Source organism: Malania oleifera, chromosome 8 (assembly GCF_029873635.1).
Source record: "Malania oleifera isolate guangnan ecotype guangnan chromosome 8, ASM2987363v1, whole genome shotgun sequence".
In the NCBI taxonomy this organism is placed as follows: Eukaryota; Viridiplantae; Streptophyta; class Magnoliopsida; order Santalales; family Ximeniaceae; genus Malania; species Malania oleifera.
In genome coordinates, this window is record NC_080424.1 from 20894644 (window position 1) to 21003867 (window position 109224).

The following is a 109224-nucleotide window of genomic DNA, read 5'->3' on the forward strand; positions in this document are numbered from 1 at the left end:
GGTTTATTTTTATATCTTTGCTCATTTATGTACTATGAGTTCTATGTATTTGTTTCTATGTATATGCTTCAATGTTAAATCCGAAATTATGTCTTAAGGACTATGCTTATTGACAACGGGAGTTTTATTTTTTTTGTATATCTTTGCTCTTTATTATGTCTTAAGGACTATGCTTATTGACAGGGGGAGTTTTATTTTATATTTTTGCTCTTTATTTGTCATCATCAAAAAGGAGGAGATTGTTGGCCTAGCTAGGCTTACAACTCTTGATTTTGATGATAACAAAGTAAGGTTATCTAATATTGTTTCCAAGTGATACTATTTTAGGCAAAGATGATTTTAGAAATAAAAAGGAAAATTCTGAAAGCTCAAACTTCAATTGACATATCTTAAAAGCTCACAAGGATCAAGGAACAAGGAAAGCCTCACATAAATGCAAGTGATCCATAATGAAAGCTCAGAGAAGACTGAAAGTGTAACGACCTGCTATTTCTTTAATATTTTTTTTTTATATTCATATACATAAATATTCTCTATCTATAATACTACTGATAATTTCTCAAGCTCAAATGAGCCATGAAGAAACTCTATGCACCATACATATCTAAGCAGCAGCATACAAAAATTGGGAACTACTATATATAATACTAGAAAGCTACCTTGTTCTGAAATATATATAGATTTACAATACAAAAATACCCAATGACGTCACTATAATCTGAAAACTATCCAAAAACACTAGTATCTCAAAAATACCTACCCTTTCCTGTATGGCAGTACAAGCTAATCTCTATCCGCGAACCTGATTCGCTCGCCTAGCTGGATCTCCTGAAAAATAATAAGTCATTGGGATGAGTCGATGCTCAGTAAGAGGAAATATGTTATTTCTAGTGTGCGGCGGTTGAGTTACACATTTGAAATACTAGTTAATACTGATACTGCAATTTGAATAAGCTGAGAAACTGTACAGAATATACATAATATAATTTAAAACATAGTTGTGTATCTGAGTTTGCTATCTGAAGGTACTACTAATATAATAGTATAAACTGCTACTGTGTGATATATCTATACATAGGAACTTCTGCTATATCCTGGAATCTGTATCATGATATATCCCCTTATGATAGGGTTGTGCGGCCCGTAGGCTGGACTTACTCTGGTTGGCCTACCAGGCTAGTCAATCTGAATCTCTAACATCCTCCAATCTATGTAAATCTAGTCCACTGCAATCACTCTAGGCCATCTCTAACCTCTATCATCATCTAACCGGCTACCTCAACCCAGCATGCTGGGGAGACTGCAATCTCTCATCTCACGGTTAGACGGAATCCACATACTATTTAAGTCATGTGGTTGTACGTGTCTAAAATAGCAACGGTACCGTGCTCTGCTGTATATCTCTGTTTGTAATATCCACAGGGGTATGAAACTGTGTAATATTGTATACATATATAAATATATAATCATCTTGCTGCTTTTAACATGATTTCAAAACAACAATAACACTATAAATTTAAGCTGTAATATCTGAAATATCTGTAATATCTATTTAAAATATCTGAAATATATGTTCGTAATAAGTGTGATATCTATCAGTAATATCTGTCTGTAATTTTTGTAATATTTGTCTGAAATATTTGTATATAATATATGTATGCTTTGTATATAATATCTGTAATCTCTTAATAATCTAATTATAGCATCTCGATGCTATAACTGCATAATTTATCTAAATAATCTGTCTAAGTGTTATGGTTTAGAAATCATGTTATTCTGAGAAATACTATAAGTCTCATTCATTGCTATAATCTGTATAAATGAATATCTGTAATACTATAAAATCTACATACTATACTGTAATAAACTCATGCCATACATTTGGGTAATCAAAATCTCATGCTCAATTTGTAGTGACCCGAATAATTATAATATTTAAATGATAATAGAGAGGGAGGAAATAGAAATGGGAGAGGCGCATTCGTTGACAAAGTTACAATTGGGCTCGTCGACGAGGGTACGTTTCGTTGACGAGAAAATACCGAGAGAGGTTTTGGGAGATTCTGAATTTCGTCGATGAGGAGATATTTCTTCGACGAATTGCCTTTTGACCTCGTCGACGAGGTGACGTGACTCGTTGATGAAGGCGAGTGTATAAGTGGGGGTAAAATTCATTTTTAGCCTAAAACCTGCGCAAATCATCTCTCTCTCTCTCTCCTCTATGCCCATCCTACCTTCTCTTTAAGATCTCGAGCCGATTTTCTGCCAGTTCGACGATCTGAAGCCACCACGATGCTCCTGGGAAAGTTCTCTGCAAGTCTGCCAGAGCGGATCGTTGGTGGGACAAGTTTGGAATTCATCCCAGATTTAGGGTAAGGCTTTCTACTCAGTATTTGGCTATTTGACAGTTATAGAAAGCGTAGTACACGTAGAAATACTGAAGTTTAGTTCTGGAAAATGTCGTTTTCAGGGTGTTGACTAGGGAACCTAGCGGTTGTTGAGTTGATTGTTTTAGGTGCTTTTTCAAGAATTAGGTAAGGGGATAAACTAAAATAGTTATTCTATGAAAAGTATGTATATTATTACAACAACATCTAATTTCAGGAAAATAAATATATATTTATATATGATTTATGTTTGAGAAATACTGCCGTAAAAGATGATATGTTTAAATATGTATAAAACCTATTTCGTGTAGCATGAGTGGAATTTATGAAATACTATTTTCTGTGAACATGGTAAAGATATGGATATGATTTGCTGGCATATGGGTCATGCTATGTATATGATTTACTGGCGTACGAGCTGCGCTATGTATGTGATTTGCCGGTGTACGAGCCGTGCTATGGATATGATTTGTCAGCGTATAAGTCGAGCTATGGATATGATTTGCCAGCGTACGGGCTGTGCTATGGATATGATTTGCTGGCGTACGGGCCGAGCTATGTTAAAATATGAAATACCGGCGTGCGGGCCAATGATTTTCGTGATATATGTATAAATATGTAAAATGATGTGATTATATTGATTTAGCAATTAATAGTATGAAATATCCATGTATCACAGTTTGATTATATGTTATATGTTATCAAAACTTGGTTGGCTTGGTTTAGGCTAGCACTTGCATGGTACCGATGGTATGTGTTCATGATTCATCATGATACTTGTGTTAACACCGTTGTACGGAGTGGCATGAGGTTGGATGGTCGATGTGGTTTGAAGAAGTGTGAGCGGCCCTGGTGTACGGACCAGGACTGGCAGACCCATTGGACTTACAGAATTTACCTTTGACTTGGCAATGGTCGGCCAACCATTGTCAGGTCCCGCCTTGGGTAATACATGACAACAACCAGCTAACCTACTAGGGTTGTTTTTGTATTATATTATATGAGATGAATTATATTTATGAAAATCCTGTATGGTTTACCATGATATGAAAATATATGTTTCCCATATATGATACAGACAGTTATAATAATATGTTTATGTATGATTTTGTATAGAACACGAAAATACTAATGTTGCCACATACTAGTATTAGTTTATTTCCCTTATTGAGAGGTGTCTTATCCTAAAATTTTATAAACATTTCAGGAGCCCCTGATAGGAGAGCGGGTAAAGCACTGTTGATTTAATACTGTTGATCAGCCCTATCTGAAGGGTAAGTTTGGTAGAGATGGTTAGATTTTTGTGGGAAATGTCCCTAGGTATTTCTTTTGGGATGTATATACTTAATTATAGTGGATGTAGTAACTCTAGAATTAAGATGGATGGTATTATGTATATGATATTATGAGATGCTTATGATTTTATGTTTTCTGCTACTTAGACTTCTGCATGGTGTTACTGTTATATCCCCGGTACCCACGGGTCCAGGTGGATTATGATATGCTGAATTTTGTGATATTGGTTTTATTATATTATGGAAAAAAATGTGTGAAATTAAGCAGTTCGTTATACAATTTATATAATTCTGCTGTAAAAATAATATTCATGCTATTCTGGAAAAATAACCTGATATGCATGCTTATAAATACTCATTCATAATTTTCTATTATATATATATAAATCTCTAGCATAGCATATTTCCCTTACCTAAACTCTGGAAAACCCCTACTGTACTCTGGCCTTATACCTACAGGGTTCCCCGTTCAACATCCTAAAAACATCACCCCCTAGAACAAAATATCAGTATTTCATTGCATACTACATTTCCTATAACTGTGGGAAAGGTAAAAACTGGATAAAATACCTTACCCTGAAATTTGGATGAATTTTAAACCATCTCCACCAATGATCAGCTCAGGTAGGACCGGCTTCGTCGACGAGACACATCATCTCGTCGACGAGTCTTGTAGAAAGTTCATTGACGAACCTGCACCCTCATCAACGAGTTTCAGTTTGCCTTAAACCCTCTCTCGGTATCTTTTCGTCGACGAGACGTGTCTTCGTTGACGAGGTCTTCATATATTCTCGTCGACGAATTCCCTGTGTTCGTTGACGAGGTCCTGATTAATTCCTCAGGTTATTATAGAAAGATCAAAGATCAGCGACAAAAAGAACTCAAAGCAAAGAAAGTATCAAATTTATTTTTAGAACAAGCTTTATAGGTACTTCAAGCTTATTCATTTATGAATTTTCATTTTGAAACTCATTAGACAAGGAGACTTAGAGACCTTAGTTTTTAAGACTTGAAACTTATTTTTCAAAGAAAAACAAATTGAGAATCTAAGTCTAAATAAACAAAAAGAGAGAGAAATCAAAAATATCTTGAAATGAGAAAATCTAGTTGACAGACGACTATCTATCCATGGACAGACGACTGACATTTTAAAGGATATTAAACAAAGAGACAGAAGCACAACAGAAGACTGTCAGTGCAAAATGAGACATCAGCGTGGGTTTTGTCAGCCGACTGCCAGTCTTCTGTATGTTTTAAAAAATTTAGTTGTTCAGTGATAGACGATTGTCACCCTGAGGATAGGTGACTGTCACCCCGATGATAGGCGACTGCCACCTTTCTATTTGTGAAAATTGTATTTGAAATACATGGACAGACGACTTCCAGAGAGCACACAATTGTCTGGCTCGCGGCAAAATTCAAAATACTCAATGGGCATATTTTTAAAATTTAAATTACTTGAAGCCCAAATTAATCTAAAACTTGGACCCTACTCCAAGTAAACTTGGGGAACAAGTAAGAAACCTTTCTACATCTATAAATACCCTTAAGTTACATTGATTTGCACACCAAGATTTCAAATCAGCAATCAAACTCTCTTTCAAGCATTCTGAAATTCTGAAAGTTCTTTGTTGCTCACAACATCCACAAAGTTCTCTAAAGTTCTGCTGATTTTCTCACTGATATTGTGCTACGATCATTAATTCTTTCATCTATTGAAAGATTCCTATGATGACAAAACTCTAAAGCTTCAATCTGAATTTCATATTGTGAATTTACTGAAGTATATAGTTTTTGATCTGTACTAATCGGCTATTTGAGGAGTAATTCTTGTAAATCTTATTTCAAATCTTTGTAGCAGATTGATAGACGGTTCGAATGTTGAATCGTTAGACCAGACAAGGGAATATTATTTGGAGAAGGCGGACTCTAGCCTTAACTAAGGAGTGTTGTAATCGGTATTGTTCCGCCTGATAAAGGAACGGTGATAATGAATCCTTTGGTGGTTTTGCCAAGGGTGAAGACGTAGGCTGTGTTGAAGCCAAACCTTGTAAAACCTTGTGTTCTTCTTTCTTACCTACTATTTACTTTTCAGCAAAATTTATAAATTGCGTGGATGCTTTATCAAACTTTGAATTCTAAGTGTTTGGTTGTTAAATAGACCGGAAGATAATTTGTTTTGATTTGATCAGTATTGATTGCGGAAATCGAAAAAGATTAGGTTGGTTGATCATCCTTAACTTATTAAATTGAAAGTTTATTTAAAAGTTGAACATTGGGAAAAAAGTTGTTTGTGAAATTTAACAACAGGGCTTATACAAATTCAGTAAACTTTACACATTACTACATGACTATTAGTAAGTGATTGATTATTTTATTTGTATTGTGATTACTCTGAATTAATTTTGTGATTGTGGTTGAGGTGTGATTATTGTTATTACACAAAAATATTAAAAAAATAAAATAAAATTTTTAAATCTCAATTCACCCCACTCTTGAGAAGCTATCATAATTTCATTTATGAGCTTCTACAACTCTGCCAAACCCTTTTTCAGTAGGTTACCCATTGTGAGAAGGTAATTTATCCCAAAACCTCTAACATGGGCTAGTGTAATGATCTCATTCCACCTCCACACCCCAGAAAATTCCCAATCCCAATTTGGGAAACTATTTTTTAGAAAAAATAGAATCATAATAACTTTTGTTGACATATCCACGAACCATCCAATAATTGATGACAAATTTGTATGTGTAATTTAAGTAATTTTAATATTGAAATTTGTTAATGTATGGAACTATATTTTCATTAATTTTTTTTTCGTTACCTGCAGATTTACAACTTCTTTACTTTGAGCTAGTTTTATTCATTGCTCTTTCAAAAGTTTTCATTTTGGTGTATATTTTTGATTTTTGCTAAGTGTTGGTAAGGCAGTGAAAATCCGTTAGTCAGCCTGCTGAAGCCAGGAGAGCGTATAGGGTGGTCCCGGTGCGGTTCCTGATTAGGAAAACTTCAAAACATATTCTATTGAAAACCAAGAAAGAAGATGGATAAACTAGTTCAAAGTATCATGAACAAAGGAAAATTCTTAAAAGAAGTTAAGTATAAACAAGAAGAAACAAGCAAAAGATCTAATAAGAAAGTATTACAAATATCACTTGGCAAAATTGAAAGAAGATTATCAAATTGGAATGGTAAAAGTTTACCAAGTCAAGATTCAAATAAAATTTGGAAAATGACTAAGTCCGAAAGCCAAATTATTAAGCATAAAGGATCAATTGAGAAAGATGAAGAATATTTTATTAAAATTATTAACAAATCAATTTCATTAACAACCAGTGAAGCAAGACAACAGAAAAGACTTTTTAGTCTTGAAGATCTAGAATCCCTTAAATCAAAATATGATAGACTTCATATTGGAATGGTTCAAGTCGGATTATTCCCTTTAACAAGAGCAGGACTTAACAAACTAGTTTGTGTTGTTCTTCGTGATGCCAGGCATCATGAATTTAATGACTCCCTTTTAGGAATGTTAGAATCCAATATTGTTGAAGGTCCGATTTATTTTGAATGTTATCCAAATATTAGGGCAAATCTTAATGATGAATCATTATACAACCTATTAACATTAGACATTCAAACTAAAGGTTATGATATGGATTCAAGAAGTTCAAATTTTGAACTTATTTATCAAATTTATTATAAAGCAACAACTCCGACAATATTACCAAATTCAATTCAAACAAGTGAAAAAGGAGAAACTATTATGTTACAAGCCAATTATAATAGAAAATCCTTTGCCTCTCATCCCAAGAAACTTCTATGGAATGAGATCCAGGCCGGGGGAGAGTGGGAATTCACAGACTTAAATGAAACAGATCATCAAATTATTCCTGAAACACAAAAGGCAGTTGCCACAAAATTAATTCAAGATCAAGAAGGAAATGTTAAAATCAACTTTCAACCCTTACTCACAAGAAGTCACAACTTAGGACAGACTTCTCGACAACCAATCGATTTAGGAAGAAAGAGTATTTCAAGCCTCTACACTTATGTTGAACCAAATCAAACAAATCTTAAGTTAAAAGGAGTTGATTTTGGTCCTGAAATACCTCAAGGATATTATCAAGAAATTCCTGAATCAAGTTCCCCAACTGAATCACAAATTTTAACAGAGGAACAAAGAGAAAATCTTTATGAAGAAAGTCAAAGGAAGAATGTTATGGTTATCAATAAAGAATTCAAACCAAATATGGAAATGATTAAAAGAGACTATTATCATGAACTTAATGAGAAAAACAGAAAGTTATTTCTCAAAAAATATAATCATACAGAAAGAGAACAAATTAAGGCAGAATGGTTTAAAAAGATGAAACAGATAAAAGAAAATATTCCTTTCTTTAAATTTGTCAAAGATAGACAAATGATTAATGTAATTCAAAATCCTGTTAAAATTTGGAAAACTACTGATAATTATTTTGTCAAATCAATTCATCCTCCGGAGAACTCAATCAGGTTTTATTACAAAGGAAACGAAATCTTAGCCTCACCCTTTAAAGAATCAAAAGGTAAAAGTGAAGTTGATCAGTTAATTAGTCAAAATAATTATACAAATCAAATGCTAAGATCAATAGCTACCCAATTAACAAGGATTGAAGAACAACTTGAAAGTCTTGTTGAGATAAAAAATTAATAGTACTTATGAAAAAGGTGAATTAAGTAAATCAAAAGAAAGACTTGAAGAACCAATTAAATTTAACATAGTTGATCATAATCTTAAGAATTTTAACTTTGACAAACAAAATGAATTACTTCAAAAGAATTGATTACTTGATTAGTCAACTTCACAACTAAAATCAATACGATAATAACCCAAAAGAAGCCAATTAATGCTCTGAGTCAAATTTTTCAAAGAAGCTTTGGACATCGAATAAAATCAAAGACTAGAAAGTCAAGTCAAAGACGTATACATAAACCTACACCGCCAAGTCCTTTATATCAGAAGAACTTAAATGATCTTCTTCCTAAAGAACTTTCAGAATGAATCCCTGAATGGAGAATTGATGGCTTAACGAACCTCAACCTTCAGTCCTTTAGTTACATCAAATGGCTATACCGCAATTGCCTATAGACTTCATTCAAACAAAGCCAGTGAGGAACAATAGTTCTCTCCTTACTCATGGTTTTACTAGAACCTTAGAGAATGGTGGGATCAATTATCTCACTGCCCTTTGAAAAAAAACAAATATTACGAATCAAAGAAAGTTAAGGAAGAAATGGAGTTCCTACACAAGAAAGTAATGCTGTTGCAGCACTTATTTGGTTTAATCTTTAGCAATTATGGTGAACAAAGTAGTCCACATCAAAAGAATAATGTTATGCTCTCAACCTTACTTGTTCCCAAAATTATCAGACTTTCGATGGTACAAAATATTTTTTATTGCCAAAGTTTAGGGTAACCATATGGAAGTTCTGGATTCTGAAAGAAAACTTATTAGTCGCTTACCAAACTCTTTGCTCAAAGAGTGAGAGATCATGTTAACAAACTTTATGAACAAATTATGAATCAATTACTTATGGTCAAATTGTGTGTACAATGACTCATGAAGGCTTACTTATGCATGACTCAAATTCAATCCCAGATGAAAACGATTCAAAAGAAACACGGTGAACTTGGGTTTCTGTCTCAATATGGGTATGAGAAGATCCAGCACCTTCAAAAAATATCTTAAGAAAGTTCTAAACAATATAAACCATCCAAAAAATATTATAAAAATTACGATAAAAGTATTATAAGAAAAATAAGAAAGGATTTGAAGAACCTCAAAGCCTCGGAGGAGAGAGAAACTCAAAAGTTTAAGAATCAAAAACTTTTTTCAACTGTGGTAAAAAAGGACATATTCAAGAGATTGTAAGTTAAACAAAAATAAAAGACTTAACATTGGGAAAAATAAAAGACAACGCTTACTTATCATTAATAGTGAATCAGAAGACTCTAAAACTTCTTACTCAACTCATCTAAAAAATAAAGAATCTATTCATGAAATTAATACAAGTTCTGATTCGTCATCCATATATCTCTAGAAAATCTTGTCAAGAAGATCTAGGATTTGTTCAGTAACAAATGCCCAACTCTTGTTATGTTATTTCAAAGACAAATAAATTATTCTTGAAATGATTGGCACATTCAAGAACCAGAAATCAAAAATAAGTATTTACAAAAATTAAAAAGAAATTTAGAAAAAGATAAACTTCCCAAAATTGATGAAGGTTATAACCTTGAAGAAATATTTAATAGATTTAGAGATAAAGAAATTTTACCAAAAGAAAATATATCTATTCAAGATTTACAAAGAGAAGTTAATCAAACTAAAGAAGAAATAAAAAAGTTAAAATAACAAAGTGAAGAATTTAAAAAAGAAATGCTTCATTTGAATTCAAAAGTTGAAAAAATTAATAATAAAGGAAAAGAGAAAATCAATTCAAAAGATGAAGATGATTTTCAAATTAATCAAGGATTTCTTCATTATTTATCAAAGGTTAACATTCATAAATGGTACTCAGAAATTAAGATTGTTATTAACAAAGACTTTATTCTTAAAGGTTGTGCCCTGTTAGATACATGAGCAGATTTAAATTGTATCCAAGAAGGACTTATTCCTACCTGTTATTACGAAAAAACAAAGGTACAATTATTCAGTGCAACAAACTCTACACTTAAAATACAATACAAAATTTCTAATGCTCATATTTGTAAAGATAACATTTGTCTCAAGACTACTTTTGTACTTGTCAAAAATATGCAACAAGAAATTATTCTTGGAACACCCTTCTTTACGATGATATACCCTTTCACAGTAAACGAAAAAAGAATTTTTACTTCAATCAGTAATCAAGAAATTACATTTGAATTTATTGACAAAATGCATGAAAAAGAAATTAATACACTCAAGGATTTAGGAATAAGTAAAATAAATCTTATTCAAAATAAACAAAAGCATATTAAATCTTTATCAAGAGAAATTTATCATAAAAAGATAGAAGAACAAATTCAAAACCCAGAGATCAAAGAACAAATTAGTTTATTCAAAGAAAAACTTGAAAAGGAAGTATGTTCGGATCTCCCAAATGCTTTTTGGGATAGAAAGAAACATTCTATCAAATTACCTTATGTTAAGAACTTTGATGAAGAAAAATACCTACAAAAGTAAGACCAGTACAAATGAATAGAGAATTACTTGAGTATTCTAAAAAAGAAATTCAAGAATTACTCAATAAGAAACTGATTAGAAAAAGCAAATCTTCTTGGAGTTGTGCAGCTTTCTACGTTAAGAATCAAGCTGAAATAGAAAGAGGAGCCCCAAGACTTGTTATTAATTATGAACCTTTAAACAAAACTTTACAATGGATTAGGTATCCAATACCTAACAAAAGAGATTTGCTCAACAGACTTAATACTGCCACAATATATTCAAAATTTGATATGAAGTCAGGATTTTGGCAAATACAGATTGCTGAAGAGGATAAGTACAAAACCGCATTTACAGTACCATTCGGACATTATGAATGGAATGCCTTTTGGGCTTAAAAATGCCACTTCAGAATTCCAAAATATTATGAATGAAATTTTTAATAACTATACACATTTCACTATTGTATACATCGACGATGTCCTTGTATACTCTGAGTCAATAAGTCAACATTTTAAGCATCTTAACATATTTTACAATATTATTAAAAGAAATGGTTTAGTCGTAAAAATCAAGTTATTCCAAACTAATATTAGATTTCTTGGACATCAAATTTATCAAAATAAAATCACCCCAATCCAAAGATCTTTAGAATTTGCTGACAAATTCTCGAATGAAATTACCAATAAAAATCAATTACAAAGATTCTTAGGATGTCTAAATTACGTTGCAGATTTTATTCCAAATTTAAGAATCTTAATCAAGCCACTATTTAAGAGACTTAAGAAAAATCCTCCAATTTGAAATGAAGAATGTACTCAAATTATCATTAAAGTTAAAACCCTTTTTAAATCATTACCATGCCTTAGTCTTCCTGACCCTGGAGCATTTATGATTGTTGAAACCGATGCCTCTAATGATGGATTCGGAGGTATCCTTAAACAAAAAATTGATTCAAAAGAAACCTTAGTCAGATTTCACTCAGGAGCCTGGTTAGGTCCTCAAGTTAATTACTCCACCATTAAAAAGGAAATGCTTTCAATCGTTTTGTGTATTCAAAAATTCCAAGATGATTTAATTAACAAAGAATTTTTACTTCGAATTGATTGCGCTAGTGCAAAAATAATTATTGAAAAAGACGTTAAAAACCTTGTTTCAAAACAGATTTTTGCAATATGACAAGCAAATCTTTCAGTTTTTAATTTTCAAATTGAATTTATCCAAGGGACTTCAAACTTAATTCTTGATTTCTTAACAAGAGAATTCCTACAGGGAAATCATGGCCAGAAGACAAACTGCAAGTGATCTTTACTCCAAAGCCTCTTCTTCAAAAGCCCTAGAAAGAATCCCATTAACAAATAGATTTTCTCCACTTGAGAGACCTTCAAAACCTCAAGCCCCCAATTTCAAAGATATTATGGAAGGAAGAGTGTCTTCCCTTCGACCTTCTCCATCAAAAGATTCTCCAAAGGGTTACTTTACTAAAAATGTTTATGAAGACCTATTTCCTGTTGAAGTCGAATGGGATGCCTCTCAACCATTCGAAGTTATCAAAAAATGCTTTTTTAGAGGATGTCATTTTGACACTCCTAACATTATCAAAGACAGAAGGGATTACGAATTAATCTTTATTGAAACAAATTTAGTTATCATTGATCATACATATGATCTTTAAGAGTCTCAGAAAATAAATTTTTCAAAATTGAAAATTATTAAAGTTATTTCTCCTTCCATTTGGGGACAACATCCTCGAACTTCAAAAGAATTTAAAGGAGTTTTTTTTTCTCAAACTTATGATTATCAAGATTACCAGAAAGCCTGGTATTATGTTTTTTATGTAAGAAATTTTACTCACTCCTGGTTCGTTCATTTTAATCAAAAAATTATAAAAATTTTTCCAAAATGGTTTCTCACCTGGTTTTCTTACTTCGGAGCAGAAGCAGGTATCTTCCCAAAAGAAATTCAAAATGATTTTGAATTATTTAGAAAAAAATTTAAACTTCCTCTTGATTATTCCAAAGGATGTCTTGAAGAAACTGCAAGTCTCCTCTTCTTTTGTTCATTTTTTATGATCACCTAGATATTCTGCTGGGATTATGTTCTGGTTTCTCCAGCAGACAGTTCTTTTGGTCACTCAAAAACTTTACGAAGGATCTTCAAAATCCATTGGTGGGATAAATTCATTATGCCAGAAGGCAAAGTTCGAGCCTGGCTTTCAAAATCTCATTGTCCAGAGATTCCTATTACTCAAAAAGAAAAGAAAAATTTTCTTGATGAAGACAACGCCATGTCTACAGTTTCGTCAAGAAAGTAAAAATCTTCAATAAAGTCAAAATTACTCAAGATGATTGCCCAACTTAATTCGGATGATTCAGGGTCCAAACCCAACTCGCCAACCGCTCCGAATTTCAATTTACTGGGATCTGACATGGTATAAATTTATTCATAACCTCGAGGAAATTTCCTCGAAAGAAACTTAAAGATGTCTTCTTATTCAAGATTGACAGGCCACCCTGTTGGCGCTCTTTATTCAAGAATGACAGGCCATCCTGTCGGCTTCTCAAAGATTTTACCAAGATTTTATAGCTGTTTGCTATTTGGCTCAGCTTTTATTGTAAATTATGAGTGTGAAAGGTTTGAGTGTTTTACACCTGTCCACCATTTGGGGCCAGGGTTGTAATTTTCTAGTCAGAGTCAGTATTTTATTTAAAGGTGGTGGGTTCCCACACAAATGCAACCGTCCATGTGCTGTCACCTTTATTTAAAGTATTTTGTTTTGTTGCGTCGGCTCGTTTGTCCTATAAGGATTCCGTGTCTTCTAAGTCGACGATGGGGCCCAAAGAGCACCTACACTTATTTTCTCGGATTCCAAATTGTTTCAAGTTCGTGCCAGTTTGCCTATAAATAAGAAGCTTAACTTCAGTTGTTCTTTGCACCAAGTTGAGGGTTTAATTTCTCATAGAGAAAGCCTGAGTCTTCGAGCTCCACTCAACTCTTCTCTTCTCCCATCCCTCTCAACTTCTGTAAGTCATTATGTTTTGTAAATTTTAACAATATTTAATACAAGTCTTTGAAATTCAGAATTATCAATTTATCCAATAAGTATGCTCTGCACTTGCGACTCTGTTCGATCTTGTGCATCAGAAAAACTGTTTTAATTATTCAATTATTTTATTCTCAAAGATTGCTCAAGGGTTGTCTGTTAAGCCTGACCCGATTAGTTAAACAGACGTAATAGCCAGTCCCCCCAGCGGACTCTTAGTCATCTCTTAAATCTTGAGAAGGTAATTTATTTTCAATTTATGCAATTTACGATGCTTATGTCCTTTTGCGTTTGAATTGTTTAAACTTTCCTTGTTTTTTTCGTTACCTGCAGATTTACAACTTCTTTGCTTTTAAAATTGAAATGATCATAAGAAAAAATTGAATTCACTTAGAAAACTGTCGAAGGGCTTAAAAAAGTGTTCATTACAAGTACTGTTTGGATAGTATTTTTATTTATTTATTCTATTTTTTATGGTAGGATAGTACTTTTATTATAAGTATTGTGAAAATATATATTATCATGTAAATAATGCATTTTTTATTGAATATATAAAATTATTAAATTATGTTTAAAATTTTAACCATTTTGTCTAATTAAAATTCGTAATAAACATTTTTTTAATTGACAAATTAATTAGTATTTATGTTAATTAAAATTTTTACCATATATTTTCAGTATTGTCTTATTACGAAATAATTGAAATATTCAATTAAAAAATTTAAATAAGAATTTCAATAAAAAATTTAAATATTTTATAGTTATTAAATTATGTCAACGATTTTAATTAATATTAAACTTTTAATACAAATTTTAATGTTTTTTGGTAAAAATTAACTAAAATTTTAATTAAAATTTTAATATTTCATAATTACCAAATTAATTAAAATTTTTACTAAAAAATTTAATTAGTACATTTAATTAACATTGTAACTATTTTCTAGTTAACAAAATAATTCATGGTTATATAAATTTAACATTTTAAATTAACGTTTTATTAATTTTTTATTAAAAAAACAATATATTATTATAACTTCTAATAAAAATGATTATTATTAATTTATGTTTATATATTTTTAGTTTAATAACATTTATATAACATGTCATTAATTCTTAACTAATAAAAAGACTTCATGCGTACAAATTGTTTAAATTTGTAAGTTTGCTGCTGCTTATGAAAAACTGCTTATATAACGAACTCCTCAACCCTGCCAATGTTATATTGTGATACACATAAGCAACCACATAAAATGACCTATATACTCGCATCGCAATGTTTGTCAGACAACAATCTCAATAACAGTATTTACAATCAATCATAATTTAACACACATTAGTATTCACAGCAAACCAATATCCATCTCCAACTAGTGATCACAATCTAATGGTATATTTCATCGTTCTACACCCATAATAGCCATTTAAAATTATGAAAGTTGTATTCCCACCACACAATTTCTTTTCCATATACATATACATATTTTATCAAAGTTCAATATTTTTCCTAAATGATCAATTGTTCAAATACATCATGTGACGACCTGCTTAATTTCCACATTTTTTTTCTTTTTCTTTTATATAATAAAATCAACAACATAAATTTCAGCAGATCATAATCCACTTAGACTCGTGGGTACTAAGGATACATCAGAACACATAACGGAAGCCTAAGCAGCAGGAAACATACAATCACATTATCATAAATACCAAAACGTCCATCACAATACCATAAATACCAGAATCACTATATCCATTATATTTCAGTATATACATCCCAAAAACAAGATCTAGGGATATTTCCCACAAAATTCATATGTCCCTACTAAAACTTACCCTTCAAGGAGGGCAGACAACAGCACTTGATCAGCGGAACTTTTCCCGCTCTCCTATCTAGGGCTCATGAAAAGTTTATAAAATTTTGGGGTGAGACACCTCTCAGTAAGGGAAATAAACTAATACTAGTGTGTGACAACATGAGTATTCTGTGTTACACATATACCATACAGAACATATTCAGTAACTATTTTGTCAAATTTGGGAAAACATATATATTATCAAAACATGGTAGAACATACTACACATTTTCATAAACATATTTCATTTCATATAATAATAATTAAAAAGCATTCCTGGTAGGTTAGCTAGCTGTTGTCATGTATTACCCCTACAGGACTGGGTTGTGTAGCTTGAAGGCGGGACCTGACAATGGTTGGCCGACCACTGCCAAGTCAAAAGTACAGTTTGTAGGTCTGATGGGTCTACCTGACCTGGTCCGTACACTAGGGGCGCTCACACACTTCTTAAAACCACATTGACCATCAAAACTCACACCACTCCGTACAGCGGCGTTAACACATATATCATGATCATGATAACCATGGACACATAGCAATGGTACCGTGCAAGTGTTAGTCTAGACTAAGCCAACCAGGTTCTGATACCATATAATATATATTGAAACTGTGATACATGAATATTTCATATCATTAATTTTCAAATTAATCACATCATTTCGCATACATGCATATATTATGAAAAATTATCGGCCCGTACGCCGGTATTTCACATTTTACCAGACGTCGGCAAATCATAACACAACCCATACGCTGGAAAATCATTTCCATAGTTCGGCTCGTATGCCGACAAATCATATACATAGGTCAGCCCGTACTCTGGCAAATCAAATCCATAACACGGCCCATACGCCGGCAAAACATATAAAAATCTCGACCCATACGCCGATTTTTCCATTATAAAAATTTGTATCATTAACACATTCTCATAAAACAGTATTTTATAACAGTTTCTACTCATGCCACACTAACAAGTTTTCCGAATATTTGACATATCATCATTTTTAACGGTATTTTCCCAAATATAAATCATATATAACTATATTTATTTTCCTAAAATCGAATGCTATAACAATATACATATTATTCATAAAATACTAGCTTAGTTGATCTCCTTACCTGATTCTTGAAAAGCTCATAAGAAAATCTGTTTCGCACCCGCGGGGTTCCCCGTTCAACACCTTGAAAACGGAATTTCCCATAACTAAAGTTCAATATTTCTACGCGTATATCACTTTCCATAACTGTCAATTAACCAAATACTGAGTAGAAAGCCTTACCCTGGATTTGGGATGGTTTCCACCTTAGCCCCATTGACGACCCGTTCAGGCAGACTTGTAGAAAACTTTCCCAGGAGCGTCGTGGTGGTTTCAAATCGTTGAATCGGCTGAAATCTGTCCCAAAATTGAAGAGAGAAGGAGGAGAAGCCGTATGCGGAGAGATAGAGGGATTCGGCGCAGCAAAAAGAACTAAAAATCAAGTTTAACCTTATTTATACTGCGGGATTCGTCGACGAGCCACATCACCTCGTTGACGAGTCTTGTAGAAAATTCGTCGACGAACTTCAACCCTTGTCGACGAATTTTAGGCTTTTGAAAATGCTTTCTCAGTATCTTCTCGTCGACAAAGTTGACTGCCTCCTTCTGTTTCCGATTTCCATTTCCCTTTCTTTTATTATTTAAATACCATTATTTTTCGGATCGTTACACATCATACCTATATATATATATATATATATATAATTGAATTAGAATTCGGGTGAGCGCCGTAGACAACGTATCGGGGTTTCCACAGGCATAATCTAGGAAAACCAGGAAGGGGAATTAATTATAGCAGGATTTTTATTAAAGTTTAAACCGATTAATTTGGGAATATAATAGTGGAAACCCCGATACGTTGTCTACGGCGCTCGCCCGAATTCTAATTCAAAAATCTAAATTTATCAACACAAACTTCAATAAAATGCTATTTTATCATTTCTTAAGCTCTTTATACTCCATTTTGTTAATGGGACTTAAAAATACCATACTTACCCTGATTTTGGAGTGGTTCCCAAGTACTCCAAACTAAAAATTTGTTCTGCTTAAGCAGTAGAAAATCTCCCCAGGATCATCATGATAACTTTTGATTGTCGAACCGGGGAGAAATGGGGTCGGAATCGTAGAGAGAAGGTAGAAGGGCCGAATTTTAGAGAGAGAAAATGGAGATAAGTAAATTCTCTAGCAGAAACCCGGCTTTGGCATATTTATAGCTGACTTGCCACGTGGTCTCGTTGACGAGACATGTGGATTCGTTGACGAGCTCAAGAAGACCATTCGTCGATGAAGCCGAGAGTTCGCCGATGAGATTCAGAAGATCTAAAATTTCTCTCGATATATCTTCGTCGACGAGACACACATACTCGTCGACGAGGCTCAAAAGATCGCTTGTCGACGAGAAAATTAAGTTCATCGACGAGTGCTTGTTTGTTACCCTTTTTAAATTTTTTTTTCATTCATTATATTTTCCTTATTAAATTTATTATTATTTATTTTAATATTTAAAATTTTTTGGGTCGGCGAGCTCGCGATAAAGGAGTTTGTAGGTACTACTAGTTGCAGGATAAGAAGTCGGGTCAAACTCACGATGGATTTTGGGGATATTTGCTTAGAGCGCGCAAAACCCCACCAAAACCCTCTGCTTTCCGCATCATCGAGTTACTCCCTAGTTCACATTGCCCATAGTTGTCAAACGCAGAAGTGGAGGCAACACCTCCAAAGTCCGAGCAAATCCTTCATGCAGTTCATCCTGCGATCAATCTTCAGCCCTGGCCGGGAACCGAAGCACCAGCACCAAACCCGCCGTGCCTTCGTTGACGCTACCATCAAATGGGTCCGAGACCGCGGCCTCGACCATGCCGTCGAGAAGGAGAAGAACCTCAGGCCCGTCATCAACCTTAAGAATCTCATCAAATCAGAGCCGTCCAAATCCCTTCCCTTCTCTATCATTGCCGATAAGAAGGACTATTTGGGAATCCCGATCCGGGTTGTTGATTTTGTCCGAAGGTACCGCTCTGTTTTTGAAGAATTTCTCCCTGGCGGCATCGGCGTTCACCCCCGTATTCGGCTAACCCCACAAGTTCTTGAGCTTGATTCCGAAGAACAATTGATTTACCAAAGTGAAACTTATCAACAACAAGCCGCAGATCGGCTTTTGAAGCTATTGATGATGTGTCGAATCAATAAGGTACCGTTAAATATTGTTGACCTGTTCAAATGGGACCTTGGTCTTCCCCATGATTATGTACAAAGCCTAGTGCCGCAATTTCCAGACTATTTTCAAGTAAAAAGATCGAAGGATTCATCATCCGGGTGTGGTATTGATGTCTTAGAATTGGTTTGTTGGAGTAGTGAACTTGCGGTTACAGTTATGGAGAAGAAGGCAATGAATGGAAAGTTGGATTACGAGAAGGGAATGCCCATTGCATTCCCTGTGCAGTATTCAAGAGGTTTTGAAATGGATAAGAAGGTGAAGAAGTGGGTGGATGAGTGGCAGAAATTGCCTTACATTTCTCCTTATGAAAATGCCCTACATCTTCCGCCCAAGAGTGATGAATCAGATAAGTGGGCGGTGGCCATATTGCACGAGCTTCTTCATATTCTTATTCCAAAGAAGACGGATAAGGAGAATATATTATGCCTTGGAGAGTATATGGGACTGCGGTCGAGGTTTAAAAGGGCCTTGCTTCACCATCCCGGCATATTTTATCTCTCAAGTAAAAACAGGACTCATACTGTGATTTTGAGGGAGGCTTACAAGAGGGATTTGTTGATTGAGAAGCATCCAATGATGATTATGAGGTATCGTTATGTGCATCTTATGAATACAGCGAAGGATGAGCATAAAGGTACCACTGTGCCAAGTTGTACAACTCAACAACAACAAACTGCTAATGGTTCTGAGGAAGGAAAGGGAGAAGAGGTGGACTATGGAAGTGAAGAAGAATGGGATGGTGCCTTGAATGGGTTGTCCAGTTCTGAAGAGGAGGATGCCTGTGATGATATTGATGATGAGGATGACGATGGCTATGAGGGGAAGGATGAAGATGAGAGTAAGAGAGGTCGTCATAGGAATGTTGTAATCAATAGAGGAAGAACAAGGAAGAGAAATTTGAAGGCAGAAGGGCCTTTGGGACATCATGGACAAGAAAGGTCACAGGGAAAATACCACAGAAAGACCAAGGACAAAGCGCCATCCAATGCTTCAAGAAGAATAGAATTGTGTGACTCACATAATTCCAGCAAGAGATTGCCCAAGAGATCAGATTTTTCCCAGAAGCAGAGGGTGTTCGTTGCTAGATAGGATGATTTGCTCTGTAAAATGTTCTCTTCCTTTCTGATACAACATGGGGGTAAGTTTTGCCCTTGGGCTAGACTTCCTGTTCACTGATTCTGCGAAACGACCATCTCTTATGCACTATTTATTTTTGTTTTTTTTTCCTGAAAAATGTTGTAGGTTTTTTATGGAGTTGAATGGTGATTGATTGGAGAACTTTGCTGTTTTTAGTTTTAGTTTTTACTTATTGATTATTGTTTTGTTTTTTCCTCTTCTTAGTTAGAGGAAGATTCCCTGTCCTCTTTTGTTATGTAATTACTTTTTCTTCTAATGTACATTCTTCTTTTTTTGTTAAAAAATGGTGATTGATTGCGCTTATATTGCTTTTGGGATTATGATAAGGACTGCAAAAACAAAGCTCACATTATTATTAGGAAGAAATTTTAAGCAGGAGAGGATTATGTAAAACAGGTGAAAGCTCTCTCAAGAAAGAGAGCCCCCCTGAATGAGGTTAGGGGTAGTGTGGGCTACGGGAGTGCCTCTCATGAGGTCAGGTGTTCAAACCCTCCTGGGTTCATTTCCGCTCCTGAACTCCTGAATTTACCCTCCTTTTGTAGTTGTGGGGTCAACTTCAAGGGGCGCAGGATTAGTCACATGGACTGTAAAACGGACACGTGGAAACTCGGTGCGTAATCCAAAAAAAAAAGAAGAAAGAGAGCCCCCCTTGAAAATAAAAATGCTGTAATTGGTGTAATTGGTGCACTGTGAAAAGTGGGCCGATAATCTAAAAAGAAGAGGCACCTACAACTCTAATGAAGTCTCTCCTAGCCAAATATTTTCCTATAACCAAATTCTATTGCCATTACACCCACTTTGAAGTGAGTAAGAGATAAGGACAAACATGCAACCTGGGAAACAAACTTCCAAGGATATGATGTTGCCCCTTCCTCTAGTATCCCACCTATTCCGTTGAATCCTATACTTACTTCAATAACCTGATTTTGTAGGGAGTTAAACATAGGGGGAACCTCAAAAACCATTTTCCAATTAAAGAGATTTTTTTGGATACCACATTTCTAGGCCCCAAAACCCCCTCAAAGTTCACAGTCAAAGTCTCCCCACTGCACCCCAAATAACCCTGTGATCCCTCTGGTACTCACTCTTTGACATTTGGGGCAGATCTGGGCAAGGTGGTTCTTTTTGGCCTTGCACGTTTGTCACAAATAGTACTGATAGAAGATAAGACAAGGGAGAGGCGGCTTAGATGGTTTGGACATTTGAAACGCAGGCCAAGTAGTGAACTGGTGAGGATGAGTGAACTAGTTATTGTCAATGATACTATGAGTGGCAACGGTAGACCTAAAATAATTTAGAATGAGGTTGTGAGGAGGGATTTAATAGTTCTTAAATTAGTTGAGGATAATACCCTTGATCATGTGAATTGGTGGAAAAAGATTCATATAACCAACCTGGCAACCCCACATAATGGCGTTTGCTTGTTGTTGCTTCTTGTTGTTTTGTTGAGATCCTATATGAAACATAGTTGAGCGTTAAATTTATTTGTGTGATGTCCAGAACTTCGATGACTGTGAGGCTTAGGTAGGGGGCTTGGTGGTGATTGCGGCTATCTAGTTTGGAGGCCTTGGCTTTGAGACGGTTGAATGCTTTAGAAATGGCGGTATGGAGTTCATTATAATGGTGGCATTTTTGGACTGGGTCCCATGTTTAGTTAGGTGGACAGAGGTCACTTTAGGTGCTTCATATTTTCAGGGCATGGTTTGGTGTCTCTTGTCTTGATCAACTGTAGACTCAGTGGCGGACCAGTGCTTGCTACCAGTGGGAGTTGGGTCATTTGTGCACCATAAGTGAGACAACTCTTTAATTTTTTTTTTTTTAATATTTTATAAGATTTAAAATTTTAAAATTAACCATTCATAATCATAAACTATTACATTATTACTTTAGACATAACATTGAAGTACTAATAGAAAATAATGGTCAATCTTTCACTACATTCATTCCGAAAAAAGATATACCTAAGAATTGCTCTTGGTGAGTTTTCGTATTTAGGAATAGCTCCATAACAAACTTCTTAGTAATGGTATTGAAAATCTCTCTCTTAATATAAGTGACTAAGCAATCATATATCCAATAATTTAAGATTCAATATGAAAAAATTAACAGTTTAGGCTTCACCTCCGAAGGACTCATAATAAAATAACTCAATGTCATGAAATATTTATGAAGTTTTAAGATATTGATCAGAATCTAGGAATCTAATCTTGTTTATTTGAATTAGCTCCAAATAAACAAAAGCTCAATAAAAATTGAATTAGCTGTCCAAATCTTGTTTATTTGGACTTAGACCCTATATTGAGTATGTACAATTCCCGAAAACCTTGCTGCTCTAAGCCTATACATATATATTATTAATGATTTTTTGTGAGTTGAGTGGGGGCTATTGTCCACACCCAAATGAATATAGATCTGGCCCTGGCTGTAATGGTTGGTAGTTCTTTCTGCTTGGTTGAGGATTTGGTTTCAAGTATTCCCTCCTACAGATTTAACATTTTTTCCCCAAAAATAAAAGCTTTTATTTGGACTGCAACACTTGAAAGCTTTATTTTTTCCCTACAGATTGGTTTCCTGGAATCTCCATTTTAGGAGACCTCTTAATGATAGGGAGTTGGTGGAGTTGTCTTCTTTATTATCTCTATTGAATGAGAGTAATCTTTCTTCAGGGAGGGATGTTTGGTCTTGGTCCTTGGATCAGTCAGGAGTGTTTTCTTGTAAATCTTTTATTTGAATTCTTGACTCACTCCAATTCTTCTTTCCCACTCTGTTGTTTCATCTGGAAGGCTAAGGCTTCTCCGAAAATTAAGGCTTTTGCTCGGTTGGTTGTGCTCAATAAAGTTAATACTGATAGCTTGCTGCAAATTAGGGGACCGTGGAAGGCTCTCTCTGTCCCTCGATGTATTTGTGCTCCGTTACAAAAATTCTGAGATGGCTTCTCATCTTCTTTTGCTCTGTGAATTTATGGAGGATTTGGAATATGCTTTTTGGTATTTCTGGAGAGATCTGGGTTTGCCCTTCTTCAGTTGGTGGATTGTTAGCTATTCCTTTCACAGGCTTTGGTAGGAGAAAGGATAAGGCAGTCCTACAGCAGTGTGGAATACTTGCGGTTTTATGGGGGTTATGATTGGAGCGCAATGCAAGGATATTCAATGGGAAGAAATTAAATTGGGTGCTGGTTTGGGAAAAATTCAGTATTTGGCCTCGCTGTGGTGCACTGGTTTGGGTTTTTTCAGAGGAATTAGTTTCCATGAGTTAAATAGAGATTGGAGGAGCATTTTGGCATGTTGATCTTTTATTTTTTGGTGTTTATTAATTGTTTTTATTTTGGTATTGATCCAGGCCTTTTTTGGGAGATGACTCATTCTCCCTTGTGTAAATTCTCTTCCTATTAATGAAGTATTCGTTTGTTATAAACAAAAGAACTGGACTGGGTGTTGAAAAAGGTATTAGGTTGGTCGGATCGGTTGAACTGGTGGGTCAGACCAGTGAAATAAATTACTAAATATGTTTTAGGTAAAAATACTAGCATTTTTCTTATAATTATTGTTATTATGAAGAATTAAAACAAAAATTCTTGGAACAAATTTTAGAAAATGATTTGATTCAATTAACCATTTGTTTAATTTGGTGTGGAAAATATATATATATATATATATATATATTATAATATGCAATACTTGCAATATGTTCAGCAAAGTGAAGTTGAAACATATATGTATGTGTATATATATATATATATATATATATATATTATAATATATAATACTTGCAATATGTTCAACAAAGTGAAGTTGGCATGGTGGCAGCTCACAGATGAAAGAGTGGTGTGTGGCGTGTCCCAGGTTCAAGTGCAGGGCCTATATTTCACCTCTCTGTCACGTTATTTTTTTCTCTTGGTGAGGCACTGGGTTGACCTGCAGCTGATCATGGTTCTGGCTGGGTCGGTTCGGTTATGCCTGTGTCAGCTGGGTTAACACTGGTTTGTGTTAAATCTGGGTTTGGGGCATAGACCAGACATGCTTTATCATCGGTTCTGGTTGAACTGGGTTGGACCGGCCAGTTTGGGTTTTAAAACCATGCTTGAAAGAATCAACACCAATGATTTGCTTCATAAGCAAGGCCTGTTAAGGCCCTGTCACCTGATGTTTGTGCCCTTTGTTTGTGGAGTGGAGAGACTTGCTCACACCTGTTTCTCCGCTGCCCTTTCACCTCGGCTCTTTGGAATAAATTATTTGGTATATTTGGTTAAAAATGGGATTGTCCCTCCACTTTGAAAGATTTTTGCACTGTGGCTTTTAGTAGTTTTGGCAAAGGAAAGGATAGGAAAGTCTTCTGGTGATGCACTCTTTTGGCTATTATTGGGTGCGTCTAGCTGGAGAGGAATGCTAGAATTTTCAAAGGTGTTGGCTCTGCTTTATTGAGTTGGTTTTCAGTTTATGCTGTGTTTCTTTGCAACTAGTTACTATTGATGTGAAGGGAGGATTTCTTATTCTCCTTGTTCTTTCTTTATTTTATCTTTTCCCTTCTTCTTTCTTATTTTATATATTCTTCTCCCTTATATAAAATTATTTGTTTATCAAAAAAACAAAAAAAAAAACTCTAGTAATGACATCTTCCTCTTTTCCAGTGGCTTTGAGAAATATTTGGACGTTTAGAAAGGCATCCTAGAAGGAACGCTAGGGCGTGGGAATTAAGTTACAAATAGTGAAGGTTAATGAAATTTGGGATAGACCTGCTAAGCACTCTGACTTATCTCAGTTTTTTTATTTTTTGGGTGGTAACTTTGTTATTTTTTTATCCTTCAACTAAGTTTGAATCCCCCATATTGTGCATAAAAGAATCAGATGGCGAAAATAAGCCCTACAATAAAGAGATAGACATTCAGATGAACATCCACTCTTGAAATCAATCATACATGCTAATTAACATCAAGCATGGATTAAAATAATCAAATACGAAATCACGTACTAATAACAAGAAGGTCATGTTGAGAAACACATGAAAGTCTCTTTGTCTGCGAATTTGGAGTTGGGATGAACGCCCAAGCTATCAAAATGGGGAATCAAATCCACAGTTTTTCTGATTCCCTATGACTATGAGTGGGGCCAAAACTGCAAAACTTGAATCATGCACATGCACATAAGATTCACACATTCAACTTATGGTTTGAGCACACAATGCATCCGTACAATAATAATGATGCTTCTCTAATCATGCCCCCTAGACATGCCTTGCATAATAATTCACCCACGGTACACATGGTCCATGTAGTAGCAAAAGCATTGAAGGACATAATCAACCAAGAATCCTAAGAATGTTCCTAATCACATGAATTCATTCTAGCATTTCTACTAAATCAATTCAAAACAATGAATTCAAGGTTCGGAAAGTTTACCTCCTAGATAGTATGCAAGAATTGAGGACCCTTTGAGAGTTTTGCTCTTTGCTTTTCATTCTTCCTCCTCTATTTATTTAATTATTTATTTATTTTGATAAGAAAAAAATATTCGTTCCTAATCTTTGGTTTTGAACCTGATAGTTGATCCTGAATTGATAAATAAGGTGTTTAGAGGATGGTAGAAGTCTCTTCAAGTTCAATCCTTCTGACACAAAAAAAAGTACAATGAGAGGAGAACAAGATGCCCTACAATTACAGAAGAGCTCCCCTCCAATCCCTTCGTAAGCCGGGCAGCGACATCTCCCAGAACATCCAGTTTGAGCTCAAAAAGAGGCTAGAAACACAACTCGATCCTATAAAAAACGAGAGGAAGTTGTGTAATCCTTGAAGGTTCTCTAATTCTGAATTCAAAGGGTCCCAAGGTAGTGAAAACTGCGCATCTCCATAAAGCTCTTCCTTATCTGGTTTTACCGTCTTCTGCCCTGTAATAGGTCATGCTTATTAAGCTTATTGAGAGACATAATCCAAGTGAATGTCCGAAGCTTAGAAGGAGCCTTAGCCTTCCAAATGATGTGGCTCCAAGTAAAAAAGGTTAAGGGAAGGAGTTTTGAAGAGGTGAGGGAAAAATGATTTAATAGAAAAGAGACCCTAAGTCCCCTTCCAAACTCTATTATCACTCCATTTGAAGGAACAAAAGAATGCAGAACATTAAGCAAGGTAGAGAATCAGGGTTTCATCTGATAACAATTGTTGCAGGACAGCAAGAGACAAACAGAGAGAGAATTGAAGGGGAGAAGCCGAGAGTAGAAGAGAAGAAGAGGAAAGAAGAAGGGAGAAACGACTGGATAGAATAGAAGATCAGAGGCAGAAGTCATATAATAAAAATAGAAAGAGAAATTGGAAGAGAAGGAAAGAAGGGGAAGGAAGAAGAAGAAAGGAGGAGGAAAAAAAAGGAGGAGGAAGAATACATGAAAAAAGGGAGAATGAGACTGCTGTTAGAGAGGTAAGACATAAGACTCAATTAATCATCAAAAGTTTCTTTTAGCCTTACATCATAAGCCTGTATCTACCAATAAAAATTGTGCTCCATCCCATAAAAATACCAGGAACAGTTTAAAAAAATATTTAAAAAAGGTTTTAACTGCCTTGATCACAACCCATCTATGATTAGATGGCATCCAAATTCGATTGACATGCATGGGATAAGGTGACTTTTCAATCCAATTATGCAGTTTTTGGATTGTGTGGGTCATTCAGTCATGCAAAAACCGAGATAAAATTATCTGGTTTTATGTCCTATCATTTGTCCTTTCCTGTGTGTGTGTGGCTCACTTCTCTCTCTGGTTGAAGCTTTAGATATTAGATATCATCAAGGACTAAAATTTCAATCTCAATGGAAAATTTGGGGTCTCAATTTAAGAATATTTTGATTTGGATAAAACCATATAAATTTCATTTTCATTTTGAAGAAACAGCAGAAACTTATTGTAAATCATGGAAATTATGAATGAAAATTTGAGAAATATTAAAATAGAGGATTCTGAGTAATTTAGAACCAGAATGAAAAGCTCAATTTTTTATTCCTTTTATTTATTTTTAGTTTTTAATTTAAAAATTCAAAATTTATGTCGATATATGCAAAATTTCTTCATTTTTTGGTTGAAATGTTTGAAATTCTAGAAATTTTAGCCAAAATTTTGCAAAGAGGAAATTGAATAGTGTTTGTGTTTTATCCATCCTGAGATCCACATTTTTAGCTAAAATTTTGGTGTGATTACAGTTTAATACCATAAATAACACCATGACTCTGGATTATCTTATTGCTGGGAGCTGGTGCATGCTCAATTGTCAAAGTGAAAATCAGTAAGATCGACTATCATAATCAAGCTGGAGTGATGGTGAATGTTTTGTTGGATTGAGATTCCTCTGATCATCTCCTTTTTTTTTAATAATTAAAATATTGATTTTTAGTGACCGGAAATTATTAGATATGTGTAAGGTTGGATCTGATGGCCAAACTGAAGATGTGCTTTCAGGGTTTTTCTTAATTGTCTCCTGAGAGTTATGTGGAATGTAGTAAGATATCTCATTAACAGTGGCAGAAATGATGATTAAGAGCAAGATGCTGGTTAGTGGGACTACAGAATATTACTCAGAAGAAGCATATTTAGGAATTCAAAAGTCCATAGCCCAAATCGCCCAATTGATCAGAGCAACTGGGTTTGGATTAAAATAGTTGAAAAGCTTTTTGATAATTACAGGCAGTAAGTAATTATGCTTCTCTAAGTTTACAAGTTTGGAATTTCAGGGGCTGAATATTGATATCAGTGGTAGAAGTAACATAGATAAAGAGAGTGAGATTGGGTCATATATTTTTTGATTGAATTGAAGACTTCTTTCAATGGTAGTGTCCAGATTTGTGTCCCAACCTCAGGTAATACATTGTGGCCTTATAAGGGAAATGTATTAGCTGCCTTGTGTACACGTGACATGTGTGCATGTGGCATGCTTGCCTGTGAGCGTGTAAGAGAGAGAGAGTTTTGGTCAGTTTTAGTGGTCAACTTTTTTCCTTTTTCATTCTTTTATCTTTTCATTGTATTTTGAAAGGCGACCGTAAATGTTGACTTTTAGGCCGCAGCAATGTCCAAAGGTCACGATAATTAGTAAAGCAATCACCCAAAATTCAAATTTCCTACAAATACATTAAAGAATGATGTTCTGATTGCACTGGCAAAAGTACGCATCACCTATTTTTTCTGTTTATATGAGCTATAAAGTTTTGGGGATTCAATTTTAAGAAAATGGGAGTATTGGGAGGGAAATTAAATTTCTTCTCAGTGCAGGATAGGCTTTCATCTGCTAATCCACGCTACTCTTCATTGAGTTCTTACTCCTGATCGATTCTCAGAATGATTTCTTGATCTTCTGAAGTAGTACTGTTCACTCCTTTTTCTCAGGTTGAATTATGGATCCGCTTTTGAGAGAATCACCACTGAAGTTTGAAAAATTTACTGCTTTGAAGCTAGACGACATCTTTCCCGAGAATTTCAGTACTAGCATGGAAGATCAAAAGGATCCGAACAATAATCCTTTATCCTCATGGAGGAATCTGTTTAAATCTAATGAGGCAGAATGCCAACTGAATTGTTTTGAGCCAGTTTGCCAGGATGGGAGGATTTTGGTTTGTCCGTCCCAATTGGGTAAGGATAAAGGGAAGGAAGCACTGATTGGCCAATTCTTAGGCAAGGCTTCCCCATTCTCTTATGTTAAAAATCTGTTGTTGAAAAGATTTGGAGGAAAGTAGGGATGTTGGAAATTTCTACCTTGTCTAATGGTGGGTATATTTTTCTGTTCCCTAAGAATGAGAATAAGGTCTGGATTAGAGGTGAGCATTCGCCCGGTTCGGCCAATTTGGTTAATTAACCGAATTAGCCGAATTTTTTTGTTTAAGAATTTTATATAACCGAATCGACTGAATTATCATTGTTAACCGATCATTACCTCCTCGAACCAAATTTTTGGTTAATTCGGTTAATCGAATTTAACCAAACCAGATTTGGGAAAAGCACAGTTAGTATATGGCAGAGCCTTAGTAATAACCTGTGAGGCGATGGTCACGGCGAGGTGAGGGCGAGGGTGAGGGCGATGGCCATGGCGAGCATGACGGCAAGGGCGAATTGGGCACAGCTAGGATGAGGACGAAGTCTCAATTGTGGTTCCCCCACTCAATTATAGTCTTTATAGATTATATATTATTTATATATAATTTTTTAATTATTATTATATAATTTGATTAACCAAAATTAAAATTACCCCAAACCGAGCCGAAAACTAAAAACTGATTTTTGCCCAAAAATAAAACCAAACCAAACTGAACCGACCGAAATGGTTCGCTTAATTTGGTTTTCACCACATTTTGCTCACCCCTAGGTTTGGATCATGGAGAATGACATGGTTCATTGGCAATACAACTATCCCCCGCCCCCCCCCCCCCCTTGGTCTCTTGTGGTTGAAATACAGAAACCACAATAATGTAACATTCCCGTGTGGGTCAAAGTCCATTGAATTCCATCTGTATATTGGACTTATCCTGGTTTGAGTCATGTAGTAAGCTCTGTCTATAGGCCTTTGTATTTGGATTCTTTTACAAAAAAAAACAAGAAACCTGTCTTGTTCTAGAGTCTGTATTGATGAGATGGATGTGAAGGTTGATTTGCCTGAATAAATTGAACTACTGACTATTGAAGGAGACTATACTGTGCTTGATTTGGAGATTGGCAGACCTTTAAAGTGTTCCAAGCGCTTAAACTTTAGCCCCAAGAAAAATATTTGTTAATTTAGGTCTAATCCCAAGAGAGGGGGGGTGAATTGGGTATTTTTAAAAACCTTTAATTTTATTTACCACTTAATTCCTATTTTTATATTTAACAAATTAATTGCAGGGGTTTAAGACTGATTTAAATTATTATATCAATGAATTCTTTTTACCCAATTAATTGTCAAGTGCGAGTGGGGTTATTCAACATACACATGCAAGATACATAATGAAATACGTTGCGGAAAATAAGAGGAGTAAAGGAAGAGAGAAGGCAAACCCAATTTTTACGAGGTTTAGCCAACCTGGCCTACGTCCTTGCCTTGAGTAATCCACTCAAGGATTCCACTAAATCCCTGCTCCTTTAATCGGGACGGAGCTTCCCTTACGTCCGCTGCTTACAAGAGGCACAACTTCTTCCTCACCCGTTTCACAACCCGAACCGTGATTACAATATAGAATTTCAAATCTGCAAAACAACTCAAGATTTGCTTCTAACAAAGCTAGTGAGTACAATTGAAAACCTAACACATATCCATATGATGAAACTTGAAACTCAGTATGTATGTAATGATATAATCGTTATATAAATGATATGCTTCAACACAAATTCCCTTTTATCAAATCTCCCAAGTAATGATATAAGTAGAAGCTTTGGAGAAATTAAGGTTCTAGTTCAACTTACTAGATGCACGAATACCGAATGTGATCTTATTAAAAAATTTGTCTTGAATATTATAAAGATTTAAATCAATAAGTTTTCTTCCAAGTATCCAAACACAATATGTTCTTTGTACTATGCAAATATATATATATATATATATATATATATACTCATACGATATGATTTCCAAAGATCAAAACCTAATATAATAGTTTTCAGAAAATATCTTTCAATAATATATATAGTTGTAACTCTATGGATATTTAATCAAGTGGTTTTGTAATATCGAAAATATCGACTCTTTAACTGAATACACACTTGAATCAAAACCGTTTAACCCATGGTGAAAACTTTTCTTAAGTAGTGATCTTGTCAAAACAATTTACTATAAGCACACTTAAGATCAATCTCTCAACTAGTATTCAATAATGAATTTTGAGATGAAAAACTCTTTGAGAATAAATATTAACAAGCAAATCGATTTAGATGAAAAGCTCTATAAGAGTGAATATTAACAAGCAAATCGATTTACCAAATCTCAATACCAAAATAAAAGCACAATGATTGCTAGATTGCCTTTTGAAGATCAAGATAGCCTTAGCTCAGATTTGACGTATAAACATTGAAATCCTAAGCAAAAACTTCAGCAGTGTGTTCAAAGTTCTCCTAAGTTGTGCTAAATGTACAATATCCTCAATTGTATGCCAAAGGTTCGTTCTCTTGGGAGCACTAGGGTTTAGATGTTGATTATATAGGTAACCTTGCCCTTAGGATGATTTCTAACGTTTGGATTAACTTGATTGTGAAAATAACTCGCGTGTTCTCTCATTAAAAATTAAATTTTTAATCTTCCTGTAAGTTCAGACGACTGAGGATTAGAGCTTAGATGATTGAAGTTCCTTAGAGCTTCGAAAAATTAACCTGGACACAAGGTCAGACGTCTGAAGTTTGGGTTTAGACTTCTGAAGTTGCGGGTTTAGATGACTGAAGTCAGGGTTCAGTCTTCTGGTGTGCTTCTGCTTGTTTCTATGTTTCTCCAATAATTCTTCAGACGACTGAACTTAATCTTCAGTCTTCTGAAAATTTTTTTCAGACAATTGAGCTTAACTTCGGTCTTCTGAAGTTGACACTTCAGTCTTTTGATTAGGGAGTTCAGTCTTCTAAACAGAACATTTTTTGAATTTTTCTTTTTAGTTTCAAAAATCTATTTTTGCTCCCTTTCTTTGCTCTTTTATAAAATATTTTCCGGGATTTTAAAAAATCTCTAAGTTTATAAATATCCCCTAAAGATGTTTATGAGATGCATGAGTCCTAAGGTTAGTCTAGGGTATATTTTGAGTTTCAAATTAAATCATATGATATATGTAAATACATTCAGTTCTAAGTACCCATTCCCATGACGATCTTGAACTTGCCACTTGCATCTTCATTCTTCAACTCTTTTAGTTCCATGGATTTTGCCAAGATGGATATACTTTAGTCTTCATGTCTTTCTAAGACTTTCTATCCTTCCGTGCATGCTAAATATTGTTCCTGTTCACAATCTTAATGCACAGATCAAATACCAAGTGATTTGTCATTATTAAAATAGGATTGGACTCATAGAGTCAACAATATTGTTATTCTAGGAAAGAGTGAAGCAAAAGAATGAAGACTAAACTTTCTATTACTGACAGTCCCAATTTTTTTTTGGCTCTTCGAAATATTCTTGATGCTCTTGAAGATAAATTGGAGGTTGAAGTAGAAATTCCTGAACCTGCAAATTCAGACATACCATCTGTAAGACTTCTTCTAATTCTAAGAATTGCTTTCAGTCTGATCTTCTAGTTTTTCAAGAGAAATCTTCATTTCTTGGAGAGTCTTCTTCTGGCTGCAAAGGAGATGGTTGATCCTGATCTTACTATTGATTGTCCTGCTTCTGAACCTCAGATTGATAATAGATTGGTGGGAGGTGTCAAACATGCGCAAAACCCTAAACCCAAGGATATTCTTGATTCCTACGAGTCACGGGACAAGTTCTGATATTAGTGTGCACAATAAAGTAGTTCCCACATCGGTCTAAAAACATGTGAACTGAAGGTGGATGCTAATCCTATTGCTGATGGTAAAAGAGTGAATCTGCTGGGGAGAGTTAAAAAGAAAGGGAAAGTTGCGAAATCCCAGGCAAACCTGGAGGTAATCATCCTGAAAGTCTCCCATGTCAGTGAACATGGGTCACTGGAGCATAAGGGGTCTAAATGATTCCCTCAATCAGAAGCAAATATCAAATTTAATCAAAATGAGAAAGTTAGACGTGACTGGCTCCTATTAATTTGTTAGTCGCAATTGCTATCAATAATAGATGGCTTTTTCTGCATGATTGTGGTTATGGTCAATCTCATGGAAGAATCTTGTTGGATATAACCCTAATTCTATGAGTATTGTTGCTCTGCATCACCAACCCCAGTTTATGCGTGGAAGTCAGTTTGGCTAGCTTCCTTTGTTTTTTGGATTACCTGTGTTTATGCCTCCAATTCTGCAAATGAGAGCTTGCAAGTATCTTGGGAATTATTCAATTGACTTGGGTTATTGCCTCTGGAGGGTGATTTTACATTATAAGCAACTTTACTAAGTGGTTAAATATCCTCTCAGCAGTCTGTATCTCAGCTATAGAGGACTTTAGGGCCTGTTTGACTGTTATTGATCTGCAGGATATATCTTACACTGGCCCTGCTTTCACTTGGACAAATAAAAGGGAACTTGACAGGGGTATAGCTTTCCCTAGATGTTTTTAGTGTGTTTCCTGATATTTTGGCCGAATTTCTTACTCCTGGTATCTCTGATCACTCTCCTAGGCTAGGCTGTCTCTGTTAAGGATTCTACTAAAAAGGGTAACAATTTCCTTTTCAAATTCCTGAACAGCCAGTCCTTTCATCGTGATTTTCAGGAGGTTGTGAAAAGAGCTTGGTCCTCTTGTAATCCAATTGGGACCCCTGTACTCAGATTGTACCAGAAGTTGAAGGCTCTAAAAGGTTATCTCAGACTATACCACAAGCTTCATTATCCTAACTTGTCTTCTAAGATTCAAAAACAGCAAAATGGAAATAGACCATCGGCAATCCTTAATGCTCTCTACTTATGATCCCTAATCCCTTTATCCTCAAGAAAGCAACTGAACTTCAAAATTCTTATTATTGTCTTCTTCAAGATGATGAAATTTTGCTTAAGAAATGATAATTTTTCTTTCTTCTGATGCTGTGAAATCAAGAAGATCCAATTCTCAAATCTTTTGATTAAATCTGATGGGAGTAAGGCTATTTCTCATGAAGACATTAAGAAGGAATTGGTTAACTTTTACACTAATTTGCTGGGCTTTAAAAATAAGGACGGTGCCTTCTGTGATCTTCATTACCTGAAAATCTTTTATATTTCTGCTGGCCTGAAGAGCAGTAGTATTCTTTAATTAAGCCTGTTCAGAAAAGAGGAGATTAGAAAGGTGATCTTTTCTCTCACAGATAACAAGGCTACTGGCCCTGATGGTTTAAATGCAAGACTTTTCAAATCATTTTGGGGTATTATTGAAAAGGATTTCGTTGAAGCTATTTTTTCTTTCTTCTTAAAACTTAAAACTTCTAAAATAAGTTAATGCCACAGTGCTTGATTTGATTCCTAAATGCCCTAATCCAATTCTCCCTACTGAATTCAGACCAAGTGGCATGTTGTAATATTTTCTGCTAATGTATGACTAAAGTTATTGCGAACAGACTTAAGGATGTTTGAGTTCTTTTATCAGTCCTAACAAGAGAGCTTTTATGAAAGGAAGATCATTTCAATGCAATCTTCTGCCTGCACAGGATCTTCTCCTCTTATCATCTTAATCAAGGTGCTCTCAGAATCACTCTGAAAAATTATCTGAAAAAGGCATTTGATTCTGTTAGTTGGTACTTTCTTCTCAAGGTGCTTGAGGCCATTGATACTCTCTCTTCTTTTTGCTCTTGGAATAGAAGTGCGTCTCTACTCCCTCTTTTTCTCTTGCCTTGAATGGTACTCTTGAGTCTTGAGGGTTGTTTTTTTTTTTTGGGAAGGCAATCAAGGTGTAAGATGAGGGGATCCATGATCTCCTTACATTTTTGTTATTACTATGTAGGTTCTAACAAGAATTTTTGGTATGACTGCTTCTAAAGGGGATTTAAGTACTTCAGGAATTGTAAGAAAATTGGTTGACAAACCTTTACTTTGCTATGACTTGCTCATTTTCTCTCATGGAGATGGTGGTTCTGCGAGTATAGAATATTCCCTGGATCTATTTTATTTGCTGTTTGGTCTTCAAGGAAATTCTAGGAATTCCTCCATTCTTCTATCTGGTGCTTCTGAAAGGTTAAAGACTAAGTTCTCAATATTATGGGAATGACTGAAGGGAGGCTTCCTGTTAAATACCTTGGTCTGCCATTGGTTTAAAAAGAATTAGTAAAGAGGACCGCGTCTCTTTAGTTGGTAAAATTTCTGGAAGGATAGGCAATTTAGCTGGCTAGTACCTTTGTTTAGCCAGTAGACTACACCTTATCCAATCTATTTTGCTAGGTGTCCATAAATACTGAGGTTCTGCCATTATGCTTCCCTCTTTAGTGTAAATTGGCTTGAGCAAAAGCTTACATATTGTGTGGAAGGACTGTGAGCAAAGTTAGCTGTAATGTGAGTTGGAACGGTATTTGTTGGCATGGGATAAGTTAGCATTTTTGTTGGTGTGGGAAGATTCATTTTCTTGCTTCTCTGTGGTGTGTGGGTAATGGTAATTTTGAGGGGATATGCTTCTCTAATACTCAATGGGATTGGCATCCTCTGTTGACTTCTTAGCATGTGTTGATTTCCTTGGCTGTTTTTAACACTTCGGTTTTCTTATTTTGTTTTTCCCTTGGGTTTCCCAGACTTTGTTAAGGAGATGTCTGTTCTCCTGATTGTACATTCTTATTCTATCTAATGAATTGATTTTTCTATAAAAAAATAAATAAATTTGTAGGCCTCTCACTGGAGGTTTGGGTGTTAGAAGGCCTAAATGATTTGAGAGAGGCCTATGCAGTTAAGCTTCTCTGAATGATATTATTTCTTTTCCTTTCTTGTGCATTATATTGGTCAAAGCCTGCAAGCTTAAGAATTGAAGTATGTGGGCATTCAAACCTCCCCCAGTGAAACCAATACATGGAACAGGGTGCCGGGAGCTAGAATTAAGGCCCAGCATACTTTAAAAAATATTTGGAAATGGATCTAATTCCTTCCTTTTCTGTGATAATTGGCTTCTGGCTGGTCCTCTTTCTAATATGGTATTAATATTTGCAGAGTTCTCTCTTCCATTAGAAGCAAAAGTTGGCAGTATTATTAGGGAGGGGAGATGGTTTTAGCCTAGGAGACCTTTTAATAATACCTCTGCGATAAAGGATGCCCTTGATTTTGTTCCTAATGCTTTCCCTGAAGACTCTGTTTCAGAAGCTGTATCCTCAGATATGCTTTTGTTACCTGGTATTCAATATCTCATATGCATATTTTGCGATAATGATCCTGAAGCAAGAATTCACTTGTTTTTAAGCATTGTTTTTCTGGACTGGTGCATGAAAAGCTAAATCAGATTTTTTTCCCTTCTTGTGCCTCTTTTTCATTGGGATGAGGAAATTAGGAGGTGGCCCTTTGTTGGATTTATGTAAACTCATGCTTGCTGCCTGCACTTGTAATGTTTGGAAAACATGGTTTTTGAGATTCAGCCTGCCTGCATTGAGGTGATAATATCTAGACTTGTAGGTGACATCAAAGCTTTATCTCTGGGACTAGAGGATTAGCAGATTTTTTTATCTTTCCTTTTTATGTGTGTTGTGGGGATTTTGTTTACGCTTACATGAAGACAAGACATTGGACTGCTGATTTTTATGTGGTTATTCCTGTAAGTGCATGTGTTTCTCATCATATATTAAAACAAAGTTAGTAATTTTGGTGCTCCGATTTTATTTGCGAGTTGATTTACTAGTTGGCTGATTCTGCAGGTTAGTGCTACACTGCCACTAGTGCGAAAACCAATCCTTACTGTTCACTGATGGTATTGGGGTTAATGGAGGGTGTTTTATGATAACTGCTTTTATGTTGATAATTGTGGCTGCCCAAACCTCCTGAAAACATGAAATTAAGTTGCCTTTGGGTTTTCTTACTGAGAATGTGCTGGTCTCCTCCATGGAAAAGCAATGCGTTTGTGGCTAAGAATTTGAAATGATTTGCTATATTTATCTCTTCTTCAAAATCTGAAGAGACAAGCTAATGGTTCCTGTGGACCTGTGGTCTACTCCTCAAGTCTCAGGTGGCATGTAAGAAGCAGTTTTAAATTAATCAATTGTAAGTGGGGTTTTTGGATGAATTTTCTGCTTTTGGGTTCTACTTCCTGTTGACAATGGAACTCCTTCCTTTTTATCCATTTGAGTTCAATTCTCTTGGATTAGTATTCATTCTACTTGTCTTGGTTTTGGTACTAGCTTTGCATATTTTATAATTTTGGTAGGCCTTTAAGAGCATAGAATATATTTGTATGGTCAGATTTAATTTTGGGATAACTGTTTTATGCAGTCATTGCAGTGCAAAGTGTGGAGTTGTTGTATTGTGCTGTAGAGCAGTTGCTGTTTCTTGTAGGTAAGAAAGCACCGTATTTGTAGCCACTTCCTTAATATAGTCTCTGAAACTGTTGTCTCTCAGCCAATTTATAACTTCAGTTTTTTTTTCCTTTCTTTTGTTGTTTCATTGATTTTCATTATTGATAGCTTTGTTACCTTCTTGATCATTTCGCTTACAAACAATTGGGAAGATGCAAGTATAAACTGAGAGAGATGGCATGTATAGGACAAGCATGATAAATTATTATTAAAATCAATATGATTAAGCTGATATTGTTGAGAAGACTGAATGGTCGTGGCTTTGGAATCATTGGATATCTATTTGGTTTTGTAGGAGGTTGATTGAATCTTATCCTAAGGAATGTTCAGAACAGAATCTGAGATTTTGGATCCAGTATCTGACAGATTGTTAGAAAATCGATCCAAATTCAAATTGTTAATTATTTGGTATTCGATCCTTCTATCAGAAATAATAGGCAATAACAGAAATTTTGACGTGCACATTGTCTATTGTAAATCCCATGCACGATGAGAATCCAAGCTACATAAATTATTTGTAGAAAATGATTGAGAAAATAGTAGGAATAATGGAAAACCTAGAAGGAAGGAGCAGCAGCAGCCATGTGAACCTGGAGTTGCCAAGCAGTAGTCGTGGGGGAGTGCAGATGAAAAATATGCAAACGTAAAAACCCAAACACTCGTTTTTTTGTGCTGTGTTTCAGCCATTTGATGTCTAGGAAACAAATGGTGGATATTACATGTACAATACTAAAATAGTGAAGCAATTGGATTGAATTCTCTATGGACTGGATTCAACAGATTCATATCATAATTGAATTATTATATTAGATGTTCTTGCTAGATTTCTAACAAGCACTAATTGGTTGAAGGAGGGGGACCTGAATGCTAGTTTCTTAATGCTTACCAGAAGGTTCAACATCTTGACCAGAATTCAAGTGGAGGGAGAGACTCTAGTTGATGAAGGGGATGTCAAAAAGGGCATTTGCAATTTTTACAAGAACCTCTATACTGAGCGATAGACATGGCGACCAACTGTTGATGGCATTATTTTCAGAAACCTGTGCCTTTCCGTAGCAGCTCAAAGGGCCCTTTGAGGAAGAGGAAATTGTTCAAGCTCTCAAGGGATGCAATGGGGATAAAGCTCCAGGCCCTGATGGCTCCACTTTGGCTTCTTTTCGAAGAAATTGGTGTCTTCTCAAACAGGATATAATCTGTGTTTTTGAAGATTTTCACTGAACAGGTAAATTCGTACTAGTATCAACTAAACCTTTTCTCATTGATTCCCAAGAAAATGGGGTCGAAGAATTCCGACAATTAGCTTGGTTGGAAGCTTGGATAAGCTCCTTTTCAAAGTCCCCGCAGCAAGGCTTAAAATTGCAATTTTGGAAATCAATGGGAAGCACCAACATGCCTTTGTAGCCAGGCAGATCATGGATGTATCCCTGATTGCGAACAAACTTGTGAATGCCTATATTAAGGGAAGAAAAAGAGGAGTGGTTTGAAAGATGGACATGGAGAAGGCATTTTACCATGTGATTGGAATTTTCTGCAATATATAATAATGGGTTTAGGGTAACTCTGGTGCAGTTGGATCTATCTATGTATTTCTACCCCCTTATTCTCAGTGGTCATTAATGGCTGTCCTGTGGACATTTGTTGTTCATATTGAGGTTGGAGGCAAGGGGTTTTCCTGTCTCCCTTATTGTTTATCATGGTTATGGAAGTGTTGAGCCTTGAAATAAATAAAGCAGCGAAGGAGGCCTACTCAAGGGGCTTAGTATCGGAAGAACAATACAAATCTGGTTGTCTCCCATCTCCTTTTTGCAGGTGACACCATCATTTTCTACGAGGATGATCTTTAGCAAATCCTTAATATCAGGTGCATTCTCTTTGGGTTTGAAGCAGCTTCAAGGCTTGAAAAAGTGAGCTTGGGCAAAAGTGAAATTATTCTGATGGGGACTTGCGAATGTGGGCCTCTTTTGCAGGCCTGTTAGGGTGTGAGTAGGGGGCTTTTCCTATTACCTATCTTGGTATTCCCTTGGGAACCAACTTAAAGATGAGGGGGGTTTGGGACTCCATAGCTGGAAGATTTGAAAGAAAACTTGCTGGTTGGAAAAGGAATTACTTGTCAAAAGGTGGAAGACTCTCTCATTAAAAGCACTTTATCTGACCTCTTGATCTATTTTATGTCTCTTTTTCCTATCCCTAGTTCAGTGGCCAGGAGATCAGAAGGTATTGATCAGAAGGTATTGATATTTCTATGGGAGAACACGGGTGAGGATTTTAAATATCATCTTGTCAAATGGGGGGGGGGGGGGGGGGGGGGGTTGGTGGTGGTTAAACAACCTATGTAAAAATGAGGGTTAGGTCTAAAATCTCCTCACCTTCAATAAAGCCGGTTTTGCCATTTAAAATACAACTTACATCATAATGGTTGGGCCTTTAAAGAGATAAATGGAGCTCACAATGTTGGTGTTTGGAAACCCATCAGGCGAGGATGGGACAAATTCTTCTGTCTTATTTATTTTCACTTGGGGGATGGGGAGAATGAGTTCTTTTGGCTTGATATTTGGTGTGGCAAGTCCCCACTCAGAAAAAATACCCTTCTACCTATGACAAAAATGCGCCTATTAGCCAGCACCTCAAGCTGTCTTATCATGGGATGTTTTTGGAATATTCCGTTGGTTAGGAATGCCTTCAATTGGGAAATTGATAATTTGACAGAATCCTAAGGCAGCCTTAAAAAATATAGTGCCAAACACACCCAATGAGCCCAAGTAGACCTTGGATAAAGATGAGAACTTTATGGTCAGATCGTACTATAAACATCTCATTTCTGAAAAAAAGAAAAAAAAGAAAAAAAAGAAAAAGAAAAAAAAGAGAAAATTCCCTTGGAAACTCATTTGGAAAACTGCAGCCCCCACAAAGGTTGCTTTCTTCACGTAGGAGGCAACCCTTGGAAAAATCCTTACCATTGACTACCTCTAGAAAAGGGCTAACCTTTTGTTAATAGGTTCTACTTATATCTGGAATGGGCTGAATCAGTTGAGCACATTCTCTTGCATTGCCTAGAAGTTTCTGGAACTAGGCCTTTTCCCCAATCAAGTAGAAGTGGGTCATTGCTGGAACTATGGAGGGTTAGCCATGTGCTTGCAAAGGTATCCACTCCAGTAAGCGTAGAAGGAAGGCTCTTTCCGTCTTCCCCTGTGCCATTTTTTGAGTCTGTGTGGAGGGAAAGAAACAGGAGAGCTTTTGAAGGATTGGCTGCGCCCCTTCATGTTGATGTTGTCAAGGATCGTTGGATAACTATGTACATGATTGGCATAGTGGGCTGGTTGTGAGGTATATTAATGTAATCCTTGATTTTTTTAACACCCTACAGTGAGGAATGTTCTTTGTGCTTTTATTGTTGTTCTTCCATTGTATTTCGGTGGCATCCCCTTGATGCCCTATAATAAACTTTCCTTGCTGATAAAAAAAAAAAAAAACTGACATGTGACATGGACATGATGCAATATTTATATGATGTCACGACAATTTTCAAAAACCAAGGATAGGACACGGGGAGATGCATCAATTAATTAAAAATATGTATTTTGGTATATTTATTGTTTGCTTTTCCTTTTTAGTTGTAAAATATTGCAGTAAAGTAAATATAAAATCGATCTTATGCACATTCTACAAATAAATTTCATCTACATTCATTGCCTACATTCATATTTCTTAACACTATGCATCCATAAAAGTACCTTCAGATTTACAACATAATCTTATAGCATTTTCAAAATCATCCAACAACAAAATACAGTAGGTAACTAGCAATGAGGAGCATGTTGGTCCAAGAACAATTAGTAGTAACAAAATTCAAGAAAAACATAAAATACATTCTGGAAAATAAAAAAATAAATTTAATTTTTTACGTGTTTCAGACATGTGTTGGGCTGTGTCAGACGCATGTCATTATCCAACATGTCAGACACTAACATTGAGTGTTGGTGCTTCCGAGCCAGATGTGGATAAAATAATAAATGGAGTGGCTAGGACTTTTGATCTGATTCATTTTCACTCCTAACAAGAGTTTGTTTTCTTTTAAGGTCAGTTAACATCAAAGGACAGATCTACTACTACTACTACTGCTACTACTACTACTACTACTATAATAATAATACTACTGATCTTGGTTAGAAAATTTGAAAAGGAAATTTGCTCAGATATTCCAAATGCCTTCTGAGAAAGAAACTTCCTATTAATACTACTACTAATACTACTATTACTACTACTATAATAATAATAGTAACGATAATAATAATAATAAAATGCTGGTTTTTTTAAGATTGATTAGATTTTGGACATAAAAGGACTAGTAATACTGCTACTACTACTGCTGCAACTACTACTTACTACTACTACTACTACTACTACTACTACACTACTGCTATTGTTACTACTGCTACTACTACTCCTACTGCTGCTAATAAATGCTGTTTTTTTTTTTAAAGATTGATTAGATTTTGGACATAAAATGCTGTACAACTCCACAAAGATTTTGATTTTCTTATTAAGCCTTTTTCCAACAAGGATTGTATTTCTTTTTTACAGAATTCTAGTAATTCTTGATTCATTTGGATTGACAATATGCCGCTGGTTTTTTAAATATTGATTAGATTTTGGACATAAACTGCTGAATGACTCTACAAAGATTTTGATTTTCTTATTATGCCTTTTTCCAACTAGGATTGTATTTCTTTTTTGTAGAATTCTAGTAATTCTTAATTCATTTGAATTGACAATATGTCTTTTTCTTTCTCAGAAAGCATATGGAATACATGAGCAAGTTTCCTTTTCAAATTTTTTCTTTTAATAAATTAATTTCTTTTAATAGTTTTGGGAGTTTGAAGCTGTTCCTGAATTCTTTTATTTTGATTTTTGTTAGAAATTTAACATGTTTTCTTTTATTTTGAATGTGATTTATATTTGCTTCATGCTTTAGTTTATTAAGTCTCTTTTCCCTTATTGGGTTTGAAAATTTGAAACAAATTTACTTTCCACTAATTTTAATTTTAATTCCTTTTTGACTTGTTATGAATGGATATTATAATAATAAAAACAGCTGGTTTTTTAAAGATTTATTAGATTTTGGACAGAGAATTTTGTACAACTCCCCAGAGATTTTGATTTTCTTATTAAGCCTTTTTCCAACAAGTATTGTATATCTTTTTCACAGAATTATTGTAATTCTTGATTCATTTGGATTGACGATATGCTGCTGGATTTTTTAAGATTGATTAGATTTTGGACATAAAATGCTAACAACTCCACAGAGGTTTTGATTTTCTTATCGTGCCTTTTTCCAACAAGGATTGTATTTCTTTTTTTTTTTAGAATTCTAGTTATTCTTGATTCATTTGAATTGATGACAAGCCTTTTTCTTTCTCAGAAAGCATTTGGAATATATGAGCAAATTTCCTTTTCAAATTTTGATTTTAATTGATGTATTCTTTCAATGGTTTTGGGAGTTTGAAACTGTTCTTGAATTCTTTTATTTTTGTTTCTTTTCTTAGAAATTTAATATGTTTTCTTTTATTTTGAATGAGATTTACAATTGAGTCATGTTTTAGTTTATTAGTTCTCTTTTCCCTTATTGGGTTTGAAAATTGGAAACAAATTTCTTTTCTGCTAATTTTGGTTTTAATTCCTCCTTGTTTCATTACGAATGGTTACTACTCCTCCTCCCACTACTAGAATAATAATAATAATGCTGGTTTTTTAAAGATTGATTAGATTTTGGACATAAAATGAAGTAAAGCTCCACAAATATTTTAATTTTCTTATTAAGCCTTTTTCAAACAAGGATTGTATTCCTTTTTTACAGAATTCTAGTAATTCTTGATTCATTTGGATTGATGATAGGCCACTGGTTTTTTAAAGATTGATTAGATTTTGGGCATAAAATGTTGAACTACTCCACAAAGATTTTGATTTTCTTATTATGCCTTTTTCGAACAAGGATTGTATTTATTTTTTATAGAATTCTTGTAATTCTTGATTCATTTGAATTGACGATATGCCTTTTTCTTTCTCAAAAGCATTTTGGAATATATGAGCCAATTTCCTTTTCAAATTTTGATTTTTTTAATTGATGAATTCTTTTTTCAATAGTTTTGGGAGTTTGAAGCTGTTTTTGAATTCTTTTGTTAGAAATTTAATATGTTTTCTTTTATTTTGAACGATATTTACAATTGCATCATGTTTTAGTTTATTAATTCTCTTTTCCCTTCTTGGGTTTGAAAATTTGAATTTTTTTTTTCGTTAATTTTGGTTTTAATTCCTTTTTGATTTGTTACGAATGGATAAATCAAGGTTAGAAATGGAGTTCCTAGGGTTACAGCTTGACTAAGATTTCTGACAATCATAAAAATGTCTTAATGCACATACTATTATTAAAAATATGAGCATTTGATAAATATATTTGACACTTAATTTTGAGTTGTTAGCTGGAATAAAGTTGCTTAGTAGTTTTTTGTCGAAATATTGAGTTGGGAGTTGGGACCAATCCTTCATGAATGCAATTGAGATATGCTCTGGAGACTAATAAAGTGGTTGATTCTAGGATAAATTCTTGATTAACAGAGATTCGAACTTGAGTATGCCATTTATGAATATTGATTCTTCCTATCTTATTGAGGATATTGTTTTTACTATTATTTTCTATCTCTTCTAATTTGATGTTTAATTTTTATTTAGTTGATAATATCTCATTATTTATTTCTACCCCTTTTGATTGGATGAAATTGTTTTGTATTTGAAGGATTTTGATTTGAATTTTTATTTTTATTTCTTTTTGAAGATCTTGAATTTTTGCTGGTTTTTCTTCTTCTTGTTTTACTATGTCTTTGAGATGTATGGTCTCAATTTTTCTGGAATTTCTTCTTGAATAATCATTCCCTATAATAATAATAATAATAATAATAAATAATACTAATTTTGGTTAGAAAATTCTTGAAATGGTGAATTGGAGGAAATTTGTGATACATGAAGGCCATTTACACTAAGGCAAATCTAAAGCTTTATATTTGATCCCTAATATTATACGGGTTGCCTGCAGATTTGTGAAGTGCAAAATGTCTATTTAGTCAATGAACTGAAAGATGAGGTGAAATTGGAAGCAAGAACTATGTAAAGCTGCCTTGAAGTTGGATGTGATATGAATCATTAAAATTGATTATACTCATTACATCTTACTCAAATTAAGGCAGAGTAATTGGTTAACATTTCTCTTGTGTGGACCGTATCTTCTCATATGATGCTTGGATGTAAAATGGAACCACTATTATAGAGAATTGAACCCAAAACCTCCTGGAAACCATGGCTCTAATACCACACTAAAGAACTACTCTTCCTTGGACCCATCTAATGGCTGAGTTTTGAGGAAGAGTAGTTCTTTAAAGCTTAGCCATTAGATGGGTCTAAGAATATGTTTATCTAACACCCTGCTAGGGAAATTTCTAGTATAATGTCCATATAAAGAGGACTTTTGGTTAGATCATTGGCCATGCCTTTAATGTAGAGCACAATATTGGCTACCAATAAGAAGCCGATCCATTCTTCATCCCCACCAAGCATAGACCTGGGACAGATAATGTGGAAAGATGAAGTTGCTGAGACGGATGAATGACATGACTAAATAAGATCGTTTAGGAATGAGGTCAGTCAGACCCACTTTTTGGTGTCCACGTCATAGGGAAGTAGAAAATGAAACGTGAAATAGATGTCAGTTACTGTTACTCTTGTTATTTTATGGTGCTAAAATGGTTTTTGTAAATGCACTCTAGGCGTCTTTCCTGATATTTATGCAGTCGTTTGCTTTCTTTTTCTGAGTTGGGGTTGTCCAATTGAGTATATGAATTCATTCCCTCTAAAGATGGGAGAAGCCAGCTGGATTAGCTTTAAGTATATATTAAGTGATCAATTAAAGTGCCTTTGATGAAATGTGAGTTGGTGCTAGTTGGTAGTCAAAAGAGGGTAAAAGGTTGATAATGACAGATTGAACTTGGATCTTTATTAAAGGGGTACTATTCATGCAGAGAAAGGATATTGTTCCCTGCTGTTCCTGTTCTAAATAGTTGTCATGAAAATTCTTGACTTAATAGAAGGAGATTAAAGAACTGTCATGATGTTGCCATTTGCAACGTGGTTAAATCAACTTCTGTGGATAATTGATTAAGCGATGAGGACAGGATATTCCTAGTGGGTCAGTCGATTTTGACTGGGTTCAAACTAGGCTGCTAAGCTTGAAGTTGGTCTTTCTTGAGTAAATCTGTAAGGAGGGTATTGGGTGAAAATTTTCTCTATGGGCTCCCTAATATTTGATGTTTTATTTGAATCTCTTGGGGCATAGAAGCTATGTGGACTTCCCAGATTGTGATAGAAAGCAGTCCCTGGATATTGATAAAGTGAAATCATGCAAACTTTCATTACTTCAAATGCAAAGAATTCTCAAGTCAATTATTGAAATCTAAAGTAGGGAATTACCTATTTCTTGGAATGTTCTTTTTCTTTTGCTCAACTTTTGGATCCTTAAAGCCTAAATACCCCTCTAATGTTCTGCCTTTTAAAGCCAAACCCACGTGACCCTTCCAAGATCTTCACCACAGGTGGAATCAACGAACCCCATCCAAAAGAATACCAACCAAACAGCAATTGAAGATGTATCAAACGTCATAATCAAGGGCAACTATGAAGAACAATTGACTGCTTTGTTTGTCTTCATATATGAAGACCCGTTGCCAAAAATAAATCATAAATGAATAAATAATTAGGAAGATAGCAAATCTACACTCTGGCAGCAATGTAGTTCTTGTATTTTCTTATCGTTCTAAAATTTGTAGTTGAACAGCATAGGCATTGGGTGCTATCTGATCTGACTTTAAGCTGTGAATTTTGCTGTTGGTTGAAACTGGAATTGAGTTCCCAAAATCTAAGCTGCTGAAAATTTACCTAATTAAGAAGCATGTATTATGTTTGCCACCTTGGATTTTTTGTGGCTAGGGTGGTTTTCTGGCTTGTTTTGTGTGAATTGGTGTGCGCACACGAACAAAAACTGAATAACTTAAATGCATTCATACATAAATAAATATTTATTTTTGTATGCATATGTGTATGCATGTATATGAGTCTGCTGAAACCCTCTTCCCCCATTGTAGCTCTGGGGGAAGGAGGGAGGGTGGGCGTGGTGTTGTTTGTGCAAGGTACCTACCTGTCCCACATTGGGCGGTAGAGTAGTACAAGTAGGGTTCCATTGGCTAGATTTTTGTTGTATGAGTGAATCTCATTTGCTACGTCATCAAGTCGTGCCACGGTCCTCTTTTCTCTTTTCCATTGCCCGTAGTAAAGAGAAAAAGAACATACAAAGAAAGTTGATGTCAAGTGATTTTTTTTTTACCAAATTGTAAATGTACAAAATAGGTCATCGCCCTTGCCAAAATTTCCACTTTTTAGCGTTTCCAAGTCAGTTTATGGAGTGGAAGGCTTGCTTGAGTTTTTCTCATTGAGCAAGGCTAGAGGAGGGTGCCCACAGATGGTTAAATACATGGACTAGATGTGTATGTGTGGGGTTCTTTTTTTATTATTTATTTGTTTATTTATTTTTCCTGAGGGGTGCCTGGTGGGCGAGTTTCCTACAGTACTCAATTTGTCTTGTATGACTGGAAATTTTTTTTAAAAAAATTTGCGAAAATACTCATGTTGTACATGTCAAGTTGCAGTGTCTCACCTCAAGGTACGAGGACAACCTTTTATGATTGGTTGAAGGAAAATTACACTTCAACAAACAGGTACTTGCACTTGACATGCATATCTGCATTTATGTAAGATTGGTGCAAAGACTGTAGCTAAAGGTCAACCACCCTCTGCAATAAGATGTGTACTCTCCTCAATGGGAAAGCTGGACAGTGCTCTTATGCTTTGCCTATTTGAGCACTACTATCCCATATTGCACAATTCTTACCAAAACTTTATGGCATTGCCCGACCAAAACTGACCTTTCATATTGGAGCGCTGCTTAAAGTAGCCACACCCGACTCTGGGGTCATCCCCATCCACTACTCTCTCCTTCTATGGAGCCCACTTCAGCTGTAAACCTTTCCACTAAGCCCACCCCAAGATTTGTAATCTTGGTGCCCCATTTCTTCTTTTCCCTTTCTCCTTTTTCTTCCTCTAGCTTCAATGACCTATCTATACATAAGTGCAATTTCTTCTGGCATATGTATTATCTACATTCCAGTCTCTCTACCTAAATTTTCTTCTGCATGAACGTGCAATTGTGGTTAAATTTTCAGCATACCATCATATTTCATTTTATTCATTTGCTTAAATATTCTTGTGGTTCAGTTTGGTGTATTTTAACTTTTGAGAGACTTCTCAATATTTAACAGTGGGCGATATTTTTCCCCGCAGAGAGAGAGAGATGGAGAAAACTAAAATCTTCTAACTACGACAGTTTATTTTCAGAAAAATAAAAGTATTATCAATCTACCAAATGTTTGGAACATAACTTGATCCTTAATGCCGCTGAAACAAGTTTTGTCGGGCTTTACATTTTGAAATGTAGAAAGTTTTTGATTCGTCTTTTAATTCTTTTTTTGTGTGTTAAAATGCTTTAATAAAAGATGTGGGTGCGTGATTTATGCGTTCTTGGGAAAAGGGTTTCTGGCACTTTTGGGTGGAACCCATAGTAATATACTCATCGGGAGCACTTTGTCCTGTTCCTTAAAGCACTCTTCTGCTTTTTTTAATTATCCTCTGTTATCTACGCAGCAATAATTTATTTCATGTTTCTCCTTTGCATCCTTTTATTGTAAAATTAATTTTTTCATAATATCTAATTTCTAAAATAAAATAAAATAATCAAATCAACAAAAAGAATTTCCCCAAATGGATCGATAACAGAGGATTCTCACGGTAAATGGGGTGGGGGGTGTTGAAAGCACATCTAGTTTATGCTATTGGCAAATGATGGCTAGATCTTCTCTTTTCCTCATCTTTATTTTATGCTTGAGGAAATGGAATTCGAATCTTAAAGTTTGAATTGTTCAGTTTGGGTTTCTGGGGCTTGTACATGCCTGCTGATATATGGAGGGATGCTGTTATTCATCGGGAGAGGGTGAGGTTGTGGCAGCCATCATGGATGAGGTGGAGCACTGCAATTTGTTGTGGCAGAGGCACCGCCCACCAATCATGGGGCGCCACACACCTCATGGTGAGGCCCGTGACCATCCTCCACCTGCCCCTCCCCTACCTTAAAATTAGCGCAGCATAGGCATGATTTCAGTAGAAAGTAGTATTCCCCTGCATCAAAATAAAAAGCTTTAGGTGAAAAGCCAAATTTGGCAGTGGTTGGAAGGATATGTTGATAATGAAGACTAGGGGGAATGTACTTTGATTTGATGCAACGCATAAGAATAGGCATTGGCATATTATAGCCGCAACACAGCTGTTGCTTTCCGCCTTCCTATATGTTTTCTCAAATGCATTTGTTTTTGCAAACTTTAAACCCTAGGGTTTTAGGTACAGCATAAAACAAAGCAACTTTCAGCAGGAAGAATGGATGCATCTTTCGCTATTAGATATATATAAACACTTGGGGAATTGGGCAATGGGCATCACATTCTCTCCCCAACATTACAGCTTCCACCAAAAAAAAAAAAAAAAAAAAAAAACAGGGAAACAGCAACAGGGAAACAGCTAAGAGACAAAAAAGAAATCCCAAAAAGCCTCCTAGCCTTAAGATGCCCGGCTCTCCTATTTTTTTTTTTTTTTCCTTTTTCTTTTTTGTTTTACAAAACATCTTCCATGCCATCATTTTCAGCCACCAATAACTCTTCTCTGTCTTCACCATTCTCATCAATTCCTCCATTTATGCATGGACGCATCTCCACCCCAGTAAGCTTCTTGGCTTTCATTGCCTCGCCCTCCCAGTCTGTGCGCACCAACACCACGTACAGGATGGAGATGGCGCAGGCAACTTGGGCCGACAGCAGCCCAAACCACAGCCCGCTGAAGCCAATCTTGAGCCAGAAGGCCAAGCCCACGGCAATGGGAGTACCGACCATGTAAAATGACCCGAGATTGATGCGGGCGCCCACAGCTGGCCTGGCGGTCCCACGGAGGATGCCGCAGCCGGTGGTCTGGGGGCAGTTTCCAAGCTCACAAAGCCCCATGAGCGGCATGACTGATGCAACCAAGGCCTTGACAGCCTCATCCTTGGTGAACAGCCCAGCCCATCTCTCCCTGAAAATCACTGTCCACGCCACATTCATCACCCCAATCACAACAGCACAGCCCAGGGCCACCATTGCTGCTAGCCTGGCCTTGTAGGGCTTCCCTGCCCCAAGCTCATTCCCTACCTGCACAATTACATTTTCTAGAGTTATTAATGTACCATTTATGAAAATGATATAGCATAAAAGAGCATCTTAAAAAGTAAGAAGGGCAGGTGAGAAGACTTTTGTTGGTTTAAACAGTATGCTCACAATGAATTTACAGTTTTATACATATACATATGTTAGAGAAGGATGCGAGGCGTGGGGGGAGGGGGTGCGTGCTCACTTGTGTCTTCTACTAATTATGCTCCAATCACAGTACATGTGTGAACTAATTGGGTCCCCTTTTCTGATGCAATCACATAACAGATTACCCATCTGCATATAAAGAATATATATTGGAAAAAGTTGGATGCCAATCCATTCGAAATTTGAGAATTATGGTATGCATACATATAAAAAATTAACAAAATAGAACAAAATTGAATATGTTGCAAGAAAAACTCAAATAATATTTGTTTGAATATTCTCTATGATCTTCCATAACATTAAATATGCGATGGTTTGCATAGAAATTCTGAGGAAGAAAGATTTGAGTAGATAGGCGTCTGTTTTTCGTGGGAGCTTTTGGATAGACAGAAGCCTTTGGCTGGACAGAATAACCCAACTATTAGATGAGTGTCAAAAAATGACGAAAAGGATTAAGTGGAAAGTAAAACTAAAGTAATGAAGAAAGTAAATGCTGAATACTAAAATGGAAACAGAGCAAGGCATAAATATGCAATAGGAATAAATCAAAGCAGCGAGAAGTTGGCAGGGGCTGGGCAGCTTACTTACTTTTACCGTATACAGTAATTAGGTTTGTGAAGGGAAATGGACACCGCCGTCTGTCTAGGGTTTGCATACCAAACAAAACCTTGTAATGAAGCGGCCACTTAAAAAAGTCATCGAGGATTTTCATTTTATCCCCTGGCCCTGTATATGGCGAAGGTCCTTCTCACTCCTCAGGGGCCTTCTAAGGTCAACGAATAGCTTATATTAATGTCTGAATTGACATAGCCGATTTGATTTGACGCACATCCCCTCTGTCGCAGCCACATAAACTATACAACTCTCCTCCTCCTCCAGAAGCCCTAACTGTAACTCATTCATTACCCTCTCTCGGAGAGCTGAGTTCCGAGTCAACTCAGCGAGCTTCGTAACTTACGATAATATAGAATGGAGTGCAAAAAAACAATAAATTAAAGTAGAAACGTATTGGCAAAACCCCGGGGTAGAGTTAAGAGTTTGTCTGTTTGTATGTTAATGCATAATGAATGATTGCTGATTCAGAAATGAAATCAAAGGAAATAGGAAATTTGACAAAGAAAGAAAACAGAGGATGGGATGGAGGCGGTGGCTGCCATGGTGGTTAGTTAGAATATAGAGTAGTAGCTTACCCTGGCAGAGACGCAGCCAGCCAAGGCCATGGGCACGGTGTACATGAGGCTGGTGGTCTGAATGAGTATGCCGGTTGCCGCCACCGCCAGCCTGGGATTGGGCAGGTACCCGGCCAGCACCGTCACGATCTCGTACCACCACCACTCTAGGCATATCCCCAAGCAGCTGGGCACCGCCACCCTCATCAGTGCCCACACTCCGCCGTCCACCCTCAAGTACCTCCACCAGTGCTCCCTGCTGCTCTCCGCCTGCCTCCTCCCGTACAACACCACATACCCCATCATCAGCACCACCATGTTGAGGTTGGTGAGTACCGCCGCCGTGGCCACCCCCGCCACCCCCATCCCCATCACCCCCACCATCACTGCGTTCAGCGGCACGTGCAGCGCCACTGCCACCAGCGAGCAGTACATCATGGGCTTTGTCACCCGCTGCGACCTCAGGTACACCCGCAGCGGCTGCAACAGCGTGTTGGTCAGCAGGTCCGGCAGCGAGTAGAGGCAATAGGTGGCGGCCATTGCGGTGATGTCCCTGTCCTGTCCCATCGCCCCCATGATATTCTCCATGTTCAGCCACAGCAGGCTTATGGGCACCGTTGCCATAAGCAGTATGAGGATCATCCGCTGCAGCGACAGGAACAGCAGCTCCCAGTTCTTGCTGCCGTACGCCTGGCTGCACACCGGCTCCAGTCCCGACGCCAGACCCACCATAACAGAGTACCCTGTTATGTTGGTGAACCCGATTGACAGGGCGCCGCCCGCCAGCTCTAAGCTCCCCAGCCGCCCCAGAAACAGGACCGATACGGCGGCGCGGACGTACACCAGGCAGTTCATCGCCGTTATTGGCAACGCCATGCCCCATAGCTCTTTAAGTTCTTCTACTACCTGTAGTATATAGTTTCAATCATGTATATATATATATATATATATATATATATATATATATATATATAAATATTAATACATATGGATACAGTAGATTAAGAGGGAGAGCAGAGAGATGGAGAAGTTGGGTTGTATTCATATGCATATACCTGCGAAGCGGAAGGGAGTTTATGCGAATAGAAGTCGTTCGGGTGTTTGTCCGCCATTAGAGAAGGCTTCACAGAACCCTGGCTAGTATGCAGAACGTTCATCAAACAGTGAATAAACGCAAACCCAGTCTATGATTTTTCAATCCATTCTCCATTTTATCAATGGGTGAATGATTATAAGAAGAAATAAACAATAATATAGCACACAAACGCGCCTTTCCCTCCATTTCAGTTACTGGTATTTAATGCCTAGCCTAGCCCCATCGACTCATTGATACAAACAGAGAGGGGCAAAACGGGGTACTTACTCAATTCCTAAGAAGCTTTGCCGTATAATTATTTGTATATACGTATATACACATACGGTGAGCTTTCAGAGAATGAGAAGAATGCGTTCATCTAGTACATGAGAAGGGTTGCTGTGTGTCACTTTTATGTGAACCCCTGTTTTATCCCTGCCTTGTGTTTATTACATCTGACAAGAGAGTTATTGCAAGGAGTCTTACTAAGGAAAATCCCTCTAATGGCGGCCACCTGGGCGGCCTAAGTTTTATTAGCTCCCGCCAGCGCAGAAGAGAGAGAGAGAGAGAGAGAGAGAGAGAGATTTCAGTTTTGAAAGGCCATTTTGGGCTTGCAGCACTTGGAAACTGTTTAATTACTTACTTTTCTCGTGAGAGAGGAGAGAAAATTGAAAACGGCAGTGGTGGGAGAGAGAGAGAGAGAGAGAGAGAGAGGCAGATTTGTGGGTTTTCTGTTTCTGTTCTCACCTTTTTGTGTTGTGTGTTTTGGTAAAAGTTAAAACATCTAAACTAATCCTATATATATGTATGTATATATTCGTATATAGGTGTCACAGTCATGGCATTAAATGTTTGTCTTTAACATGGGGTATCTGCACTTTTGTTTCCATCAATCTCTCGATATTTCAAGATCTTTTTCCATTATTCTCAAGAGATTTTGAGTGTTCTGTAGACCTTGGGGTCACTGTTAATATAGAGATATGAATATATCTTCCTTTATGGTTTTTCTATATTTCTTGCTAGCTTTATGTCAAAAAAATATTTCAAATGGAAAGTTTTGGAGGAGAAGAGTTTTGACTCTTGTCTGATATATTTTAGAGAAAGACTCATAATAAGGAGCCCCTAATTAAGTCTGGCTAGTTTTGGGGGAGTGAAGAGGTTTGATTCCTCTATCATACATGTGGGAAAGACTTATAAGGAAAAAACCTATAATAAGGAGCAGTTAAAAATTAATTAAAATCTACCAATTATTAGATTGTATATTAATGTTAGGATAGACTAAAGTAGTGCGAGTTAAATATTATTACGTTTCATATCAAACTATACCTCTTACTTGTATCAGTTCAAGTGTTGACATGTTATTTTATGGCTATTATTGATAGATTCTAAATTTTATGTGTAGGAACCGTTCCTTATTATTATTCTCTCTCTAATATTTTACTAGACAAAAGTTTAAGATTTAATTTTGCGCTTACTTTTAGAAGAATGAAAAATTAAAAGAAATCTTATGATGGGTTTTGTTATGGCACGTCAAGTTATACCTGTCTAATTAGAAAATTTTCTTGACAAACTCATAATGAGTTTTCTCTATCCGTATTGCGTTGAAAGAATTTAATTCTAAATTGATAATATAATCAAGTTGTGTAACTTGAAGTTGAAAAATTCATATCGCTTTATTTGAGAACATGGATTGCGAAATTTGAATTTATATTTATTTGGATTTAGATACAGTACAATGTAATTTATATTACTTTTTATTCAAATTCATATAAATCTAAATCCAAAGCTTCTATGAAATATACAAATTCAAACCCTCCCCTAAAATTCTTACAAATTAGTGTGAAAGATAGCACCTAAAATTAGTGCGAGGACTTTCATTTATATGCATCAATTACTATTATGAAAGCTTATTTTGCTTATTTTGAGGGTCTTGCAATAAACTAGTTGAGCATAAACATGGTCAAGCGTGGCTTGCTTTGGTTTATGAGCAGTGTAGGTTTATTACTAGTGGAGTTTTTAAATGCTCAAATAGGAGTGGCTCGCTTAACCTTACTCCCTTTGGTTTTAATCTTTCACTCTCTCCATTTCTTAAATTTCTAGTTCGACAAACCTAGTTATCACTCGCCCTCAAGTACTCTTAAGAAGCAACAACTTCAAATTATTTTTACTCTCAAAAGTTGTAGTTGTTGATAAAGCAAGAGTATATCAACATGAGAAATTTTTTAGACTTCACGAGGATTGTTCACGAGGATTGTACCTCAACAATTTCTCAAGAAAACCGATTTGATGGGACTCATTTGTAGGGTACACATAGGTGGATTCCATTTGGTTTGTCTTCTCAGTAGATTGTTGGGATACAATTCTCGAATAAAATTGACACCAACAATCTTTGGTTTGTCTTCTCAAGAGATTGTCGGGACACAATTCTCGAATAAAACTGACACAACAACATTACCACATCACTCCATGTTTACATATGTTAATTTAATAAATTGCCTAATAAGCTTGTTTCCAAATTAAAATTAAACAAAGATCAATATATAGTGTGCTTGAGCTTGAGTTCATCTTTAAATCAAGCTTAGTTAACTTGTTTAAGCCAACCAAGCTTGGAAGCTTATATTGAACTCAGTTAATACTTTAATGAGTAAGTTTGAACAAGCATATTCAAGTTTGGCTTGAACTCAACTCTTGAGTTTGAGGTCAGTTAAAAATTTAATGAACAAGTTTGATATGACAAATTTGGGCTTGGCTTGATCATAAAAGATTTATTTTATTTTATTTATTTGGTAAGTTACATATATGTCTAGCATGCATGTTGCTCTTTATCTTTATACACGCATGCACATCCACCCGTCCACCCATTATGTTTCTAATGAAATCTAGCAATTATGATTCTTAATCATTAAATCGTCATAGAATTATTAATCTAATTTTATAGTTTTTTATTTGACTAACAATATTTTTTTTTTTTGCTTCCCTTAACACATGAAGCTTTTCTTATTTTCTTACATTAGAAATGCCTTGTTTGGTCATGCAAGCATATGATTTTGATGCAATAATTTAAACATATCCAACTTGAATAATACTATGGGTCTTACAAATCTATCTCTCTCTCTCTCTCTCTCTCTCTCTCTCTCTCTCTCTCTCTCTCTTAATGTGGACTATGAGTAATCTTGAAGGATGGGAGCTACAAACACACTTGGTGTCTTTCTTCATTAGAAGAGTAAAATGTTGAATGCATGCAAGTTGATCTTAAAGGTTTCATAGCTCTTGCAACTTCCCTGGTTTCAACATCTTTTGAAATGCTTCAATTAGGAATCAATCAATTTTCTATGTGGAAAAATAGTTCTTTATTATTTTCTCTAATATTTTATTGGACAAAATTTTAAGGTTTAATTTTATGCTAATTTTTATAAGAATGAAAACTTAGAAGCATCATATGATGGGTTTTGTTATGCACCATCAAGTTATAACTATCAATTAGAATATTTTTTGACAAAATTATAATGAGTTTTTCTCTATCCATATGGTTTGAAAGAATATAATTCAAAATATAGAATCATTTAGTTTTGTAACTTGGAGTTGAAAATTTTTTATGATGAGTATGGATTTCAAGTATTGCATTTAGATTTGTGTGATTTAGACAAAATATAGTGCAATTTATGTAACTTTCTATTCAAATCTATATAAATTCAAATCAAAAGCCTCCTCCTATATAGGTAAATATTCATATAAATCCAAACAATATTTTTTTTTTCCTCCCTTGAAACCAATTCTTACAACTTAGTGTGAAAGATAGCACCTAACATTAGTGCAACTATGCTCATAATTTTAATTTAAAATATGTAGTTGTTGGCCTCATCAAATGCAAGTGCATTGCATATAAAGTAGTGTTGCAAGAGATGATTTTTGTACATTTAAATGAGAAGTATTATCTATTTGTTTTGTTTGGAGGACTACGAACAAGTCAAGTCATTTGTGAATAATTCAATAGCTTGACTTAATAAGAACTTATGTTCATTTATTTGCATAATTTACTGATAATCAAAGCTTACTTTGAGGCTTGTGCAATAGATTAGTTGAGTCTAAATAAGGCTAAGCTGGCTTGCTTTGGCTTATTAGTAGGCTTGTTTTGGAATTATTTATAGGTTTATTAGGAGTGTGCTCATTTAAACGTGATAATAGGAGTGGCCCACTTAACCTTTTGCTTTTATTTTTCACTCATCCCATTTTCCAAATTTCTAATTCAACGAAGCTAATCATCGCTCGTTACTTTAAGTGCTATGAATCAACTTTAAGTGCTATGAACTAAGAAGTAAGAGCTGTCAACTCATTTGTACTCTCAAAAGTTGCAATTGTTCATAGAGCATAAAAATATTTATACAAGGAATTTTCTAAACTCCATGAGAATTGTACCTCAACAATCTCTTAAGAGCACACAAAGGATGGGACCCACTTGTAGACCACACGATGGATTCCACGCCTTTTTTCTTCTTGAGAAATTGTGGGGACACAATCCTTAGACAAAACTGATACAAGAACATTACCACATCATGACAAATTTATATATGTTAATTTGATAAATTTACTCAATAAGCTTGTTTTCAAATTAAAATTAACCAAAGTTCAATAGGGAGCTTGAGCTCATCCTTAAATTATGCTTGGTGAACTTGTTGAAGCTAACCAAGCTTGGAAGTTTATCTTGAACTTAGTTAATACTTTAATGAGCAAGTTTGAAAAGGCATATTTAAGTTTGGTTTTAGCTAACTCTTGAACTTGAGCTCAGTTAAAAACTTAGTGAACAAGTTTGAATAAGATAAATTTGGGCTTGGCTTGCTTGAAAATTGTTTTTTTTTCCTTTTGATTTGCTAAACTCTATATATGCTTAGCATGGGTGGTGTTCTTTATCTTTACACACACACACACACACACCCATTAGGTTTCTAATGAAATCTGGGAATTATGATTCTTGATCATTTAAATCCTCATATAATTAATAATCTACTTTTAGAGTTTTTAATTTGACTAACAAAAATATTTTTGCTTCCCTTAACACATGAAGCTTTTCTCATTTTCTTACATTAGAAATGCCTTGCTTTATCATGCAAATATATTATTTTGATGCAATAATTTAAACATATCCAAATTGCAAAACACTATGGCTCAAGAAATGCCTTGTTTTATCATGCAAGTAAAGTATATTATTTTGATTCTTGTTTTACCATGCAAGTAAAGTATATTATTTTGATTCAATAAATTAAACATATCCAAATTGCAAAGTACTATGGCTCTCTCTCTCTCTCTCTCTCTCTCTCTCTCTCTCTCTCTCTCTCTCTCTCTCTCTCTCTCTCTCTCTCTCATGCATGTAATGTGGAATATGAGCAATTTCCAAGGATGGGACTACCAAAGACATGTGGCTCGAGCGCTTCCAAGGATTGGACTACCAAAGACACGTGGCTCGAGCAAGCACTTCCATTCTACAAATGCCTTGCTACATGTTTCATCCCATTTAAAATTGATAGATTATTAATATCATCAATGTGGAATATGAGCAATATCCAAGCATGGACTGCCAAAGACATGTGGCTCGAGCAAGTACTTCTATGTAGAGACCCGAAGAATTATTACAATTAAATAATAAAAGGAAGGAGAGAAAAGGAAATTTCAAAGGGGGACTCAGCAGGGTCTTGTCGACGAGCGTAGAGCGTTCATCGACGAGCAGTTTTCTTGGGAACGTAGATGGGGACATATGTCTCGTTGATGAGAACTTATCGAGAGAGCTGATTTCAGGGTCTGAGATTTGTCGACAAGGGTTATGTGTTCATCGACGAACCTCCTTCTTGGTCTCATCTACGAGGCCACGTGGGCAGCCATCTATATATAGCCAAAAATTCACTTTTTCAATGAAAAATTCGTCTTCTTTCCCTTTCTCTCACTAGAATTCGGTGCTCTCTCATTCTCTCTAGATTTTCGGCTTTGTTTCTCCTTGGTTCGACGATCAGGAGCTACCACAGTGATCCTGGGGAGATTCTCTACAACTTAATCAGAGCAGAATGTTGATTTGAGAAGTTTGGACACCATCCCAATTTCAGGGTAAGTAGATTATTTTGATATTTCCAGTATTATCAGGTTTATCTGAGTCCAGATTTTATGTTGTAAGAGAATATACTGGTGTTTTGTGGAGTAAAATTAGGGTATTATGATTTCAGGGTTAGAGTATTTTTGGGACGCTGCAAGCATGGGTTGAGGACCTCAGCGGTTATTTTTCAGGAACCTAGGTAAATTATAGTTTAGGAAATTAAATAGGCAGATTCAGGAAATGTGAATATGATGATTTTCTGGGAAATTCAGTGTTTTACTTGGGAATTTGTATACATGTAATTACAGGATTTTAAGGTTGGTGCACTGAGGGCGTGAAGGTTGAATTGGAGGCAAGCCTCCCAGTCAGATAGGTAAGGGAAATATGCTATGTTAAAAATTTTGGAATGTTTATCAGTAAATTATATGTTTTTCCAGATTATTATCCAGTACGCAAATTATTTGTATATTAGAAGATACAGTTTTCAAAATATGGAATATTTATTTATTTAGTTGTGCGGCATGAAACATTATCAGATCAGTACAGAAACCCTATAGCTTTTAGATTACTATGTTTTACACTATTTATGCAGAAATATGTTTTATCAGAGTTTACAGAATTATGAATTACAGTGTATATACAGACAAATATTTTATAACATTTACAGATTACCATGATTTCTAGAATTTTAAAGCCATATCACTATGATATTACAGTTTATACAGTTCAGATATTACAAATCAGTTTGTTACAACTATTACAGTTCAAATATTAAAGTATTTTCGGAACAATTTTTGGTGTCATGGTTATTTTGGAATCATGAGGAAACAGTAAGATGTATGTATATAGAAAATAATATTATACAGTATCAGACCCTAATGAATCAGTTCAAATATCAACAGAGCACGATACCGTTGTTATTACAGATCAGAGTGCAACCACACATCTCAGATAGTGTGTGGAGGATTCCATCAACTGTGCTTGGAGAGATTGCAGGCTCCCCAAAAAACTGGGTTAAGGTGGCTGGTTGTCGAGGTAGATACCAATATTGCGCCTTGGAGGGATTGTAGATAGCTGGGCCGAGGATTAGTAGAGTTATAGTTGACTTATTCTGGTAGGCCAACCAGAGTTAAGTCCCGCTTATGGGCCGCACAACCTTGTCATGAGGGGTTAAATCACGACGTTCAATTTTTTAGAGTAAATATCATAGTTATGCATATGTATACAGATTTAAAATATATCAGCAGATATATTATGATACTAGAAGTATGAAAAAGTAGAAAACTCAGATATTACAGTTGTATTTTAAAATATAATAGATGCAAGTTATACTTTATATTGTTCTACTAGTTTTTACAGTTTTAGATATTTATCAGCATAATATTTATGGAACTCAGTCACCACACACTAGTAATAGCATATTTCCTCTTATTGAGTATTGTCTCATCCCAGTGAATTAATATTTTTCAGGTGATTCAGTTAGACGAGCAGATCAGGCTCGCAGATGGAGGGATTGTTGCACTGCCTTGGTTATGGGGTAAGTGTTTTCATGTAGATGTGTTTTTGGGTAGTTTTCCAGGGTTTTTGGTGGATGTTACTGGGAGATGTGTTTTTGTGTATGTGTGTTGTGGGGAATTATTGAATTCTGGTATTATAAATATGGATGTACAGTTTTATGTTTTCCGCTGCGTAGATGTGCAAAATGAATAGGGTTTCCTCAGTGCTCATTTGGGGTCTGAGATGTTATAATAGATAATCCAAGGGTATCAGAGTAAATTAAATTTTAGTATATAGTAAAGTTTAATTGAATTGAAAAAAAAATTGTATAGATTTTCGGGTCGTTACATTCTATGCTACAAAATCCTTGCTACATGTTTCATCCCACTTAAAATGGATAGATTATTGATATCACCAAGCTAGGCTAGAAATAGAATGTTGAATGCTTGCAAACTGATTTTAAAGGTTTCATAGCTCTTGCAACTTCCTCGGTTTCAATAACTTTTGAAATGCTTCAATTAGGAATAGATCAATTTCGCATAAAACAAAATAAAAAAAAACTTCTATAAGGTAATGTACATTTGAGAGAGTTTATCTCTAATCAATATTTCAACACCCAATCAAGTACCATTTTGAGATCTTATAAATAGTTGCTTTTTGTGTCTATCTTAACTACTTTCAAGATCCTTATGTGAAGCATGTTATCAAATATCCTTTGCATGCATGTTGGTAGGCATCACCAACATTTTTTTAACCAAAAGAGATAACTTTGTAGCAATAAATACCTTTTGGTGCACAAAAAGCTATGAACTCATCATTTTGGGAGTTATTTGAATTTAGTTATTGTTGGCGGAACCTTCCATGAAAGACAAAGTTCCATGACTTCTAGTGGCAACATATGTACTTTCTATCATTGGTAGTGGAAATTGTCCTTTGAATGTGTTTGGATTTTAAGTTAATGAGAATGACACAAAAATGAGCCTACATGTTCTTTTCCTAATAGGAATGATATTTGCAATCTAAGTTGGATAGTTCACTTTGCAAATGAATCTTACTTTCACTAACATTTATTAACCTTTTGAATTAGTCTTTCAGTATTTCGTAACTTTAAGTTTGTCATATTCCCTGGATGCTAAAGCTTAGTGTTGGATATGTGGCTCACATTGAGTGGAACACATACACTGGGAAAGCATGGTGAAGCAAAGAACAAGAAAGTAGGGTGCAAGAAGAAACTGTTGACTTTTTGGTCGACGATATGATCGATGGTTTACCCTCAGGAGATAATTGTCAACAGTTTCATTTTGCAGATTCAACCTTGGTATTAAACCGTTGATGGTTGTGCTGAAACCATCGACGATATTGTTCGGCACTAAACACAAATTTTGAATCAGGAAGATCAGTAGATTGTGGGATTTGGAGGATTTTCCTTCGGGATTTACTACAGAAGTATTTTAGATAGTTTCTAAATCTTCTGTACACATAGGGTTAATATATAAACAATATTCGTAACCTTTGATTGTAGTTTTTGACGATTGATAGTGAAAATCAGCTGCTTGCTCCTGTGGATGTAGGCACACTGCCGAACCACGTAAATTCTTGTGTTTTTGATCATTTTCTTTCCTTTATTCTCTTTGTAATTGATTGGTTTTATATTGTTCATCGTTGATTGCTGCATTGCACGTTCTGATTCAATTTATGTTTCGGCTACACATTGGTATATACTTTGCGCAACAAAATGGTATCAGAGCTATTAGTTGCAATGAATGGGATTTTTTCGGCAAAGTTTGATGTTGTTAAGTTCGATGGAATGGGAAATTTCGGACTTTGGTAGATGATGGTTAAGGACTTGTTAGTGCAACAAGGTATGGTGAAGGCATTATATGGAAAACAACTGGAAGACATGACCGACATGAGTTGGAAGGAGTTGGAAGCGAAGGCTATGACTACTATTAGGCTTTGTCTGGCTGATGATGTGATGTATCACATCATGGATGAGGAATCTCCAGCATTAGTTTGGCTGAAACTGGAGAGCCGGTACATGTCCAAGTCATTGATGGACATGTTGTATATTAAGCAAAAACTATATGGGCTTAAGATGACAGAGGATTCAGATCTAAATCAACACATAAATATATTCAATCAGATCATCAGCGATCCGAAGCGGGTTGATGTGAAGTTCGAGGACGAAGATAAGACATTGATGCTGCTGAATTACCTACCTACGTCTCCTATGTATGAGAATCTGGTTACAACTCTGACATGGGGAAAAATAACTCTGGAGTTGGAGGATATTATGAGTGCCTTGTTGAGTTTCCATTAGAGGAAGAAGTTCAGTGATGATAATTTTCAAGGTGAAGAGCTTTTGGTGAAAGGTAATCAGGATTGCGGGAGAAGCAAGTTCCAGAGTGGACCGAGTAACAATAAGACTCAGTCCAATTCGAGGAAAATAAAGAATGTACGGTGTTCTAATTGCGGGAAAAATAGGCATATAAAATCGGATTGTCTAGGAGGAAGAAGGGGAATGCTGAGAAAAAAGAAGGTTCATCAAATAAAACGAATGTAGTGGAAGAAGGAGACGTTGGTAGCAATGATGGTGATATGCTCTTGGTTTCATCTAGTTTAGATGGTCTCTCAGATTCTTGGATCTTAGATTCAGCGTGCTCTTATTATATGACGCCCATCAAAGATTGGTTCACCACTTACAGATTGGTGAATTTTGGTTCTGTTTTGATGGGAAATGATGCTTCATGCAAAGTTTTCGGAATGGGCAACATTAGAATCAAGATGTATGATGGTGTGGTGAGGATGTTATGTGATGTTAAACACATACCGGAGTTGAGAAAGAATTTGATCTCATTGGGCACTTTAAACTGTAACGGGTTTAGTTACAAGTCTGAAAGTGGGGTAATAAAGGTGAGTAAGGGAGTTTTAACTGTGATGAAGGGGCATAAAGTACCGAGGAATATCTATACAATGCTAGGTACTACAATTATAGGTGGAATTGCAGCTGCAGAGTCTGAGTTGGACAACATTGTCTTGTGGCATATGCGGTTAGGCCATATGGGTGAGTGTGGAATGAAGGAGCTTCACAAGAGAAATCTTTTGAAGGGGGTCAAATCATGCGAGTTGGATTTTTGTAGGTACTGTGTGCTTGGGAAACAGAATATGGTCCAGTTCATAGCAGCCATGCACAAGACGAAGGGAATCCTCGATTACATTCATTTAGATGTTTGGGGGTCAATGAGAGTAGCATCACGAGGAGTGTATATGTACTTTGTGAGTTTCATTGATGATTACTCACGAAAGGTCTGGGTGTACTTCATGTGACACAAGTCAAAGACGTTGGCCAAGTTTAAATTGTGGAAAGTAAAGGTGGAAAACTAGACTGGGAGAAATATTAAGTGCCTCAGGTCAGACAATGACACTTAGTACACAAATTCAAGCTTCAGAAAGTTGTGCGAGCAGCATGACATAAGGATACATTTTACAATACGCAAGACACCGCAACAAAATAGTGTGGCAGAAAGGATGAACCGAACCCTAGCTTAAAGGGCTCAGTGTCTTAGGTTGAATGTTTGGCTCACTAAGAATTTCTAGGCTGAGGCAGTGAGTATAACTTGTTTCTTAACTAACAGATCACCAAAGGCATCACAAGATGGGAAAGTTGCTGAGGAGGTGTGGACAAGTAACGAGGTAGACTACACTGGTTTGAGAGTATTTGGGTGTCGAGCTTATGTGCACATTCCTGGTGGGGAGAGATCAAAACTTGAGGCAAAGTATAGATAGTGCATATTTCTGGGATATTAGAAAGGGGTGAAATAGTTCAAGTTGTGGGATTTAGTGGCAAACAAAATGATAATCAGTATAGAAATGGTTTTCAATAAGAAAGCCATGTTGCAACATACTCAAGGAGAATAAGAGAAACAAGTGTCAAAAAACCGTAGCAGCAATGAGTGTGTGGTGCAAGTGAAGTTAGAGACTCAAAGTGGAGATGACAATGGTCAGGATGCAGGGAGTTCTAACTCGGGAGACCAGCAGCGGTATCACAGTATAGCCATAGATAGACTCAGACGCACTATCTGGCCACCGTCTAGGTATGGTTTTGATGATCTGGTGTCTTATGCACTTATCACCAGTAGCAGGGATCCTACTACCTTTCAGAAGGCAGTGCACAGTCAAGAGAAAGTAGTTGGATGGGAGCTATGGTGGAGGGGATGAAATCACTACATAAGAACCAGATGTGGGATTTGGTGGAGCTTTCAGCAGGGAAGAGGGCGATAGGATGCAAGTGGTTGTATAGGAAGAAAGAAGCGGTTTCAGAAAAAAAAGATAGAGAAGTTCAAGACTCGGTTGGTAGCAAAGGGTTACTCGCAGAGGAATGAAGTTGATTATGATGAAATCTTCTCCCCTGTGGTCAGACACAATTCCATCAAGGTTGTGTGGGGATTGGTGGTGTATTATGATATGCATCTGGTGCAGATGGACGTAAAGACAACGTTACATGTCATAGTTAGAAGGGTTTTGCCAACCTTGACAAGAGCACTTGGTTTGTAAACTAAAGAAGTCACTTTACGGATTGAAGCAGTTTCCAAGGCAGTAGTACAAACGGTTTGACTCCTACATGATCCGTATTGGCTACAGGAGGTGTGAGTACGATTTCTACATCTATGTGAGGAGTCTTGAGGATAGTTCGCTCATATTTATGTTGCTTTATGTTGATAACATGCTGATTGCTGTAAGGAATATGACTAAGGTAAATAAGTTGAAGACTCTATTGAGTAAAAAGTTTGACATGAAAGACTTGGGTACGACCAAGAGGATACTTGGGATGGAGATTTGCAGGGACAAAGCTGCAGAGAGATTGTGGTTATCTTAAGGTAATTATGTGGAGAATGTGGTGGAGAGGCTTAGCATGATTAATACTAAACCGGTGAGTACACCATTAGCAAATCACTTTAGGCTGTCTACTGCTCAGTGCCCAAAGATAGATGATGACATTAGTGACACGTTGAAGGTTCCCTATGCCAATGTAGTGGGGGTGTCTGATGTATGCCATGGTATGTACAAGGCCGGACTTGACACAAGCTGTCAATGTGGTGAGCAAGTTCTTTTCGAATCCGGGTTGACAACATTGGGATGCAGTTAAGTAGATTCTCAGATACTTGAGGGGTACAATCGAATATGACATTATATTCAGCAAACAACAGAGTGATCCATTAGTAGTAGGGGATGTGGATGTTGACTACGCAAGGGACTTGGATGACAAGAGGTCTACCATAGGGTACGTGTTCACCTTTGTGGGAGAATCTATTTGTTAGAGGTCTATGGTGCAGTCACTCGTTACTTTATCTATTACTGAATCGGAGTACATGGTAGTGGATTAGGCTGCTAAGGAAGCATTGTGGCTTACAAGATTGGTCAAGGAGCTGGGTATCCAGTAAGGTGGAGTTCGGCTACAATGTGATAGTTAGAGTACCATCTATTTGGTGAAGAAGCAAGTGTGTCATGCGAGGACAAAACATATAGACGTGCCGTTTCACAGGATCAGGGAACTAGTTGCTTAAGGTGAACTTCTACTTGAGAAAGTTCACACGTCTGAGAATGCAACAGATATGTTGACAAAGCCTATCACAACGGATAAGTTCAAGCATTGCTTGGACTTGATTAACGTTTTCAGGTGCTAGACGAGAGGCGGTCCCAATCTATTATACCAGGTGGAGTAGCGGGTTATGCTTTCATATTTCTCCTAAGTGGTGAATATTTGCCAAGGTGGAGATTATTGGATATGTGGCTTTTATTGAGTGGAACACATGCACCGAGAAAACATGGTGAAGCAAAGAACAAGGAAGTAGGTTGCAGGAAGAAATCGTCAACTGTTTGGTCAACGGTATGAATGATGGTTTACCCTTGGGAGATAACCGTCAACGGTTTTAGGGAAACTGTTGACAATTTCAGTCTACAAATTCAGTCTCGGTATTAAACTATTGACGGTTGTGCTGAAATCATTGACGGTATTGTTCGGCACTAAACACAAATTTTGAATCGAGAATATTAGTAGATTGGGGGATTTGGAGGATTTTCCTCTCAGATTTACTACATAAGTATTTTATATAGTTTCTAAGCCTTCTGTGCACATAGGGTTAATATATAAATAATATTTGTAACCCTTGATTATAGTTTTTGAAGATTGATAGTGAAAATTAGCCGCTTGCTCCCATGGACATAGGCACATTGTCGAATCACGTAAATTCTTGTATCTTTGATTATTTACTTTCCTTTATTTTCTTTGTGATTGATTGATTTCGTGATGTTCATCGTTGATTGCTACATTGCACATTCTAATTCAATTTGTGTTTCCGCTGCGCATTGGTATATACTTTGCGCAACACTTAGGTAATTTGACCAACTTCACCTGTAGTAGCTTTATCTTGTAAGTCTAGTACATCAGTCTAGAAAAAAAAGATATTCTTTTTCCTCCCTTTCTAGAAGAGTTAAATGTTTCTCCTACCTTTCAAATCTACCCTTTTTTCATGGCCTTCTTTCCCCTTGACAAAGGTTTTTACAGGTATGATATCAACCATAGTTTCTTCTTTTAAGTAGTAGTTTGAAGGTTTTTTTTTTTTTTTCTAAGGTAGATAGGTGTCTATTTTGAACTTACGATGCCAATTGCATATCATAAGCACAAGTAGCTAACTCTTTAGATGTTCAAAGTTTTGTACCTTGGAGAATGTTAAACAGTCCTTAATGAAATCCTTTGATGCACATCTCCATAATACAAGTTTCAACCAAGTAGTCCTTTAATCAAAATTTATGATCCAACCCTTGTTGATGTAATTGACGATGACTTCATCCTTCATTTCTCTCGTGTTTGTGTGCTTCACATACTCATAGTGCGACGAATGCTAACTAAATAGTTGAAAAATTCCTTATGTAGTTATTTCTAGTTGTGAATTGACTTTGGATCCAAATTAGTGTACCAATAAAAGGCATTATGTTTTCATAGCTAATAAAATATTTTAAATTCATGTCACAATATGCACTAGCATTATTATAAGCCTCCACAAAGGAGAATGAAATCAAACGTACATCAATTAATTTTGGATCAAATTTGAATACTAAGTTATTTTTGTTGTTTGGGGTAAGTAATTATTGGGTATATATATATATATATATTATATAAAATGTGTAAAATAAAGAGAAATGTATAAAAATGTCTAAAATAAGCTATTGAATTGACATCTTATCAAATTAAAAATACAATTTTTTTTTTACAAAAATTCATTTAGAGGTAACTCAACACAAATTAAAAGATTCATCAATTAAGATTGATAAATTGAATTTATACTATTAAGAACCCTTTACGAGCCCAAAATTAACTAAGCCCCTTAATAAATTTGTTTGAGTTACATGTCTGAATGGTTCAGAGATTTTTTATAACCAAGAAAATGAAGTGGGTAATGTGAAAGTTTCTTTATCACAGAGCGTTGAGAAAAATCATGGCTTAGAGAGTGAGAACACAGATGTCATCCTATGGGAGATAAGTTCTTGGATCAACCGTCCTATATCAACAGGGTGAGTTGAGATTCACTTGACAAAAATACTAACTCTACCATTTCTAATGGCCATGAATTTCAAAATGTGGCATTCAATTAAATGAGTTAGTCTATTGAATTGAACATATATATATGTATTATTTTGGCTAATTCAATTTTGTCAATTTTTAGCTAAGTTCAATCATTATAATTTTAAATCTTGGTTAATTTAATTAATAGAAAAACTTTTAAGGATGCGCTGAATCCACCCCCTGGATCAAGATGCTCCGTAGTTTTGCTCATCGAAAACGAAAGAAACGATTAAACAAGAGACAATGGAAGGATTAATTTGCTGAAAAAAATGAAATCAATCAGTTGATCACTCATTTGGTTTCAATTGCCCAATTATGTGATTGAAACATAAGTTAGTTTCAACTTAAGTGGAATGCTCTGTTGATGGATTTGCTAAATGATTATGAATGTGGAAATTTTTTTCACTACATGGGGAAGACTTAAAACTTTTCTGGTTGCTGGTGGGCCTTTGATGATGAGCAATCACCATATGAGCAACAGAAAATGGCACCCAAACCTTCTTCATAAAGTGAAGCTGCATCTTGAATACAAAGAATTTTGTCCAGAAAACCAAGCCTAACACACAGGAAATCCCATAAATTCAAAATTATAATTAATTCATGTTTGTGCAGATAGTTGGAATGAAGTGGATTCACAATGCATACCTACTTTTGGGACCCCCCCCCCCCAAACATAGCCAAGAAGAACTTTCGAAGGAGCTGCCTAACTTGAGTGAGCAAGCATGTTCTCCACCTTTGGTCATCGTAAAAGTTGAATAGAAAAGAAATCAAGTGAAGATTGGAGTGAAAATTTGAATAGAAAAGTTGAAGAAATCAAGTGAAGATTTTGACCCTTTCAATCTTTCTCATTCCATTCTATTTCTACGTACCAAAAACGTGTTAGTACCAAAAACGTGTAATTATAAGAGCAACTTTCTTCTAAATTATTACGTCCTCACACGTTTTATATTACATTTATCTCTTGTTATATTCTACTGGTTAATAATTTATGAACTAAGGATAACTTTAGGGGAAGAAAATTTATTGTCATCGTAAAGCAATGGACAATGTAAAAAGTTTTTGTGAATCCATAATATGGAATACACAAATCGTATGTTTGGAGAGGCATTGGATTTGAAGCTGTATTGGATTTGAATAAAATATAATATAAAATTGTATTGAAATTTATTCAAATCCATTCAAATCCAAATCTAAGGTTTGAAATTCATGCTCCCGAAAATAGCGATTAAAAAGGACTCCTCTCAATTTTTACCACGAGAATCTCCATTCCTATTGTATTCAATGTTGGATTAAATAACACAAACTTTTGCATGTGCGAGTTTTTTTTTTTTTTTTTTTTCCCCATACAATTTTTATTACATTTATTATGTTCCTCTTAGGAATCAGGTATTTCATGAACTAAACGTAACTAATAATAATTGGGATATCTTGTAGACTACAAGACACTAATTGGAACCAACTAGATAGTACCTTAGAAAGTTCTTCCATTCTTCTCTTCCAAACTACCAAATGACTAAAGCAGACACTTAGTTGCATTGGAGGCAAAAGACACTAACCTCCCTTAAGATTTGGTAAAAAGACGCTAACATTTCCTAAGATTTCAAAAATCACACAGACTTCTCCTAGATTTCAAAAATCACATAGACATCCTCTCGTATTTGATTTTGGGAAACTTACACTTCTCAAATTAATTAGAAAGCAATTTTTGATCATTGGAGGCAAAAGACACTAACCTCCCTTAAGATTTGGTAAAAAGACGCTAACATTTCCTAAGATTTCAAAAATCACACAGACTTCTCCTAGATTTCAAAAATCACATAGACATCCTCTCGTATTTGATTTTGGGAAACTTACACTTCTCAAATTAATTAGAAAGCAATTTTTGATCATTAATATTGATTAATAGATATGAACCCACATGGCACACTTGTAAGTGGGATTTTATAAATTATTATTTTGTCCCTCTAAGTTGCAAAAAGGGAATAAATTAGTAGAAAAATATTAATTCCTTGCTAGAGACTTTCATCAAAGAGTATCGTCGTAATGTGGAAGTGTCTCATCCATATTCAACACTCCGTCTCTCTTTGCCCTTCTCACTTATTGTCTCTCTTGTAGATCCCAAAGGAGCCTGTATGTTTCCTTGTTCTCTTCTCCACTTTCTAGTGCTGCCACTATTGTCAATAGCCATGGTAGATGCTTGTGGCAACTCTTATTTCCTACCACATGTTGCAACCTCCCTTCTCACCTGTTTCTCTCTTTGTGATCCTCGATCCCTTGCTCGCTCTCTCTCTCTCTCTCTCTACCATAGCTATTGCTAGCAGCATTTGCAGCCACCTCACTCATAAGTTCTCTCCTTGATCATCTTTGTGCAAATCACCAAAGAGCTCATGAGACATTGATAAGGTTTGAGAAATCAACCACCTTAAATGTGGGTGAGTATTTTATATTTATAATCACAGAATATATTTACAAATAAATGATATCTCATAAACAATGGAAATTAATCTTCTATAATCAAGGTAATGAGCTACAATCATGGGTCAATGGGTCTATGTATGGGAAGCCTCAGATGTAGGCGTGTGATCCTCAACACCACCCGCAAGCTGAGTGTGGAATTTGAATGGACGTGAAGCTTGAAGCGAAAGAATTCAAATAGAGGTCGAGGAATACTTTTGGTGAAGATGTCAGCAATCTGAAGATGGGAAGACACATACTGAGTGTTTTGCCAGTAAGAACAAGTTCGTGCAAAAAATGATAGTCTAATTCAACATATTTGGTGCGCTTATGGGAAATCGTGTTGGAGCTAAAAAAAGATTGCATTCTTGTTGTCACATAAAAGAAGAGGCAGTTTGGAAACGGAACCCGGAGATCACATAGGAGATTCAGCCTATCGTTGGCATGTGGTGTTGGGTTTTTCTTTTCTAGCATCTGTCTTTTATATTAGAGGGGGGACCATGCGAGCCCCGCTATTTTTCAAAAACAAATTTCCAAGTAGATGCAAGGCCCACATGGGCCCCACAATTTTTTTAACCCTTGTTATATCTTTTCCCTCGTTTCTCTCTTGGGCCCAATGTGAGCCCCACTAGTTTTTTAATAGTTTTTAAATTTATTTTTTAAACTATTTTCTTTTTCTTCGATCCCACGTGAATTTTTTAAAAATATTTTCTCTCTTTATTAGGCAAAATTTAACTTTTTCAAGATTAATCAATTTCACTAAATAATTTTTTAAAAATAATCCAACTCAATAACTTTCCGTCATTTTCTTTTTCAATATTTTTATATTATAAAATTAATTCAAATTATTAGTTTATGCTTTCTTCATTATTTGCTTATATTTACATTTTCTAAAAGTATAGAATTACTTGCAAAAAAAAAAATGTAAATGTATCAAAAATGACTCCAAAATTTTCTTTTCTGTTTCCAGAGCTTTCCAGTAGCCAAACAGAAAATTCAGTCTCAAGGATTTTCAAGCTGTTAAGGGAAATCCTACCTGCTTTCTGTTCTATGCTAAGCGCATCTTGCAGTGATCATGATGGAGAAGTTTGAGAAAGTGGATGATAAGACCTAATGCATTAAAAGAATAACATCAGCGTAGCTCTTGTGCAATCTGAGATATTCAAATGTGGTATTAGTCACTCAAGTTAACAGTAACTGAAAATGAACATTAGGCCTATTTTTTTTTTTTTTAAAAAAAATAGAAAAATATTAAGAAAAGGAAAAAAAATAAAAAAAATCTACAATTTTATGTATGGTTATTGAGAAAAATAAAATAAAAAATATGTCAAATTCATGAACAAAAAATTAATTTTACATATAATTAATATTTAGTTTTTTTTTAAAAAATTTTTAATCATATATAAAAAAACCATACTTTCATTTTTAATAGAATTTAATATAGAAGGAAAAATATAATGGAAAATGGATTTCCTCCTAATGTTTCTTTTCTTTTCTTTTTCCAAATAAAATCTTTGATCCAAAGAGACTATTGATTTGATTTCTTTATGCCAAAATCTGAACGGATATTTCATCATTTACCACAACAATGGTAATGGAAGCTTAAATAAAAATAATAATAATAATTTCATATATTGAATTAAAAAAACAATAATATTTATTATTATAAAAATAATAATAACAACTAAAAGAATATTAATAACAAAATGCCAAATAGTAATGATAATAATTTTAAGGATAATAACTATTATTAAAATAATAAAAATAATAACAACTAATGATAATTACAATAACAATAATATTTATTATTATAATAAATAGTAATAACAACACAACAATAACAATAAAAAGGAAAAAAAATAATTATTATTTTAAGGATAATAATTATAAAAATAATAAAATAGTAATAACAAAAATAAAAAATTAATAATTACAATAATAATGATAGAGGAAATAATAATCAAATAAAAAAAATAACAAATAATAATAATAGATTGTTATTATGACAACTAATAATAATTAAAATAACAGTAATAACAACTAATGGTAATATTTATTGCTATTAAACTAATAATAAAAACAAGAACAATAATAATAAAAAGACAATAATAATAATTATTTTAAGCATAATATGTAGAAACCCAAACCCAAAAAATAAAGAAATAAATACGAAAAGAATGAAGGAAAATTTCAGAAGGGCAAACAGCAGGACTCGTCGATGAATTTCTTGTTTTCGTTGATGAAGGTTCTTCTGTGATTTGTCGATGAAATTCAGGCGTCATCGACGAAGAAATACCGAGAGTAATTTCAGGCATACAGTTCGTCGACAAACCCTTCTTTCGTCGACGAATGTTCTTTTATAGTTCGTCGACTAAGACTCCATTTCGTCGACGAATTGTGTCGGGTCAATGGTCTATAAATAGATTTTTAGTTACTTCATAGTTAAGAAATCAAAAGTATCTCTCTCTCTCTCTCTCTCTCTCTCTCTCTCTCTCTCTCTCTCTCTCTCTCTCTCTCTCTCTCTCTAACCTGCGTCCCCACCCCTTCTTTACCCAAATCGACGATCGGAAGTTACCACGAGGATTTAGGAGCGTTTCTCTACAAGTCTAGTAGAGTGGATTTTTGAACAGGATTTTCTAGGCATCACCCCAAAGTTGGGGTGAGGGTAGAAATGAACTATTTGTCTAGCATGTAATTAGTTAAATTGGGTGTATGGGTCTGGGGATGTTTAATAGTTGCTAATATGGGATTTGAGTTGATTAAACTAGGGGAAGTATGTTTTCAGGGTTTTGGGCTCTGTATTGCCCTAGGGTGGGCTTTAGGAGTGTTGTAGGAACTCTATTAGTAAACAAATAAGGGAATTAAGTTAAGTTGGAATTTTATTAAAGTTGAACCAATCAGATTGCTTCGTATGTATTTATATTTACGTTTTCAGTTATTATTTCGAAAACCAACCATTTAAAATGAACTTTTCAAACTTAGGATATATGATATGGTATTTTGATTAATATGGACAGTTGAACAATTGTTTATCAATTAAATATATTATGAGTGTAACACCCCGAACCCACCAAGTGGGGCCTGTAGGCTACGTGTTTAATTCACCTATTCCTCATACTGTATACCACAATTTATGTAGCGGAAATAAATATACAACCTCAATATAAATACTAGAGTCTATCTACAAACCCCGAAATACAACTGCATCCATCTGTTTATATTACATCACAGTATTTAAAACATAATTATACATAAACTGTTATCACAAATACTCCAAAGTTTACCAAAAAAAACTACCCTGCCCGGAGCTCTAAGCTCAATCGCCTAATGGACCTGAAAATATAATCATCCACTAGGGTGAGACACATCTTAGTAAGGAAGAATAAATCATAACAGTGTTTGACAGAGTGTTTTAAATAATACAGAACATATATTCATTTGTGTTTCACTGTCAATAGAAGCTGAGAAAATGCATCATTAATAACAACACTAACCTCTGATATCAAACTCACATTCATAATTATTTTTAATGATAATATCCGAGAATAGAGAAGATTACCCGCTCATACAAGTAGCTTCCCTCTGCTCTAATACTAATAGCAGGGCACTCACTTTACTCAGTAAGCCCTCGGGGTTATGTATGTAGGCAAAGTCTCCAAGAATAAGGAAGATTACCTACCCATACAAGTAGCTTCCCTCTGCTCTGGTACTAAACTAAAAACAACCAGGGCACTCGCCTTTCTCAGCAAGCTCTTGGGAAAAAGTTTTACTTTGCCATAAATATACATACCATTAAATTAATATACCATTTATCTTACCAGATCACATTCCACATAAGTTATCTACACTGAAGAACACTGTCCACACATGACTCACACTAAAGAACACCGCCCACACAGGACTCACATCCATACAGAATACACGGTTCACACAGGACTGGTCCACACAGAATTCACATCCACATGGATACACGGTCCACACAGGACTGGTCCACACAAGGCTCACATCCACATAGGACTATCACACAATATAACATAGCCCACACAGGCACCACTAACCACTAGTACCAATCCCCATAACCTACCCGTAGTATATTAGTAGAACAACTTTCTCAAGCCTGCCAATGCTCTACCCTAATATATAATGACAATATACGAACTCCTCAGGCCTGCCAACGTATATTGTGATTACATCTAAGCAGTACAACGAACTCCTCAGGCCTGCCAACGTTATATTGTGATACACACGAATAACAACACAAAATGACTCATACACACACATCACATTGTTCATCACACAGTAATCTCAAGCAGCCGGTATTCACAACCAATCTATATTCACACGTAAACTATACTCACAGTCAGCCAATGTTCACAATCCAATAGTATATTTCATTATTTAGTACTCACAAGAGCCAATTAAATTATGAAAGTTGTATTCCCGCCACACAATTTTATCCCATATATATATATTATATAATGAAAGTCATCATTTTTCCAAATTCCTAGCAGTTCAGGTAAATCATACATAAATATATATAATTTGTATACTCAAATTAACCTGTTTATAATTAATAAAAATCTACTATTATTAATTCCCCTTACCTGGTTTCCTAGATTATGCTCGCAAAGACCTCAAACAATGTCTGCGACACTCATCCGAACCCTAATTCAAAAACCTAAGTTTATCAACTCAAATCTCAATAAAGCGCCATTTTGTCATTCCTTAGACCCTATATTCTCCATATTAATAATAAAACTTAAAATACCCTACTTACCCTGATTTTGGGATGGTGCCCCAAAATCCCAACTCAACGATCTGCTTCGGTAGCTTTGCAGAGAAAGATCCCATGAACCCTGCGGTGTTCTGGATTGTCAAAATAAGCCTTAAGAGAGTGAGAATCGAAGAAAAATGAGAGAGAAACTGTAGGGTTTCAGCGAGAAGAAGAAAGAATTTAATTCTTTTGAAAAAATGCTCGCAGGATCTCTCTTTATATCTCCTCTGCGCAGAAAACTGTCGCCGATTTTCTCAGACCTTTAGAAAACTGTCACCAATTTACTCTTTAACCGACCTAGATTTACTGTTTACTAGTTACCGTCCCACAGTAAATTCCAAAAACTGTCCTCGATTTTCTTCCCTCTCTAGAAAATCGTCACCGATTTTCTTCTAAACTGGCCAAAATCCTATTTTTCCCAATTTTATTTTTATTATTATATTTTTCGAGTCTCTACATTCTTCCTCCCTTACAAAATTTCGTCCTCGAAATTCGTTAATCCAACATTTTTCAAAATTTAAAAGCTAACTTAACCACATTCATAAAGTTCAATTAATTCTAATATATATAACATCGAATCATCCAAAATAAAAAAAAAACTATCACTCATTCAAACGTAAATATATATTACCTGCACCTCTAGCATTGTCCCCCTCAGTTGTACCAAGCATATAAACACGTGTCGGGCCACCGTCGCCACGAGGTACCGAGTTATTCCTCCTATTATGACCAGGAGCGGGTGCACTGCTCGGTGAAGCATGACAATCACGAGCTATGTGGTCATGCCTGCCAAACCTATAGCATACGGTATTCCTGCCCCCGCATTCCCCCCAATGCCTCCTTTTACATCAGGCACAAATGGAGTGGAATAAGTTCCCAATAGTATTGATCAGTCCTATTTGACCTCTGACCCCCAACATCTCAATCTCCCCTCTAGGAATCCTATCAAACATCAGTATGTGAGCAGGAAGGTATGGATCTCTTCTTTTGTTTCGCTTTTGCCTCACTCTCCTATATACTGGCCTCAACTGCCATGGCTCTATCCACTAGCTCAGAGAACCTCTGAGTCAATAATGCCACCACTTGAGCTCGTATCCTCGACCTCAGTCCTCCCTCAAACTTTCGGGCCTTCAGTAGCTTGTCCAGGACCATGTGTGAAGCAAAGCATGATAACTCCACAAACTTGGCTGCATACTGTTGCACAGTCACGGACCCCTAGGTTAGATGTAGAAACTCTTCTACTTTCGTCTCTCAGGTGGCAACTGGGAAGTATCTGCCAAAGTAGACCTCCCTAAAATGACTCCAAGCAATAGATGTATACCCTGGACGCTGCTCCTCTGCCAACTTTTCTGACCTCCACCACTTCTTGGCCTCCCCAACCAGTTTAAAGGTGGCGTATTGTACCTTCCACTCCTCAATATAGTGTAGAATAGTGAGAAGCTCTTCCATCTCCTAAATCCAGTCCTCAACTACAATTGGGTTTACACCTCCTTCAAAACCTGGTGGACTCGTTCAGGTGAACTGCTGAAAAGTACAGCCCCCGTCTGCCAATGGTTGACCCTGCTCTCTCCGAGCTTCCTTCTTAGCATGACGTGCTATGCTACATAGCACCGCTAAGACATCAATGTCATCCTCACTGGAGGGATCCATGTGTATATCTCCCCCAGTATCAACGTCCTTCCCCCTAGGATCCATTCTGAAAATAGAATAAAAATAAGCTTAATATTCCTTATTTATCATAACTGAAACAAGTTTAACACAAAAAGTTACTATAGCATATAAGTTCTAATCCATAATTCATTCATACCGTCTTACCACAAAATCATAACACTAACATGACAATGTGCTCAACCGACCTATCATTTCTACTTACGTGCCTAAGCTCCAGTCTCTCAACTCAGAAACGAAACCAATAATGGATTTACCATAGTTTTCCAGAAATTGTCCCCCTGGAAAAATATAGAAGACCATCAAAAGATTTTCGCCTCTAAGTTTCCAGACCATTATTCCACTTAACCTACCAACTCTTATCCTTATCCTAACTCGAACCTATACTCTGATATTAATCATTCCTTAAAGTCTACAGAATCGTTAGGCTCTGATACTAACTATAACACCTTGAACCCACCAAGTGGGGCCCAGAGGTTACGTGTTTAATTCACCTATTCTTGATACCGTATAGCACAATTAATGCAATAGAAATAAATATACAACCTCAATATAAATACTAGAGTTTATCTATAAACCTCGAAATACAACTGCATCCATTTGTTTATATTACATCATAGTATTTAAAACATAACTATACATAAATTGTTATCACAAACACTCCAAAGTTTACCAAAAATACTACCCTACTCGAAGCTCTAAGCTCGATCGCCTGATGGACCTGAAAATATAATCACCCACTAGGGTGAGACGCATCTCAATAAAGAAGAATAAATCATAGCAATGTGTGGCGGAGTGTTTAAATAATACAGAACATATATTCATTTGTATTTCACTATCAACACCAGCTGAGAAAATGCATCATTAATAACAACACTGACCTATGATATCAAACTCATATTCATAATTATTTTTAATGATAATACCCGAGAATAGGGAAGATTACCCGCTCATACAAATAGCTTCGCTCTGCTCTAATACTAATATCAGGGCACTCACCTTACTTAGTAAGCCCTCGGGCTATGTATATAGGCAAAGTCTCCAAGAATAGGGAAGATTATCTGCCTATACAAGTAGCTTCCCTCTGCTCTAGTACTAAACTGAAAATAACCAGGGCACTCGCCTTTCTTAGCAAGCTCTTGGCAAAAAGTTTTACTTTGCCATAAATATACATACAATTAAATTCATATACTATTTATCTTACTAGATCACATTCCACATAAGTTATCTACACTGAAGAACACTGTCCACACAGGACTCACACTAAAGAATACCGTCCACACAGGACTCACATCCATACAGAATACACGGTCTGCACAGGATTGGTCCACACAGAACTCACATCCGCACGAATACACGGTCCACACAGGACTTGTAGAGAGTCAGTGAATTTTATTAATTAAATAATAGGAGGAGAGAAAAGCAAATTATAAATTGGAATTCAATAGGGGTCTCGTCGATGAACACAACACATTCATCAACGAACACGCTTGATGGGATCGTTGATGGGACACGTGTCTCATCAACGAGTAGTTACCGAGGGGCAATTTTCAGCTGTGAGTTTCATCGATGAGGAATAAGCATTCGTCGATGAACTCCCTTCATCTAAACTTGGATTTTAGTGTAGATTTTTCAAACAAAGCAGTGGTTCTCTCTCATGTTCATCCCCTCTGCCTTATCTCTAAGATTTTGGGTTCATTCTTCACCGGATAGACAATCCAAAGTTGCCATGCTACTCCTGGGAAAGTTCTCTTCAAGTCTGCTGGAGTAGATCGTTGGTGCGGCTAACTTGGACTCCATCCTAAGTTTAGGGTAAGACTTTATGTTGAGTATTTGGATTTTCTACAGTTGTAGAATATGTAGCACTCGAAGAAATATTAAAGTTCTATTCGGGGCGATGTTGTTTTTAGGGTGTTGAACGAGAAACCCTACGGGTGCAGGACTAGTCATTTTAGGGGCTTTCTAGAAGTTAGGTAAGGGGATAAACTAAGTCAGGTTTCTTATGAAAATGTATTTACTATTTTATAGCATTTAATTTCAGTTAAATATGTATATTGTAGAATTATGTTGGAAATTATGTTATTGATCAGAAATGTGGTTTTCATGTATAACATTAGAAATATGATTTTAGAGCAAATTTTATGACATGAATATTACCCCTTTTGTGTGGCATGAGTATTATTTACCATGGAAATTATGATGATGAAATATATTGTCTACAAAATGAGTATGTTATTACTGCTTTTAGGGAAATATTAAAATGATACAGGGATTTTTCAAACTAAGGAATTTATATGATATGTCGGCGTAAGAGGCGAGGATTTTATATAATATGCTGGCGTAAGGGCCGAGGTTTTATATGAAATACCGGCATAAGGGCTGAAGGTTTTTATGATATGCTATACTGGCATAAGGGCCATGATTTACAAGATACAAAATGCCGGCGTAAGGGTCGTGATATGTTATGCAAGTTTTTTGAAGATATTAACATGATAAATATTATTATGAAATAGCCATGTATCATTATTTGGAAATATATTATATGTTATCAGAAGCTGGTTGACTTGGTTTAGGCTTTCACGAAGTACGACACTGTAGCTATATGATCACGATCATGTATATGTTAGTGCTACTGCTTGCCATAAGGGGTAGTGGGAGATCGACAGTCGATGTGATTTTATAGTAGTGCAGGCATCCCTCTGGTGTCTGGACCAGGAGGGTCAGACCCATTGTACTTATAGAATTATGTTGATCTAACGTGGTCGGCCAGCCATTGCTAGGTACCTCCTTCAGGCCGCACAACCCAGTCATGTGGGGGTAAGACATGACACCAGCCAGCTATCCATCTAGGATGTTTTCCATGTACAATTATATAAGATGATTTATATGTATAGAAATTTAGTATGTTATACCATGTTATGGTAATATATGTTTTTCCCAGATATGATACATATAATTTTATCAAGTATGATTTTTGTACTGTTAAATGTATAACATGGAAATACTTATGTTGCCACACACTGATATTAGTTTATTTCCTTTACTGAGAGGTGTCTCATCCTAGCTATATAAATATTTTAGAAGCCCCAGATAGAAGAGCGGATAGAGCTCCGTAGCGTTAGGGTTCAGCTGTTCTGCCCTGTCTAAAGGGTAAGTCATTTTGTTAGGGTCTGACAGATTTTGGGTGGAGACTCTAAGCCATTTTTGGATATTTTGGGATACTTGTATGTATATGACAGTTGTAGTAAAACTCTAGTATTGTGTTGATAATCTGATATGTATAAGATTTTACGTTTTTGGCTACTTAGGTATCCGTGTTGTATTTCCGGTATATCCCGAGTTCCCATGGGTCCAGGTTGATTATGATTTGTCAGGATTGTTATATTGGATATTATTATAAAAAAAAATTGGTAAAATAGGCAGGTCGTTACAGTTTGGTATTAGAGCCTAAGTTGCTAGATTTTGTAGACTTTAGAGTGCAATGGAAATAATACTAGAGTATAGGGAAAGGATTTGAGGTTTTGTTCTACAGGTTAGAGACAAGACTTTCGTGGTGGTTTTTGTGTCTTTCCTGGGGCGACGATTTCAAGAAAGGCATAGTTAACTATTGCCGGGTTGTATTTCTATAGTATAGGACTGAATCTTGAAATAAGATAAGGATGTCAAAATAGGGGATTATGTTAGGCGCATAAATTATAAGGGATAGGGTCTCTAAATCACGTTTATTATTTTTCAGGATGGACCCTGGAGAAGGTAGTGCCCATGCGAGCAGCAGTGATGGTGTAGGATCTTCGAGTACAAGCAGGACTGATTCCGATGCGGAATTACACAGTGTGGTTCAGCAGGTTATGACTGAGATCACTAGGAGCTCCAGAGAGTAGGGAGGCCCGCCTGCATGCCATGGATGCATGATAGGGAAATTTACTAAGATGAATCCTCTGACATTTTTCAGGAGGAGTTGATTTTGCAGCCATCGAGAATTGGATGTAGGAGATCGAGAAAGTTTTGGCAGTGTTATAGTTTATAGAGGAGAAAAGGGTTCTATTCGCCACCTATAAACTGACAAGGAAGGATGAGAGGTGGTGGACTGCTGTGAGACTTCTGGGGAGCAGAGGACAACGCCGATAGTTATGACATAGGACCAATTTAAAGAACTATTCTTCGATAGATATTTTCCAGCCACTGTCAGGGAAGCTAAAGTGGAAGAGTTCTTGAATTTGAAGCAGGGATAGTAGTCTGTCCAGCAATATGCGGGGCGGTTTATAGAGCTATTTCAATTTGCCTCGTATATTGTTCCTGATGAAGTAAGGAAGACGAGACAGTTTGAAAGAGGATTAAGGCGAGACATATACAAGCAGGTGGTAGTGCTGAAGATACAAGACTTTGCTGAGTTAGTCAATAGAGCTGCCTTGGCCGAGGCTAGTGAGTGTATGGATGCAGAGGAGCAGGGACAGAAGAAGAGATCTACACCTTCAGGCTTCCAGTAGGGAGCTAGGTAGGGTCAGTGAAGGAGAGGAAACTATTGCAGAGGACAGAGACAAAAGACTGGAGGTGGTGAGGTTCAGGCGGTGCAAAATTTTCTTGTCTGTCGAACTTGAGGGAAGAGACACTTGGGAGAGTGTCGAGTGGGGAGAGCTATTTGCTATCAATGTGGTAGACAAGGGCATCTGGTGCAAGATTGCCCTACACCACTTGATGCTGCTTCTGCTCCCAGACCGTACCAGGGAGGCTATCAGGTGCCCCATGGAGGCCAGCAGTGGAATGTAGCTCCAGCGAGGGTATATGCTTTGACGCCTGGGGATGCTTAGACAGGCGACCATGTGGTGGCAGGTATGATTAACATGTTTTCATTTAAAGTTATTGTATTATTTGATTCAGGAGCCACACATTCATTCATGTCTATGGAGTGTATTAGATTATGTGGGCCAAAAACACAGTTGTTAGACATCGAACTAGTAATAACTACACCGACAAGGTCAGTAGTGAGGTGTAGTAGAGTGCTCTTAGGTTGTCCAGTTGACATTGAGGGGAAAATTTTGCCAGCTAATTTGATTATATTGGACATGCATGGGTTTGATGTAATACTTGGCATGGATTGGCTAGCAGCTAACTTTGCAAGTATAGATTGCTGTTCAAGAGAAGTGATATTCAGACCTCCGGGAAGACCAGAATTTAGGTTTATAGGTTCGCGAGTGCAATCCTCACCTCAACTAGTTTCAGCTATTCAGACAAGGAGACTGCTCTTAAGTGGTTGTCAGGGATTTGTGGCCTTTGTGAATGAAATGTCAGGGAATGAATTGAAACTCACTAGTATGCCAGTAGTAAAGGAGTTTACAGATGTTTTTCCAGATGAGCTACCAAGCTTGCCACCTGATCATGAGGTAGATTTTCCTATTGATCTGCTTCCAGGTACAACGCCGATCTCTAAAGCACCTTACCGAATGGCGCCAACAGAGTTGGCTAAATTAAAGAATCAATTGCAAGATTTGCTTGATAAGAGTTTTATACGGTCCAATGTATCTCTGTGGGGAGCTCAAGTGTTATTTGTGAAGAAGAAAGATGGGTCCATGAGGATGTGTATAGATTATAGGGAAATTAATATGGTGACAATCAAGAACAAGTATCCTTTACCTCGTATAGATGATTTATTTGATCAGCTCCAGGGTACACGGGTGTATTCTAAGATTGACCTCAGATTAAGTTATCATCAAGTGAAGGTAAGGGTAGAAGATGCATTGAAGACAACCTTTCGGACTAGGTATAGGTATTATGAGTTTCTTGTTATGCCATTTGGTCTGACAAATGCTCCTGCAATATTCATGGATTTGATAAAAATAGAAATTTTCACCAATATTTAGACCAGTTTGTTGTTGTTTTTATTGATGATGTACTGATCTATTCGATGAGCTCTGAGGAGCATGGGACGCATTTGAGGCATGTCTTACAGACGCTCAAGGAAAAAAAGTTGTATGCCACGTTCAGTAAATAAATTCTAGTTCGAGAAGGTTGTGTTTTTGGGGCATGTTATCTTAGGGGATGAAATTTCTGTGGATCCTAGTAAAGTTGATGCGGTAGTGAATTGAGCTACATTGAGGAACGTCCAGGATATCATAAGTTTCTTAGGACTGGTTGGTTATTACTGTCGTTTTGTTGATGGATTCTCAGTGTTATCAGGGCCTATGACACGACTGACTAGGAAGAATACCAAAATTGAATGGGACGATAGCTGTTAGTAGAGTTTCCAGGAATTTAAGCAAAGACTTGTCACAACACCAGTGTTGATTATCCTTTCAGAGGGTGAGGGTTATGTTATCTACAGTGATGCGTTCTTGAAGGGACTTGACTGTATATTAATGCATCATGGTAAGGTGGTAGCGTATGCTTTCAGGCAGTTGAAAGAGTATAAAAAGAACTATCCTACCCACCATCTTGAATTGGGTGTAGTTGTATATGCATTGAAGATTTGGAGGCATTACCTGTATGGCGAGCGATGCGAAATCTTCTCCGACTATAAGAGTATAAAGTACTTTTTAACTCAGAAGGAACTGAACATAAGGCAGAGAAGGTGGTTTGAGCTTATTAAATATTTTGATTATATTATCGGTTACCATCCAGGAAAAGCAAACGTGGTAGCTGATGCACTGAGTAGGAAGTCTGTGGGACCAGCGCTGGCAGCTATGGAGATTCAGTATCCGATCGTGATGAATCTGGAGAAATTTGGAATAGAAATGGTCAAGAGTGATCCTTAGGCATGTATTGTCAGTTTAGTGGTGTATCCTACTTTGCAGGAAAGGATTGAAGTTGCTCAGAAGAAGGATCCAAAATTAGCAGAGGTAATGGTCAGAGTACAGGATGGTCAGGGAGAGGAATTTTATTACAGATGATGGAGCTTTGCAGTTTCGTTCTAGATTATGTGTTCCTGCTGATGCTGAAATCAGATGAACCATCCTAAAAGAGGCTCACAGATCTTTATACACAGTTCATCCCGGTAGCACGAAAATGTATAAGGATCTGCGAGAGTCTTATTGGTGGAGTGGTAAGAAGAAGGAGATTGTTGAATATGTAGCATAGTGTTTGACGTGCCTGTGGGTAAAAGCTGAGCACCAGAGGTCGGCCAGTCAGTTGCAGCCACTTTTTATCCCATAGTGGAAATAGGATCACATATTTATGGATTTTGTTTCAGGGCCGCCGTCAGCATTGCATGGCTAGAATGCAATATAGGTGATTGTAGATCGTTTGACCAAGACCACCCATCTCCTTCCCATCAAGATCTGCTACTCCATTAACAGACTAGCAGGGATTTATATTCAAGAGATAGTTCATTCTCAAGGTGTGCCTGTGTCTATAGTGTCAAATCGAGACCCATGTTTCACGTCACGATTTTGGAGGAGCTTGCAGGAGGCTTTAGGGTCTCAGTTATCTTTTAGCACGACGTTCCATCTTCAATTAGATGGGCAGACTGAGAGGACGATTCAAGTATTAGAAGATATGTTTCAAGCATGCATGCTTGATTTTGGGGGTAGTTGGACCTAATTTATGCCGCTAGTGGAGTTTGCGTACAAGAAAAATTATCAGGACAACATTGGTATGACACTGTTCGAGGTGCTCTACAGTAGAAGGTGTCATTCTCCTTTATATTGGGATGAAGTGGGAGAACGGCGAGTTGTGGGACTAGAGTTAGTACATCAAGCATATGATAAGGTTCGACTCATCAAAAATAGAATCAGTGCATGTAAAACCTCGAACCTTTAAACCCGGGTTCGGCGTGTTATACCTGATAAAATCCCTGATAATCCATAATCAACATATATGCAGCGGAAAATATAAACATAATCTCCATATAATATAAAAACCATAATCAATCATACCAAAGTTTACTACCCCTATATAACATCCATACTATCCATAGTAATCATCCATCACCTGCATTTCCGTAAATTTACATAACTCCCAAAACAATTTAGTATTTTCACAATCATTCCTTACTCAACAACCTTAAAACATAAAGACATAAAACATAAATATTTACTTTCCCCAAAGTATTATCAGTATATACCCTTTCTTTTAATACTTCTAAAAAAGTTTAAAAACCCTCAAGCTCTTTAAGCCCAACCTCGAGGATGTTCTGAAAAAGAAATAATCATATTCGGGTGAGATACATCTCAATAAGGGAAGAAAAAATATATTAAAATAGCATGTGGCCAACATGAGTCTATATAATAACATATTATTTAACATTTGAAAATCATTAACATAAATTTTGAAATCATTCTCTGATTCTAAGCATACACATGCAGAAGATTTAACCCACGAAATTACATAAGAATAGGGGTGATTACCTGCCCATACAAGTAGCACCCCTCTGCTCTGATACCTAAGCAACCCAAAGGTCACAATTGAAGCATACCAGGGCACTCACCTTACTCAGTAAGCCCTCAAGTATTAAATTGAACTCGTACTCACACAGTTCAAACAAAGGTTTACCGGCTAAGGCCCCAAGGATAGGGAAATCTACCCGCCCATACAAGTAGGTTCCCTCTGCCCTAGTACGTTATGCAGCTACTATCACACTTGAAGTTATTAGTGCACTTGCCTTTCTCAACAAGCCCTTAGGCGAAGAGTACGCCTCACCTAACCGTAACGTGTTCTACGAGCATAAATACTTCTAGTATCATAATACATTGTTCTTTCTGTCATTTTTCAATCATTCACACATGTTCATGTTCATAACTTTAACATTTCATTTCATTTCACTTTAAGTGACTCTTTCTCATTTTACATTGTTCACATTTCACACTTCATTTTTGTTTCATTCATTTCCATTATCATTTCATTTCATTACATACCCAGCATCTTTTAACTGTTTTACCCAACATTTTTCAGTTGCCATACATTTACCCAGCATCTTTAAGCTGTTTTACCTAACATCTTTCAGCTGTTTTACCCAACATTTTTCAGCTGTCATACATTTACCCAGCATCTTTCAGTTGTTTTACCTAACATTTTTCAACTGTCATACATTTACCCAGCATCTTTCAGCTGTTTTACCCAACATCTTTCAGCTGTTGACATGATTGACACACACAAGCAACATAATTCAAATCATATTTTATTTTCAATGCATTACTTACTTAACCTACATCTCATACCATTAACATATATTTGTACATAATCTCATGCCACACAATTTAACAGTAAAATTCATACATATTCCTGTAAAATAGGCCAACACACATTTAACATTTAATTATTGAAAATATAATTTTCATTTCTTACATAATTATCCAGAAAATTCCTTCCACTTTCTTCAGTTCATTTCCACAAATACATAACTAAATAAGTGGTCCTAGGTTCAGAAATCATAGTTTTACATGGTTGGCATTTTAATAATTCACATGAAAACATACATATAATATAACATAACCTATTACCTTTAATTTCATAAAATCTGATTTAATATATAATTTCCCCTTACTTGATTTCTTGAACTACGCCAACAGGGACCCCAAAAAATACTTGCGGTGCTCACCCGAGTCCTGAATAAAAAATCCTAATTATATTAAATTAACCCTAAATAAAATATTATTTTAATATTTTTTTAGGCTCATAAATTCTAAATAAATAATTATTTCCTTAAATATAGTCAAATTGCCAAATTTCCCAAATCTCACTCTCGCTTTGGAGTGGGGTTTAGAAAACCCCAATTGGAACTTTACTTATGTCAAAATGATGACGATCACGACTAGGACCCCATGGTGGTGCCAGAGCGTCGATTCAACAGTAGATTTGACGAGAAATTGAGAAATTAGGGGAAAGTTGCCTTATCCTAGGAATGGTGCCTACGCCGCTCCCACGACAAATCTACTTCAGTAGAAATGTTGGTGGCGGAGTAAGGAATCGAACGGCACCTTTCGTTTCCCAATCGGTCGAATATCCGTCAAAAAATGAGGGGTGGGAGAGAGGCAGAGACGGAGAAGCGCGGGAACGTGAAAGAATTACAGAAAGAGAGATTGACGCTGAAGAAGAAGAGGAAGATGATGGAATTGAATTTCCAATCCATCTTATTGCATTTAATATATATTATTTTAATATTATATATATTAATAATGCTTAACTAATTAATTGATTAATAATTTTAATTTATTAATTAATTTAAATTTTTTTTTTCGGGTTATTATATTGCAGCTTAGAGTCGACAAAAGAGTTACGCTGATACCAGCCACAAGAAATTGGAGTTTGATATTGGTGGCCATGTGTTTTTAAAAATAGCTCCATTAAAAGGGGTTATAAGATTTGGAAGGAAAGCTAAACTTAGCCTTTGGTTCGTTGGCCCATTCGAGATTCTAGAGAAAGTGGGGCCGGTTGCCTACAGGTTAGCTTTACCACCTGTGTTGTCCAGGATACACGACGTATTCCATGTCTCCATTTTTGAGGAAATACGTCCTAAACCCTTCTCATGTAATCAATTATGGTGAATTAGAGCTTAGTGATTCACTAGTTTATGAGGAGTACCAGTACATATTCTGGACAGGAAAGAGCAGGAATTACGTAACAAGAAGATTCCTCTAGTAAAAGTTTTGTGGAGAAATCACGCAATAGAAGAAGCTTCTTGGGAGCTTAAGGAACAAATAAAGCAAAAATATCTGCATTTAGTTAGTGGGGTTCAGTTATAATCAGAAAAAGTGTAAGTGGTTATGTAATGTTTCTTTGCAGGTTAGTCGGTATATGTAGTAGTTTAGATAGTAAGTAGTATTTTGGTTTTGAGAAACTTTTATTTTATATATGTAATCTCCCAGAACTTTGAATGTAACCATGGTATTCCTTCGCTACAAGTGAGGGTACGTAATAAAATAAGTAGACTATTTTTCTTTAAGGGATGGTGAATCATATGGATAGCAAATTTCGACGACGAAATTTTATAAGGAGGGGAGAATGTAGAGACTTGGTGAATTTTATTAATTAAGTAATAGGAGGAGGAGAGAAAAGGAAATTATAAATTGGAATTCAACAGGGGTCTCGTCGACGAACGTAGCATGTTCGTCAATGAACATGCTTGATGGGATCGTCGACGGGGACACGCGGCTCGTCGATGAGTAGTTACTGAGGGGCTATTTTCAACTCTGAATTTTGTTGACGAGAAATAAGCATTCGATGATGAACTCCCTTCATGTTCTCGTCAACGAAGTGACGTGGCTCGTCAACAATGGTAGGTGTATAACTAGCCCTAAACTCGAATTTCAGTGCAGATTTTTCAAACAAAGTTGTCGTTCTCTCTCCTGTTCGTTCTCTTTGCCTTCTCTCTAAGATTTTGTGTCCGTTCTTTGCCGGATTGACAATTCGAAGCCGCCACGCACTCCTGGGAAAGTTCTCTTCAAGTCTACTAGAGTAGATTCATTAGTGGGGCTAACTTGGACTCCATCCCAAGTTTAGGGTAAGACTTTATGTTGAGTATTTGACTTTCCTACAGTTGTAGAATAGGTAGCACTTGAAGAAATACTGAAGTTTTGTTTGGGGCGATGTTGTTTTCAGGGTGTTGAACGAGGAACCCTGCGGGTGCAGGACTAGTCATTTTAAGGGCTTTCCAGAAGTCAGGTAAGGGGATAAACTAAGTCAAGTTTCTTATGAAAATGTATTTACTATTTTACAACATTTAATTTCAGTTAAATATGTATATTGTATAATTATGTTAAAAATTATGTTGTTGATCAGAAATATGGTTTTCATGTATAATATCAGAAATATGATTTTAGAGCAAGTTTTATGATATGAATATTACCCTTTTTGTGTGGCATGAGTATTATTTACCATGGAAATTATGATGATAAAATATATTGTTTGCAAAATGAGTATGTTATTATTGCTTTCAGGGAAATATTAAAATGATACAGGGATTTTTCAAACTAAGGAATTTATATGATATGTTGGCGTAAGGGCTAAGAATTTATATGATTTTTCGGGCTAAGGGCCGAGATTTTATATGAAATATCGGCATAAGGGCCATAGATTTTTATGATATGCTATACCGGCATAAGGGCCATGATTTACAAGATACAAAATGCTGGCGTAAGGGCCATGAATTTTATATGATATGTTATGCAAATTTTATGAAGATATTAACATGACAGATATTATTATAAAATAGTCATGTATCATTATTTGGAAATAATTATATGTTATCAGAAGCTGGTTGGCTTGGTTTAGGCTTTCAAGAAGTACGGTATGGTAGCTATTTGATCACGATCATGTATATGGTAGTGCTACTACTTGCCGTAAGGGGCAGTGGGAGATCGGCAGTCGATGTGGTATTATAGTAGTGCATGCGTCCCTCTGGTGTCCAGACTAGGAGGTGTAGACCCATTGTACTTACAGACTTATATTGATCTAGCGTGGTTGGTCAGCCATTGGTAGGTCCCGCCTTCGGGCCGCACAACCCTGTCATGTGGGGGTAAGACATGAAACCAGCCAGCTGTCCATCGAGGATGTTTTCCAAGAATAGTTATATAAGATGATTTATATGTATAGAAATTTAGTATGTTATACCATGTTACGTTAAAATATGTTTTTCCCATTTATGATACATATAGTTTTATCAAGTATGTTTTTTGTATTGTTATATGTATAACATAAAAATACTTATGTTGCCACACACTGATATTAGTTTATTTCCTTTACTAAGAGGTGTCTTGCCCCAACTATATAAATATTTCAGGAGTCCCAGATAGAAGGGCAGATAGAGCTCCGTAGCGTTAGGGTTTAGTTGTTCTATCCTGTCTGATGGGTAAGTCATTTTGCTAGGGTCTGATAGATTTTGGGTGGAGACCCTAGGCCACTTTTGGATATTTTGGGATACATGTATATATATGACAGTTGTAGTAAAACTCTGGTATTGTGTTGATAATCTGAAATGTATATGATTTTTCGTTTTCGGCTGCTTAGGTATCCGTGTTGTATTTCAAGTATATCTCGGGTACCCATGGGTCTAGTTTGATTATGATTTTTTAGGATTGTTATAATTGATATTATTATAGAAAAAAAATTGGTAAACTAGGCAGGTCGTTCGAGGACTAGTCCACACAAAACTCACATCCACACAGGATACATGGTCCACATAGGACTATCACACAGAATATAACATGGCCCACAGAGGCACCACTAACCACCAGTACCAATCCTTATGACCTACCCGTAGTATATCAATAGAATAACCTCCTCGAGCCTGCCAATGCTCTACCCTAATCTATAATGACAATATATGAACTCCTCAGGCCTGCCAACGTATATCGTGATTACATCTAGGCAACATTAACGAACTCCTTAGGCCTGCCAATGTTATATTGTGATACACACGAATAACTACACAAAATGACTCATACACACACATCACATTGTTCATCACACAATAATCTCAAGCAGCTAGTATTCACAACCAATCTTTATTCACTAGTAAACTATATTCACAACCAGCCAATGTTCCCAATTCAATTGTATATTTCATCATTTGGTACTCACAACAACCAATTAAATTATGAAAGTTGTATTCTTGCCACACAATTTTATCCTATGTATATATATATATATATATATATATATATATATATATATATATATATATTATAATGAAAGTCATTATTTTTCCAAATTCCTAGCTATTTAGGTAATCATACCTAAATATAAATAATTTTAATACTTGAAATAACCTGTTTATAATTAATAAAAATTTACTATAATTAATTTCCCTTTCCTAGTTTCCTAAATTATGCCTGCAAGGATCCCAAACGATGTTTGCGGCACTCACCCGAACCCTAATTCAAAAACCCAAGTTTATCAACTCAAATCTCAATAAAAAGCTATTTTATCATTCTCTAAACCCTATATACTCCATATTAATAGTAAAACTTAAGATACCCTACTTACCTTGATTTTGGGATGGTGCCCCAAAATCCCAACTAAACGATCTGCTCTGGTAGTTTTGTAGAGAAAGATCCCATGAATTCGACGGTGGTTCTGAATCGTCAAAATAAGCTTTAAGGGAGTGAGAATTGAAGAAAAATGAGAGAGAAACCGTAGGGTTTCAGAGGAAGAAGAAAGAAATTGATTCTTTTGAAAAATGCTTGCAGGATCTCTCTTTATATCTCCTTTGTGCAGAAAATCGTCGCTAGTTTTCTTTGACCTTTAGAAAACCATCGCCGGTTTTCTCTTTAATTGGCCCAGATTTACCATTTACTAGTCATCGCCCCATAGTAAGTTTTGAAAATCGTCGCCGGTTTTCTCTTGAATTGGCCAAAATTAGTTTATCTCCCTTATTGAGAGGTGTCTCACCTCAGTATTGCAAACATTTCAGGAAATCCATATAAAGGGGCAGATAGAGCTCCGCAACAGTAAAGGTTGACCGACTGCCTTGTTAAAAGGGTAAGTAGTTGAGCTAGGGTCAGATTGGTTTTTGGGTTATGACCCTAGGGTGCTTTTTGGTATTTTTTGTGGATGTTTTATATATATGACAGATTCAGTAGTGTTCTAGTATTGGGCCTGTTGTTGTATGACATGTATGTAATTTATATTTTTTGCTGCTTAGGTATCAGAGATGTATGACAGGTATATTCTCAGTACCCATAGGACCGGGTTGATCATGACTATATCAGTTTAATAGGATATCAGAGTTGTTATGTTGAAAATAAATAAATAAATAAGAATATATGTATATGGTAAAATAGGCAGGTCATTACACCACCCCTTCTCTCTTCTATTTCTTGTCGTTCGTCGCCTGAATCAACGATTAGGAGTTACCACGAGGATCTAGGGGTGTTTCTCTACAAGTCTAGAGGAGTGGATTTTTGAACGGGGCCTTTCTAGGCATCACCCCAAAGTTGAGGTAAGGGTAGAATGAGCTATCTGTCTAGCATGTAATTAGTTAAATGGGGTGTGTGGGCCTAGGGATATTTAATTGTTACTAATCTAGGATTTGAGTTGATTAAACTGGGAAAAATATGTTTTCACGGTTTTGGGCTCCGTATCACCATAGGGTGGGCTTTAGGAGCGTTGTAGGAACTCTATTAGTAAATAGGTAAGGGAATTAAGTTAAGTCAGGATTTTTATTAAAGTTGAACTAATCAGATTGCTTCGTATGTATGTATATTTATGTTTTCAATTGTTATTTCGAAAACCAACCATTCAAAATGGACTTTTCAAACCTACGATATATGATATGGTATTTTGATTAATATGGACAGTGAACGGTTGTTTATCAATTAAATATATTATGAGGTACTTGTTGATTATTTATGGACTACGTTTAAATATTGAAATCGTGTGGTAGGTGAATATTATTTTGGGGGTTATTATATAATCGAGTTTGTTAATGTTTGTAAAATATTGGAGTTGTTTATGAAAAATACAGGGATTTAATATAATGGCTGGGGGCTGAGTTTTGATATGATGGTCGGGGCCAGGATTTTATTTAGTGGCTATGAGCCAAGTTGTATATGACGATCAAGGGCCTGGATTTTGTTTAGCGGTTGTGAGCCGAGTTGTATATGACGGCTAAGGGCCGAGTTTTATAATATGACATGTTTTATACGAAATGAGTTTGAACTACAATTTTTATTACTTAAATTGCATGATAGACTTTAGGAACCTTAAGTGTGGTTTCAACCGATTAGCATACGGAGAGGTGGTACCTTCCTTAGAAGTCCGGACCAGAAAGTGGTAAGGCAATCGGACCTACAACTGGGTTGCGGATGCCTGTAGGTGTATTAGTAGACGGATGTTTTGACTTAGTCTAGGTTGATCCTCCAAGGCTAAGTGTAGCCTACGGGCCGCACAACCCGTATCATGGGGGAAGTAAATGATGTTTAGTCCCAAGGAGTCTCTTTTATGCATATATGTAGATTTATGTAAATGATGTTACTTATTTACTGAACTGTTTATACTATGGAAACGAGACGAGTATTTTCAACTATGTAAAGTGAGTACAAAGTAAAATAGCTATTTTCGGTTAAATGGAGGATGAATGTTTTCTGTAAACACTAAATGCATACTGACCACACACTAATGTTAACTTAATCTTTCCTACTGAGAAGTGTCTTACCCCAATATGCAAATTATCTTTTCAGGACCATCTCGAGGTCGAGTTTAGCGAACCCCAAGCGGGGTGATAGCCAATTAGTTTTTGTGAGTGTTTGTAAGAACTTTATCATATTTAAGTTATGTGGGAAGTTTTCTGGATATATAATATGGTCGTACGGACGGAGTTGGTTTCTTTCTTTTGGTTGGAATGTAATATGGATATCAGGAGACTTTTATGTATGTTAACAATTTATAACTCTAGTAATGGATTTTGGAGAATGTTTTCTTTACTTCCGCTGCATTTATATTATTTGAATTTGGTATCAGGTACATAGACGTCACTAAAGTAGCACCTTGGGCCCACGTGGCGGGTTGGGGCGTTACACAATAATTGTTATAAAAATAATAAAAAATAATAATTACACTAGCAATAATATTTATTACTATAAAAATAATAACAACAACAAGAAAACTAATTATAATAAAAAAAAATAATAATGACAAAAGATTGATAAAGTAACAATCAAATAAAAACAACAGCAAATAATAATAATAATAATAATAATAGATTGTGATTATAACATTTAATAATAATTACAATAACAATAATAAAAACTAATAATAATATTTATTGCTATTAAAACAATAACAAAAACAAGAACAATAATTAAAATAAAAACAAAAAAATAATTATTTAATGGATAATAATTAGTATAAAAATAATAATAACAACAAAAAATAATATTAACACTAATAAAAATAACTTTTATAAAATAAAAATAGTAATAAGACAAAATTAAATAATGATGTATTAGAGATTTTTATAAAAAAAAAAAGGACTTATTTTGCATTCCATTGTGGAAGCCATTAAAGAATACCAAATATTAGAAAGAAATTGAAATAAATTTCTATAGTCATTCTATGTTATTAACCAAATACAATAATTGGATTCAAAGTAATTCCATTCTGAAAACAAAGGTGTAGTTCCAAGAGGGGGGGTGAATTGGGTTTTAAAATTTTCTTTTAATTTCTTTAATGAAAACTTAACCTTTTGTTGACAATGCACAACAACTTAATTCTTTTTATTCAATCCACAACCACACAAACATTCAATCAAACAAATTAATCAAGCCAATCAATCATGAAACATTCAATCAAGATATACTTTGCAACTTAATGGAAATTTTCAGTTTTTTCAACTTGTGTGCGGCTCTATTTATATAAATTTGAATAAAACCCTGTATATATGAAATTTGTCTCTCAATTTGATATCCAATACAACATCCAATCGCTCTTTCCAAATACTTTAGACCTTAAATAAGCTTTAAGTTAAAGAGTCTTAGGGTGTTGAATTAATCAACTTACTACTTTACAATTTCCGTAAAAGATTGATCTATTAACGTACTCCCTTTCGGTTTTCACAATCCCAAAAAATAAATTAATCTTAAGTTTATTTAATATCTAATCCACGTAGTGTATATGATTTAGATATTTAAGACATCCACGCAGTTTAATATGTGCTGAAAATATAGAGAGTAAGGGAAAGAGAGAGTGAGATCCTGATTTTTATGAGGTTCGACTTATACCCAGCCTACGTCCTCGCCTTTGGCAAACCACCAAAGGATTCACTAAACTACTTCCTTTGCCGAGCGGAACAACTCCGTTACACACTCCTTCAGTAGGCTAGAGCCTGCCTCTCCAAGTAATATCCCCTCATTCGGTCACTCCTTTAATTAGGTTAGAGCCCGCTTCACGCTTAGTCAACGATCCAAACTCCTTGGAACGTCCAAGAATTACAAGAAAAGACAAGATACAAGCTGCGCACAAGTATACTCTCACAAAGAGCAAATTAGTATAATTTCAAAACTACATACTTCAATTTAATTCAAAATATAAAATTCAGATTGAAGCTCTAAAAATATTTCACCGTATAATTCTTTCAATGGATGAAAGAATTAGTATTTGTAGCACAATGTCAGTGAGTAAGTGTCACGACTTGCTCATTTTTCCACATATTTTTTTTTATATATATATTATCAATATCACATATCCCATATTCCAGCTTAGCAGGTCACAATCCACCTGAGCCCATAGGCACCAGGGATATATCAGAACATAAAGCAGAAGCCCTAGCAGTAGAAAATATACAAACATGTACATCTCAATACCATATACCACAATATACCAGAGTTACAACAATCACTGTATTTTCATATATACATCCCAAAAATAAAACCTAGGGACATTTCCCACAAAATCTAACTGTCCCTACGAAACTTACCCTTCAAAAGGGCAGATAGACCGTACTATATCAGCTGGGCTTTTCCTGCTCTCCTATCTAGGGCTCTTAAAAAGTTAATAAGATTTAGGGGTGAGACACCTCTCAGTAAGGGAAATAAACTAATACCAGTGTGTGGCAACATGAGTAATCTGTGTTTACATATACCATACATAACATATTTAGTACTGTTTATCAAATATGGGAAAACTTATATATAAATCAAAACATGACAGAACATACTGCATTTTCATAACATATCTTATCTCGTATCATAATAATAATAACATAAAACAATCCTAGTAGGTTAGTTGGCTGTTGTCATGTATTACCCCCACATGACTGAGTTGTGTGGCCCGAAAGCGGGACCTGATAATGGTTGGCCGACCACTGCCAAGTTAAACAGTAGTTTGTAGGTCCAATGGGTCTGCCAGACCTAGTCCGTACACCAGGGGCGATAACAGCGCTCTTCTTGAAAATAACCACATCGACCATCCAATCTCACACCACTCCGTATAGCGGCGTTAACACAGATATCATAATCACGAGGACCATGGACACATAGCAACGGTACCGTGCAAGTGCTAGCCCAGACCAAGCCAACCAGGTTCTGATATCATATACATATACTAAAATCGTGATACATGGATAACTCATATCATTAATTATCAAATCACTCATATCATTTTTCACATATACATATATCATGAAAATCATCAGCCCGTACGCCGGTATTTTACATTTTATCATAGCTCGGCTTGTACGCCGGCAAATCATATAGCACAGCCCGTACGCTGGTACATCACATAGCTCAGCCCGTACGCCGGCAAATCACATAGCACAGCCCATACGCTGGCAAACATATCCACATAGCACGGCCCGTACGCCGAAAAATCACACATATTTATATATATATATATATATATATATCTCGGCCCATACGCCGGTTTTCCATCATAGAAATCCATATCATCCCCATTCCCAGAAAACAATATTTCACAACATTTTTATACTCATGCCACACTAAACAAATTTTCCACGTATTCAACATATCATCATTTAAACAGTATTTTCCAAATATAAATCATATATATAAATATATTTATTTTTCCTGAAACCAGATGCTACATATATATACATGCATTTTCTCAAAACAAAACTAGCTTAGTTTATCCCCTTACTTGATTCTTGAAAAGCCCCTAAGAAAATCTTTCCCGTACCCACAGAGTTCTCAACTTAACACCCTGAAAATAAAAACTCGTAGAATTAAAATTCAGTATTTTTACGCGCATATCACTTTCTTCAACTGTCAAAAATCCGAATATTGAATATAAAGTCTTACCTCAACTTAGGGATGATTTTCAACTTCCCAATCAACACCCTGGGAAATGAAAACTCCCAATATTAAACTTTAATATTTCAAAGCATATAACACTTTTCTTAACAATCACAACTTCAAATTTGGCTTAAAAAGTCTTACCTCAACTTAGGGATAATTTCCAAATTGCTTTCTCCAACGATCCGCTCCGGCAGATTTGTAGAGAACTTCGCCAGAAGTGTCGTGGTGGTTTCAGTTTGTCGATCTAGTGTAAAACTGGCCGGAATCAAACAGAGAGAGAGAGAGAGTCGTAGGAGAGAGAGAGAGAGAGAGAGAGAGCACTGGCGCAGACACCAAAAATCCAATTCAAATTGGATTTTGACTTTCAAAGCTTCTTGGAGAAGCTTGCAATATATATATATATATATATATATATATATATATATATATTAATATCATAATTACTTTTAACTTATATATATTAGATATATATCCTAATAACTTACTTATATATATATATATATATTTTCCTTATCATACTATTCATTTAACTTGTTAATTTAATTAATTAATTTTATTTTATTATTTTATTATTATTATTTTATTTTATTTTTTTTAATTTTATTTTTCCCGATTACTACATTCCTCCCCTCTTAAAAGAATTTCGTCCTTGAAATTTATTGTTCCCGTAACTCACCATCCTTTAATCAGGAAAAAGGGTCTACTCATTTTATTACCTACCCTCATTTATGGCGGAGGAATACCGTAGTTACATTTCGAGTCTTGGAAGATTACATATACAAAAGAAAACCATTCTCCCAAAACTAAAATACTATACTAATTAAACCATTACATGTACCTGCAAAAGAAGGTACCTAACTACTTGCATTTTACCCCATCAACTTTCTTGGAATAGATGCGGATATCTCTGTCTCATCTGCTCCTCAAACTCCCAAGAAGCCTCTTCTACCGCATGATTCCTCCACAAAACCTTTTTCTAAGGAATTTTCTTATTACGTAGTTCCTGTACTTTCCTATCCAGAATCTGTACTGGTACCTCCTCATATCCCAGTGTATCACTAAGCTCCAACTCATCATAACTGATGATATGAGAAGGATCTAGAACGTATTTCCTTAACATAGCCACATGGAATACGTCGTGGATCCTGAACAACATTGGAGGTAAAGCTAGCCTATAAGCTACCGCTCCCACTTTTTCTAGAATCTCAAATGGACCAATAAACCTAAGACTAAATTTACCCTTCTTCCCAAAACGCATAACCCCTTTCATCGGAGCTATCTTCAGGAACACATGATTACCTATATCAAATTCCAGATTCCTGCGGCGATTATCAGCGTAACTTTTTTGTTGGTTCTGTGCTGCACTAATCCTGTCCCTGATAAGCCGAACCTTATCACGCGCTTGCTGCACAAGTTCTGGCCCTACTACTCGCCACTCACCCACTTCATCCCAAAACAAAGGAGATCGACATCTCCTACCGTATAGAGCCTAAAATGGTGCCATGCCAATACTGGACTGGTAGCTGTTATTATACGTGAACTCTACCAGTGGCATGAACTGAGTCAAACTACCCCTAAAATCTAACACACACGTTTGGAGCATATCCTCTAATGTCTGTATCGTCCTCTCAGTCTGCCTATCTGACTGAGGATGGAATGTCGTACTAAACGATAACTGAGACACCAGAGCCTCCTACAAACTCCTCCAAAATCGTGATGTAAAACGCGGGTCTCTATCCGACATAATCGATACTAGCACCCCATGAGAACGTACTATCTCTTGAATGTAAATCTCTGCTAAACGGCTAAGGGAGTAGCTGATCTTGATAGGTATAAAGTGGGCGGTCTTAGTCAAACGGTCAACAATCACCCAGATGGCGTTCTGGCCATGTAATGTCGTCGGCAATCCTGACACAAAGTCCATCGATATATGATCCCACTTCCACTCTGGGATGAATAACGGCTGCAACTGCCCTACCGGCCTCTGGTGCTCAGCCTTTACCTGCTGGCACGTCAAACACTGGGTTACATACTCAGCGATTTCTCTCTTCATGCCAGTCCACCAATACGAATCACGCAGATCTCTGTACATCTTCGTACTACCGGGATGAACTATATACAAAGATTTGTGAGCCTCCTCTAGAATAGTCTTCCTGATCTCAGTATAGGCAGGAACACATAATCTAGAACGAAACTGCAAAGCTCCGTCATCTGTGATACTGAACTCCTCCCCCTGCCCACTCTGTACTCTGTCTATCACCTCTGCTAACTCTGGATCTTCCTTCTGGGCAGCTTTAATTCTTTCCTGTAGAGTAGGCTGTACCACTAGGCTAGCAATACACACTGGAAGATCACTCTCTACCAACTCTATGCCGAGTCTCTCTAGATCCATCATGATTGGATATTGGATCCCCATAGCTGTCAACACAAGCTCCCTGGATTTTTTGCTCAACGCATTAGCTACCACGTTTGCTTTCCCTGGATGATAACTAATGGTACAATCAAAATCTTTAATCAGCTTCAACCACCTCCTCTGCCTCATATTCAGCTCATTCTGCGTGAAGAAATACTTCAAGCTCTTGTGGTCGGAGAAGATCTTACACTGCTCGTCGTACAGGTAATGCCTTCAAATTTTCAATGCGTATACCACTGCAGCCAATTCAAGATCATGTGTAGGGTAGTTCTTCTCATATTCTTTCAACTGCCTAGACGTATACGCAACTACCTTGCCATACTGCATCAATACACAGCCAAGTCCTTTCAAGGAACGCATCACTATAAATGACATACCCCTCACCCCAAGATGGGATAACCAAAACTGGTGCTGTGACTAACCTCTGCTTCAGCTCTTGAAAACTTTGCTCACAACAGTCGTCCCACTCAAATCTGACATTCTTCCTCGTCAGTCGTGTCAAGGGTCCTGACAAAGTTGAGAATCCCTCAATGAAACGACGGTAATATCCAGCTAGCCCCAAGAAACTCCTGATCTCTTAGACATTTCTCGGTCTAGCCCAATTCACTACTGCCTCAATCTTGCTAGGATCCACAAAAATACCGTCTCCAGATATAACATGCCCTAAAAACATGACCTTCTCAAGCCAAAATTCACATTTACTGAACTTGGCGTACAACTTCTTTTCCTGAAGTGTCTGGAAAATTGTCCTCAAGTGCGTCTCATGCTCCTTATAGCTCCTCGAATAGACCAGTACATCATCAATAAACACAACAACAAACTAGTCTAGGTATCGATGAAAGACTCTATTCATCAAATCCATAAATACTATAGGAGCATTCGTCAATCCAAATGGCATAACGAGAAACTCTTAATGCTCGTACTGAGTCCTGAAGGCCGTCTTCGAGACGTCTTCTGCTTTCACTTTCACCTGATGGTAGCTGGATCTAAGGTCAATCTTCGAATACACTCGTGTACCCTGGAGCTGGTCAAACAAATCGTCAATATGGGGTAGAGGATACTTGTTCTTGAGGGTTACTTTATTAATCTCTCTGTAGTCTATACTCATCCTCATAGTCTCGTCTTTCTTCTTCACAAATAACATCGGAGCTCCCCACGGAGATACACTGGGTCGTATGAAGCCTTTATCAAGCAGATCTTGTAACTGATTTTTTAATTCTTCCAACTCTACTAGTGCCATTCGATAAGGTACTTTGGAAATATGCGATGTACCTAGAAGTAGATCTATGGAAAAATCTATCTCTCGATTAGGTGGCAAGCCTGGTAACTCATTTGGAAAAACATTTGTAAACTCCTTTACTACAGGCATGCTAGCAAGTTTCAATTCACCCTCTAACATCTCCTTTACAACTGCCGCAAATCCCTAACAACCACTCAGCAATAATCTCCTGGCCTGAATAGTTGAAACTAGCTGAGGCGGGGATTGCACTCGTGACCCTACAAACTTGAATTCTGCTTCCCCCATAGATATGAATATCACCTCTCGTGCTCGGCAATCTATGCTGGCAAAATTGGCCGCTAACCAATCCATGCCAAATATAAGGTCAAACCCATGCATGTTTAGCACTTTCAGATCTGCAGATAATATTTTTCCCTGAATATCTACTGGACAGTCGTGGAGTACCCTACTACACCTCACTACTGATCCAGTCGGTGTAGATACTAACAATTCAACATCTAACAGTTGTGTTTTAGCCCCATATAATTTAATACACCCTAAGGATACATAACAACCATACCTGTCACCACGTCACCCGCAGTTTTAGCCTCACCCGGCGTTAGAGTAAACACTCTGGTTAGAGCCGTATTTCTCTGCTGGCCCCCACGTGGCACCTGATAACCTCCCCAATATGGTCTAGGAGCTGGAACTACATCTGGTGGGGTAGGATAGTCTCGTACCATATGCCCCGATCTACCGCAGTGATAGCACACCAGAGCTGCATCTGGTGGGGTAGGATAATCTCGCACTATATGCCCCGATCTACCGCAGCGATAGCACACTACACCACCAGCTCGACACTCTCCCCAGTGCCTCCTACCACAAGTTTGACAAACAGGAGGACCTTGCCTTGTCTGCCCCTCACGTCCTCCTATCTCCTGCCTCCGCCCTCTGCCATGATTTCCTTTCCTCCACTAGCCCGGTCTATGACCCTGCTGGTAGCCGGTAGATGCAGATCTCTTCCTTTGTCCCTGCTCCTCTGCATCAAGACCCTCACCAACCTTTGCCAAGGCTACCCTATCGACTAACTTAGCAAAGTCCTGGATCCGCAGCACCACTACCTTCTTAAATATACTCCACCTCAAGCTTCTCTCAAACTGCCTCACCTTCTTCACCTCATCAGGAACAATGTATGGGGCGAAACACGAGAGCTCGATAAAATGTGCTGCATACTGCTGGACGGATAGCTGTCCCTGCTTCAAACTCAGGAACTCTTCTACCTTAGCCTCCCTCACAGTAGCTGCAAAATACTTGTCAAAGAACAGATCTTTAAACCGGTCCCATGTCATAGCTATCGGAGTCACCCTATGCTGCTCCAATAGTCTCACCGCAGTCCACCACCTCTCAGCCTCTCCTGTCAATCTATAGGTGGCAAAGAGGACCCTCTGTTCCTTAGTACACTGCAGTACAGTCAAGATTTTCTTAGTCTCATGCATCCTGTTCTCAGCGGCTACAGGATCAACTCCGCCTGAGAACGCTGGATGATTCATCTTCTTGAACTTCTCAATGGTGCACCCTTGGCCTGTAGATGGACCACTCTGCTCCCTAGAACTCCTAGCGATCTCAGCCATAACCTGCTGAGCCACGCTACGTAATACCGCGTCAGAGTCGGTCCCAGCTGCACCTGATGGTCCTGCTCCATTACTGCCACTCGCATGGGCACTATTTCCTTCTGGATCCATCCTAGAAAATAGCAGTTGTAATTCAGTAATCCTATCCTCATAATTTACCCACCTATCCTCACAATTTATCTCAACATTTCTAAATCATTTCTAATCCCCAGTCCTATATTCTAGGAACACAACCCGACAAAAGCTTACTATAGTTTTCCTGAAATCGTCACCCCAGGAAAAACATAGAAACTACCACGGAAGTCTTGCCTCTAGATTGTAGAACAAAACCTCAAATCCTTTCCTAAACTCTGGTATTGTTCCTGTTGCAGTCTAAAGTCTACAGAACTTAGCAACCTAGGCTCTGAAACCAAGTTGTCACGACCTGCTCATTTTTTCACATATTTTTTTTATATATATTATCAATATCAAATATCTCATATTCCAGCTCAACAGGCCACAATCCACCTGGGCCCGTGGGCACCAGGGATATATCAGAACATAAAGCAGAAGCCCTAGCAGCAGAAAATATACAAAATGTATATCTCAATACCATATACCACAATATACCAGAGTTACTACAATCACTGTATTTTCATATATACATCCCAAAAATAAAACCTGGGGACATTTCCCACAAAATCTAACTGACCCTACAAAACATACCCTTCAAAAAGGGCAGATAGACCATACTATATCAGCAGGGCTTTTCCCGCTCTCCTATCAGGGGCTCGTGAAAAGTTAATAAGATTTAGGGGTGAGACACCTCTCAGTAAGGGAAATAAACTAATACCAGTGTGTGGCAACATGAGTAATCTATGTTCTACATATACCATACATAACATATTCAGTACTGTTTATCAAATCTGGGAAAACTTATATATAAATTAAAACAGGGTAGAACATACTGCATTTTCATAACATATCTCATCTCGTATCATAATAATAATAACATAAAACAATTTTAGTAGGTTAGCTGACTGTTCTCATGTATTACCCCCACATGACTGGGTTGTGTGGCCCGAAAGTGGGACTTGACAATGGTTGGCTGATCACTACCAAGTCAAACAGTAGTTTGTAGGTCCGATGGGTCTGCCAGACCTAGTCCATACACCAAGGACAATAACAGCGCACTTCTTGAAAATAACCACATCGACCATCCAATCTCACACCACTCCGTACAGCGGCGTTAACACAGATATCATGATCACGAAGACCATGGACACATAGCAACACTACCGTGCAAGTGCTAGCCTAGACCAAGCCAACCAGGTTCTGATATCATATACATATACTAAAATTGTGATACATGGATAACTCATATCATTAATTATCAAATCACTCATATCATTTTTCACATATACATATATCATGAAAATCATCGGCCCGTATGCCGGTTTTTCACATTTTATCATAGCTCGGCTTGTACGCCGGCAAATCACATAGCACAGCCCGTACGCTGGCAAACATATCCACATAGCACGGCCCGTACGCCGGCAAATCACATATATATATATATATATATATCTCGGCCCATACGCCGGTTTTCCATCATCGAAATCCATATCATCCCCATTCCCAGAAAACAATATTTCACAACATTTTTATACTCATGCCACACTGAACAAATTTTCCACGTATTCAACTTATCATCATTTAAACAGTATTTTCCAAATATAAATCATATATATAAATATATTTATTTTTCCTGAAACCAGATGCTACATATATATACATGCATTTTCTCAAAACAAAACTAGCTTAGTTTATCCCCTTACCTGATTCTTGAAAAGCCCCTAAGAAAATCTTTCCTGTACCCACAGAGTTCTCAACTCAACACCTTGAAAATGAAAACTCGTAGAATTAAAATTCAGTATTTTTACGCACATATCACTTTCTTCAACTGTCAAAAATCTGAATATTGAATATAAAGTCTTACCTCAACTTAGGGATGATTTCCAACTTCCCAATCAACACCCCCGGAAACAAAAACTTTCAGTATTAAACTTTAATATTTCAATGTGTATAACCTTTTTCTCAACTGTCACAACTTCAAATTTGGCTTAAAAAGTCTTACCTCAACTTAAGGATAATTTCCAAATTGCTTTCTCCAACGATCCGCTCTGGCAGATTTGTAGAGAACTTCGCCAGGAGCGTCGTGGTGGTTTCGGTTTGTCGATCCGGCGTAAAATTGGCTCGGAATCGAAGAGAGAGAGAGAGAGAGAGAGAGAGAGAGAGAGAGAGAGTCGTGGGAGAGAGAGAGAGAGAGAGAGAGAGAGAGAGAGAGAGCACCGGCGCAGGCACCAAAAATCCAATTCAAATTGGATTTTGACTTTCAAAGCTTCTTGGTGAAGCTTGCAATATATATATATATATATATATATATTAATATCATAATTACTTTTAACTTATATATATTACATATATATCCTAATAATTTACTTATATATATATATATATATATTTCCTTATCATACTATTCATTTAACTTGTTAATTTAATTAATTTATTTTATTTTATTATTATTATTATTTTTAAAAAATTTTATTTTTCCCGGTTACTACAGTAAGAATCAATAAAAACTTAGTAAGCTTCGTTCAAATTGAGAGCAAGAGAGAGCCCTGAGAATTTGAGAGCGATTGAAAGAGATTTGAATTCTGAATTAAATTCTTGGTAATTAAATCAATTGAACTTGAGTGTAGTTATAGAGGTAGAAAAGTATAATTTATTCCCCAAGTTTACTTGGAGTAGTTTCCAAGATTTAAATAAGTTTGAGCCTCAAGTAATTGAATTTTTCAAAATATGTCCGTTATGCATTTTAAATTTTTCTGCGTGGCAATTGACTGTGAGGTTTCTATCAGTCACTTGTCAACATGGGGTCAGACGCTTGTTACTGAATAACTAAGTTTTTAAAGACAAGAAGAAGGGTGACAGTTGACTGACAAAAGTCAGTCAGTTGTCACAAAATACATTGTCAGTCACCTATCAAGTCCTAGACAGTTCACTGTCATGTTTCTGTCTGTTCATTTAAAACTCTTAACATGGCAGTAGACTGTCCATTTGGAGTCAGTCATTTGGCAAGTGAAAAATCTGGTTTTAAACTTAGTTTTGCTCTCTCTCTCTCTCCTCTCTTCCTCCGAAATGCCTCCTCCAAAAATCATCCGGTCCTTTATCACTCTAGTCTTTCCGCTCTTCTCTCTCTCTCTCTCTCTCTCTCTCTCTCTCTCTCTCTCTCTCTCTCTCTCTCTCATTTCTTGGAATATCAATTTGTTTTCTTTTAAAAATATGTTCCAAGATCTAAAACTAAGGTCTAAGTCTCGATTTCCTAATGAGCTTCAAAATGAAAATTCATACTTGAATCATACTTGAAGTACTTAGAAAGTTTTTCCTAAAAACTCATTTAACTCTTCTTTGCTTTGAGTTCTCTTTATTGCTGAGCTTCAATGATCTTGAATTTGATGTGAGCTTTCAAGTTTTATCTCTTTTGATCTATCAATATTGCTTTTGATTTTGAACTTCATTGATTTTTGAGTTTTCCATGTTGATTACTTGAGCTTTCATTCTTGAAGCTTTTTCTTTAATATCAATGCTCTCATGATCTTCAAGTTTTAATCCATGCCTTAAACTTGATATAATCATCCTTATTTGAAGTACAAGCTTTCACAAATTCTTTAACCTTGCATTCATCACCAAGTCCTGAAAAGACATCACTAAACAAAGCATGTTAAGTTCTATTTGTTTGTTAGCATCAAAACATGATGTTAAGCCTTGTAAGGTCAACACATTCCTATCTTGATTTCGTTCTTTCCTCGATCTCTTTCCTATTTCAATTTCATTCCACTAACCAAAGAAGGGTTAGTTTTGTCAGCATTGAAATCTATCCAGGTTAACCCTGCACATTATGAGATAGATTTTATTATCGACTTACTTCTAGGGACGACGCCGATCTCTAAAGCTCCTTGACAAATGGCTCCAGCAGAATTGAGAGAATTAAAGGATCAGTTACAGGATTTATTGAATAAAGGGTGTTAGCCCTAGCGGCTAAGGGCTTTCATTCCAGCTTTGTTTTGATGACAACAACCTATTAGTTGTTCTTTAAGGTTTCTAACACTTTTCCTCTAGTCTAGGTCTGATACATAGGATAGTTCCAAAGCAAGCATAAAGGTTAAACATGTATTAAACCGATAAAGAGAAAATGACCATCAACAAAGTCCAACGTGTGGCATATCTGGAACTTAACCACTCAACCAAAGCTTTTATGGATCTGACATTGCGAGCACAAGCTTTGTGTTGTGTGTGTGTGTCTAAGGAAGGTTGAAATTGTAATCCCCTTGTGTTTGGTGATGTTCATAAGTAATCAGCAAAAGATGGGCAAACTACATTTGCATTTAGTTCATGATAAGCTAGAACAGAGACACTGGGCTCACACATGCATATTAAGTCATAAGATGTCTAAATAAATTTCAAACATGCTTATTAACCCAAGACATCTTAAATTAAGTTAAACATTATTTCTAAACAAGATGGAACCTTTACTTAAACATAAACCAAGATGTGAGCTTTTTTCAAACCAATATAAGTAAAGTGTTCATCGACGAATAGAGAGGATTCGTCGACGAATGTAACAAGGCACCTCGTCGACGTACATAGGGTACTCACCGAAGAAAAGATACCGAGGCCACCTAAAAGTTCAGAGCAAGTTCGTCAACAAATACATGGGATTCGGCGATGAAGACAATATGGTGGTTTGTCGACATACACAGGGTACTCATCGATGAAACGATACTGAGACCACCTAAAAGTTCAGAGCAGGTTCATCGACAAATATAGGGGATTCGGCAACAAATACAATATGGTGGTTCGTCGACGTACACAGGGGTACTCATCGACGAAAAGAAACCGAGACCCATCTGAATTCAGAACTGATGGTTCGTCAAGAAACACAGGGCATCATCGACGAAGGTACACATAGGTCTCGCTTAAATGGCTAATTTTCAATTTGTCCTATGTCAATTAATGCCCAACGACTCTCCAACGCTCAGCTCGTCCCTTTGGCCTTTAAAATTGGTCTTATGCATTTATTTCAAAGCATAAAAGCAATTTGGTTATTAAATACATTGATTGTGCATTCATTCTAGGGTTTCACTTTGTGCTCTCCAACTCTCTTGCTCTCTTGCTCTTTACTCTTGTTTACACACCATTTGCAAATAGAGAATAGTGTGAGGTTTATATTGGTGTATTCAGCTCAAAGAGAAGCATTCTACATTGTATCTACTTGCTTTCAAATTTGTTGTATTGGGAGGTTCTTTGTGAGCTATCATAAGGTGACTCTAGGTGAGCACCATTGTTAAAGCACTTGGTGAGAAGCTAGTTTGTAAAGGCTTCTCCACTAGCGAAGGAGGGTTACATAGTGGATTTGGGGAATCCTTGAGTTGGTCTCAAGGCGTGGACGTAGGCTTGGTGCCGAACCACGTTAACATCGCTGTGTTAAGCTTTTCTCATCCCTTCTCTCTTGTTTTGCTTACTTATTGCTATTTGCTTTAAATATATACTGTGATATAATACCCTTGCTCTTGCCAAGAAAACTTTGTGATTATAGAGAAAGTCCTATATCCACAAAATACATCTATTCACCCCCCTCTAGATGCATATCCAAGCCAATAAAGGTTTTATCAGATCTTGTGTATCGCCCTGGGGAGCTCCAGTGTTATTTCTGAAGAAAAAGGAAGGATCTATGAGGATGTGCATAGATTATAGGGAAATAAACAAAGTCTCAATTAAGAACAGGTATCCTCTACCCCATCTAGATGACTTATTTGATCAACTTCAGGGTACATGGGTCTATTCCAAGATCGACCTTAGGTCAGGTTATCACCAGGTGAAAGTTAAAACTGAAAATATTTCAAAGACAGCTTTTAGGACAAGGTATAGACATTATGAATTTTTAGTTATGCCATTTGATTTGACGAATGCTTATGCTATATTCATGGATTTGATGAATAGAATCTTTCACCAGTATTTAGACCAGTTCGTTGTGGTTTTCATTGATGACATACTGGTCTACTCGAGGAGTTTTGAGAAGCATGAGATGCACCTAAGGCTAGTTCTTTAGATGCTCAGGGAAAAAAAATTGTATGCTAAGTTTAGAAAATGTGAATTCTGGTTAGAGAAAGTTGCGTTTCTGGGGCATGTCATATTTGGAGATGGAATCTCAGTATATCCCAACAAGATAGAAGCAATAGTGAATTGAGTCAGGCCGAGGAATATACAGGAAGTTAGGAGTTTCTTAAGACTGGTGGGATATTACCGTTAGTTTGTAGAGGGATTCTCAGTATTATTAGGGCCTCTGACATGACTAATCAGAAAGAATGCCAAGTTTGAATGTGATGACAGTTGTGAGCAGAGCTTCTAGGAATTGAAACAGAGGCTCATCATAGCACTAGTATTGACTATTCCATCGGGAGGTGATGGTTACGTGATTTACCGTGACAGGTCTTTGAGGAGACTCAGATGTGTATTGATGCAGCAGGGCATAGTAGTAGCATATGCCTCTAGACAAATGAAAGAATATGAAAAGAATTATCCCACTCATGATCTAGAATTGGCTGTAGTGGTTTATGCACTGAAGATTTGGAGACATTATTTGTATGGAGAGAGATGAGAAGTATTTTTAGACCATAAAAGTTTAAAGTACTTCTTCACATAGAAGGAGTTGAATATGCGGTAGAAAAGATGGTTAGAGCTCATCAAGGATTATGACTGCACCATCAGCTATCATCCACGTAAACCAAATGTTGTGGTTGATGCATTAAGCCGAAAGTCCATGATAGTAGCATTGTTAGTAGTATAAATTTAGCGCCCAATCTAGATGGACTTGGAGAGGCTTGGTGTGGGGTTAGTAGAGAGTGATCCCCAGGCATTGATTGCCAACCTGGTGGTGTAGCTTATGCTATATGAAACTATTAAAGCAGCTTAAAAGAATGATGTAGAGTTGATAGAGTTGATAAAGAAAGTGTAGGACGGACAGGGAGAGGAGTTCCGTATTTTTGATGATGGAGCTTTGGAGTTCCGTACCAGATTATGCATGCTTGCAGATAAGTATATTAGAAAGGTGATCCTTGAGGAAGCTCATAGGTCCCTGTACATGGTACATCTAGGTAGCACTAAAATGTATATGAATCTGCGAGAGTATTTCTGGTGGAGTGGAATGAAGAGAGAGATTTTTAAATTTGTGCAGCAGCGTTTGACGTTCTAGCAGGTAAAGGTTGAGCACCAGTGGCTAGCAGTCTAGCTACAACCACTTTACATCCTAGAGTGAAAATAGGATCACATTTCTATGGACTTTGTGATGGGTTTACCACCGATACGACAGGGGCAGAATGCTATTTGGGTGATCGTTGATTGACTGATGAAGACCGCTCACTTTATTCCTATTAAAGTCAACTACTCCATGGACAAATTGATAGAAATATATATTCAAGAGATGGTACGATCACACGGTGTGCCAGTGTCTATAGTATCAGACCAGGACCCACGTTTCACGTCATGGTTTTGGAAGAGTCTGTAGGAGGCTCAGGGGTCTCAGTTGTCATTCAGCATAACATTTCATCCTTAGATGGATGGGCAGTATGAGAGAATGATTTAGATATTAGAGGATATGCTATGAGCATGTGTGCTAGATTTTGGGGGTAGTTAGACCTAATATCTGCTGCTGGTAGAGCTTGCATACAATAACAGCTATCAGACCAGCATCGATATGACACCTTACGAGGCGTTATATGGTAGGTGAGAGGCGAGTTTTGAGACAAAAAATAGTGCAACAAGCATACGATAAAGTTCGGTTTATTAGAGAAAGAATTAGTGCAGCTCAGAGTCGGCAGAAAAGTTATGCAGATAATCGCCGTTGAAAATTGAAATTCGAAGTAGGAAACCATGTATTTTTTAAAATAGCGCCATTGAAAGGTACCATGAGGTTTGGGAGGAAGGGTAAGCTGAGCCCTAGGTTTATTGACCCTTTTGAGATACTTGAGTGAGTGGGGTTAGTTGCCTATCAGCTAGCCTTACTACTAGTTTTATCCAGAATACATGACATGTTTCATGTTTCTATGTTGAAGAAATATGTCCCAGATCCCTCCCATGTTGTCAGTTATGTGGGGAT

General features: G+C 36.3%; 2 protein-coding genes across 10 annotated transcripts; one reads left to right on the plus strand and one right to left on the minus strand.

Annotated features, from left to right (window-relative positions):
• Positions 1 to 18370: 18370 nt before the first annotated feature.
• LOC131161518 (protein WHAT'S THIS FACTOR 9, mitochondrial) lies at positions 18371 to 59749 on the plus strand. Of its 9 annotated transcripts, none has more exons than XR_009138507.1 (5): positions 18371 to 20156; positions 36541 to 36883; positions 37112 to 37174; positions 46941 to 47009; positions 59539 to 59749. XR_009138507.1 is itself a non-coding variant. In XM_058117336.1 (2 exons), the coding sequence occupies exon 1, from the start codon at positions 18392 to 18394 to the stop codon at positions 20105 to 20107; it is 1716 nt and encodes a 571-aa protein (XP_057973319.1). In that variant the 5' UTR covers positions 18371 to 18391; the 3' UTR covers positions 20108 to 20156; positions 37112 to 37412. The 9 variants fall into 9 exon arrangements, 2 of the variants coding, with proteins under 2 accessions (XP_057973319.1, XP_057973318.1); XR_009138506.1 differs by having other exon boundaries at positions 36541 to 36855; XR_009138504.1 differs by lacking the exon at positions 46941 to 47009.
• LOC131161519 (protein DETOXIFICATION 54) lies at positions 48756 to 52397 on the minus strand. The gene is made up of 3 exons (XM_058117337.1): positions 51970 to 52397; positions 50936 to 51820; positions 48756 to 49580 (listed from the first exon to the last, which is right to left on the minus strand). The coding sequence occupies exons 1-3, from the start codon at positions 52069 to 52071 to the stop codon at positions 49011 to 49013; spliced, it is 1557 nt and encodes a 518-aa protein (XP_057973320.1). The 5' UTR covers positions 52072 to 52397; the 3' UTR covers positions 48756 to 49010.
• Positions 59750 to 109224: the final 49475 nt, after the last annotated feature.

Bases quoted from the DNA above. Each gene is read 5' to 3' on its own strand.
- LOC131161518 (XM_058117336.1), top strand. From the start codon at position 18,392: ATGGATTTTGGGGATATTTGCTTAGAGCGCGCAAAACCCCACCAAAAC.
- LOC131161519 (XM_058117337.1), bottom strand. From the start codon at position 52,071: ATGAACGTTCTGCATACTAGCCAGGGTTCTGTGAAGCCTTCTCTAATG. The intron at 51,821-51,969 runs GTATATGCATAT...TATATACTACAG, and splicing joins AACTCCCTTCCGCTTCGCAG to GTAGTAGAAGAACTTAAAGA. The intron at 49,581-50,935 runs GTAAGCTACTAC...GTAATTGTGCAG, and splicing joins CTGGCTGCGTCTCTGCCAGG to GTAGGGAATGAGCTTGGGGC.